At 42.8% G+C, this 144,179-nt stretch overlaps 1 protein-coding gene across 4 annotated transcripts; it reads left to right on the plus strand.

The window, feature by feature from the left end:
• The first annotated feature begins 7,526 nt into the window (after positions 1 to 7,526).
• On the plus strand, positions 7,527 to 70,703 carry esyt3 (extended synaptotagmin-like protein 3). Of its 4 annotated transcripts, XM_084161956.1 has the most exons (23): positions 7,527 to 8,234; positions 12,738 to 12,779; positions 13,107 to 13,241; positions 17,261 to 17,337; positions 17,585 to 17,654; positions 18,027 to 18,116; positions 18,428 to 18,483; positions 18,643 to 18,763; positions 19,137 to 19,313; positions 19,505 to 19,587; positions 19,898 to 19,946; positions 20,506 to 20,595; positions 20,788 to 20,850; positions 24,586 to 24,645; positions 39,258 to 39,329; positions 41,243 to 41,329; positions 55,303 to 55,452; positions 56,173 to 56,510; positions 60,189 to 60,287; positions 61,517 to 61,648; positions 61,903 to 62,008; positions 64,616 to 64,665; positions 70,164 to 70,703. In XM_084161956.1, exons 1-23 carry the CDS (start codon positions 7,836 to 7,838, stop codon positions 70,201 to 70,203), a joined length of 2,586 nt encoding a protein of 861 aa, XP_084018082.1. In that variant the 5' UTR covers positions 7,527 to 7,835; the 3' UTR covers positions 70,204 to 70,703. The 4 variants fall into 4 exon arrangements, with proteins under 4 accessions (XP_084018082.1, XP_084018083.1, XP_084018084.1 ...); XM_084161957.1 differs by lacking the exon at positions 18,027 to 18,116; XM_084161958.1 differs by lacking the exons at positions 39,258 to 39,329; positions 41,243 to 41,329.
• The last annotated feature ends 73,476 nt before the right edge of the window (positions 70,704 to 144,179 follow it).

Genomic DNA, 144,179 nt, shown 5'->3' on the forward strand with positions numbered 1-144,179 from the left:
GTGGGCTGGTCGATTTAAAAAATCTACCAGCCCACCAACCAAAAAATAAGTTGCCTGTTTTGCATGTTATTTTGGCATTAATTCGTGTCACATATAGTTTGCAAACAATGTTATAAAAAAAAAAAATTGAGTTAATAAAACCGCATACAAACATGGTCTCTTTTTGCTTTCTTGAGTAAGGCAGCTCCAAAATGCAGGTGTTTCAGCCTAGCTGAGTAATTTCTGTGGTGGTGGGGCAGCCAGCAGAAAATACGGAGCGTAGTTGTTGGTAATGTTCTCTAGTTGCTCCGTGATTGGCTCAGTGTTCTGTCACTCATGGGGACAATACGTCACCGCAAAATCAACGGGGAGAGCTGGAAAATTCAAGCCCCTTGGGTGCTGCTATAGAGTTACATCAGAAATGCCCATCCAAGAAGGCTCAAGGTTATTGGCCACAGATAAAATGATGTCAAATCACGTTATATCTACCGTAGCTTTGATTGGACTGATCATGTCAACATCATATTTTCAAAATCTTAGCTAACAAGCTAGACAAGCAGTCATCATCATGAATCACGTCGACAATTCTATTTTATTTGTATGTATTTAATTTAGTTTTATTTTTACCCCTTTTTCTCCCCAATTTTCGCTGCAACTCCGGTACGGTCTCAGGGGAGGCGAAGGTTGAGAGCCATGCATCCTCTGAAACACGACCCTGCCAAGCCACACTGCTTCTTGATACACTGCTCGCTTTACCCGGAAGCCAGCCACACTAATGTGTCAGAGGAAAACACCGTACAACTGGCGATCGTGTCAGCGTGCATGCATCCTGCCCGCCACAGGAGTTGCTAGAGCGCGGTGGGACAAGGACATCCCGGCCGGCCAAACCCTCCCCTAACCCGGACGACGCTGGGCCAATTGTGTGTCGCCTCATGGGTCTCCCGGTCGCAGCCGGCTGCGACACAGCCCGGGATCGAACCTGGATCTGTAGCGACGGCTCAAGCACTGCAGTGCCTTAGACTGCTGCGCCTCTTGGGAGGCCCTTCACGTCGACAATCTACTGGCAAATCCTTTTCATTCCTTGTCATATAAAGATAAATAATAGATAAAATGTATCGGTGCTCGTTGGCCATTGGACATAAATATTACACAAGAAGTTGGAAATCGCAAATTCAACAATGAGTGGTTTGGAAGGAATCAGTGGCTAACTGCAAGCGTTGCAAAGCAATCACTAGCGTGCTATTCAGTGGAGTAGGTGTATGGTCCAAGTCTGGGTTTAAGGGTCTCTTTTCCAAGCTTAAAAGGATAAACATTCGCATGCAACACGATGGGCCAGAAAAGGTTGACTACATTGGCCATGCTGTCAATCCAGCATGACTTCTGCCGTGTTCAAAACAACGGTAAACTCTGAACTGGGAAATCTCAGACTTCAGTGAGTTCAAGACAACTGGGAAAATACGTTTTGAACGGTCATCCAACTCGGAATTCCAAGTCGGGAACTCAAGCCTCTTTCTAGAGCTCTGACCTGAAGATCACTGACGTCAAGATTTGACCTTGATTTTTTCAGAGTTCCCAGTTGTCTTGAAAGCACCATAAATCCAGAGAATGCCAGACTTAGATGACAAAGTTTGATAACATAATTTGCCCACAAGAAGGACCACCACCCCACCTTCCTGTTCAAGTAAGCACAGCACAACAAGGTGAGTCCAAAAATGTATTGTATGGTGCTGCATAAATGATGTAATATGCCAGGGAGATATTTACACTGTAGCTAAGAAAGTAATACTAAGTGTATGATGTGTAGTAAGCTGTTAGTAGCCCATGTGCCTCACCCTAATAATTTTGTCCCTTTCCCCTTCATAACGTAGCCTACTGTCATGACTTGGTGGTGCACATGTAGCCTATAGCCTGTTTTAGAGAAATGTAATTGTCTGCTTATATGCCCCCTTTATTTATCCTTCAGTTCTGACTTGGTGTACAAGGAGAATACTGTAAGAACGGCCCATGTTCTGAATTCTGTCGCTGTACATTTCAAAAGTGCTGAACAAATAATTATATTGACTGCGTCCGTCCTAGCGGATTTGAAGCGCTCTGCGTTGTCCTGTACTAGATGGTATGCTCTCTCAGGCGCTCTTGGAAGTTCGTCCTTGAAAGAGCGGGAGAACACAGAACGCAAGTACGCATTTTGGAACACAGCCACTGACTATATCGTATTTGGAACGTAACTAAATAAGTTCTGCAATTAAATAAATGTACCCTAAAACCAGTTAGCGATGTCAACTTTAAGACAGTCACTCACTCAGCTATCTTACAAGTCATGCTGCTTTTACGCTCCAGTTCCTCACCTGTGTATCCTTACCTTTTTCATCTGTATTGCAAAACTGCAAAGATGACTACAAGATTCAAATCTAGTTGTGCTGGTCAGCAGCCACTGCTCCTGTGTCGCTGACACTGGTATTACACTTCTATTTCAGACAGCTCATTACTCAGAGCGCAGTATGCCTGTTGTCCCTATCGTGCTGTCCTGCACCGAGACTGAACAAAGATAGCAAAAACCCAGAACAATGTCTGTTTGTATTAAGCCTGCCTTGGTGATTAATATAATATTTGAATGAAACTGGTTCTTTACTAACAGCTTGTAGTATATAGGTGGTGAAGCCAGGACCTGTGGATGAAATGGTTGTGCTGAAACCCAAACTAGATGGGACCTCCAAAAGTGGCATAAGGTATGCAAAAGTTGTTCAACCTCCAATTTGAAGGGCAGACCAAGTTAAAATAACCTATTATGTGTCATGTGTGTGAAGCGTGATGCAATGTGTGTGCAGATATTCATGTGACCCATCTGTGTAATATTATTGTGGTGCCAGAAACCCACAGATACATGAGGTATTCATGGTGCAACAATCTAAAAGTTATACATTTACATAATTGCACAGCGAGGAATGCATCACATGTAGGGCATTCATGGATATGCTTTTTGTGTTCCTCTGCTCTCCCTAGACTCTGTCATTACACTAATGTAACAATATTCCTTATCGGTTTTGCGCACACAATTTGTATGTTCAGGTCTGTGCTATACAAAGGATTCACTGTTGAGCTTCCAGACCCCCCATCCCTTGCCATTGAAGCTGCCTATGCCAACTTCACCCCAGACTCAGCTCCATTAATCAGCACCATGGGCATTTCTGCAGGGAAACTGCTAGTAGACTCCGTCCTTGGCAAAGTGCAGGCAGGCAGCGTTCTCTCTTATCAGCACCCACCTACTGTGTCTGATACTGTCATCACCCATGAGAATGCTCCACCATTCACGGACATGCCACTACAGGGCTACCAGTTAAGGGCAACAGACCATGCATACTGTATGTGTTAACCAATCAAGAGCAGTTGCACCTGACACCTACGTCTGTGTCTATGTCACAGTCACATGCGATTGAAAGAGCCACAAGATGTCCAAGTGAAATGCACTCCTTGAGGAGTGACTGCATCTACTTTTAGGGAAGTCAGCCATGTGAGAGGGCAAAGCACAGCTGAAAACATAGCTGCGAGGATAATCAGAGGGACTAGTCAAACGACACAGATGAAGAGAATACTGGAAATGGAGACAGGTGTTGAGGGACTATTCAACTATGAACAAGCTGAACTATAGGAAGTGTGGACTTGTTATCCATCCAAATGCACCATGGCTAGGTACATCTCCCGATGGACTGTTATATGACCCACTTGAGAGACCTTCATTCGGGCTTGTAGAAGAAAAATGCCCAAATGCAACAAGCTACGTTGACTGTAGATACCTCAAAGTTGAGCATGGCAAACACAAGTTGAAGGAGAGCCATTCATATTATTGGGTTCAGGGGCAGTTGATGGTCACAGGTATGGAATGGTGTGATTTTGTTGTCTGTGCCCATGATGACATGTTTGTGGAGCGCATTTACAAAGATACAACTGTCTTCAATAAACTAAAGCAGATATGTGATGTTTTCGTCTTTTACACATACAGTTGAAGTCGGAAGTTTACAAACACCTTATATTTAAACTCAGTTTTTCACAATTCCTGACATTTAATCCTAGTAAAAATTATGTAAACAATTGTTGGAAAAAGTACTTGTGTCATGCACAACCTACAGGTTGGAGTCATTAAAACTTGTTTTTCCACCACTCCACAAATGTCTTGTTAACAAACTATAGTTTTGGTAAGTCGGTTAGGACATCTACTTTGTGCATGACACAAGGAATTTTTCCAACAATTGTTTACAGACAGATTTATTTCACTTATAATTCACTGTATCACAATTCCAGTGGGTCAGAAGTTTACATACGCTAAGTTGACTGTGCCTTTAAACAGCTTGGAAAATTCCAGAAAATGATGTCATGGCTTTAGAAGCTTCTGATAGGCTAAATGACATCATTTGAGTCAATTGGAGGTGTACCTGTGGATGTATTTCAAGGCCTACCTTCAAACTCAGTGCCTCTTTGCTTGACATCATGGGAAAATCAAAAGAAATCAGCCAAGACCTCAGAAAAACAATTGTAGACCGCCACAAGTCTGGTTCATCCTTGGTAGCAATTTCCAAACGCCTGAAGGTACCACGTTCATCTGTACAAACAATAGTATGCAATTATAAACACCATGGGACCACGCAGCTGTCATACCGCTCCGGCAGGAGACGTGTTCTGTCTCCTAGAGATGAACGTACTTTGGAGTGAAAAGTGCAAATCAATCCCAGAACAACAGCAAAGGACCTTGTGAAGATGCTGGAGGAAACAGATACAAAAGTATCTATATCCACAGTAAAACAAGTCCTATATCGACATAAGCTGAAAGGCCGCTCAGCAAGGAAGAAGCAACTGCTCCAAAACCACCATAGAAAAGCCAGACTACGGTTTGCAACTGCACATGGGGACAAAGATGGTACTTTTTGGAGAAATGTCCTCTGGTCTGATTAAACAAAAATATAACGGTTTGGCCATACATAATGACCATCTTTATGTTTGGAGGAAAAAGGGGGTTGCTTGCAAGTCGAAGAACACCATCCCAACCGTGAAGAACGGGGGTGGCAGCATCATGCACTGGGGGTGGCAGGTAGCTTAGTGGTTAAGAGCGTTGTGCCAGTAACCGAAAGATCGCTGGTTCTAATCCCCGAGCCAACTAGGTGAAAAATCTGTCGATGTGCCCTTGAGCAAGGCACTTAACCCTAATTGCTCCTGTAAGTCGCTCTGGATAAGAGCGTCTGCTAAATAATGTAAATGTAAAATGTAAATGGGTGCTTTGCTGCAGGAGGGACTGGTGCACTTCACAAAATAGATGGCATCATGAGGAAGGAAAATTATGTGGATATATTGAAGCAACATCTCAAGACATCAGTCAGGAAGTTAATGCTTGGTCGCAAATGGATCTTCCAAATGGACAATGACCCCAAGCATACTTCCAAAGTTGTGGCAAAATGGCTTAAGGACAACAATGTCAAGGTATTGGAGTGGCCATCACAAAGCCCTGACCTCAATCCTATTGAAAATGTGTGGGCAGAACTGAAAAAGCGTGTGCGAGCAAGGAGGCCTACAAACCTGACTCAGTTACACCAGCTTTGTCAGGAGGAATGGGCCAAAATTCACCCAACTTATTGTGGGAAGCTTGTGGAAGGCTACCCGAAACGTTTGATCCAAGTTAAACAATATAAAGGCAATGCTACCAAATACTAATTGAGTGTATATAAACTTCTGACCCACTGGGAATGTAATGAAATAAATAAAAGCTGAAATAAATCATTCTCTCTACTATTATTCTGACATTTCACATTCTTAAAATAAAGTGGTGATCCTAACTGACCTAAGACAGGGTATTTTTACTACGATTAAATGTCAGGAATTGTGGAAAACTGAGTTTAAATGTAATTAGCTAAGGTGTATGTAAACTTCCGACTTCAACTGTACCTTCCAAAGTACCTCTCCATGCACTAATAAATCTTAAGACATCAGTTCACAGCTCATTTGTTAATTTTATGAGAAATGAACACGCAAACAATTGTAATATTTAATGTTAAATTCATGTCTGTCAGCTCTGTCAGTAATGCTTTTACAATGAATCTGTGCTCTAACTATGAATTCATTGTTGTATTTACAATTTTATAAAAAAACGGTGTACTCTTTCACTACACAGCACGTGAGATTATTTTGAGATAGGAATACAAATGGTTAGAAGGTTGGCTGTGACATTAAAATAGCAGAAGCATGTTGTACGCTCAATGGTGCCTATGCTAAAATGTCATTTTGGCCACTAGAGGCCTCTATCATTCTCTATGGCTATTACAAACTAGTTATCTAGCTTGTACACACTAGCTAGCTAGTTAGTACACCCTATCTAGCTAGTACAACTCTAGCTAGCTAGTACACACCAACAAGGCGTTAAGCCTCGATCACACCAACAGCGTCATTGCGCAAAATGGAAGGTAGCATCATCTGGATATGTGTGCAACAAAAGTTCAACATTCACCTTCTGCTACCATTTCTGTCAAGCTGTCTACACATACAGTTTGATGCATACTTTGATAAATCCAACATATGCACCACACAGAACGCACTGCAACTGCCTCTGCAACACAATGCTGCAAGGCAAACGCAGCGTTCCATTGGAAATGAATGTACTTCTGGTGTACCAAAATGCAATAAGGCTGTATTTGAGATCGAGGTGTAATGCCTTGATCACACCGATAGCATCATTGCGCAAAATAGTATGCAGAATCATCTGGATATATGTGCAACAAAAGTTCAACATTCACCTTCTGCTACCATTTCTGTCTATGCTGTCTACGCATACAGTTTGATGCATTCTTTTGATAAATCCAACATATGCATCACACAGAACGCACTGCAACTGCCTCTGCAACGCAATGCTGCAAGGCAAACGCAGCGTTCCATTGGAAATTAATGTACTTCTGGTGTACCAAAATGCAATAAGGCTGTAGGTGAGATCGAGGGGTAATGCCTTGATCACACCGATAGCATCATTGCGCAAAATAGTATGCAGAATCATCTGGATATGTGTGCAACAAAAATTCAACATTCACCTTCTGCTACCATTTCTGTCAAGCCGTAAACGCATACAGTGTGATGCATACGTTTGATAAATCCAATATGGAGTTGGGTTTGAGCACATACCCCCCAAAAGGTCTGTGCACAGCCCTTGCATGACATGTTGCCAAGGTCTAGTTACCTAGATTACACATTGCAGAAAAGAGAGGTCTCTTGAAATGGAAAACCAGTTTTACAACATTCTTTGTCAAGTGAAAACTAAGAGCTATATTTTTTTGTCAGAGGTCAGTTTTAATGACTGGCTGGTCTCTGTGGCATCAGCTGGGTTGCATTCAGTACGTGTTTACGTTTTGGAACGTTCAATTTAACGGAAACGGTGCTGTACTGATCGACCAGTTTAAAAACGGGGAGGGGTTGGGGAACGCTGTCAGCATGGCCACTGCCCTTTAAATACGTCACTCATTGCTTCAAGCCACACCTCGCCACCCCCACCAAACCGGATCAAACATATTTCAAAGTCTGTTCAATAACGTTTTTGGGAAACGTGTCGTTCAGTACAAACCGTTCTGCAACATAGTAAACGTTCAAGCGAACTGAACGTACCATAGGATGCCTCAAGAGGTGTCAGGTTAGGAGAGATTTTTGGGCGTAGTCACCTGTGCAGGTACAAATACGGAAGTTCCCAACTCCTAGATTTGATTCAGAAATCAGTCAACAGCCAGTGCCACCAAATCAATAGATTTGATTTGACTTCAACAGTCAGGGCGAGGACATTGCAATGCAGCGTAACACATATTTGTAGGAGCGCCAAGGACTTCAGTAGGGCCCAAATGGCCGAACTTTTATCCGTACCGACTACTACTACACCCAGAGCTTCATCCACTGACAAAATGTATCCAGGCGATTCCAAAGGATCCGTCCATGGAGGAGGATTCGGCGAGCGCTCTGTCCCGGGCAACACCGGGACGTTAAGCCCGAGCGTGGTCAACCAACTCATGATGGAATTTCTGATGTACTTCGGGAGAGCGCTATTGGTATTTTATCCTGTTTATTTGACAGGGTACCTCGGACTCAGCGTCATCTGGATCCTCTTGTGCATTATGATGATCACTTGGTGGAAGAAAAACCGCAAGTGGAAAGATATCCGAATTGGTACGGCTATAAACTTTCTGGATAATGAAACACAACTGATCCACAACGAGTTGAAAACCTTGAATATGACAACATGGGTATGTATTGGTATGATGTTGATGTAGGCAGAGGTTGTTCCCCATCTGTGTAAATAAAGTTTTGTTAGGTGGTACTCTGGTTGACATAAGAGGAGATATACACACACGCTGTCACATACAAAATTCGAACAAAATTAAATTAGGCCTGCTCTATCAGTAGGCCTTTTTTTTCCCAACCCCACCCTTTTCTTAAAATTGTTTAATAAAAGTAGATTCTACACTAATCACATTTTACATAATGAATGAACTCATCTAGGTTATGTCTGTTCATGTCATTGGGGGAGTTCATGTCTGGAAGGTTTTGTGTGACTTAAAGCAAACACACCTAAATCAAAGCACTCTTAAGAATAGAGCCTACATAGGTCTATTTAAACTTGTGTATAATGAGCATACAAATTACCAACTAAGACCAGATGCTCAGCACAAGCCTACTTGGATGATCGTTATAGCTATATAGTGTTATGGTCAAACATGTGGAAGTGTCATTTGTCATCATCTTCCAGCCACGTTCTGCCTCAATAATAGTAAGACCTAACATTGCATTCCATTACTGGGAAATAACAAAGGTGTGGCTGTATTGTTTGGGAGTGCAATAGGCAGTGCAGAAGCTTTAAACCCCCTCTTGTATTCGTTCTTGCATTTGAATCAAGCTGTGGTTTATTGTCAAATTGCAGTGAATGTTGGACCCCTGTGTTTTGCCAAAGGCAGTCTTCAGTGCCATATTGACTACTGTGTCCCCAAATAACTGTAGGCTATAGAGCAGTGTTCTTAATTCATTCCAGTGGACTTATTAATATTTAGAGACATCATGGGAATATTTTTGGTGATTGAAGTGTTGACACCATAGTTGTGTGATTATGTTGCAGGAGGTTTCACTCATCCATTCCTTACCACACCCATACCCATGACTAATAGGAAACATTGACAAAGACAATAAAGTGCCACTGCTGAGGCTGTTGTACATTTAGAAGAGTATTTTGTGAACATGTTGAGGAAAGTTGAAGCAGTAGTTATCATTGTTAAAACAATATAGTGGATATTTTGTATTTCACAATGTTCCGGTTTTGTTGTTTTGCTGGTAAAACATTTTTTAGGGTGTGTGCCCTTCATCTCCTGCTCTCCCACAAAAGTTTGGAATTACAATCCCTTGATTAGTCACCAGGTCCTGCCTAACCAGTATTTTTCCTTTCGATATCAAAACCCCACACTGTGGTAGAGTAAGACGACACAGTTCTATATTCAACCACTCGGACACTAGCCTTGTCCCAGATCTGTTTGTGCAGTCTTGCCAACTCATATTCATGGTTTGGCATTACAATGGCCATAAGAGTTGGCAAGACGGCACAAACAGATTTGGGACCAGGCTACTCAGACACAAAAAAAGGCAATAGAAAGTAACACATATATTAAAACGGGAACGTCACAGTGCCTTCAGAAATTATTCACACCTGTTTACTTTTTCCACATTTTGTTATGTTATAGCCTGAAATAAAAATGGATTAAATTGACATTTTTTCTGTTGGCCTACAAACAATACCCTATAATGTCAAAGTGGAAGTATGTATTTGGAAATGTTTACAAATTAATAAAAAATGAAAAGCTGAAATGTCTTGAGTCAATAAGTATTCTACCCCTTTGTTACGGCAAGCCTAAATAAGTTCAGGAGTAAAAAATTGCTTAACAAATCACATAATAAGTTGCATGGACTCACTCTGTGTGCAATAATAGTGTTTAACATGATTTTCTAATTACTACCTCATCTACAGTGGGGAGAACAAGTATTTGATACACTGCCGATTTTGCAGGTTTTCCTACTTACAAAGCATGTAGAGGTCTGTAATTTTTATCATAGGTACATTTCAACTGTGAGAGACTGAATCTAAAATCACATTGTATGATTTTTAAGTAATTAATTTGCATTTTATTGCATGACATAAGTATTTGATCACCTACCAACCATTAAGAATTCCGGCTCTCACAGACCTGTTCGTTTTTCTTTAAGAAGCCCTTCTGTTCTCCACTCATTACCTGTATTAACTGCACCTGTTTGAACTCGTTACCTGTATAAAAGACACCTGTCCACACACTCAATCAAACAGACTCCAACCTCTCCACAATGGCCAAGACCAGAGAGCTGTGTAAGAACATCAGGGATAAAATTGTAGACCTGCACAAGGCTGGGATGGGCTACAGGACAATAGGCAAGCAGCTTTGTGAGAAGGCAACAACTGTTGGCGCAATTATTAGAAAATGGAAGAAGTTCAAGATGACGGTCAATCACCCTCGGTCTGGGGCTCCATGCAAGATCTCACCTCGTGCGGCATCAATAATCATGAGGAAGGTGAGGGATCAGCCCAGAACTACACGGCAGGACCTGGTCAATTACCTGAAGAGAGCTTGGACCACAGTCTCAAAGAAAACAATTAGTAACACACTACGCCGTCATGGATTAAAATCCTACAGCGCACGCAAGGTCCCCCTGCTCAAGCCAGCGCATGTCCAGGCTCGTCTGAAGTTTGACAACGACCATCTGGATGATCCAGAGGAGGAATGGGAGAAGGTCATGTGGTCTGATGAGACAAAAATAGAGCTTTTTGGTCTAAACTCCACTCGCCGTGTTTGGAGGAAGAAGAAGGATGAGTACAACCCCAAGAACACCATCCTAACCGTGAAGCATGGAGGTGGAAACATCATTCTTTGGGGATGCTTTTCTGCAAAGGGGACAGGACGACTGCACCGTATTGAGAGGAGGATGGATGGGGCCATGTATCGCGAGATCTTGGCCAACAACCTCCTTCCCTCAGTAAGAGCATTGAAGATGGGTCGTGGCTGGGTCTTCCAGCATGACAACGACCCGAAACACACAGCCAGCGCAACTAAGGAGTGGCTCCGTAAGAAGCATCTCAAGGTCCTGGAGTGGTCTAGCCAGTATCCAGACCTGAACCCAATAGAAAATCTTTGGAGGGAGCTGAAAGTCTGTATTGCCCAGTGACAGCCCCGAAACCTGAAGGATCTGGAGAAGGTCTGTTTGGAGGAGTGGGCCAAAATCCCTGCTGCAGTGTGTGCAAACCTGGTCAAGACCTACAGGAAACGTATGATCTCTGTAATTGCAAACAAAGGTTTCTGTACCAAATATTAAGTTCTGCTTTTCTGATGTATCAAATACTTATGTCATGCAATAAAATGCAAATGAATTACTTAAAAGTCATACAATGTGATTTTCTGGATTTTTGTTTTAGATTCTGTCTCTCACAGTTGAAGTGTACCTATGATAAAAAGTACAGACCTCTACATGCTTTGTAAGTAGGAAAACCTGCAAATTCGGCAGTGTATCAAATACTTGTTCTCCCCACTGTATGTACCCCAATGTCGGAGAGGAAGGAAACTATTTGTAATGTCCCCCAGTCGATCAGTGAATTTCAAACACAGATTCAACCACAAAGACCAAGGAGGTTTTCCAATGCCTCGCAAAGAAGGGCACCTATTGGTAGATGGAAAAAAAGAAGAGAAAAAAGAAACTTGAGATTGAATATCCCTTTGAGCATGGTGACGTTATTACACTTTGGATGATGTATCAATACACCCAGTCACTACAAAGATACAAGCGTGTTTCCTAACTCAGTTGCCAGAGAGGAAGGAAACCTCTCAGTGATTTCACCATGAGGCCAATGGTGACTTTAAATCAGTTACAGAGTTTAATGGCTGTGATAGGAGAAAACTGAAGATGGATCAACAACATTGTAGTTACTCCACAATAATAACCTAATTGAAAGAGTGAAAATAAGGAAGCCTGTACAGAATACAAATATTCCAAAACATGCATCCTGTTTGCAACAAGGCACTAAAGTAATACTGAAGAAAACGTGGCAAAGCAATTAACTTTTTGTCCTGAATACAAAGTGTTATGTTTGGGGCAAATCCAATACAACACATTACTGAGTACCACTCTCCATACTTTCAGCAGGACAATAACCTAAAACACAAGGTCAAATCTACACTGGAGTTGCTTAACAAGAAGACAGAGAATATTCCTGAGTGGCTGAGTTACAGTTTTGACTTAAATCTGCTTGAAAATGGTTGTCTAGCAATGATGAACAACCAATTTGACAGAGCTTGAATAATATGGAAATATTGTTCAATCCAGGTGTACAAAGCTCTTAGACTCACTTTGTCATTATGGGGTATTGTGTGTAGATCGGTGAGACAAAACATATAATTAATCATTTTTGAATTCCGGCTTTAACACAACAAAATGTGGAATAAGTCAAAGGGTATTAATACTTCCTGAAGGCACTGTATATGTCAAATGTGCCTCTGATTGGTTTCTTTGTCTAATATGCCCATCTCCCTGCATACAATGTAGACCTAATTAAAAGTTCAAAAGTAAGTCTTATTAAGTGAGGATGGGTCCTCTTCATTATCTGGACTCCTGCCAACTCACAGAACCACAAGGGTGTGTGTCAACCAAACTCTCTTGTAATGTTGTCTCTTCTTTTCCCAAAGGTACACTTTCCTGAAGTTGAGAAGGTTGACTGGCTCAACAAGGTAAGATAATGTAGTTTTTTTCATTCATGCTGTGTCTGTTAGGCTGATATTATGGTCACTCTTTGTCTGTTGTGCTGTTGTCACCTCAGCAATGGAGTTGGCCAGACAGCACAAACAGATCTGTTTAGTGTAGTCTTGGGGAGGGTCCGTCATGAACTGCTTTCACATTGACATGTTGCCGACAAAGCTTTCAAAACAACATTGTTTTCAATGACATATCACATACAGAACCGCTCAAAGTTCTGCTCTACATTTGTTTATCCACACAATGATCGCAACTAGTTCTCCTGTCGTACTTTGGTCATATGTCTATCTGTATGTCTTTAGATCTTGCTGCAGGCATGGCCGTTCTTTGGCATGTTCATGGAGAAGCTCCTCAAAGAGAAGATCCAGCCATCCATCAGATTGTCCAGCCCATACCTCAAAACATTCACTTTCACAAAAGTCCACTTTGGTCATACAGTGAGAGAGCTTTTGTTGTGTTAGCATATCAGGTTTCACCTTGTGGTTCTAGGTTTGTATCAATTTCAGTACCCTACGGCCTCATTTATCAACCGTGCTTAATTCCTCACAAAATGTTGGCGCATGTGGAGATTCTAGGTTTTGTATTCGCAACACATTATTGGGATTTATCATACTGTCACTCGTATGCAACTTGTATGCATGTTTTCATTGATACATCCTATAGCCATACTATATTTCTGCGCACGTGAACGACCGTTAAAACCCCGCTTGGAAAACACCCTATATTCACCTTTTTATAGTGACAAAAACACTCTAATTTGCTTTATGATTTGGAAATGTTGGAACTCGGCCATGATGACATTTTCTAAAAGAAAGAGTAATGGCAGATTTGATCACATTTCTGTAGAGGTGTGGGCAGAATGTGTTAATCTTTTACAGTGACTTTTTCAAACTAAACATGCATGCCTCCTATAGCGACTGCCAAACACCGGCTGTGCATTCTGCAATTTAAAAGTAACTTAAATGCAACAGCCCACACTTCTATGCGCAAGACAAACTGTTGTTCAATATTTTGTTTAATGATAGATGATTGTGTTTCTTTCTCCTGCCTTGGTACAGGCTCTGCATTTAAATAGGCTATGATGTTGTGCTCCTGTAACACAGAAATACTGTAGCCTACCTATTGTAAAACAAAATGTAATACTACTGGTTTATTTACTTTCAAGCATGCATGAATGAGGAATGAATGAATGGTAGGGATGTAAAGATTCAGTGAATCGGTCCTGATTTAAAATCAGTATGTGGACCCCAAACCGATCCAAATGTAGCATGCATCGGTCAGAAAATGGATTAAAACGTTAGAAATCGCATATTCACTTTTTTTCTCATATTACTTTCTTTCTACCTTCCGAAAATACCTCATATTTTGTGACAACTGATGCATCCTCTCCTTCAGTGTCGAACTAAAAGCATATAACTGTGTTGACGGTCGTTGATCTACAAGGCATTTTGCATGCCTAACAACTCTAGGGAATATCAGTAGCCGAGTCAAAATGCGCACGGTGCCCAGCTTCGCACAGTGACCAATGCTAGGTACGCATCTGCGTTCAAATGCAAAAATGGCTTTCGCGATATTAGGCTTTATTAGTTGAGTGACAACCTATGTAATTTGCTAGGTTATTGTTATCAGTGCGCTGTTGAAAATTGTGTTTTACCACAATAAAAGTAATCTACCGGAGACACAACTCTCATCTGGCTATATACCTGCTGAATGGGGTTTACAATATATTTTATTACGGTTGTTCAGGTTCACCATCAGCTATAGTTTTAAACAATCAGTGTATATGGTCATTTTTAGATATACAGCGTAAAGTTGATAATTTCATAGCGACTAATCACTTTTGCGAGGTGCACTGCATGGCTAAAGCACAAGGAGAAAAGAAGCTCACTATACTCACAGATTATCCATAATATTGACCAGATACTCAGTAACAATGAAAATAAATGTCTTAAAAAATGGAAGGCAGTCGGGAGGAGGCAAGATCAGGTGGGACCATTCTAGCCAATGAGAGGGCAGATACACTTGTGAACAACGGTCTCCACTAGTTACCACAGCCACAAAGTCAAAATTGGCTACGATAGAAATTCATGATTAATTTAAAGTTAGCAGTGTGGTTAAGGCTAGTTTTAAAATCACATTTTAAGAAGATAAATAGTAGAAATAGGCTGGGTTTATGACTTTGTGGCTGTGGTAACTAGTGACGACCAGGCACAACTCCGATATAACGTCAGATTTTGTGCCCAGTTATCCCTCTCGCTTTGCCTCTTCCTCTCTGCTAAACTTCAAAACCATTCGATTTTGGGATTGGGGTGAAATCCAAAGTTGTGCTATATATTCATTGGCTGTGTCATGGCTAATTTGTAAGCGATAAATATTAGGGCCCACCCTAATCTGATAGTGGTAGTGGGGTGGTAGATACCTAGTCTCCCTGATGGCTCAGATCAGGTGACTACATAGTATACACCATAGACATACTTACTTTACACAAACACACACACACACACACACAGTACATACACCATAGACATACAGTACATCATTCTCACACACACACACACACACACACACACACACAGACAGAGAGAGAGAGAAGTCAGCTCAGACAGGTCCAGCTCAGAAAGGCCCAGCTCATGACCTCCATCAGCAGCAGATTTAAATTTAGAATGGAAAATGAATGTGTTTATGCAACATGTTAGTGCATCGTATTGCACCAAATCGCATCGATTCGTTCGTGCAATATCCTTGTTAACGGCAAATGCATATTTTTCAAATAATTGTTTGCATATTTTTTTTTACCATTATAATGAATTATGTGCATGTCAACAAACACCTCCATTTCCCCCAAAAAACAATATCTGCATGCAATGCAATTCTTCAAATTCCCATACTATAAAACATGTTATTTTCGCTACAATTTAGAACGCAAGTATGAGTATTCGAACACAGCCAGCATATATATTTTGGTGCGTACGCACCTTTGATAAATGAGGCCCCTGGTGATAACATACAGTGCTATGAAAAAGTATTTGCCCCCTTTCTAATTTTCTCTACTTTTGCATATTTGTGATACTGAATGTTATCAGATCTTCAACCAAAACCTAATATTAGATAAAGGGAACATAAGTGAACAAATAACACAACAATTACATATTTATTTCATAAACAAAGTTATGCAACACCCAATTCCCCTGTGTGAAAAAGTAATTGCCCCCTTACCCTCAATAACTGGTTGTGCCACATTTAGCTGCAATGACTCCAACCAAATGCTTCCTGTAGTTGTTGATCAGTCTCTCACATCGCTGTGGAGGAATTTTGGCCCACTCTTCCATGCAGAACTGCTTTAACTCAGTGACTTGTGGGTTTAACATTTTAGTCATTTAGCAGACGCTCTTATCCAGAGCGACTTACAGGAGCAATTAGGGTTAAGTGCCTTGCTCAAGGGCACATCGACAGATTTTTCACCTAGTCGGCTCGGGGATTAGAATCAGCGACCTTTCGGTTACTGGCACAACGCTCTTAACCACTAAGCTACCTGCCGCCCTACCTGCTTGTTTCAAGTCCTGCCACAACATCTCAATTGGGATTAGGTCTGGACTTTGACTAGGCCATTCCAAAACTTCCAATTTGTTGCTGTTTAGCTATTTTCATGTAGACTTGATTGTGTTTTGGATCATTGTCTTGCTGCATGACCCAGCTACGCTTCAGCTTCAGCTCACAGACGGATGGTCTGACATTCTCCTGTAGAATTCTCTGATGCAGAGCAGAATTCATGGTTCCTTCTATTAAGGCAAGTCATCCAGGTCCTGAGGCAGCAAAGCATCCCCAAACCATCACACCACCACCACCATGCTTGACCTTTGGTATGATGTTCTTAATGTGGAATGCAGTGTTTGGTTTTCGCCAGGCATTACTGGAACCATATCGTCCAAGTTTTGGAATGGCCTAGTCAAAGTCCAGACCTAATCCCAATTGAGATGTTGTGGCAGGACTTGAAACAAGAAGTTCATGCTTGAAAACCCACACGTCAATGAGTTAAAGCAGTTCTGCATGGAAGAGTGGCCCAAAATTCCTCCACAGCGACGTGAGAGACTGATCAACAACTACAGGAAGCATTTGGTTGGAGTCATTGCAGCTAAAGGTGGCACATCCAGTTATTGAGTGTAAGGGGGCAATTACTTTTTCACACAGGGGAATTGGGTGTTGCATAACTTTGTTTATGAAATAAATATGTAATTGTTGTGTTATTTGTTCACTTATGGTCCCTTTATCTAATATTAGGTTTTGGTTGAAGATCTGATAACATTCAGTATCACAAATATGCAAAAGTAGAGAAAATTAGAAAGGGGGCAAATACTTTTTCATAGCACTGTATATATATATATATATATATATATATATATATATATATATATATATATATATATATATATATATACATATATTCTCCTAATTTCAGCCCCTCCGAATCACTGGACTTAAAGTGTACACCCATGAAGTGGACAAGAGGCAGGTGGTTATGGACCTGCACATAAGGTAGTAGTAGTAGGTAGTCAACATCAAATCAATAACACATACTACAGCACATAATAAAGACACAATAGGCCTACATTGGCTAGTAGTACTGTAGTTAGTAGTACAGCAGAAGTAGTAGTTTTATTGTCCCAGAAAATCCATAACAAGGTATTGGTCAGTTCTATGACTCCCTGTAAACTATTAGGGCCTTGGATTTAGCCTGGTCCCAGATATGTTTGTGCTCTCGACAGTGCTTTTTGCTTCACAGTTACGATGGGGATGTGGACATCGACACAGAGGTGAAGCCGCCCATCACTGCTGGGGTCAAAAGTATTCGGGTAGGCATCAGATGTTCTTGTGTGGCATCTAGCTTGGCTCCATGCCCTTCTGCCACATATAACCACCCTATGCTAGCCTAGGATGACTTTGGTTCAAAATGGAACATAGTTATCATGGCAAACAGGTCGTGTCACATTATTCCTCCTACATCAAGCCGTGACTTGAGGTTTGACATAGTCAGGCATCATGGGTAAAACTATGGGTCCCATGTGCACGTGTGTTCAATTTACATTGTGTGTAATTAGCTTTTTTGTTTTGCAGTGAAATTGCCCCTCTTGAGGAAATTGAGGAGCTGTATTAAAACTGGTTTTGATCTTTAAATTGATCTATATCAGCCCTTTGCTAATAAAACAGAATGTTTTATTTTTCAGCTTCAAGGCATCTTGCGTGTCATTCTGGAACCTCTGATTGGAAATGCCCCGTTGGTGGGAGGAGTCACTATGTTCTTCATTCGTCGGCCGGTGGGTTCTGAAAGATGGCTCTGTTTGCTATTTAAACCTATGACACCCAGAGACTTTTGTTTTGTTTTGCTTTAGCTACCTTCGTTCACCCTCTGTTTATTACCGTTATATAAGTAAATGTTATATGTTTTTTGTTTTCAGGAGGTCCAAGGCTAGTTGCATAGGCTATTACTTTTTAAACCCTACCAGGTCACTAATGAGTATGGGACCTGTTGTGCCCCGTCAGGACATCGGCATCCTTGTGGTAGGATGCTAAGAGTAATGAAACATTTAATTTAAAGTTACCAAATTCTAAATTGTTTAATTTTCAGACCCTACAAATCAACTGGACAGGGTTGACCAACCTCTTAGACACTCCAGGTCTAAGGTAATGATGTTGTTTTTTACATACAAGTACAAAATATATTTTGGGTGTATTCTAGAAAAAGAGCTCTAAAAATTCAGATTTTTTTGGTCAGAATGTATCTGTTCCAAAGTCACTATTTCAGACTGAAGTGACTTCTGCCCTAACCCTTCACCTCCACAGTCACCTGTCTGAGCCAGCCATCATGGACATCATCGCTTCCCTTATGGTCCTGCCCAACCGCATGTGTATCCCCTTCATAGACCAGGTCAAAGTGGACCAGATGAGGTTCCCCATGCCTCAAGTGAGTACAGTACACTGACACTCCACTGTGTCAGTGCCAATGGCCCAGTACAGTAGGTGTTCTGATCAGACAACACAGGAGGATTGATAGACACAAGTTGAGTGTATGGCACATCTCTGACACAGTTCCAATGATTGGAAGTGGTTCCATTAAATTGGGAGTTTCCATGAAATGTCATAAAACAAGATTTGACACCAAATATTGGTTTAATGGAATCTTCAAATATGGTTCCTGTGTTGCTGGCTAACTTGTGTTCATATTTTGGGGGTCTAAAAATATGCTAGTTCTGTTAAATGTGTATTTTAGTGGGTGTGTGCAGAAAGATCTTGTTGTGTTTAGTACTAAAACTGTACAGTATTTTTTGATGTTTTAGGGGGTTGTGAGGGTACACTTGCTGGAGGCCCGGGATCTGATTGCGAAGGACACTTATATGATGGGATTGGTGAAGGGCATGTCTGACCCCTATGCGGTGCTTAGGGTCGGCAACATCCACTTCCAAAGCAAGACCATCAAGGAGAACCTGCACCCACGCTGGAACGAGGTTTACGAGGTATGGACTCCTGAAAATCCTCCTACTGTACATGTAGAGTAACACTCACACACACTCACAAATCGCGCAGTCAACCCACTCTCTCTCCCCTTTGTCTATACAAACTCTGTTTTTATTTATTACCATGGAAAATATGTTTGAATATGTGATTTCTTACTGCTTTTATCACCTTTTTGATTTTTCAACTGCAGTTTGTGGTACACGAGGCCCCTGGGCAGGAGTTAGAGGTGGATGTGTTTGACAAGGACACTGACAAGGATGACATCCTGGGAAAGTGAGGAAACCACTTACTATGTGCACGAGAATAGACACATCCTCCCCATTCTGATTTGTTATGCCCGCTAGTCACTCAGACAGCTGACCCATTTCAAACATTCAGTAGTGTACAAGTGCGTTGTGGAATGTTCAGATAGAAATATGTCATGTAGAACATATGCCTCTGACATGTAGAGTAAGGAATCATGCCGGCTCTATTCATGACGTTATCTATCTGCAATGTTCCACAACATTTGTGTGACAAGGCCTATTGAAAATGGCCCTGGTTAGATACTTTGACCAATTGAGGGCTTATTTATCCGTCGTAGGTTTTGCCTGGACTTTGGAGAAGTGAAGAAGGAAAAAGAGATGGATAAGGTGAGAAGGTCACATTGAATGTTTTAGCTGTGGGATAGGCAACTCAGGTCCTGCAATGCCGAAATACCTCTGGTTTTCATTCTCTACCTCTAATCAACTGAGGTGAATTAACCTACAGCAGCCAATGTGATAATGGCTGGGGTCATTTTTGCTGTTCTCCAAATAGCATTTAAACGTTTTTAATTGTATAGAAATGCAGTAAATGCGCTTCAACTAAAAAAATGTCCAGGGGAGACCTCACTATAACTCAAACCCTGGTTATGGCCCTGCGCACAACGGAAAACATTTTAAAATGTGGATAAAAATGAAATGAGTGTTATTAGTTCCGGTAGTCTCTACCTATTTCAGTGTGTTTTCTACCTTTTGGTATCTAAAGAATGGAATGAGAGGACTCTCTGGCCAATCAATTATACATATCAATACATCAACTATCAGGTAGAAAAGAAAATTAGCAGAACTTTTGGCCATACCTGGAGTTGAATAGCCTTGTTTTGAGTGGTTCTGAGGGTGATAACATCTCGGTTCAGATGAATAAACTATTCACATTTTGTTGTCATAGTGGTTCCTCCTGGAGGACGTGACGAGTGGAGAGGTTCATCTCAAACTGCAATGGCTCTCTCTACAAACTGACCCGGGACTCCTAGTGGAGGTAAGCGCTCTTAAGCAGTTTATAAGCACTCTTAAGCAGTTGAGCCGACTCACCCAAACCGTGATGAGGAAGCTCTGATATGTCTTTTCATACTGCACAGCCCGGGTCGCTAAAGGAAAACAACAAATGTGCTTATTAACCGTATACAGCGTTTGACGAATATTGTGTATTTCTTGTATTTTTCTGTTGCAGACATCTGATGGCAGTGCTTGTGCTATGCTTGCTGTGTACCTAGACAATGCCTCAAATCTACCAGTAAGTACCTCTGTCAAGCCTGTACAGCTACGGAGACTCACATGTTAACAAGCACAAACAGTCCGCGATGTGAATATAAGATGCGATAACCAAGTTTATTCGGTTATGAAAACATTAGTACACATTCTCAGAGCACCAACAAGACACTCTCCACTCAATCTGATGCCCCAGGTTTTACCTGCTTATAACAAAGAGTTAGCAATTTTGCATACACATAATATGATAGGCCGAGGACAATGAAATATACATGTTACAATGTCATCCCCTTATTGAAGATAATCATCATCATCACCATTACCATCATTCGTAACTCATCACAATTGACCCTTCGCTAAGATCTGCCCCAGAATTTTGGGCAACCATTCTCAGCCCTCCAATGGATAACAACTGTCGTCGAGTCCGACACCTCGGACAATCGCGGACATGGCTATGGCAAATACTGAGAATTTTATTTTAAAAATACATGTTTAAATGGCTAAATAATTGAACCGTGCACCATGAGTATTTGCTAATGTGATTCCTGAAATGCAGAGCTTGTTGATGGAGTATTTTTCAAATCCGAAATTATACTTTTGTTATATTGTTTGCTAGCTCAGCTGGTTAACTAGCTCTCAGTTTCTCAAAATGGATGTAAGCTACCTAAGTTAGCAATGTTATGAATACAACTCCCATCTGCTGTCGAACATCAGGATACGATTTGAGAGCACTAGTTATCTCTAATAGTGGTTATAACTTTGACTGCATGCTGACAGTGAATTAAGAGCCATTCAGTGGCTAGCTACACTACAAACAGAACTTTACCAGGTTCCTGTGAAGCAATTGTAATGACAGTCCACCACAACATACCCAATAGTTTCCTGATTAGCAGGGGGTGTCTGTGTTTAATTTCATTGTTTGTTAGAAACACAATTTGAAATCATTGTGAAGGGATTTCCCAAGTGATTGAATGGGGAATTAGGCTTACCGGAAAAATGTGACCCATTTCAGGAAGCTAGGCGTATGTCCCTCTTTTTTTTTTTTTTTTTATCTTTTATGACGACACAGGATGTCCTAATTAGTTAAAGTGGTTCCAGTCTGCCGTGAAAAGTTCATCCATGTATACGGGTAAGAGTCTAGCTACATTTTCAGATATTATACATTTCTAATTTTGTCAGAATATCGTTTTCCTTGCAAGTTAAAGCATACTGTTCACTAGCTAGTGAACGTTAGTTTTCTGGCTGGCTCGCTAGATAACGTTACATGTATGATCTGTGTAGTAATGTTATTTGTATCTCAGAAATCCATTTGCATCGCTAGTTATAGCCTAATGTTAGCTAGCTAACATTGAACCTAGTTGGTTAGCTTTAGCTACCTGCAGATTCATACTACAGCATGTCATGCATGGTGGCTAGCTATGACAATCAGTTTGTACTGTATGGGTTGGGATTATGGTTAATTGTTTAGCTAGCACTACATGTCTGAACAAAAGACTCCACTTCGCCAGATGATTACATGACCCATCAAGTTAGCCTTGTGTGTCTGGGGGTGATTACGGCCATCTATTGTATTTCATGAACATGTGTACATGTCTAGACAATAGTGACCCATCCACTTAGCTAGATGTGGCTGGGGGGTTGTTATAGCATTTCTTTCACATGACCCATCAATTTAGACAAGTGTGTCTGGGTAAGAATCATCTAATAATTATAACATATTTTTTATCTGGACCCTTTCTATTTTTGATATTGCTATGCAAATTACCATTTCACTGTACCGTTTACACCTTCTGTATCCTGTGCATGTGACAAATACATTTTCATTTTATTTGATATAGTGTGTGTTTACCAGAGATGGTAATGTGAAGAACAACATGAACTGCACCAAAATCAGAATAGGATATAGGCCAAGGACTAGATAAAGTGTATTTGTACCTGGAGTTATGCCTTATTGTAGGTTACTTATTTCTCCACTTTTAGTCTTGAAATCTTTGGTCGTTCACTACTCTACCTTACTCACTCTGTTTAGCACATGGCCTCACGTGAATCCTTAAAGAGATGGGTGGGGCTAAGGCTTAAGAGGGTGTGAACGATGCTGAATAAGTGTAGACAAAGAAGAGTTCTCCAGTAGGTGTACCAAAACATTCAAGGGCCATTTTCTAAAAAGTGGGGTTTATCAACTTTCAAGCAGAATTACTTTCCCATTGTTCCTTAACTGCAGTGTATGATATACCATTTTGTAGCTCTGAGTCTCTACTTTTATCCAATGCAAAAAAAAATAAAAAATACAAATTATTTTTGCAACATAAGACCGAATCGAGGTGGTCGGGTCAAAAATGTTGCAGATGTTGTCCGAGGTTGCAACAGTACCAAAAGGGGCAGGGCTTAGCAAAGGGTCAATTGTGCTCAAGTTTTCTGTTATAAAACATGGCCTGCTGCATTGAACATTTTAGGTTCTCTATTTTATCCAACCTAACGCAATGGTAAATATTAGCGCAGGCTGGGGGTGTGTCAGAAATATTTTTGCTATTTTTACTGCAGTAATTATGAGTTTATTAAATAGCATAGGCTACAGTAACAAGTAATAGAAACATAACAAAAACATCCAGTATTTTCTCAATCTGTTTGGAGTGTTGACAGTCAACATTGTTGTAATTGGCTTCAACGAGTATAGGTCTTTATGCATCGCACAAAAAATACTACTCTCCCGTCATTTGTAATATGTAAATATATGTGTGAGGCATGTTCTCAATAAGCAAGATATAGGACTGAATAATTTGAATACAAGAGGCACTCTTTGGAAATGGGGATGGATACAAGCCGAATGGAGTAGCCTATGCACTGCAGGTAGGCCTATGTGAATTGTGAATAATGCAAAAGCCTCACGAGTAGGCCATTTAGAAACCTTTTATGGATATGCTACTTGGCTAATGCATTGCCAGGATAAGAATAGACACCAGATTAATTGCTGTTGAACCAGCTTTCATTATAGTAGGGTAAGGGTAGTCTATAAGGGCTTGTTTGCTTTATCAAACTAAATGGAAAACAAGCAATTGTTACAGGAAAATAACTTAAATGTTTCTAAATACGAGTGTCACCGGATCATGTCATCTCTCGTTACATGATGGGCATATAGTCTACATGGAGGGGTTTTGACGCACATCCAAAATAACAACAGGAGCTGGCTCAAATCATGTTCAAAGCCTACATAGATAAAAAGGGGATGCCCCCAAACTTGATCTTTTGGTAATCTTGACTACTTGGCGAATGTATAAAAAAAAAAACAGAGAGAAGGGCAGGATATACTTGGTTATAATGAAACGAAATGGAAAAAATGTAAGTTTCTAAATACAAGGTTTACAGGCACAAAAAGCACATCTCTCTTGTGTCATTTGCATATGGGCACTGTGCGTCACGACTGGATAGGCTGCACTCAAATATTACCACTTCTCCCACCTCAGCACAAGCGAGCTCATATAAGAGGTAAATTACCAATCCTGGCTCGAGGATTTGAAAACAGAAGAGTGCCGGCTTTAACAGGTCGCAATTGCAAACAAGCATGCGTTTGACAACTGCGCTGGCATAACGCCAGCCGAAAATAGAGCCTTTTAATGTGTTATTTTGATACATGAACTACATTACTTGTTTTGCTCTATACATGCTCTTTATTCTACTTTATTGCAGAAATATGCCATTATTTGTTTTGCTATCTGAAATATCTATTGTATATTATTAATATCCATTTATTTGTCTACCACAGAAAGACCACAGTGAGTTCAGCCACTTTAAAAAGGATGGGAAGCACACCAAAGAGGCCAGGGTAAGTCTAGATCGTATTTAGTAGGGCACATAAAGGACAACATTTTGAATCATTTTGCAATGGAAACGAAAATGTTAGTTTCTTATTGGACAAGTCGTCCCTCCCTGTTTCAGTCTGTTTTCCATTTGGTGCCTAATGAATATGGCAAAATCGAATGGCCTGCTACTGGCACTCCAGGGGTATATTCACTAGAAACCAAATGGAAGCCAACAGCAGCAAACGCAGCGAAACAGGGAGGGACCTACCTGAATTTGTCCAACAAACGACTTTCTGTTTGGAATAAACGGTTTCCATTGTGTACAGTACCTGGTACAACACTGGTATTTCCTGTTTTTCTGGTGATGGCAGGTCATTTGGGTGTGACCTGTTGGATTCATTCCCATACCTACTTTGTCTGCCCTGACTTGATCTTTTGATTCCGCTTCCCCTCCTCTGCTCCCCCTCCTGGTCACTCTGTAAGAATCACACTTCGGTTTTGCTGATGTCGCTCTTCGGGGAATGTATAAAATGTGTTAAACACTGTAGTGGAAAACGCCTTTTGCATAAGTAAGGTCCTTTTCTGGGCCGTAGGTAGTGAGTTCTATCTTTGACCTGTGGTAATGCAGAACTATCTCTCTTAAGGTTGGTTAGTCAGAGGACAATCTCCACTGTCTGTATGTTGTGATGATTAGTCTAGAGCTGCTCTCTAAAGCATGAAAACATTAACAAGCTGCCAGGTGTAGCACAGTTCCTATTATTTAATCTTTAGACTCCTTTTATACAGTATAGTGTAGATCCCCCTTGACATTTCCCTCTCTGAAGTCTGCTAACGATATAGGCTCCCCTCTCTGTCACATATATATATATACACACACACATTGGGGAGAACAAGTATTTGATACACTGCCGATTTTGCAGGTTTTCCTACTTACAAAGCATGTAGAGGTCTGTAATTTTTATCATAGGTACACTTCAACTGTGAGAGACGGAATCTAAAACAAAAATCCAGAAAATCACATTGTATGATTTTTAAGTAATTAATTTGATTTTATTGCATGACATAAGTATTTGATCACCTACCAACCAGTAAGAATTCCGGCTCTCACAGACCTGTTAGTTTTTCTTTAAGAAGCCCTCCTGTTATCCACTCATTACCTGTATTAACTGCACCTGTTTGAACTCGTTACCTGTATAAAAGACACCTGTCCACACACTCAATCAAACAGACTCCAACCTCTCCACAATGGCCAAGACCAGAGAGCTGTGTAAGGACATCAGCGATAAAATTGTAGACCTGCACAAGGCTGGGATGGGCTACAGGACAGTAGGCAAGCAGCTTGGTGAGAAGGCAACAACTGTTGGCGCAATTATTAGAAAATGGAAGAAGTTCAAGATGACGGTCAATCACCCTCGGTCTGGGGCTCCATGCAAGATCTCACCTCGTGGGGCATCAATGATCATGAGGAAGGTGAGGGATCAGCCCAGAACTACATGGCAGGACCTGGTCAATGACCTGAAGAGAGCTGGGACCACAGTCTCAAAGAAAACCATTAGTAACACACTACGCCGTCATGGATTAAAATCCTGCAGCGCACACAAGTTCCCCCTGCTCAAGCCAGCGCATGTCCAGGCCCGTCTGAAGTTTGCCAATGACCATCTGGATGATCCAGAGGAGGAATGGGAGAAGGTCATGTGGTCTGATGAGACAAAAATATAGCTTTTTGGTCTAACTCCACTCGCCGTGTTTCGAGGAAGAAGAAGGATGAGTACAACCCCAAGAACACCATCCCAACCGTGAAGCATGGAGGTGGAAACATCATTCTTTGGGGATGCTTTTCTGCAAAGGGGACAGGACGACTGCACCGTATTGAGGGGAGGATGGATGGGGCTATGTATCGCGAGATCTTGGCCAACAACCTCCTTCCCTCAGTAAGAGCATTGAAGATGGGTCGTGGCTGGGTCTTCCAGCATGACAACGACCCGAAACACACAGCCAGGGCAACTAAGGAGTGGCTCCGTAAGAAGCATCTCAAGGTCTTGGAGTGGCCTAGCCAGTCTCCAGACCTGAACCCAATAGAAAATCTTTGGAGGGAGCTGAAAGTCCGTATTGCCCAGCGACAGCCCCGAAACATGAAGGATCTGGAGAAGGTCTGTATGGAGGAGTGGGCCAAAATCCCTGCTGCAGTGTGTGCAAACCTGGTCAAGACTTACAGGAAACGTATGATCTCTGTAATTGCAAACAAAGGTTTATGTACCAAATATTAAGTTCTGCTTTTCTGATATATCAAATACTTATGTCATGCAATAAAATGCAAATTAATTACTTAAAAATCATACAATGTGATTTTCTGGATTTTTGTTTTAGATTCCGTCTCTCACAGTTGAAGTGTACCTATAATAAAAATTACAGACCTCTACATGCTTTGTAAGTAGGAAAACCTGCAAAATCGGCAGTGTATCAAATACTTGTTCTCCCCACTGTATGTGTGTGTGTGTGTATATATATATATATATATATATATATATATATATATATATATACATACATACATACATACATACAGCTCTGGAAAAAATTAAGAGATCATTGCAAATTTTTTCTTAAATCAGCATCTCTACATGTATGACAGCCATTCCATTCCAGTGTCTGTTGAATTCCAACACAGGCACACCTCATTCTACTGAATTAGGTACTGATTAGGTGATCACATGAACCAAATCTTATTTAATGAGGAACATTTTAAAATCCACTGCTGGGGTCATCACTATCCTCTTGCAATAGGACCAGCTGGATGGCAAAAACAGTGCTAATAGTACCTCAAAAGTAATATTAATAAAAAAATAACTATTGACCATGCCAAAAGAGTTGAAAAGGAAAGTTTTGAGTGATGAAAATAAGGGTTCAATTCTGGCTTTACTGGCAGAGGGATACAGTGAGCGTCAGGTTGCTTCCATCCTTAAAATTCCAAAGACGGCGGTTCATAAGAACAAGGTCAAGCAGCAGACATTGGGGACAACAAAGCTACAGACCGGCAGAGGGCGAAAACGAGTCTCTACTGACCGGCATGACCGCCAACTCATTCGAATGTCACTCAACAACCGTAGGATGACATCAAGTGACCTACAAAAAGAATGGCAAACGGCAGCTGGGGTGAAGTGCACGGCGAGGACGGTTCGAAACAGGCTCCTAGGGGCAGGGCTGAAGTCATGCAAAGCTAGAAAAAAAGCCCTTCATCAATGAGAAGCAAAGAAGAGCCAGGCTGAGGTTTGCAAAAGACCATTAGGATTGGGCCATAGAGGACTGGAGTAAGGTAATCTTCTCTGATGAGTCCAATTTTAAGCTTTGTCCAACACCTGGTCGTCTAATGGTTAGACGGAGAACTGGAGAGGCCTACAAGCCACAGTGTCTCGCACCCACTGTGAAATTTGGTGGAGGATCGGTGATGATATGGGGGTGCTTCAGCAATGCTGGAATCGGGCAGATTTGTCTTTGTGAAGGACGCATGAATCAAGCCACGTACAAGGTTGTCCTGGAAGAAAACGTGCTTCTTTTTGCTCTGACATTGTTCCCCAACTCTGAGGATTGGTTTTATAGCTAAATACATTTAAACTCAGTTTTTCATAATTCCTGACATTTAATCCTAGTAAAAATACCCTGTCTTAGGTCAGTTAGGATCACCACTTTATTTTAAGAATGTGAAATGTCAGAATAATAGTAGAGAGAATGCTTTCTTTCAGCTTGTATTTCTTTCATCACATTCCCAGTGGATCAATTAGTATTTGGTAGCATTGCCTTTAAATTGTTTAACTTGGGTCAAACGTTTCGGGTAGCCTTTCACAAGCTTCCCACAATAAGTTGGGTGAATTTTGGCCCATTCTTCCTGACAGAGCTGGTGTAACTGAGTCAGGTTTGTAGGCCTCCTTGCTCGCACACGCTTTTCAGTTCTGCCCACACATTTTCTATAGGATTGAGGTCAGGGCTTTGTGATGGCTGCTCCAATGCCTTGACTTTGTTGTCCTTAAGCCATTTTGCCACAACTTTGGAAGTATGGTTGGGGTCATTGTCCATTAGGAAGACCCATTTGCGACCAAGCTTTAACTTCCTGACTGATGTCTCTTGAGATGTTGTTTAATTATATCCACATAATTTTCCTTCCTCATGATGCCATCTATTTTGATAAGTGCATCAGTCCCTCCTGCAGCAAAGCACCCCCACAACATGATGCTGCCACCCCCGTGCTTCACGGTTGGGATGGTGTTCTTCGGCTTGCAAGCGCCCCCCTTTTTCCTCCAAACATAACCATGGTAATTATTGGCAAACAGTTATATTTTTGTTTCATCAGACCAGAGGACATTTTTCTAATAAGTACTATCTTTGTCCCCATGTGCAGTTGCAAACCGTAGTCTGGCTTTTTTATGGTGGTTTTTGAGCAGTGGCTTCTTCCTTGCTGAGCGGCCTTTCAGGTTATGTCGATATAGGACTCGTTTTACTGTAGATATAGATATTTTTGTACCTGTTTCCTCCTGCTAATTCACAAGGTCCTTTGCTGTTGTCCTGGGATTGATTTGCACTTTTCGCACCAAAGTAAGTTCTTCTCTAGGAGACAGAACGCGTCTCCTTCCTGAGCGGTATGACGGCTGCGTGGTCCCATGGTGTTAATACTTGCGTACTATTGTTTGTACAGATGAACATGGTACCTTCAGGCATTTGGAAATTGCTCCCAAGGATGAACCAGACTTGTGGATGTCTACCATTTTTTTTCTGAGGTCTTGGCTGATTTCTTTTAATTTTCCCATGATGTCAAGCAAAGAGGCACTGAGTTTGAAGGTAGGCCTTGAAATACATCCACAGGTACACCTCCAATTGACTCAAATTATGTCAATTAGCTTATCAGAATTTTCTAAAGCAATGACATCATTTTCTGGAAATTTCCAAGCTGTTTAAAGGCACAGTCAACTTAGTTTATGTAAACTTCTGACCCACTGGAATTGTGATACAGTGAATTATAAGTGAAATAATCTGTCTGTAAACAATTGTTGGGAAAATGACTTGTGTCATGCACAAAGTAGATGTCCTAACCAACTTGCCAAAACTATAGTTTGTTAACAAGACATTTGTTGAGTGGTTGAAAAACGAGTTTTAATGACTCCAACCTAAGTGTATGTAAACTTCCGACTTCAACTGTATGTACACTGCTCAAAAAAATAAAGGGTACACTTAAACAACACAATGTAACTCCAAGTCAATCACACTTCTGTGAAATCAAACTGTCCACTTAGGAAGCAACACTGATTGACGATAAATGTCACATGCTGTTGTGCAAATGGAATAGACAACAGGTGGAAATTATAGGCAATTAGCAAGACACCCCCAATAAAGGAGTGGTTCTGCAGGTGGTGACCACAGACCACTTCTCAGTTCCTATGCTTCCTGGCTGATGTTTTGGTCACTTTTGAATGCTGGCGGTGCTTTCACTCTAGTGGTAGCATGAGACGGAGTCTACAACCCACACAAGTGGCTCAGGTAGTGCAGCTCATCCAGAATGGCACATCAATGCAAGCTGTGGCAAGAAGGTTTGCTGTGTCTGTCAGCGTAGTGTCCAGAGCATGGAGGCACTACCAGGAGACAGGCCAGTACATCAGGAGACGTGGAGGAGGCCGTAGGTGGGCAACAACCCAGCAGCAGGACCGCTACCTCCACCTTTGTGCAAGGAGGAGCAGGAGGAGCACTGCCAGAGCCCTGCAAAATGACCTCCAGCAGGCCACAAATGTGCATGTGTCTGCTCAAACGTTCAGAAACAGACTCCATGAGGGCCCGACGTCCACAGGTGGGGGTTGTGCTTACAGCCCAACACCGTGCAAGACGTTTGGCATTTGCCAGAGAACACCAATATTGGCAAATTCGCCACTGGCGCCCTGTGCTCTTCACAGATGAAAGCAGGTTCACACTGAGCACATGTGACAGACGTGACAGAGTCTGGAGACGCCGTGGAGAACGTTCTGCTGCCTGCAACATCCTCCAGCATGACCGGTTTGGCGGTTGGTCAGTCATGGTGTGGGGTGGCATTTCTTTGGGGGGCCGCACAGCCCTCCATGTGCTCGCCAGAGGTAGCCTGACTGCCATTAGGTACCGAGATGAGATCCTCAGACCCCTTGTGAGACCATATGCTGGTGCAGTTGGCCCTGGGTTCCTCCTAATGCAAGACAATGCTAGACCTCATGTGGCTGGAGTGTGTCAGCAGTTCCTGCAAGAGGAAGGCATTGATGCTATGGACTGGCCCGCCCGTTCCCCAGACCTGAAGCCAATTGAGCACATCTGGGACATCTTGTCTCGCTCCATCCACCAACGCCATGTTGCACCACAGACTGTCCAGGAGTTGGCGGATGCTTTAGTCCAGGTCTGGGAGGAGATCCCTCAGGAGACCATCCGCCACCTCATCAGGAGCATGCCCAGGCGTTGTAGGGAGGTCATACAGGCACGTGGAGGCCACACACACTACTGAGCCTCATTTTGACTTGTTTTAAGGACATTACATCAAAGTTGGATCAGCCTGTAGTGTGGTTTTCCACTTTAATTTTGAGTGTGACTCCAAATCCAGACCTCCATGGGTTGATTAATTTGATTTCCATTGATAATTGTGTGATTTTGTTGTCAGCACATTCAACTATGTAAAGAAAAAAGTATTTAATAAGATTATTTCATTCATTCAGATCTAGGATGTGTTATTTTAGTGTTCCCTTTATTTTTTGAGCAGTGTATGTGTGTGTGTGTGTGTGTGTGTGTGTGTATATATATATATATATATATATATATATATATATATATATATATATATATATATATATATATATAGTACAAGTCAAAAGTTTGGACACACCTACTCATTAAAGGGTTTTCTTTATCTTTACTATTTTTTACATTGTAGAATGATAGTGAAGGCATCAAAACTATGAAATAACACATATGTAATCATGTAGTAACCAAAATGAAAATATTGTTTATATTTGAGGTTCTTCAAATGGCCACCCTTTGCCTTGATGACAGCTTTGCACACTCTTTGCATTCTCTCAGCCAGCTTCACCTGGAATGCTTTTCCAACAGTCTTGAAGGTGGGAACTACACATGCAGAGATAATCCGTTCACCCACACGGCGTCTCACAAAGACACGGTGGTTGGAACCAAAAATCTCCAATTTGGACTCCAGAACAAAGGACAAATTTCCACCGGTCTAATGTCCATTGCTCGTGTTTGTTGGCCCAAGCACGTCTCTTCTTCTTATTGGTGACCTTTGGTAGTGGTTTGTTTGTAGCAATTCGACCATGAAGGCCTGATTTACACATTCCCCTCTGAACAGTTGATGTTGAGATGTGTTTTTGACTTGAACTCTCTGAATGATTTATTTGGGCTGCAATTTCTGAGGCTGGTAACTAATGAACTTATCCTCTGCAGCAGGGTTAACTTCCTGTGGTGGTCCTCATGAGAGCCAGTTTCATCATAGCGCTTGATGGTTTTTGCGACTGCACTTTCAAAGTTCTTCAAATTTTCCGTGTTGATTGACCTTCTTGTCTCAAAGTAATGATGGACTGTCGTTTCTCTTTGCTTATTTGAGCTGTTCTTGCCATAATATGGACTTGGTCTTTTACCAAATAGGGCTATCTTCTGTATACCCCACCTACCTTGTCACAACACAACTGATTTGCTCAAACACATTTAAGAAGGAAATAAATTCCACAAATTAACTTTTAAGAAGGCACACATGTTAATTGAAATGCATTCCAGGTGACTACCTCATGAAGCTGGTTGAGAGAATGCCAAGAGTGTGCAAAGCTGTCATCAAGACAAATGGTGGCTATTTGAAGAATCTCATCTCAAATATATTTTGATTTGTTTAACACTTTTTTGGTTACTACATGATTCCATATGTGTTATTTCATAGTTTTGATGTCTTCACTACAATGTAAAAAATAGTAATAAAGATGAACCCTTGAATTAGTAGTTCTGTCCAAACCCTGTGTGTGTGTGTGTGTGTGTGTGTGTGTGTGTGTGTCTATACAGTTGAAGTCGGAAGTTTACATACAGTTAGGTTGGAGTCATTAAAACTGTTTTTCAACCACTCCACAAATGTCTTGTTAACAAACTATAGTTTTGGCAAGTCGGTTAGGACATCTACTTTGTGCATGACACAAGTAAGTTTTCCAACAATTGTTTACAGACAGATTATTTAACTTATAATTCACTGTATCACAATTCCAGTGGGTCAGAAGTTTACATACACTAAGTTGACTGTGCCTTTAAACAGCTTGAAAAATTCCAGAAAATGATGTCATGGCTTTAGAAGCTTCTGATAGGCTAATTGACATCATTTGAGTCAATTGGAGGTGTACCTGTGGATGTATTTCAAGGCCTACCTTCCAACTCAGTGCCTCTCTGCTTGGGAAAATCTAAAGAAATCAGCCAAGACCTCAGAATTAAAAATTGTAGACCTCCACAAGTCTGGTTCATCCTTGGGAGCAATTTCCAAATGCCTGAAGGTACCACGTTCATCTGTACAAACAATAGTACGCAAGTATAAACACCATGGGACCACACAGCCATCATCCTGCTCAGGAAGGAGATGTGTTCTGTCTCCTAGAGATGAACGTACTTTGGTGCAAATCAATCCCAGAACATCATGCTGTGGGGGTGCTTTTCTGCAGGAGGGACTGGTGCACTTCACAAAATAGTTGGCATCATGAGGAAGGAAAATTATGTGGATATATTGAAGCAACATCTCAAGACATCAGTCAGGAAGTTAAAGCTTGGTCGCAAATGGGTCTTCCAAATGGATAATGACCCCAAGCAGAACTGAAAAAACGTGTGCGAGCAAGATGGCCTACAAACCTGACTCAGTTACACCAGCTTTGTCAGGAGGAATGGGCCAAAATTCACCCAACTTATTGTGGGAAGCTTGTGGAAGGCTACCCGAAATGTTTGACCCAAGTTAAACAATTTAAAGGCTATGCTACCAAATACTAATTGAGAGTATGTACACTTCTGACCCACTGGGAATGTGATGAAAGAAATAAAAGCTGAAAGAAATCAGTCTCTCTATATTCTTAAAATAAAGTGGTGATCCTAACTGACCTAAGACAGGAAATTTTTACTAGGATTAAATGTCAGGAATTGTGAAAAACTGAGTTTAAATGTATTTGGCTAAGGTGTATGTAACCTTCCAACTTCAACTGTGTGTGTGTATATATATATATATACATACACTACCGTTCAAAAGAAATATCCTTGTTTTCGAAAGAAAAGCTATTTTTTTGTCCATTTAAAATAACATCAAATTGATCAGAAATACAGTGTAGACATTGTTAATGTTGTAAATTGCTATTGTAGCTGGAAATGGCTGATTTTTAATGGAATATCTACATAGGCGTACAGAGGCCCATTATCAGCAACCATCAGTCCTGTGTTCCAATGTCACGTTGTGTTTGCAAATCCAAGTTTATCATTTTAAAAGGCTAATTGATCATTAGAAAACCCTTTTACAATTATGTTGGCACAGCTGAAAACTGTTGTGCTGATTAAAGAAGCAATAAATCTGGCCTTCTTGAGACTAGTTGAGTATCTGGATTATCAGCATTTGTGGGTTCGATTACAGACTCAAAATGGCCAGAAACAAATAACTTTCTTCTGAAACTCGTCAGTCTATTCTTGTTCTGAGAAATGAAGGCTATTCTATGCGAGAAATTGCCAAGAAACTGAATATCTCGTACAATGCTTTGTACTGCTCCCTTCACAGAACAGCGCAAACGGGCTCTAACCAGAATAGAAAGAGGAGTGGGAGGCCCCGGTGCACAATTGAGCAAGAGGACAAATACATTAGTGTCTAGTTTGAGAAACAGGCGCCTCACAGGTCCTCAACTGGCAGCTTCATTAAATAGTACCCGCAAAACACCAGTCTCAACGTCAACAGTGAAGAGGCGACTCCGGGATGCTGACCTTCTAGGCAGAGTTGCAAAGAAAAAGCCATATCTCAGACTGCCCATCTTAATCTTTTATTTTTATTGGCCAGTCTGAGATATGGCTAGCAGCTAGTGTACAGTGGGGAAAAAAAGTATTTAGTCAGCCAACAATTGTGCAAGTTCTCCCACTTAAAAAGATTAGAGAGGCCTGTAATTTTCATCATAGGTACACGTCAACTATGACAGACAAAATGAGAAAAAAAATCCAGAAAATCACATTGTAGGATTTTTAATGAATTTATTTGCAAATTATGGTGGAAAATAAGTATTTGGTCAATAACAAAAGTTTCTCAATACTTTGTTATATACCCTTTGTTGGCAATGACACAGGTCAAATGTTTTCTGTAAGTCTTCACAAGGTTTTCACACACTGTTGCTGGTATTTTGGCCCATTCCTCCATGCAGATCTCCTCTAGAGCAGTGATGTTTTGGGGCTGTCGCTGGGCAACACGGACTTTCAACTCCCTCCAAAGATTTTCTATGGGGTTGAGATCTGGAGACTGGCTAGGCCACTCCAGGACCTTGAAATGCTTCTTACGAAGCCACTCCTTCGTTGCCCGGGCGGTGTGTTTGGGATCATTGTCATGCTGAAAGAAGTTCATCTTCAATGCCCTTGCTGATGGAAGGAGGTTTTCACTCAAAATCTCACGATACATGGCCCCATTCATTCTTTCCTTTACACGGATCAGTCGTCCTGGTCCCTTTGCAGAAAAACAGCCCCAAAGCATGATGTTTCCACCCCCATGCTTCACAGTAGTTATGATGTTCTTTGGATGCAACTCAGCATTCTTTGTCCTCCAAACACGACAAGTTGAGTTTTTACCCAAAATTTATATTTTGGTTTCATCTGACCATATGACATTCTCCCAATCCTCTTCTGGATCATCCAAATCCACTCTAGCAAACTTCAGACGGGCCTGGACATGTACTGGCTTAAGCAGGGGGACACGTCTCCCACTGCAGGATTTGAGTCCCTGGCGGCGTAGTGTGTTACTGATGGTAGGCTTTGTTACTTTGGTCCCAGCTCTCTGCAGGTCATTCACTAGGTCCCCCCGTGTGGTTCTGGGATTTTTGTCACTGTTCTTGTGATCATTTTGACCCCACGGGGTGAGATCTTGCGTGGAGCCCCAGATCGAGGGAGATTATCAGTGGTCTTGTATGTCTTCCATTTCCTAATAATTGCTCCCACAGTTGATTTCTTCAAACCAAGCTGCTTACCTATTGCAGATTCAGTCTTCCCAGCCTGGTGCAGGTCTACAATTTTGTTTCTGGTGTCCTTTGACAGCTCTTTGAACTTGGCCATAGTGGAGTTTGGAGTGTGACTGTTTGAGGTTGTGGACAGGTGTCTTTTATACTGATAACAAGTTCAAACAGGTGCCATTAATACAGGTAACGAGTGGAGGACAGGGGAGCCTCTTAAAGAAGAAGTTACAGGTCTGTGAGAGCCAGAAATCTTGCTTGTTTGTAGGTGACCAAAAAACTTATTTTCCACCATAATTTGCAAATAAATTCATAAAAAATCCTTCAATGTGATTTTCTGGATTTTTTTTCCTCAATTTGTCTGTCATAGTTGACGTGTACCTATGATGAAAATTACAGGCCTCTCATCTTTTTAAGTGGGAGAACTTGCACAATTGTTGGCTGACTAAATACTTTTTTTCCCCACTGTATGTGTATATGCACATAGAGCACCCCTTCTCTGAAGTGCAGATGGCATCTCTCTTTCTAGTATGAGCTGATGCATTCCTCTGTTTACTCAGGTGAGCCTTACTCATATTATTCTTATTTGAGTGGAATGCCGACTCAAGGCAGCCTATACGGGAGCTGCCTGAAGGCAAACTAGAACATTCCAGAGTTCTCCGCCACTCATAAACCAGACTTGTCAGACCTGGCTGAAGCTTGTTTACCTTGTTTACCTAACTTTTGTGAAATCTCTTGTTTTTCCGCTGAGTGTTCCTGACATTCAAATCTCTGATTTGGAGTTGGACAAGTACAGGTTCTAAGTAATGAAGTGAATATTATTCAGGTTAATTGAAATATACAGTGAGCTCTGAAATTATTGGGACAGTGTTTTGGCTCTGTACTCCAGCACTTTGGATTTGAAATGATACAATGATTGAGGTTAAAGTGCAGACTGTCAGCTTTAATTTGAGGCTATTTTCATTCAAATCCGGTGAACTGCACTTTTTGTACATAGTCCCACCATTATAGGGGACCAAAAGTATTGGGACAAATTCACTTATTTTACATTTTAGTCATTTAGCAGACACTTTTATCCAGAGCGACTTACAGTTAGTGAGTGCATACATTTTTCATACTGGCCCACCGTTGGAATCGAAACCACAACCCTGGTGTTGCAAATGCCATGCTCTACCAACTGACCTACACGGGACCTTATACTTATATTATACTTACAGTGGGGGAAAAAAGTATTTAGTCAGCCACCAATTGTGCAAGTTCTCCCACTTAAAAAGATGAGAGAGGCCTGTAATTTCCATCATAGGTACACGTCAACTATGACAGACAAAATGGGGAAAAAAATCCAGAAAATCACATTGTAGGATTTGTAATGAATTTATTTGCAAATTATGGTGGAAAATAAGTATTTGGTCACCTACAAACAAGCAAGATTTCTGGCTCTCACAGACCTGTAACTTCTTATTTAAGAGGCTCCTCTGTCCTCCACTCGTTACCTGTATTAATGGCACCTGTTTGAACTTGTTATCAGTATAAAATACACCTGTCCACAACCTCAAACAGTCACACTCCAAACTCCACTATGACCAAGACCAAAGAGCTGTCAAAGGACACCAGAAACAACATTGTAGACCTGCATCAGGCTGGGAAGACTGAATCTGCAATAGGTAAGCAGCTTGGTTTGAAGAAATCAACTGTGGGAGCAATTATTAGTAAATGGAAGACATACAAGACCACTGATAATCTCCCTCGATCTGGGGCTCCACGCAAGATCTCACCCCGTGGGGTCAAAATGATCACAAGAACGGTGAGCAAAAATCCCAGAACCACACGGGGGGACCTAGTGAATGACCTGCAGAGAGCTGGGACCAAAGTAACAAAGCCTACCATCAGTAACACACTACGACGCCATGGACTCAAATCCTGCAGTGCAAGACGTGTCCCCCTGCTTAAGCCAGTACATGTCCAGGCCCATCAGAAGTTTGCTAGAGTGCATTTGGATGATCCAGAAGAGGATTGGGAGAATGTCATATGGTCAGATGAAATCAAAATATAACTTTTTGGTAAAAACTCAACTCGTCGTGTTTGGAGGACAAAGAATGCTGAGTTGCATCCAAAGAACACCATACCTACTGTGAAGCATGGGGGTGGAAACATCATGCTTTGGGGCTGTTTTTCTGCAAAGGGACCAGGACGACTGATCCGTGTAAAGGAAAGAATGAATGGGGCCATGTATCGTGAGATTTTGAGTGAAAACCTCCTTCCATCAGCAAGGGCATTGAAGATGAAACGTGGCTGGGTCTTTCAGCAGGACAATGATCCCAAACACACCGCCCGGGCAATGAAGGAGTGGCTTCGTAAGAAGCATTTCAAGGTCCTGGAGTGGCCTAGCCAGTCTCCAGATCTCAACCCCATAGAAAATATTTGGAGGGAGTTGAAAGTCTGTGTTGCCCAGCGACAGCCCCAAAACATCACTGCTCTAGAGGAGATCTGCATGGAGGAATGGGCCAAAATACCAGCAACAGTGTGTGAAAACCTTGTGAAGACTTACAGAAAACGTTTGACCTGTGTCATTGCCAACAAAGAGTATATAACAAAGTATTGAGAAACTTTTGTTATTGACCAAATACTTATTTTCCACCATAATTTGCAAATAAATTCATAAAAAATCCTACAATGTGATTTTCTGGAAAAAAAATCTCATTTTGTCTGTCATAGTTGACGTGTGCCTATGATGAAAATTACAGGCCTCTCTCATATTTTTAAGTTGGAGAACTTGCACAATTGGTGGCTGACTAAATACTTTTTCCCCCCACTGTATACTGTACAGTATGCATATTAAAGTAGTCAAAAGTTATTATTTTGTGCCCAATAGAAATTAATGGTAAATAATATATTGTGTCATTTTGGAGTCACTTGTGTTGTAAATAAGAATCGAATATGTTTCTAAACACTTCTACATTCATGTGGATGCTACCATGATTACAGATAATCCTGAATTAATCGTGAATGATTATGAAAGTTAGAGATGCACAAATATCATTCCCCCCCAAAAAATGTAATCGCCCCTGTTATTGTAATAGTGAGAGGTTAGCATGTCTTCGTGGTATGAGATTTGTGCGTCAAAGTTTCTCACTCATAATTTATTCATGATTCACTCAGGATTATCTGTAATCATGGTAGCAGTGTTTAGAACACAGGAGGTTGGTGGCACCTTAATTTGGGAGGACGGGCTCGTGGTCATGGCTGGAGCGGAATCATTTGTATCATTTCGATTCCAAAGTGCTGGAGTACAGAGCCAAAACAATAAATAGTTTTGGAGCTCACTGTATACACACACACACACACACTCATGCACGGACTCACTCACTCTAACAGTCATCTCTGAACCTCTTTTGTATAAATGTTAATGTTCTTTTAATCTATAGTTCACAAGAAGACACAACAATCCAAACTCTTATGTGGAGTTCTCCATTGATGAACAGAATCAGAAAAGCAAGGTATGTTAATACTGTATGCTACTTCATTGTAGGGACAGTCATGCAAGGTGGATGTGACTTTTATTAATTAAATATAGTATATCCCCCACTGATCTAAGTTTATATCCATTGCATCATTCAACATACTGTATCTGCCGTTAACCATTCTATATACAGGTAACTGCCAAAATAATGGAAATACTTTAATAAATTAGGGATACAAAGTATATTGAAAGCAGGTGCTTCCACACAGGTGTGGTTCCTGAGTTAATTAAGCAATTAACATCCCATCATGCTTAGGGTCATATATAAAAATGCTGGACTACCATGCCTATGTCCCCATTGGATGACAATCCACATGGCACGAGTGGTCACTGAATGGTTTGATGAGCATGAAAACGATGTAAACCATATGTCATGGCCGTCTCAGTCCCCAGATCTCAACCCAATTGAACACTTATGGGAGATTCTGGAGCGGTGCCTGAGACAGCGTTTCCACCACCATTAACACAATTATGGAATTTCTCAAGGAAGAATGGTGTTTCATCCCTCCAATAGAGTTCCAGACACTTGTAGAATTGAATGCCAAGGTGCATTGAAGCAGTTCTGGCTCATGGTGGTCCAACGCCCTATTAAGACAATTTATGTTGGTGTTTTGTTTATTTTGGCAGTTACTTGTATCTTACAGGTAGGGCCCCTAAAATACCCGGTTAAGTTCCTAAACTTCCCAAGTATTCCAGAAATCCTGATTGAAGGACTCAGAATCTCTTGCTTCTCCTATCCTGATTCCAGGAATCTTCAGACCTGGGTTTTCTGGGAAAACTTGGAATTTTGGGAAACTTACTGGGATTTTGCAACTCCATTCACAGGTGTTTTCTTTGGCCTTTTCTCAATGGGTAACAATCCGTTCTCTCCTCGACTCCTCCTCTCCTCCGTGACCCGGAAACCGATAAGTGGTCACCATATGTAGGAGTGTCAAATCATTAGTAGGTGAACAGAGGAGTTTCCTCTTCTCCTTGATTGCCTCCTCCGGCAGAGGATGCTAAGGTGTGGCCTACCACGGAAGAGTTTTGAAATCAGCCACATCCCCTTTGAAACAGCTGTTTTCTCAGAGGAGAAAACCTTGCACATCTTAAAAAACAGTGCATTACTTATTATTTTATCTATAAAATGTATAGCGCAGCTAGCTACATTTATTTGTACCACTTTACACATGTACAATGAGTGTACAAAACATTAGGAACACCTTCCTAATATTGAGTTGCACCCCTTTTTGCCCTCAGAACAGCCTCAATTCATCAGGGCTGGCCCATGTTTACTCCAATGCTTCCCACAGTTGTATCAAGTTTCCTGGATGTCTTTTGCGTGGTGGAACATTCTTGATACACAGAGGAAACTGTTGAGCATGAAAAACCCAGCAGTGTTGCAGTTCTTGACACTCAAACCAGTGCGCCTGGCTCCTACTACCATACCCCGTTCAAAGGCACTTAAATATTTTGTCTTGCCATTCACCCTCTGAATGGCATACATACACAATCCATGTCTTAATTGTCTCAAGGCTTAAAAACCTTCTTTAACCTGTCTCCTCCCCTTCATCTACACTGATTTAAAGTGGATTTTAACAGGTGACATCAATAAGGGATCATAGACGGACCAGGTGAATCCAGGTGAAAGCTATGTCATGGAAAGAACAGGTTTTGTACACTCAGTGTATTTTGGGATTCCACTCCTGTAAACGTAATTTGCCTGATGACGCACTAGTGGAGAAGGAGAGTAATTTCTTACAAGCGCATTTGTTTCCACATTTCCTCTCCTCGCTTCCCTCTGACGTTTTCAAAAGGAGGCGAGGGGAGGACGGGGAGGAGAGGACATGATGAGTCGAGGACATTCTATTCTGCACCCTGTTTATTGTCATTCCCCTGTCCCTCCTATAGGTGGTGTTTGCATCCAAAGACCCTGTGTGGGAGGAGTGCTTTACCTTCTTTGTGCACAGCATAACAAATCAGCGACTGAATGTTCAGGTATACAACCCTCATGATAAAATAAGGAAGAAACCTGCACACTGGTAGTAGTCGGTGCGCACATAGACCTGATCATAAGTCATATAATGGGGAAAAGTGAAGATCTGTAGTATAAAAAAAAAAAAAAGGTATTAATTTTTTACTGATGATTTCAAGTCTACTCTATTGTTTTTCTACTACTACTACTTTTTAGTTGTTACTACTTTTCTCTGTTTTACTACTGTAAACAGCAGACCTGGGATAACTGTGTCAAATATGCTTTGTAAAAGTAACATATGTTTTTGAAAAAAGTTTACCATTTAGAGGTGACTACAAATATTTGAATAGAGATTGCACAAAGTGACTACTTTTCAAAAACATTTAGATTGGCCACCTTCAACTAATATTAGATTAACTAGTAGATTATCAAACCAACCAATGAGATTTACTCCTTGAACTACACATACGTACAAATGAAGTGTTGTCTCGTTTCAAACACAAACCATACCAACTTTAAAGGGATAGTTTAATCAGAATACAAAATAACATTATTTCCCACCTATACCCGTACCTTGGTTGTCGTCAATTTCAACAAGGCAGGTTTGGATATTCCCTTACTTTGATACTTAATATTCATATTTTGTTTACAATTTTCACCTATGCCTCTCTAATGACAATGTAATAACTTGATTAACATTTTATTAACATTGTTATATAATTTGTGTATTTTAATTCCATAGCAATGGAGTTGAGCATAATTTTTTTATTAAACGAGGAATAGTAACTGTTTTGTTCCACTAAACAATACTAATCATCAACTAAAACGATAAGCAACTAAACTTCCATAGTGTGTATTTAATGTAAAGTGTTACTGTTAACTTTAGAAATTGGTTTAATTCATTCTGAAAATGAATTTGTTAGATGTTTTGAAACTGCAAAAGTGGTTCCAGTCAATCTTTTATTTACTAAGATCTGAAAGCCCTCTAAACCATGGCTTAATTATCATATATTTTTTTGTCTAATTAAACTCACTGGTTTAGTTTTGGTTCTTCATCAAATGTTTAAGGTAGAATTTTGTAAAATATTTGTTTTATGTTTTCAAATAATTTTCCTATATTAAAATACAATTAGTTATTTAATATCAAGGAAATAATTGGCTGTAGTTGACCATCTTACATTTGACTGCTTTCAAATAAACTACAAAACAACTATTTTTGGCCAAGGTCTGGGTAGACAGACAGTGCCTTCAGAAAGTATTCACACCCCTTGACTTTTTCCACATTTTGTTGTTACAACGTGGGATTAAAATGGATTTGTAAATTTGTTTTGTCAATGATCTACACAAAATACTCTGAAAAAATTCTAACATTTGTAAAACATTAATGAAAAATAAAATGCTAATATATCTTTATTAGATAAGTATTCAACCCCCTGAGTCAATACATGTTGGAATCACTTTTTGGCAGCGATTATGGCTGTGAGTCTCTGGGTAAATCTCTAAGAGCTTTGCACACCTGGATTATGCAACATTTGCCAATTTTATTATTTTCTAAATTTGTCAAGCTCTTTCAAATTGGTTGTTGATCATTGCTAAACAACTATTTTCAGGTCTTGCCATAGATTTTCAAGCAGATTTAAGTCAAAACTGTAACTCGGCCACTCCGGAACATTCACTGTTTTGGTAAGACATTTACATTTTAGTCATTTAGCAGACGCTCTTATCCAGAGCGACTTACAGTTAGTGAGTGCATACATTTTCATACTGGCCCCCCGTGGGAAAAGAACCCACAACCCTGGCGTTGCAAACGCCATGCTCTACCAACTGAGCTACACGGGGCTAAGCAACTCCAATGTAGATTTGGCATGGTGTTTTAAGTTATTGTCCTGCTGAAAGGTGAATTCCTCTACCAGTGTCTGGTGGAAAGCAGACTGAACAAGGTTTTCCTCCTTTGCCTGTGCTTACATCCAGTCCGTTTATTTTTTATCCCCCCCCCAAAAAAAACTCCCCAGTCCTTAATGATTACAAGCATACCCATAACATGATGCAATTTGAATGCACAGAAATACCGCGATGAGATCCTGAGGCCAATTGTCGTGCCATTCATCCACCACTATCACCTCATGTTTCAGCATGATAATGCACAGTCCCATGTCGCGAGGATCTGTACTCAATTCCTTGAAGCTGAGAATGTCCCAGTTTTCCATGGCCTGCATACTCACCATGTCAAGAATGCTGTAGGTGGGTGTAGTGGTGGAATCAAGCGCAGGACACCGAAGTATAGTCCAAAAGACTTTAGTTCAAATTCCAACAAGGAAAATACGAACAAAACTTGCCCGAAGGCGAAACTATGCACGAAGGCGACACAAACAAAAGGCGCACTAAACATGTGCGTAAACGCTCCAACACAGTGGAGTGAAGCTCAACCGAGCGAAAATACAAGCACAACACACGACAGAAAATAATCACACACAAACACAGACACACCCAACGAGACTTAAATAGAACACTAATGAGGACTAACTAGACACAGGTGTACAACATCAAGACCAAACCAAACGAACATGAAACATAGATCGGTGGCAGCTAGTACTCCGGGGACGACGACCGCCGATGCCTGCCCGAACCAGGAGGAGGAGCAGCCTCGGCCGAAACCGTGACAGTACCCCCCCCCTTGACGCGCGGCTCCAGCCGTGCGCCGACCCCGGCCTCGGGGACGACCAGGAGGACGCGGAGCAGGGCGCGCGGGATGGTCCCGGTGGAACTCCGACAGGAGAGATGGGTCTAGGATGTCCCTCCGCGGCACCCAGCACCGCTCCTCCGGGCCGTACCCCTCCCACTCCACGAGATACTGGAGACCCCCCATCCAGCGTCTGGAGTCCAAGATGGACCGAACGGTGTACGCCGGAGCCCCCTCGATGTCCAATGGGGGCGGAGGAGTCTCTCCTATCTCATTGTCCTGGAGTGGACCAGCTACCACCGGCCTGAGAAGAGACACATGGAACGAGGGGTTAATATTCTTATATTCAACAGGTAGATGTAACCTATAACACACCTCGTTCAATCTTCTCAGGACTTTAAAGGGCCCCACAAACCGCCGACCCAGCTTCCGGCAGGGCTGGCGGAGGGGCAGGTTTCTGGTAGAGAGCCAGACTCGATCTCCGGGTGCGTACACCGGCCCCTCACTGCGGTGGAGATCGGCGCTCGCCTTGTGACGAAGGACGGCCCGCTGCAGGTGGACGTGGGCAGCGTTCCACGTCTCTTCCGAGCGCCTCATCCAATCATCCACCGCAGGGGCCTCGATCTGGCTCTGCTGCCATGGTGCCAGAACCGGCTGGTAACCCAATACACATTGGAAAGGGGTTAGGTTAGTAGAGGAGTGGCGGAGAGAGTTCTGGGCCATCTCGGCCCAGGGAATGTAACGCGCCCACTCCTCAGGCCGGTCCTGGCAATACGACCTCAGAAACCTACCCACATCCTGGTTAACACGTTCTACCTGCCCGTTACTCTCCGGGTGGTACCCCGAGGTAAGGCTAACCGAGACCCCCAGACGCTCCATAAACGCTCTCCACACACGGGAGGTAAACTGAGGGCCTCGATCAGACACTATATCCTCGGGGACCCCGTAATGCCGGAAGACGTGGGTAAATAGGGCCTCAGCGGTCTGTAGGGCAGTAGGAAGACCCGACATAGGGAGAAGACGACAGGCCTTAGAGAACCGGTCCACAACGACCAGGATGGTGGTATTCCCCTGAGAGAGGGGAAGGTCTGTTACAAAATCCACCGAGAGGTGGGACCATGGTCGTTGTGGAACGGGTAGGGGCTGTAACTTACCCCTGGGCAGATGTCGGGGCGCCTTACACTGGGCGCACACCGAGCAGGAGGAGACGTAAACCCTCACATCCCTAGCCAAAGTAGGCCACCAGTATTTAGTGCTAAGGCAATGCACTGTCCGGCCAATACCCGGATGTCCAGAGGAGGGTGACGTGTGAGCCCAGTAGATGAGTCGATCCCGAATCTCGAGCGGAACGTACCTCCGACCCTCAGGACATTGTGGAGGGCTGGGGTCTGTACGCAACGCTCGCTCGATCTCGGCATCGACCTCCCACACCACCGGCGCCACAAGGCAAGACTCCGGTAGTATGGGAGTAGGCTCAACGGACCTCTCCTCCGTGTCATACCGCTGGGACAGTGCATCTGCATTACCATTCTGGGACCCAGGGATGTACGTGATTTTAAATACGAACCTGGTGAGAAACATACTCCATCGAGCCTGGCGAGGGTTCAGTCTCCTCGCTGCCCGGATGTACTCCAGGTTCCGATGGTCAGTCAAAATGAGGAAAGGGTGTTGAGCCCCCTCAAGCCAATGCCTCCACACCTTAAGGGCTTGAACTACAGCTAACAGCTCCCTGTCCCCAACGTCATAGTTATGCTCCACCGGGCTGAGCTTTTTGGAGTAAAAAGCACAGGGGCGGAGTTTAGGTGGCGAGCCGGACCGTTGAGAGAGAACGGCCCCTATACCAGCCTCAGACGCGTCCACCTCAACCTGAAATGGAATTGTGGGATCCGGATGCGCCAGCACCGGAGCCGACGTAAACAGGTCCTTCAGTCTCCCAAAGGCCCTGTCCGCATCAGCTGACCACTGCAGGCGCACCGGACCCCCCTTCAGAAGGGACGTGATGGGAGCTGCCACCTGTCCAAAACCCCGGATAAACCTCCGGTAGTAATTCGCAAAGCCCAAGAACTGCTGCACCTCTTTTACAGTGGTTGGAGTTTGCCAATTACGCACAGCGGACACACGATCCACCTCCATTCTCACCCCTGACGCGGACAACCGATAACCCAAAAAGGAGACCGACTCCTGGAAAAACAGACATTTCTCTGCCTTGACATATAGGTCGTGCTCCAACAGCCTCCTCAATACACGTCGCACCAGGGTTATATGCTCGGCTCGGGTAGACGAGTACACCAGAATATCATCAATGTACACGACCACCCCTTGTCCCTGCATATCCCGGAAAATGTAATCTACGAAAGATTGGAAGACTGATGGAGAATTCATCAACCCATATGGCATGATAAGATACTCGAAATGACCTGACGTGGTACTAAACGCCGTTTTCCATTCATCGCCCTCCCTAATGCGCACCAAGTTATACGCGCTCCTGAGATCCAATTTTGTGAAAAACCGCGCCCCATGCAATGACTCCGTCATGGTCGCAATCAGAGGGAGTGGATAACTGTATTTCACAGTAATCTGATTGAGACCACGGTAATCAATGCACGGGCGCAACCCTCCATCTTTCTTTTTCACAAAAAAGAAACTCGAAGAGGCGGGGGAAATGGAAGGCCGAATGTATCCCTGTCTCAAAGATTCGGCTATGTAAGTCTCCATAGCTTTCCTCTCCTCTTGAGACAAAGGATACACATGGCTCCGTGGGAGCGCTGCTCCTGCCTGGAGATCAATCGCACAATCCCCCTGTCTATGGGGAGGCAACTGCGTCGCCCTAGTTTTGCTAAACACAAGAGCTAAATCCCCATATTCAGGCGGAATGTGCAGTGCGGGCACTTGGTTTGGACTTTCCACCGAAGTCGCCCCCACGGAAACACCCAGACATCGCCCCTCACACTGAGCAGACCACCCACCGAGAGCCCTCTGTTGCCACGAAATAGCAGGGTTATGGGTGCTTAACCAGGGAATCCCCAGCACCACTGGGTACGCAGGAGAGTCGATCAGATACAGCTGTATAGTCTCTTCATGACCCCCCTGCGCACACATCCTAAGCGGCGCTGTGACCTCCCTGATCAACCCCGACCCCAACGGGCGGCTATCTAAGGCATGTACGGGAAAAGGTTTGTCAACAGGCAGGAGAGGGATCCCTAACTCTAAACAAAACTTTCGATCAACAAAATTCCCAGCTGCGCCTGAATCTACTAGCGCCTTATGCTGGGAATGAGGTGCAACCTGTGGAAAACCAACAGGTATACAAAAGTGCGCAACAGAAAGCTCTGGGTAAGCGGGGCGTCTACTCACCTGGGAGGCCCCCCCAGTGCGTGGCCTGTTGTCCTCTCCCTCGGAGAACCCTCCCCAGCACCTGGCCGCAGTGTGCCCTCCACGACCGCACTTGGTGCAGGAGACAGGCCCCCTCGGGCTCTTCCTCCTCCGCTCTCTAGCGCCAGCGCCCCCGAGCTCCATGGGGCACGGCTCAGAGGCGCTGGAGGGTGAAATGGACGGACCCCCCTCGGAACGTCCGCGGGTAGCTAGCAGGTTATCCAGCCTGATGGACATGTCGACCAACTGGTCGAACGAGAGGCTGGTGTCCCTACAAGCCAGCTCCCGACGGACGTCCTCGCGAAGACCACATCTGTAGTGATCGACGAGAGCCCGCTCATTCCACCCTGCATCTGCCGCTAGAGTACGGAATTCTAGGGCGAACTCCTGGGCACTCCTCCTCCCCTGCCGGAGGAAGACCAGACGCTCCCCCGCCGCTTTCCCCTCCGGGGGATGGTCAAACACCGCCCTGAAGCGGCGGGAGAACTCGTCGTAGGTGATGGTATCCGCGTCGATCCTCCTCCACTCCGCGTTGGCCCATTCCAACGCCTTCCCGGAAAGGCAGGAGATCAGGGCGGACACGCTCTCATGTCCCGAGGGCGCCGGGTGCACGGTGGCCAGGTACAGCTCCACCTGGAGAAGGAATCCCTGACACCCGGCCGCGGTCCCATCGTAGGACCTCGGGAGCGAGAGTCGAACTCCTCGGGGTTCCGGAACGGGAATGGGCTGACTGGCCGATGGTGCTGGCAGGGAGGATGGCGGTGGAGGAGTCCCCCAGCCTCGGATGGTGGTGATCACCTCCTGCAGTGCGGACCCCATCTGCAGGATCTGGTCACTTTGTTCCCGGACCTTGTCCTCCAGCGTCGCCTGGGCTGCTGCGGCTCCTGCTGATTCCATTCTTTATGGTGTGTGATTCTGTCAAGAATGCTGTTGGTGGGTGTAGTGGTGGAATCAAGCGCAGGACACCGAAGTATAGTCCAAAAGACTTTAGTTCAAATTCCAACAAGGAAAATACGAACAAAACTTGCCCGAAGGCGAAACTATGCACGAAGGCGACACAAACAAAAGGCGCACTAAACATGTGCGTAAACGCTCCAACACAGTGGAGTGAAGCTCAACCGAGCGAAAATACAAGCACAACACACGACAGAAAATAATCACACACAAACACAGACACACCCAACGAGACTTAAATAGAACACTAATGAGGACTAACTAGACACAGGTGTACAACATCAAGACCAAACCAAACGAACATGAAACATAGATCGGTGGCAGCTAGTACTCCGGGGACGACGACCGCCGATGCCTACCCGAACCAGGAGGAGGAGCAGCCTCGGCCGAAACCGTGACACACCAGACATTTCACCCATTGAGCATGTTTGGGATGCTCTGGATTGACATGTACGATGGTGTGTTCCAGTTCCCGCCAAAATCCAGCAACTTCGCACAGCCATTGAAGAGGTGTTGGACAACATTCCACAGGCCACAATCAACAGCCTGATCAACTCTATGTGAAGGAGATGTTGCGCTGCATGAGGCAAATGGTGGTCACACCAGATACTGACTGGTTTTCTGATCCACGCCCCTACCTTTTTTTGTTAAGGTGTCTGTAACCAACAGATGCATATCTGTATTCCCAGTCATGTGAAATCCATAGATTAGGGCCTAACAAATGTATTTCAATTGACTGATTTCTTTATACTGTGGGGGAAAAAAGTATTTAGTCAGCCACCAATTGTGCAAGTTCTCCCACTTAACAAGATGAGAGAGGCCTGTAATTTTCATCATAGGTACACGTCAACTATGACAGACAAAATTAGATTTTTTTTCTCCAGAAAATCACATTGTAGGATTTTTTATGAATTTATTTGCAAATTATGGTGGAAAATAAGTATTTGGTCAATAACAAAAGTTTCTCAATACTTTGTTATATACCCTTTGTTGGCAATGACACGGGTCAAACGTTTTCTGTAAGTCTTCACAAGGTTTTCACACACTGTTGCTGGTATTTTGGCCCATTCCTCCATGCAGATCTCCTCTAGAGCAGTGATGTTTTGGGGCTGTCGCTGGGCAACACGGACTTTCAACTCCCCCCAAATATTTTCTATGGGGTTGAGATCTGGAGACTGGCTAGGCCACTCCAGGACATTGAAATGCTTCTTACGAAGCCACTCCTTCGTTGCCCGGCGGTGTGTTTTGGATCATTGTCATGCTGAAAGACCCAGCCACGTTTCATCTTCAATGCCCTTGCTGAGGGAAGGAGGTTTTCACTCAAAATGTCATGATACATGGCCCCATTCATTCTTTCCTTTACACGGATCAGTCGTCCTGGTCCCTTTGCAGAAAAACAGCCCCAAAGCATGATGTTTCCACCCCCATGCTTCACAGTAGGTATGGTGTTCTTTGGATGCAACTCAGCATTCTTTGTCCTCCAAACACGACGAGTTGAGTTTTTACCAAAAAGTTATATTTTGGTTTCATCTGACCATATGACATTCTCCCAATCCTCTTCTGGATCATCCAAATGCACTCTAGCAAACTTCAGACGGGCCTGGACATGTACTGGCTTAAGCAGGGGGACACGTCTAGCACTGCAGGATTTGAGTCCCTGGCGGCGTAGTGTGTTACTGATGGTAGGCTTTGTTACTTTGGTCCCAGCTCTCTGCAGGTCATTCACTAGGTCCCCCCGTGTGGTTCTGGGATTTTTGCTCACCGTTCTTGTGATCATTTTGACCCTACGGGGTGAGATCTTGCGTGGAGCCCCAGATCGAGGGAGATTATCAGTGGTCTTGTATGTCTTCCATTTCCTAATAATTGCTCCCACAGTTGATTTCTTCAAACCAAGCTGCTTACCTATTGCAGACTCAGTCTTCCCAGCCTGGTGCAGGTCTACAATTTTGTTTCTGGTGTCCTTTGACAGCTCTTTGGACTTGGTCATAGTGGAGTTTGGAGTGTGACTGTTTGAGGTTGTGGACAGGTGTCTTTTATACTGATAACAAGTTCAAACAGGTGCCATTAATACAGGTAACAAGTGGAGGACAGAGGAGCCTCTTAAAGAATAAGTTACAGGTCTGTGAGAGCCAGAAATCTTGCTTGTTTGTAGGTGACCAAATACTTATTTTCCACCATAATTTGCAAATAAATTCATTAAAAATCCTACAATGTGAATATCTGGAAAAAAAAATCCTCAATTTGTCTGTCATAGTTGACGTGTACCTATGATGAAAATTACAGGCCTCTCTCATAATTGGTGGCTGACTAAATACTTTTTTTCTCCACTGTATGAACTGTAACTCAGTAAAATCTTTGAAATTGTTGCTTGTTGCATTTATATTTTTGTTCAGTGTACAATGTTGCTGATCCATCCTCAGTTTTCTTTTATCACAGCCATTATTTTTAATTTATTTATTTATTTCACCTTTATTTAACCAGGTAAGCCAGTTGAGAACAAGTTCTCATTTACAACTGCGACCTGGCCAAGATAAAGCAAAGCAGTGCGATAAAAACAACAACACAGAGTTACATATGGGGTAAAAAAACAAAGTCAAAAAAATACAACAGAAAATATATATACAGTGTGTGCAAATGTAGCAAGTTATGGAGGTAAGGCAATAAATAGGCTATAATGCAAAATAATTACAATTAGTATTAACACTGGAATGCTAGATGTTCAAGAGATTATGTGCAAATAGAGATACTGGGGTGCAAAAGAGCAAAATAAGGGGATGAGGTAGTTGGGTGGGCTAATTTCAGATGAGCTGTGTAAAGGTGCAGTGATCGGTAAGGTGCTCTGACAACTGATGCTTAAAGTTAGTGAGGGAGATAAGAGTCTCCAGCTTCAGAGATTTTTGCAAATCGTTCCAGTCAATGGCAGCAGAGAACTGGAAGGAATGGCGGCCAAAGGAGGTGTTGGTTTTGGGGATGACCAGTGAGATATACCTGCTGGAGCGCAGACTACGGGTGGGTGCTGCTATGGTGACCAATGAGCTAAGATAAGGCGGGGATTTGCCTAGCAGTGATTTATAGATAGCCTGGAGCCAGTGGGTTTGACGACGAACATGTAGTGAGGACCAGCCAACAAGAGCGTACAGGTCACAGTGGTGGGTAGTGTATGGGGCTTTGGAGACAAAACGGATGGCACTGTGATAGACTACATCCAATTTGCTGAGTAGAGTGTTGGAGGATATTTTGTAAATGACATTGCCAAAGTCAAGGATCGGTAGGATAGTCAGTTTTACGAGGGCATGTTTGGCAGCATGAGTGAAGGAGGCTTTGTTGCGAAATAGGAAGCCGATTCTAGATTTAACTTTGGATTGGAGATTCTTAATGTGAGTCTGGAAGGAGAGTTTACAGTCTAACCAGACACCTAGGTATTTGTAGTTATCCACATACTCTAGGTCAGACCCGTCGAGAGTAGTGATTCTAGTCGGGTGGGCGGGTGCCAGCAGCGTTCGATTGAAGAGCATGCATTTAGTTTTACTAGTGTTTAAGAACAGTTGGAGGCTACTGAAGGAGTGTTGTATGGCATTGAAGCTCATTTGGAGGTTTGTTAACACAGTGTCCAATGAAGGGCCAGATGTATACAAAATGGTGTCGTCTGCGTAGAGGTGGATCTGAGAGTCACCAGCAGCAAGAGCGACATCATTGATATACACAGAGAAAAGAGTCGGCCCAAGAATTGAACCCTGTGGCACCCCCATAGAGACTGCCATAGGTCCAGGCAACAGGCCCTCCGATTTGACACATTGAACTCTATCTGAGAAGTAGTTGGTGAACCAGGCGAGGCAGTCATTTGAGAAACCAAGGCTATTTAGTCTGCCAATAAGAATGCGGTGGTTGACAGAGTCGAAAGCCTTGGCCAGGTCGATGAAGACGGCTGCACAGTACTGTCTATTATCGATCGCGGATATAATATTGTTTAGGACCTTGAGCGTGGCTGAAGTGCACCCATGACCAGCTCGGAAACCGGATTGCATAGCGGAGAAGGTACGGTGGGATTCGAAATGGTCGGTGATCTGTTTGTTAACTTGGCTTTCAAATACTTTCGAAAGGCAGGGCAGGATGGATATAGGTCTGTAACAGTTTGGATCTAGAGTGTGACCCCCAATTTCTGGGGATCTCAGACGTTACGAAAGAGAGGTTGAACAGGCTAGTAACAGGGGTTGCGACAATTTCGGGCGGCTAGTTTTAGAAATAAAGGGTCCAGATTGTCTAGCCCAGCTGATTTGTAGGGGTCCAGATTTTGCAGCTCTTTCAGAACATCAGCTGTCTGAATTTGTGTGAAGGAGAAGCAGGGGAGCATGGGCAAGTTGGAGCGTAGGGTGCAGAGTTGGTGGCCGGGGTAGTGGTAGCCAGGTGGAAAGCATGGCCAGCCATAGCAAAATGCTTGTTGAAATTCTCGATTATTGTAGATTTATCGGTGGTGATAGTGTTTCCTAGCCTCAGTGCAGTGGGCAGCTAGGAGGAAGTGCTCTTATTCTCCATGGACTTTACAGTGTCCCAAAACTTTTTGGAGTTAGTGCTACAGGATGCAAATTTCTGTTTGAAAAAGTTAGCCTTTGCTTTCCTGACTGCTTGTGTGTATTGGTTCCTAACTTCCCTGAAAAGTTGCATATCGCGGGGGCTATTTGATGCTAATGCAGTACGCCACAGGATGTTTTTGTGCTGGTCAAGGGCAGTCAAGTCTGAGGAGAACCAGGGGCTGTATCTGTTCTTAATTCTGTATTTTTTGAATGGTGCATGTTTATTTAAGATTGAGAGGAAATTACTTTTAAAGAACAACCAGGCATCCTCTACTGACGGAATGAGATTTATATCCATCCAGGATACCTGGGCCAGGTCAATTAGGAAGGCCTGCTCGCTAAAGTGTTTTAAGCGTTTGACAGTGATGAGGGGTGGTCGTTTGACCGCAGACCCGTTACGGACGCAGGCAATAAGGCAGTGATCGCTGAGATCCTGGTTGAAGACAGCGGAGGTGTATTTAGAGGGTAAGTTAGTCAGGATGATATCTATGAGGGTACCCATGTTTACGGATTTAGGGTTGTACCTGGTAGGTTCGTTGATAATTTGTGTGAGATTGAGGGCATCTAGTTTGGATTGTAGGATGGCCGGGGTGTTAAGCATATCCCAATTTAGGTCACCAGGCAGTACGAACTCTGAGGATAAATGGGGGGCAATCAATTCACATATGGTGTCCAGGGCACAGCTGGGGGCTGAGGGGGGTCTGTAACAAGCGGCAACTGTGAGAGACTTATTTCTGGAAAGGTGGATTTTTAGAAGTAGAAGCTCAAACTGTTTGGGCACAGACCTGGATAGTATGATATAGCTCTGCAGGCTCTCTCTACAGTAGATTGCAACTCCACCCCCTTTGGCAGTTCTATCTAGACGGAAAATGTTATAGTTGGGGATGGAAATTTCACAATTTTTGGTGGCCTTCCTAAGCCAGGATTCAGACACTGCTAGAACATCAAGGTTGGTGAAGTGTGCTAACGCAGTGAATAACTCAAACTTAGGAAGGAGGCTTCGGATATTAACATGCGAGAAACCAAAGCTTTTGCAATTACAGAAGTCAACAAATGATAGCGCCTGGGGAGTAGGAGTGATACTGGGGGCTGTAGGGCCTGGGTTAACCTCTACTTCACCAGAGGAACAGAGGAGGACTAGAATAAGGATACGGCTAAAGGCTTTAAGAACTGGTCTTTTAGTGCGTGGGGTACATAGAATAAAGGGGGTAGATTTCCGGGCGTTGTAGAAAAGATTCAGGGCATTATGTACAGACAAGGATATGGAAGGATATGAGTAAAGTGGAGGTAAACCTAAGCGTTGGGTAACAATGAAAGAGATAGCATCACTGGAGGCACCAATTGAGTCGGTCTCCGCGTGTATGGGGGGTGGGACAAAGGAGCTATCTAAGGCAGGTTTAGCTGGGCTGGGGGATCTACAGTGAAATAGTACAATTACAAATAACCGAAACAACAATAAGCTAAACATATTGACATGGGAGAGAGGCATAAAGCAATCACAGGTGTAATTTCAGAGAGCTAAGACAACAGCTGGTAATGACGACACATTAAACTCTGTAACTGTTTTAAAGTCACTATTGGCCTCATGTTGAAATCTTTGAGTGGTTTCTTTCCTCTACGGCAACTCAGTTAGGAAGGACGCCTGTATCTTTGTAGTGACTGGATGTATTGATACACCATCCAAAGCGTAATAACTTCACCATGCTCAAAAGGATATTCAATGTCTTTTTTTTTTTCCCATCTACCAATAGGTGCCTTTTTTTGCGAGGCATTGGAAAACATCCCTGGTCTTTGTGGTTGAATCTGTGTTTGAAATTCACTGCTGGACTGAGGGACCTTACAGATAATTGTATGTGTCGGGTAAAGAGATGAGGTAGTAATTTAAAAAAATCATGTTAAGCACGATTATTGCACACAGAGTGAGTCCATACAACTTATTATGTGATTGTTAAGCAAATCTTTACTCCTGAACTTATTTAGGCTTGCTGTAACAAAGGGGTTGAATACCTATTGACTCAAGACATTTCAGCTTTTAATTTTTTATTACTTTGTAAACATTTCGAAAAACAATTCCACTTTGACATTATGGGGTATTGTGTATAGGCCAGTGACGACAAATCTCAATTTAACACACCAAAAATGTGGGAAAAGTCAAGGGGTGTGAATACTTTCTGAAGGCACTGTAGAAACAGAAATAAAGAACACAATTACCATTGTAATCAATGATGGATTGTTTTTAAAAACTAAAATAATTCTGGATGAGTCAAATGTTTAGATCCATACTAAATGTTTGATATTTTTCCATGCCACACTATCACATGTAGGCTACTAAGGTAATAATAATAATATGCTCGATTTGATCCTCTGTTTCTGTGTGTGAGAGTGCCAATGACAAAAGTATAATTATATATCTATGCAGGTCAAGGAGTGCGATAAGAAGACGTTACTAGGCACGCTCAATGTGCCCCTCAGCCGGCTCCTCAACACGTCAGATATGACCCTGGACCAGCGCTTCCTGCTAGAGCGCTCCGGGGCCAACAGCCAGATCAAGATGAAGGTCACTCTCAGGGTGAGGGAGAACTGCTCACAGATCAGTGTTTTGCTTCAGGGGTTGGGTAAATGGGGCGAAAGGGGATGTGAGGTGACACTGGATCAGTGTTGCAGGCTTAGACTGGATTGGTGCCGTATAGTCTCACATGGAATGGTTGGATGTGCTGTATGGAAAGCTGTTCCTAGACCAGTGTCTTTGATTTGTGTCAAGTTGGGTTGGGTATCAGGTGGGAGGATGATCAATTTATTCTAGATGTTGTGGTCTACAATTACTGTTTGGACTTGTTTGAGCTAGAACAGTTACTTTTTCTCTTGCAGGTTGACTTTTTTTTTCTTTGGTTCGAGTTATAAGTATTGGGCTAGATTTGACATGGCAAACAGGGTTTGAGTCATTTTTGTGTGCTCTTAAAGATGGAATCTGTACTTGGTGAAACTGCCACTTTTTTACTTTTTTTTTTGTACTTGGTGAAACTGCCAATTTTTTACTACTATGCTGGATGCTCCTCTCTTCTGTTTCATCAATAAAACATTTTTTACAAATAATGTGCTGCGGTGAACAGTGGTGCTGTTTCACCTTATGCGGATTTCAGCTTTAAGTGGTTGATGTGAGAACTGCTAATGTGACATAGGGCTATTGTCAGCTGTACACCAGCTAGCTGTAAGTGGTGAATGGCCATATTTTTACTGTGTCTGCATTTTTGTGTCCTTGACATTGTCCCTACCCTCTATTCAAACACAGATCCTGACCCTTACAAAACCAGAACCAAAGATCAGTCTCAATCCTCCACCTCATCCCCAGCCCCAGCCCTTACAAAACCCACCCACCCCCGCTCCTACTCCCTCCCCGTCCCCCTCCTCTTACGCCACCCCTACTGCTGCAGCTCTGGACAGTTCCACCAATGGGTTCCATGGAGATTACGTGCGTGACCGCCACGGGTCTTTCCTGGCCGCTGATGGCCGGAGGACAGCCCCTTCCACCCCAGCACACATGCGGCGCTTTGACTCCCACAGCCTCCTGTCGGAGAACTCCATTGCCTCATCCCGTTTTGACCTGACGGAAGGAGCCCCCTATCCTGAGTGAGTCACTAACTTACTATCAACAGTTCCATAGGAACCAAACAGAACCAAATGGGCCGAAACGGAAAGGGACTAACCTGAACATTTCCAATTAAAAAGTATTGGTTATCGTTGCAAAATGTTTTGCTATGGTGTGCACTAATGAATGCACCACAGTTGAGGTCATTGGTTGGTAGTTACGTATAATATTGCAATAAATGGCTCGAAATTCAAACATGAAGTCCTATTTGTGTACAGTCGTGGTCAAAAGATTTGAGAATGACACAAGTATTGGTCTTCACAAAGTTCGCTGCTTCAGTGTTATGAGATATTTCTGTCAGATGTTACTATGGTATACTGAAGTATAATTACACGCATTCCATAAGTGTCAAAGGCTTTTATTGACAATTACATTAAGTTTATGCAAAGAGTCAATATTTGTAGTGTTGACCCTTCTTTTTCAAGACCTCTGCAATCCGCCCTGGCCTGCTGTCAATTCACTTCTGGGCCACATCCTGAATGATGGCAGCCCATTCTTGCATAATCAATGCTTGGAGTTTGTCAGAATTTGTGGGTTTTTGTTTGTCCACCCGCATATTAAGGATCGACCAAAAGTTTTCAATGGGATTAAGGTCTGGTGAGTTTCCTGGCCATGGACCCAAAATGTTGATGTTTTGTTCCCCGAGCCACTTAGTTATCACTTTTGCCTGTTCTTGGATGGTTGGGAGAAGTTGCTCTCGGAGGATGTGTTGGTACCATTCTTTATTCATGGCTGTGTTCTTTGGCAAAAATGTGAGTGAGCCCACTCCCTTGGCTGAGAAGCAGCCCCACACATGAATGGTCTCAGGATGCTTTACTGTTGACATGACACAGGACTGATGGTAGCGCTCACCTTGTCTTCTCCAGACGAGGTGTTTTCCGGATGTCCCGAACAATCGGAAAGGGGTTTCATCAGAGAAAATGACTTTACCCCAGTCCTCAGCAGTCCAATCCCTGTACCTTTTGCAGAATATCAGTCTGTCCCTGATGTTTTTTCCTGGAGAGAAGTGGCTTCTTTGCTGCCCTTCTTGATACCAGGCCATCCTCCAAAAGTCTTTGCCTCACTGTGCGTGCAGATGCACTCACACCTGCCTGCTGCCATTCCTGAGCAAGCTCTGCACTGGTGGTGCCCCGATACCGCAGCTGAATCAACTTTAGGAGACAGTCCTTGCGCTTGCTGGACTTTCTTGGGCGCCCTGACACCTTCTTCACAACAATTGAACCTCTCTCCTTGAAGTTATTGATGACCCGATAAATGGTTGATTTAGGTGCAATCTTACTAGCAGAAATATCCTTACCTGTGAAGCCCTTTTTGTGCAAAGCAATGATGACGGCACATGTTTCCTTGCAGGTAACCATGGTTAACAGAGGAAGAACAATGATTTCAAGCACCACCCTCCTTTTTAAAGCTTCCAGTCTGTTATTCTAACTCAATCAGCATGACAGAGTGATCTCCAGCCTTGTCCTCGTCAACACTCTCACCTGTGTTAACGAGAGAATCACTGACATGATGGCAGCTGGTTCTTTTGTGGCAGGGCTGAAATGCAGTGGAAATGTTTTTTGGGGATTAAGTTCATTTTCATGGTAAAGAGGGACTTTGCAATTAATTGCAATTCATCTGATCACTCTTCATGACATTCTGGAGTATATGCAAATTGCCATCATCAAAACTGAGGCAGCAGACTTTGTGAAAATTAGTATTTGTGTCATTCTCAAAACTTTTGACCACGACTGTATATTGTCTTTATAGTCAGTGCTGTGACTTCTTATTTCTTACGAAATTTACCAGCTAGGTGATGACTCCTGACTTTGTACACAAAAAATAAAGCTTTGGCATTTTAGAGTCACACCTCATCTGTGCTTGTTCGATTCTGGTGTAGATTACAGTGGCTTGCGAAAGTATTCACCCACCTTGGCATTTTTCCTATTTTGTTGCCTTACAACCTGGAATTAAAATGGATTTTTTGGGGGTTTGTACCATTTGATTTACATAACATGCCCACCACTTTGAAGATGCAAAATATGTTTTATTGTGAAGCAAACAAGAAACAAGAAAAAAAAAATGAACCCCCCCCCCCCCCCCCCCCCCAAAGTCAATACTTTGTAGAGCCACCTTTTGCAGCAACTACAGCTGCAAGTCTCTTGGGGTATGTCTCAATAAGCTTGGCACATCTAGCCACTGGGATCTTTGCCCATTCTTCAAGGCAAAACTGCTCCAGCTCCTTCAAGTTGGATGGGTTCCGCTGGTGTATAGCAATCTTTAAGTCATACCACAAATTCTCAGTTGGATTGAAGTCTGGGCTTTGACTAGGCCATTCCAAGACATTTAAATGTCTAGTGTTGCTTTAGTAGTATGCTTAGGGTCATTGTCCTGCTGGATGATGAACCTCCATCCCAGTCTCAAGTCTCTGGAAGACTGAAACAGGTTTCCCTCAAGAATCTCCCTGTATTTAGCGCCATCCATCATTCCTTCAATTCTGACCAGTTTCCCAATTCCTGCCGATGAAAAACATAGTGTTCTCGGGGTGATGATTTTAGTCTCATCTGACCAGAGTACCTTCTTCCATATGTTTGGGGAGTCTCCCACATGCCTTTTGGCGAACACCAAACGTGTTTGCTTATTTTTTTCTTTATGCAATGGCTTTTCTGGCCACTCTTCAGTAAAGCCCAGTTCTGTGGAGTGTACGGCTTAAAGTGTATCTATGGACAGATACTCCAATCTCCGCTGTGGTGCTTTGCAGCTCCTTCAGGGTTATCTTTGGTCTCTTTGTTGCCTCTCTGATTAATGCTGTCCTTGCCTGGTCCATGAGTTTTGGTGAGCGGCCCAATCTTGGCAGGTTTGTTGTGGTGTCATATTCTTTCAATGTTTTAATAATGGATTTAATCGTGCTCCGTGGGATGTTCAAAGTTTCTGATATTTTTTTATAACCAAACCCTGATCTGTACTTCTCCACAACTTTGTCCCTGACCTGTTTGGAGAGCTCCTTGTTCTTCATGGTGCGGCTTGCTTGGTGGTGCCCCTTGTTTAGTGGTGCTGCAGACTCTGGGGCCTTTCAGAACAGGTGTATATATACTGAGATCATGTGACAGATCATGTGACACTTAGATTGCACACAGGTGGACTTTATTTAACTAATTATGTGACTTCTGAAGGTAATTGGTTGCACCAGATCTTATTTGGGGGCTTCATAGCAAAGGGAGTGAATACATATGCACGCACCACTTTTCCGTTATTAATTTTTTAGAGTTTTTTTAAACAAGTTATTATTTTCATTTCACTTCACCAATTTGGACTATTTTGTGTATGTCATTTAAATGAAATCCAAGTTAATATCAATTTAAATTACAGGTTGTAATGCAACAAAATTGGAAAAACGCCAAGGGGGATGAATACTTTTGCAAGGCACTGTAACTCAAAAACGTAGTATTGAGTCTTATTGGGTCCTAACTTTTTTACAGAAGAAGTCCAAATTAATGGAAAAGATGAGCACTGGAAATTACATGGTGCTTATATTTTCCATTCATTTTAGAATGTGGCATATTGCTGTAGCTACAAAACAGATGGCCTGGGATCTTGACATAAGACTACTATTGAGGTCTGAAAACACCTGACAAAATTTTATTTTGATGTGTAATATCCCTTTAACACTCTGACTCCAGCTACATCATGAACCACCAGGGGACCTTTGGGGAGATCCAGCTGACAGTGCGTTATGTCACCCTGAGGAGCCGCCTCATCATCCTGGTCAACTCCTGCAGGTACTGGGCCAGGGAAACCTGCTATCACACCACACATCCTCACTCTCTCTATGTGCTGTCTTTATCACATTACACACACAGGCACGTGCACAGATTAGGCTCTAGGGGAGTCTGAGCATCTGACCTTTTGCCCTCCTATGAGGAAAGTGCCCTTTTAGATTGGTAGCATTTTTTTATTAATACATTTTTATTTTAGTCTCTTCTCTCCTGTTCTGTCATGAATTGCCCATCAAACTAGCTAATTTCAAATGTTTGAATCTTGGAAAATTCCCCCTCCCCCTTACATTTACATTTTAGTCATTTAGCAGACGCTCTTATCCAGAGCGACTTACAGTTAGTGAATACATATTTTTTTATACTGGCCCCCCGTGGGAATCGAACCCACAACCCTGGCGTTGCAAACGCCATGCTCTATCAACTGAGCTACATCCCTGCCGGCCATTCCCTCCCCTACCCTGGACAACGCTGGGCCAATTGTGCGCCGCCCATGAGTCTCCCGGTCGCGGCCGGCTGCGACAGAGCCTGGATTCGAACCAGGATCTCTAGTGGCACAGTTAGCACTGCTATGCAGTGCCTTAGACCACTGCGCCACTGCACTCGTCCTCCTGCTGCTGCACAAGCAGAAGCTGCCGGCACCTAGCGGTAGTATAAGTAGTGGCACACTGGGTACTTTTTTAATCGTATGTCGTCTTTCACGGTCAGGGACAGGAAGGATTCAATTTGAGTGTTTTTAAGTAGGCCTACAATGCAGATGTTGGCAGCAGAACAAACTTTTTTTCACTTTGAGCACCTGCCATTCCAAAGGTCTGTACATGGCCCTACACACATACACATACATACACACACACACACACACACACACACACACACACACACACACACACACACACACACACACACACACACAATCGAAGAGTTTACTTATTCATTCATCTCACATCTTGATGGATACAAACATACTGACATGCTGTACAGTCATATGGACACGTATTGCCAAATCACTGTTAGCACCCAGTCCATTGTGTAAACGTGTTATGTTCTTTACTCTGTAATACAATTGATAACTCTTAACATTGTTTGGAATGGCACTCCTGAGGATGATCAGACATTCAGAATAGAACATGTTCTCTGCCCTACGTCCTTCTCTTCACTTGGTTTCTTCATAATAAGCCAGACTCTGCTAGGTCCTCCTCACCCAAGCCTTACCCTCTTTGCTCTTTACTCCACAGGAACCTGTTCGCCTGCAGCAAGGACGGCTCCGATGCTTACGTCCGCCTTTACCTCCTCCCTGACCAGTCCTGGAAGCATCGCATGAGAACACAGGTGAAGAGGAAGACAGTGACTCCTGTCTTCAATGAGAAGTAAGGGCCTTACCTCCTTTGACCATCAGAGGGCATTCGTTTTCGTTTTTATTTAGTGTCCATAGGTAGCCTGGAATCCAAGCTCATACTCAGAGCATAGTGAAACAGCATTAGTGAAACACAGCATATGAGTTTGGATTCCAGGCTAGTCCATAAGTCCAATTCCATCTAAACTCTGTCAATTTAAGAAATGCATTCAGGGCATCCTTCTGATTAAGAGTCTCTGACAAACATGTTGTTTCTACATCTCCCAGGTTTGAGTTTGACATGTCCCTAGAGGAAGCGGGGACCAGGAAGCTGGACGTGGCGGTCAAAAACAACCGGATGTTCCACACGCGGGAGAGGAAGGAAATTGGAATGGTAGGTAGCAATAGTAGGGACGTCAAAGGTTCAGGCTGATGCACAGTCACGATGGACGCTCTAGTCTAGAGTTTAGTCTAGTCTGTGTTTAGAAGCATTTTTTTACTTTCTCCATAATTAAAGTAGTAATAAATATATGTAATTGTGAGTGTGCTTCATTCACTATCATCCTAAATGGAAATATTGAATTATTTTGACATGTCATTATATAATATTACGCTAATTCCCCTATGCTGGACAGAATGTTTTACTACATTTACATTTTACATTTACGTCATTTAGCAGACGCTCTTATCCAGAGCAACTTACAGTTAGTGAGTGCATACATTTTCATACTGGCCCCCCGTGGGAAACGAACCCACAACCCTGGCGTTGCAAGCGCCATGCACTACCAACTGAGCTACAGGGGACTAATACATTACACAGACTAACATTTTCACCACACACTATTTACAGGAAATACACATCCTTTTTACCTCAGATTGATGATGATAGTATAAAAGTTTATAGTCATCACAATTACACAAAATCGATTGCTTAAAACAGATCATTATCTTTGGTTTAATACCAGTGTTATATGCACTTGTCGGTGGCAGAACTTCAAACTCTGCTGTCATTTTCCAGACCACGGTAGCAAGACAAAATATAAACGTCTCTGGCCTCAATACCACACATGGATTTGAGGATCAAACTATCACTCATATTAGAGCCAACCCCTGTCACTATAGAGTGGTGAGGAGGAGGAGTCTACTGTGTCCAGAAGCGAATTCACCATACATTTTCAGGATTCAGGTTCACTCAAACATTGTTTTATGCTTCGTTTTACTATTGACAGTTACAGCTGATTTCGGGATTGTATATCGATTTGCTCTCCTTAAATATTTGTAATCTGATGTATTCGTTTCAGTCTCTGAATTGTCTAATCAAACTTTTCGCTGCCAGCTCCTGATATCAGGGCATAAAAACGACAATCTGTGTCCTGAATTACCCTAGTGCGCATGTGCGTCCAGCAATATCCTGTCCTGAGCTTGTTTTCCCTGGCTAATCTAGCTGGCTAGCTGAACTATGCTAGTTTTCATTCTCATTGCCCAACTTCATAAATACTGCCCCCTCAACATCAAAATTATGTATTGTTTTGTTGCATAATCATGACTGGTTTGAGCTATCTGTGGTGTAGTAAGGCAAGGATGGCGAAGGATACTATTGCTACTTAACGCTGATCCAAGTTCAGTTTTGAGCTCTACCGGCATCATTGGCATAGGGTCAGCTGGACGTTTCTGACTGGTCTTCGAACAGTGACAACGGGCAGCCTCTCTCCGCTTGGCTTGATGGGATATATAGTGATTTTGCCAACACAGCCAGATGTGTACACAGTCTAGTACCCTTAACCTTTTTAAACTGACTATCATATTTGTTGATTCAATTTGACTTAATTAGTATAATGAGTAATCCAATGTCACAAGTTAATTGACACGAGAAAACTCAAGAAAATAGCAACTCTACAGAGTGCCAATGGTTACAGTGAATGGCTAAATTAGTTCTGGATACAAAGGGTCCATGGAGCTCCTCCTCCTCACCACTCTATTTAGAAGTCGATGTGAGAATATAATTCGGCAAAGTTAATTAAGTAGAAAAAGTCTTACAGAAGGAAAAGTGTTGTATTTCCTATTATAAGACTTTCTACTACTTTGGCGAATCATATTCTCACATGGATTTCAAAATAGCGACAGGGGTTGGCTTTCATTTGAGTGATAATTTGACCCTCAAATCCATGTGTTTTTGTAGGAAGAGTACAATTTTTTATTATTGTCACCTGGTTCCAGTTCCATTGAATTCAATACAAATATCGATGTGCGTGATTAATTTGCGCGCACTATCGTTTACAGTAGAACAAGCTAATCATTTCCAGTCTAGAGTGACCGCCTGGTAAATATTGGCGTGCGAGCAGTTTTAAAAGGTACTGGTTTAGCAAAATACAATTTATCTGAACACAAGTGCCATGTGTGTGTGTAGGGAGCAATTTGTATGTCTTGGTCTTCAGCATATTGATTATGCATTTTGACATTTAAAACCAGTGTTTGACACTCGGCTATAAATTTTTTTTAAAAAAAATGACAACAGGAAGCAGCAACAGTATCATATTCAACTTATGTTTTAGGAATATAAATGGTACTGTTAACATTATTTTCCAACAGGATTCTTCTTAATCAGGTAAAAACTACTGAATGAGCCAAAAACGTGCTATAATGTATTGATTTGGATGACGTATAAGTGAAATCGTGAAAATATGTTTGTCCTGCCTAGCAAAAGCAGAGGTGACAGCCAACACCATCATCATCATTACCTACCTTAGGAACGTTTTTCCATTTTATATACATGTATGATGATAATTGAGAAAAGTGGGATTACGTGCTTTCCTGAATGTCAAGAAGTCGGCTCATGTATGTAATTTGAGTACAATGATAATTCGGTTTCCCAGTTAAAGTGCCTTCAAGGAAAGCCCCTTATGCATATAGCGTGTTTTAAAATTGTGATATCTTGTGTTTTATAAATCTAGACAAATATTGTTGAGCTTATTAACAGATCTGCTGTTAATTTTGTCCACAGGTACTAATAGATCTTTCTCAGATGGACCTGGTAAAAGGCTTCACAGAATGGTAAGCAGGGCACTTCATCCTCTTCTTTTCTATAATTGGAGTGGTCTCCATTTCCTCCTTCTCTATTAATCTAATGGTGTAGTCAGCATTTGCTGTGCTATAAAGGGACTGGTGCCTTAGCTCTGCAATTGAGTGCTTCTTCTCTTCTAAAGGAGTCAAAGGGTAGCACCTGGAGACTTGAGGTACAGTTGAAGTCGGAAGTTTACATATACACCTTAGCCAAATACATTTAAACTCAGTTTTTCACAATTCCTGACTTTTAATCCTAGTAAAAACTCCCTGTCTTAGGTCAGTTAGGATCACCACTTTATTTTAAGAATGTGAAATGTCAGAATAATAGTAGAGTGATTTATTTAAGCTTTGATTTATTTCATCACATTCCCAGTGGGTCAGAAGTTTACATACACTCAATTAGTATTTGGTAGCATTGCCTTTAAATTGTTTAACTTGGGTCAAAAGTCTCGGGTAGCCTTCCACAAGTTTCCCACAATAAGTTGGGTGAATTTTGGCCCATTCCTCCTGACAGAGCTGGTGTAACTGAGTCAGGTTTGCAGGCCTCCTTGCTCGCACACGCTTTTTCAGTTCTGCCCACACATTTTCTATAGGATTGAGGTCAGGGCTTTGTGATGGCCACTCCAATACCTTGACTTTGTTGTCCTTAAGCCATTTTGCCACAACTTTGGAAGTATGCTTGGGGTCATTGTCCATTTGGAAGACCCATTTGCGACCAAGCTTTAACTTCCTGACTGATGTCTTGAGATTCAATATATCCACATAATTTTCCTTCCTCATGATTCAATCTATTTTGTGAAGTGCACCAGTCCCTCCTGCAGCAAAGCACCCACACAGCATGATGCTGCCACCCCGTGCTTCACGGTTGGGATGGTGTTCTTCGGCATTATGTTCAAACAGTTCTATTTTTGTTTCATCAGACCAGAGGACAAGTAAGATCTTTGTACCCATGTGCAGTTGCAAACCATAGTCTGGCTTTTTTATGGCGGTTTTGGAGCAGTGGCTTCTACCTTGCTGAGCGGCCTTTCAGGTTATGTCGATATAGAACTCGTTTTACTGTGGATATCGATACTTTTGTACCTGTTTTCTCCAGCATCTTCACAAGGTCCTTTGCTGTTGTTCTGGGATTGATTTGCACTTTTCACACCAAAGTACATTCATCTCTAGGAGACAGAACGCGTCTCCTTCTGGAGCGGTATGACGGCTGCGTGGTCCCATGGTGTTTATACTTGCGTACTATTGTTTGTACAGATGAACGTGGTACCTTCAGGCGTTTTGAAATTGCTCCCAAGGATGAACCAGACTTGTGGAGGTCTACATTTTTTATTTTATTTTTTCTGAGATCTTGGCTGATTTCTTTTGATTTTCCCATGATGTCAAGCAAAGAGGCACTGAGTTTGAATTTAGGCCTTGAAATATATCCACAGGCACATCTCCAATTGACTCAAGTGTTGTCAATTAGCCTATCAGAAGCTTCTAAAGCCATTACATCATTTTCTGGAATTTTTCAAGCTGTTTAAAGGCATAGTCAACTTAGTGTATGTAAACTTCTGACCCACTGTAATTGTGATACAGTGAATTATAAGAGAAGTAATCTGTCTGTAAACAATTGTTGGAAAAATTCCTTGTGTCATGCACAAAGTTGATGTCCTAACAGACTTGCCAAAACTATAGTTTGTTAACAAGACATTTGTTGAGTGGTTGAAAAACAAGTTTTAATGACTCCAACCTAAGTGTATGTAAACTTCCGACTTCAACTGTATGTCCAGTAACCTTATAGGTCAGCATTAAAGTGGAGAAAATAAATATTGGAGAGGAACAGGTGGTCCAACATTCATGGCAATGTAATACTTTTTCTAAAACTGTGAATAAATGAATGTGTGTGCGGCGTAGAAAATGCCTTCTGGGAACGCTATGAAGTCCAAAAGTTATGTTTGGAGTTAGAAATTTGGCTGTCAGAAGGATTACAATGTAAATGTACTTTTGATCTGTCTGTCTGTATATTTCAAGACATGGCATATCAGGGTACATTAAGATACCCGATGGGTTGGATGATACTTTTCTCATCAATCATTTTGTAAAAAAGTATACTTAAACTGGAAATCAACCAATCCTCTATCGTTAACACAATGGAAAGGTCAAATGCGACGGAGAGAAACAAAATTGTGCAGTTTGAGGCCATGTGGCGGAGAGTGATGATAGGTGGGTCTGGGCAGGGTTGATGTTCAAATCAAATCAAATCAAATCAAATTTTATTGGTCACATGCGCCGAATACAACAGGTGCAGACATTACAGTGAAATGCTTACTTACAGCCCTTAACCAACAGTGCATTTATTTTAAACAAAAAAGTAAGAGTAAAACAACAACAAAAAAGTGTTGAGAAAAAAAGAGCAGAAGTAAAAAATAAAGTGACAGTAGGGAGGCTATATATACAATAGAATAAAGTGACAGTAGGGAGGCTATATATACAGGGGGGTACCGTTGCATAGTCAATGTGCGGGGGCACCGGCCAGTTGAGGCAGTTGAGGCAATATGTACATGTGGGTAGAGTTAAAGTGACTATGCATAAATACTTAACAGAGTAGCAGCAGCGTAAAAAGGATGGGGTGGGGGGGCAGTGCAAATAGTCCGGGTAGCCATGATTAGCTGTTCAGGAGTCTTATGGCTTGGGGGTAGAAGCTGTTGAGAAGTCTTTTGGACCTAGACTTGGCACTCCGGTACCGCTTGCCGTGCGGTAGCAGAGAGAACAGTCTATGACTAGGGTGACTGGAGTCTTTGACAATTTTGAGGGCCTTCCTCTGACACCGCCTGGTATAGAGGTCCTGGATGGCAGGGAGCTTTGCCCCAGTGATGTACTGGGCCGTACGCACTACCCTCTGTAGTGCCTTGCGGTCAGAGGCCAAGCAGTTGCCATACCAGGCGGTGATGCAACCAGTCAGGATGCTCTCGATGGTGCAGCTGTAGAATTTTTTGAGGATCTGAGGACCCATGCCAAATCTTTTTAGTCTCCTGAGGGGGAATAGGCTTTGTCGTGCCCTCTTCACGACTGTCTTGGTGTGTTTGGACCATGATAGTTCGTTGGTGATGTGGACACCAAGGAACTTGAAGCTCTCAACCTGTTCCACTACAGCCCCGTCGATGAGAATGGGGGCGTGCTCAGTCCTCTTTTTTTTCCTGTAGTCCACAATCATCTCCTTTGTCTTGGTCACGTTGAGGGAGAGGTTGTTGTCCTGGCACCACACGGCCAGATCTCTGACCTCCTCCCTATAGGCTGTCTCATCGTTGTCGGTGATCAGGCCTACCACTGTTGTGTCGTCGGCAAACTTAATGATGGTGTTGGAGTCGTGCCTGGCCATGCAGTCATGGGTGAACAGAGAGTACAGGAGGGGACTGAGCACGCACCCCTGAGGGGCCCCCGTGTTGAGGATCAGTGTGGCAGATGTGTTGTTACCTACCCTTACCACCTGGGGGCGGCCCGTCAGGAAGTCCAGGATCCAGTTGCAGAGGGAGGTGTTTAGTCCCAGGATCCTTAGCTTAGTGATGAGCTTTGAGGGCACTATGGTGTTGAATGCTGAGCTGTAGTCAATGAATAGCATTCTCACGTAGGTGTTCCTCTTGTCCAGGTGGGAAAGGGCAGTGTGGAGTGCGATAGAGATTGCATCATCTGTGGATCTGTTGGGGCGGTATGCAAATTGGAGTGGGTCTAGGGTTTCTGGGATTATGCTGTTGATGTGAGCCATGACCAGTCTTTCAAAGCACTTCATGGCTACAGACGTCAGTGCCACGGGTCGGTAGTCATTTAGGCAGGTTATCTTAGGTGGCTATATGAGGTGGCTATAACACCAACTGATGTTGTGGATGTTTATGTGCGTCTGGATGTTGTTTGTATGTGGATGTTTTGTATCGTTAAGAAATAAAATAAAATGAACGTACAAAAAAAGGTAATGAAATATGCTGGCTAAAGAATGCAGAACATAGTCGGTAAATGTGAACATTAACATGCACATTACCACCCAGTCTCTTGCTTGTGGTTCTGGGAATAACAGCCCCATAACAGTTCAGTTCATAAAAGATTACTCATGCCCACAGGACCTATACACATTCTTTGCTGATGTTTGTCAACATTTCTGTTGACTTTCTTATCTTGATGGTTACTAACCGAAACATTGACAATCAATGTGCAGAGATACATTTTGCATATGGGAGTCATATTTTACAATGATGTAATACTATACATACTCATTCTAGTTCTACTAAGCTACCTGCCTCATTCTCTCTGGGATCTCTCTTTCTCTCTTTCTCATTAGTGTGTCCTCGGTCCCTGCACTTGAACCTTCAGTAACTAGCTCTGGTGTCAATCACTATCAACAGATATGAAAACAAATATGTTAATCATTTACAGAGAATAAATATCATCGCTGTCTGATGAAAACCTCTGATCTCCAAAACAGAAACTTTCCAGGAAATGATTTTTTTCTCTCCATATTTTCCCTTCAGAAGCTATTTTTAATAAATGTTATTGGTCCTAGAGTACATTGAGGGGAGTTAGTGCATTCAATAAATGTATTTTAAAAAACAATATGCGACAATATGCTAGACATACGCTGAGTATACCAAACATTTGAACAGCCTCAATTCGTCGCAGCATGGACTCTACAATGTGTTGAAAGCGTTCCCCAGGGATTCTGGCCCATGTTGACTGCAATGCTTCCCACAGTTGTGTCAAGTTGGCTGGAGGTCCTTTGGGTGGTGGGCCATTATTGATACACACAGTAAACTGTTGAGCATGAAAAACCCAGCAGCGGTGCAGTTCTTGACACAAACCGGTACACCTAGCATCTACTAAGATGGCACTTAAATATTTTGTCTTGCCCATTCACCCTCTGAATGGCACACATACACAATCCATGTCTCAAGGCTTAAAAATACTTATTTAACCTGTCTCCTACCCTTCATCTACACTGATTGAAGTGGATTTAACAAGTGACATCAATAACATTTACATTTACGTCATTTAGCAGACGCTCTTATCCAGAGCGACTTACAGTTAGTGCATACATTATTCTTTTTTATTTTATTTTTTATTACTTTATTTTTTAATACTGGCCCCCCGTGGGAATTGAACCCACAACCCTGGCGTTGCAAACGCCATGCTCTACCAACTGAGCTACCTCCCTGCCGGCCATTCCCTCCCCTACCCTGGGCCAATTGTGCGCCGCCCCATTGTTCTCCCGGTTGCGGCCGGCTACAGCAGAGCCTGGATTCGAACCAGGATCTCTAGTGGCACAGCCTTAGACCTTAGACCACTGCGCCACTCGGGAGGCCAATAAGGGATCATAGCTTTCACCTTGATTCACCTGGTCAGTCTATGTCATGGAAAGACCAGGCAATCTTAATGTTTTGTATACTCAGTGTATGTCAATCACACTAACTCTAAATATGGACCTTCCTGATCTGAAATTTCCCCATTATATTCTCCAACAGGTATGAACTCACTCTACCCAGACTGAAGAAAACCGTCTAGAAGGAAGACCTTTACTCCTCAGTCACAGCAATGTGTGCACCATTGGTGTGTGTGTGTGTGTGTGTGGTTCTCAATAAAAAATAACTGCAGTGGTTATAGCCACCTCATATAGACTGTAAGGAATCAAAACCAGTGTCTTTCTACAGTATCAATTTCTGTACTCATTCCTCTCAGGGTCTGAATTGTACTGTAATTCACACCAAAGGTCAAAGGCACAATTAATTTGCTCTTAAAATAGTTACTTTTACTTATTGGAAGTCGAAATGCCCAACTTGCACATACTATGTTTGAATTTCAATACGATATGGGTGCTCTTTATATAAATGTAGACGTCAATGTTATTTTTTAAAGACAGGCTTGGGGTTTTAATCTTGTTTGTTACCATAAAAAACCAAAGCAATATAATCAACTTTTTTATTGTGCTTTGTGAAATTATTCACTACCCTTGCCCAGTTTTCACATTTCCAAATAAAAAACTGAAGATGTCTTGATTGCATTAGTATTGAGTTTGAGTAAATTTTTTACAGGGACAGTGCACATTAATCAACGTTTCAGTAAAAGTGCCGGTTTTAGCCAGCCGGCAAATTTTCAACCGCAGTCCCTGGGCAGGTTATTAAAAACAATTACAATAACAATACAGACAAACAATGAGCAGTGAGCACATGCAGAGCAACATATGACAAGCAACACGTAGCACACATACAGAGCAATAGCACAAAAAGCAACAAAACAAAATAAACCAATCCGTTGGACCCTTAAAGGGAAATTCCCAAATTGTTCTACTTCATATTCATAATCTCCAGCACCAACATTAACATATGTGACTGGTTTCAGGAAACTAGGCTTATGTCGCGGGTCAGTACTTCACAGGAGAGCCATTTGAACGTAAGCGTTCTTTTAAAAATCAAAATGCGTTTTTTGGCAGAAATGCCTTCTGGAACATGTGAGCGTTCATGTGCCTTAATAACAAACTTGTATGCCATCTGTAAAAAAAGAATAGAATTGTTAAATTACGAGCCTAGTTGGTTAAGCCACAGAAAAAGACAGCAACCTTCCCACTAGCCATGATTGGCTGAGATAATGTGTGGGCTGGACATGCCGAGAGAGGAGTTCGGATTGGTCTTCCATATAGCACGCTTCTGTCTATTTGAGCTGGTCAGTATGTGTTGGTAATCCTGTCTAACGCAGCTTTTTAAAACATGTATTGTGTATTGGAGTTGCATAAGTGTTGCTCTCCACTTTCTGGAGGGTTGAGTTTTGAAATCAGTGGAATTAGAGTATGATAGCTAAAGAGATGGAGAAAACACCTGTCTCCGGATTACATCTTCAAACTAAGGGCAACCATGGCATCCATGACAGGGAGATGCGTCCATCCATAATGTATACGGGTACGATAGTCTAGCTAGCTACATTTTCAGATATTACACGTTTCTAATTTTGACAGAAAGTGGTTTCATTTCAAGTTAGTGTACTGTTAGCTAGCTAGCTAACGTTAGCTGGCTGGCTCGCTAGCTAGCTAACGTTACGTGTATGATCTTATTCGTATCTCAGAGCCATTTGCTTGCTAACATTGACCCTGGTTGGTTAGCTACCTGCAGATTCATGCAGGGTAGTAAAGTCATGAGTTGGAATTATGGTTCATTGTTTAACTAGCTAACTAACGTTACGTGTATAATCGTATTATTCGTATCTCAGAGCCATTTGCTTGGCTAGTTATAGCCTAATGTTAGCTAGCTAACATTTAACCTGGTTGGTTAGCTACCTGCAGATTCATGCAGGGTACATCAAGAGTTGGGATTATGTTTCATTGTTTAGCTAGCTAGCTAATTTTAGCTGGCTGGCTCGCTAGCTAACGTTACGTGTATGATCTTATTATTTGTATCTCAGAGCCATTTGCTTGGCTAATTATAGCCTAATGTTAGCTAGCTAACATTGAACCTGGTTGGTTAGCTACCTGCAGATTAATGCAGGGTACATCAAGAGTTGGGATTATGTTTCATTGTTTAGCTAGCCAGCTAATTTTAGCTGGCTGGCTCGCTAGCTAACATTACGTGTATGATCTTATTATTTGTATCTCAGAGCCATTTGCTTGGCTAGTTATAGCCTAATGTTAGCTAGCTAACATTGAACCTTATGGTTAGCTACCTGCAGATTCATGCAGGGTAGTAACGTCATGAGTTGGGATTATGGTTCATTGTTTACCTAGCTAGCTAGCTACATGTCTTAACAAATGACTCTACTATGCTAGTAACCATTTCTGTCTGAGTATGCCAGAGCACAGAATAACTGATGAATTTACGAACGCACAACACCCGTTGAATATGGCCGGTGTCAGTAAATGTCAGCAAAAAAGCATACAGTTACAGCCCCAACGCTCTGGATAACATAAAAACAGCCTAACCAGCTCTGCTAGGGCGAGCTGGTTAGGCTGTTTTCATGTTATCCAGAGGTAAACAATGAACCATAATCTCAATGTTGTGTCTGGAAGTAGCTAGCAAGCTAGCCAATGTTAGCCAGTTAGCTTGGGTGCTTGACTGCCGTTGTGAGGTCAGAATGCTTGGATCAACCCTACTCATCGGCCAGAGCATCAAGTGTGCGTTCTGAACGCTCCGAGAGCGAAACGAGATGGGTGGGGCTAAAGCTTAAGAGGGTGTGAACAATGCTGAATGGGTGTAGACAAAGAAGAGCTCTTCAGTAGGTACCAAAACACCAAAGGCCATTTTCTCAAAAGTGAGAATACAATTTTATAAACTTTCAAAGCAGAATTACTTTCCCATTGTTTCCTTAAATGCAGTCTATGATATACCATTTTCTAGCTCTGTGTCTCTGCTTTTATCCAATGTAAAAAACACAATTTCAAATGTTGCTACATAAGACCGAATCAAGGCGGTCGGTCACATATGGGGGGGTGTTCATAAATTGAATTTATGTTGTAACATCTGGACAATAAAGTTCCAATATTGTGGTGGCAGGACATGTTATGAGGGTCGAGGGAACATGGGGTCGATGGGACATTGGGCTGAGAGAATATAGGGCGAACCACCTTCTAACAAAGTAGGAGAGTCTTTTACAATGATCTCCACCATGCCAGCATTTCCAAGAACTGTATTTCCATATTCCTGAATGTTCTCCAACAAGGCTGAGGTGGATCCTTGTTCTTCTTTGTCCGTTGGTGCACTCACACAAACTGTCTCCCCCTGAATCTCAGGAGGAGCTGTTTCCTCCCCCAATGTTGTTTTTCAGAGGGAAAAATTCCCTTTTGAAAGGCTCATGGTCCATAGTTCAGTACAGCAGCACTTAATATAATTAATCCTGGCCTAAGATAAGACACATAGAAGCAACTTGAAATGTGTAACTTGCATACTTTAAAAAAACTTTAAATAAATAATTAGAATGCACAATCAACACAGGCAAGGAAGGCTCCAAGATCCAAGATGCTGCTGCTTCCTCCGTGCGCTGACGTCCTTTTTCCTCCCTGGGCGCACGTCTTCCTTCCTCCCTGTGACCTGAGTGAAGCCAATGCAGCCGCTAAGGGTGCAAGTAGCTCACCACACATCAACACAGGAAAGGAAGAATCCAAAAGGCTGCTCCTTCCTCCCTGAGCGCGTACCTTCTTTCTCCCTGTGTGACCTGAGTGAAGCTAATGCAGCCACTCGGGTTGCAAGTAGCTCACCACACATCAACACAGGGAAAGTCTCCAAGATGTTGCTCGTTCCTGCTGGCACGTCCTCCTTGTTCACTGGGCGAGCATCCTCCTTCCTCCCTGTTTTGGTATTTCTGTATTTTATTAGGATCCCAATTATCTGTTGCGAAAGCAGCAGCTACTCTTCCTGGGGTCCACACAAAACATGAAACATGACATAATACAGAACATTAATAGACAAGAACAGCTCAAGGACAGAACTACATCAATAAAAAAACGGCACACATAGCCTACATATCATAGGGGATAGGCGTTGTGCCGTGAAGTGTTGCTTTATCTGTTTCTTGAAACCAGGTTTGCTGTTCATTTGAGCAATATGATATGGAAGGGAGTTCCATGCAATAATGTCTCTATATAATACTGTACACTTTCTTGAATTTGTTCTGGATTTGGGGACTGTGAAAGAGCTATGTGTAAGTTGACTATGCAAACAATTTGGAATTGAACACATTACAGTTTCTTATAAGAAGTGATGCAGTAAGTCTCAACAACTCTTAGCAAAAAGAGACTGGCATGCATATTATTTATGTTAGTCCTCTGATTACAATGAAGAGCAAGACGTGCCACTCTGTTTTGGGCCAGCTGCAGCTTAACTAGGTCTTTCTTTGCAGCACTTGACCACATGACTGGACAATAATCAAGATAAGACAAAACTAGAGCCTGCAGGACTTGCTTTTTGGAGTGTGGTGTCAAAAAAGCAGAGAATCTCTTTATTATGGATAGACCTCTCCCCATCTTTACAACCATTGAATCTCTATGTTTTGACCATGACAGTTTACTATTAAGGTAACACCAAGTAATTTAGTCTCCTCAACTTATTCGTCAGCCACACCATTAATTACATATTCAGCTGAGGTCTAGAGCTTAGGGAATGATTTATTACTGGCCACCCATTCCAAAACTGACTGCAGATCCTTTGTAAGGATTTCAGTGACTTCATTAGCTGTGGTTGTTGACATGCATATGGTTGAATCATCAGCATACATGGACACACAGGCTTTGTTTAATGCCAGTGGCAGGTCATTGGTAAAATCATTTTAAAAAAAAGAAATAGTAGAGGGCCTAGAGAGCTGCCCTGTGGTACACTACACCTTACAATTTTGACATTAGAGAGGCTTCCATTAAAGAAAACCCTCTGTTCTATTAGATAGCTCTGAATCCACGATATGGCAGAAGTTGAAAAGCCATAAAACATTTGTTTTTTCAGCAACAGGTTATGGTCAATAATATCAAAGGCTGCACTGAGATCTAACAGTACAGTTCCCACAAATGTCTTTCAACCAATCATCAGTCATTTGTGTCAGTGCAGTACATGTTGAGTGCCCATCTCTATAACCATGCTGAAAGTCTGTTAATTTGTTTACAGAGAAATAGCATTGTACTGTATTTTGTCAAAAACAATTTTTTCCAACAGTTTGCTAAGAGCTGGCAACAAACTGATAGGTACGCTGTTAGAACCAGTAAAGGCCACTCTTGGGTAGCGGAATGACTTTGGCTTCTCTCCAGGCCTGAGGACAAACGCCTTCCTCTAGATTCAGATTAACACCCTTGAGTCAATTGACAGACCGGTGCGTCAATCTAAGGAACATAAAGAAATCCCCATCAAAATCTGTCAGTTTAAGCTAGAGATATATTAGTGCATTGGATGCATATCAATCCACCGCATCCACCTATGTCGCACTTCTGCATCTGCGATGAAAGGTAGCACACCTAGAGTGGTGTTTGTCAGACCATGAGATATCCCGAAAATTGGTCTTCTCACGAAAACCTCTATAGTGTCTGAACGGTTTGACCTACAAACTAATGTCGCCCCACTGTGGAAAGGGGAGATTCTCACGAACACGATGGTTTTGCTCGATGACCCTCAGAAGTGTCACGGGACTTGACTTTTTCCACTTTGTTATGTTAAAGCATTATTCAAAAATTGATTAAAACACTCCATAATAACAAAGCGAAAAAATGTTTTTAGAAATTTTTGCAAATGTATTACAAATAAAAAACATATCTTATTTACATAAGTATTCAGACCCTTTGCTATGAGACTCGAAATTGAGCTCAGGTGCATCCTGTTTCCATTGATCATCCTTGAGATGTTTCTACAACTTGATTGAAGTCCACCTGGGGTAAATTCAATTGAGTGGACATGATTTGGAAAGGCACACACCTGTCTATATAAGGTCCCACAGTTGACAATGCATGTCAGAGCAAAAACCAAGCCATGTGGTCGAAGGAATAGTCCGTAGAGCTCCGACACAGGATTGTGTCGAGGCACAGATCTGGTACAGCTATTTTCAAGTCTCTGTTCAGTCGGGTTCAAGTCCGGGCTCTGGCTGGGCCACTCAAGGACATTCAGAGACTTGTTCACTGTAGGGATGGTGTCAGGTTTCCTCCAGACGTGACGCTTGGCATTCAGGCTAAAGAGTTCAATCTTGGTTTCATCAGACCAGAGAATCTTGTTTCTCATAGCCACTGCCGCTCCTCATATTTTTATTGTTGTTTTGTCTTGTTTTGTCTTGTTTATTACACACACCTGGTTCATATCCCCTCATCAGTACCTGTATAAGTGTTCCCTCTGCCCCCTTGTCTTTGTGTGTGATTGTTTATTGTAGAGGAGATTATAGCTCGGTGCAGCTCAATTCTATTGTGTATCGCTGGGTTATTCACCCGTGTGCCTTTATTTCCCCAGTGCGCCGTTTGTCCCACTGGTGTGTATTATACATTGCTGTGTACCTCTATGTATTGATTAAACCATTTATTCCGTGATTTCCTCTCCTGCGTTTGACTCCATCCAACATCACCCGCTACAGAATCACACACACGAATACATGGAGTCAGCAGGAACCGGAAATATGTCTGGAGTCGTGGACCGGGTCCGGGAGCATTCGAATATGCTAGCCAGCTTGGGCGAAGCGATGGATCGGGTTCTCCAGGGTGTCCAACGCCTGGAGGGGAGAGGATCTGATCCTTTGGGACCAGCTGCGCTACCGGATCCAGCCAACCACACCCCAGCACCCAGAGGGATACACCTGTCCCGACCGAGGGAGTACAATGGGACAGCGGCCCGCTGCCAGGGTTTCCTCCTGCAGCTGGACCTCTATTTCACCACCATCAGCCCGGTTCCCTCGGAGCGGGAGAAGGTGTCCGCCCTCGTCTCCTGCCTCTCAGGCAAAGCCCTGGAGTGGGCAATGCGGTCTGGAGTGAAGGAGGAGCCGTGTTAGACAACTACGGGGAGTTCGCTCGCCTCTTCTGGGCCGTCTTCGATCACCCTCCCGAAGGGAGAGAGGCGGGCGAGCTGCTGGTCTATTTGAGGCAGGGGACGAGGACCACGCAGGACTATGCCCTGGTGTTCAGGACTCTAGCGGCTGGGTCCGGGTGGAACAACCTGCTGGCTTCTAGAGGACGTCCTGGAAGGGGCTTGCCCATTCCATCCCCCCCCCCCCCCCATCTCGGATCACGAGATGATGGAGCTGGGTGGTGGGGCGATCCAGGAGAGCGGAGGACGACAGCACCAGTGTCACTCTTGTGGCACGAGAGGACATTATACTGCATGCTGTCGTCTGCGTTCTTTTGGGTCTGGAGGCAGCAGGCAGGGCACTCTCGCGTCACCACCGGTAGCGCAAACCCACACTCGTTTAGAGCCCTCTGCTGCACAATGTACCCTACACATCCACTTCCATAATTACACGGTATATCCCCAGTGTAAGGCGCTGGTCGATTCAGGTGCAGCTGGGACCTTTATGGACAGGTCGTTAGCACATAGTCTAGGTATTACATTGGTTCCCCTATCCATTCCACTGGCCATCCAAGCACTTGACAGTCGACCATTAGGGTCAGGGTTCGTTAGGGAGGTTACAGCACCAGTCAAGATGGTTTCACGAGACCCATAGAGAGCAAGTCACTTTTTTTATTATTATTATTGAGTCTCCTGATTTCCCTGTTGTTTTGGGTCTTCCCTGGTTAGCACTACACAACCCCACCTTTTCATGGCCGCAGAGGGTTCTCACAGGGTGGTCGTGAGAGTGTCAGAGTAGGTGTCTGGCAGTTTCTGTTGGTGCAACCACGGTGGAAAGTCCAGACACTACCCCCACTGTGCGCATTCCCCCCGAAATTTTCCAAAACGCAGGTGACCAAATTACCACCTCGCCGGCCGGGGGATTGCGCGATAAACCTCCAGGTAGACGCTGTGTTTCCCAGGAGTCATGTATATCCCCTGTCGCAGGCTGAAACGGAGGCGATGGAGACATATGTCTCCGAGTCCCTGGGCCAGGGGTTTATATGTCCCTCCACTTCACCCGCCTCCTCAAGTTTATTTTTTGTGAAGAAGAAGGACGGAGGTCTGCGACCTTGCATTGATTACTGAGCACTGAACAAGGGGACTATTTGTTATAGTTATCCTCTACCCATCATCCAATCTGTGATCTAGTCAATGCATGGGGCACTCTTCTTCACAAAATTAGATCTCCGGAGTGCGTACAACCTGGTGCGTGTCCGAGAGGGGGACGAGTGGAAGACAGCATTCAGCAGTGGAGGTGGATACGTCCAAGGTAGAGATAGGCGCTGTCCTACCTCAACGCTCGGGCACACCACCCAAGCTCCGCCCCTGTGCCTTCTTCTCCAAGAAGCTCAGCCCACGGAGCAGAACTACGACTTTGGTGATCGGGAGCTGTTGGCTGTTGTCAGAGCCCTGACTGTGTGGAGGCACTGGCTCGAGGGGGCGAAACACCCTTTCCTCGTCTGGACTGACCACCGTAAGCTGGAGTACATCCGGGCAGCGAGGAGGCTGAACCCTCGCCAGGCCAGGTGGGCCCTGTTCTTCACCCGGTTTGAATTTACACTATCCTACATACCGGGTACTAAGACCGTGAAGGTAGACGCACTGTCACGGATGTTCGACACAGAGGAGAGGCCCATAGACCACACCCCCATACTCCCGGCCTCCTTCATTGTGGCGCCGGTAGTGTGGGCGATGGATGCGGACATAGAGCGGGCGTTACTCACAGAGCCATCTCCACCTCAGTGTCCAGCGGGGTTGCGGTACAGTGGCTTGCAAAATTATTCACACCCCTTGGCATTTTTCCTATTTTGTTGCCTTACAACCTGAAATTAAAATATATTTTTTGGGGGGGTTTGTATCATTTGATTTACACAACATGCCTACCACTTTGAAGATGCAAAATATTTTGTTTTTGTGAAACTTTTGCAAGGCACTGTGCCGTCTCTTGTCCGTGACCGTCTGATCTATTTGGCACAGGTCCCCCTCCTCTGGTCACCCAGGTATCGGCCTTAGAGTGCGCTGCCTGACCGGAAAGTACTGGTGGCCTACCTTGGCTAAGGACGTGAGGGTGTATGTCTCCTCCTGCTCGTTGTGCGCCCAGAGTAAGGCACCTTGTCACCTCCCAGTGGGTAAGTTAAAGCCCTTACCAGTTCCACAACGGCCATGGTCCCACCTGTGTATTGTCTTTCTCACTGATCTTTCCCTCTCTCAGGGTAACACCATCTTGATCGTTGTGGACCGCTTTTCGAAAGCCTGCCGCCTCCTTCCTCTTTCCGGTCTCCCCAGGGCCCTGCAGAATGCGGAGGGAACAGCATTGAAACAAATGTGTCAAGATTCTTGGTTAGCTACAGGATCACTCCTCAAGCTACAACTGGGTTGTCACCTGCAGAAATGCTGATGTCTAGTAGGGTAAGGTCAACCTTGGTTCTCATCAGGCAAGACCTGAAAGTGAAAATATAACAAAATAAATGGAATCAAAAACGGAATCATGACAACAGAGCTAGACTCGGAACGTTCTCACCTGGAGATGATGTCTACACAAGAAACTATGGGTTTGGTCCCAAATAGATTCCAGCTACAATTGAGGATTGCTCAGGACCAGTATCATATACTGTGATCATCAGAAGTGGACAAAGACTAAGGAGGCACATGGATCAGATCCGAGCTCGAATTCCAGTTCCATCCGTGGACTTGGCTCAATGCTTAATGAGCAGAACAGGACATTGGAACGTTCCTTAGAGTTGCAGTTGGACAAGCAACCTGAGTCCAACAAGACTCAACCTCCTGAGACCACCAGTCTGGGATGACCACCTCCTGTGAAGTCTCCACAAAAGCAATTTGTTTCACCATCAAGTAGTGTAGTGCTGGTGGCACCAGCTACACCACCTCTGAGACACTCTATTTGAGAGAGACGTCCGCCAGACTATTTCAGATCCTAAGGGAGATCACGTTCCTAGAGGTCCCGAAAAAAAATGAAACAGATAATAAATAACAAAAAATGACGTGACTGTTATGAGAAAATCATAAATGTTTAGTTGGCAGCCTAACTCAGAAAGGAATTAAGTTGGGTTATTAGCCTTAAAGGGGGGAATGTAGTAACCTGGTATATTTACAGTGCATTCGGAAAGTATTCAGACCCCTTGACTTTTTCCACATTTTGTTACGTTACAGCCGTATTCTAAAATGGATTAAATTGTTGTTGTTTTTCCTTATCAAACTATACACAATACCCCATAATGACAAGGCAAAAACAGGTTTAGAAATATTACATTTACATAAGTATTCAGACCCTTTACTCAGTACTTTGTTTGGCAGCGATTACAGCCTTGAGTCTTCTTGGGTATGACACTACAAGCTTGGCACACCTGTATTTGGGGAGTTTCTCCCATTCTTCTCTGCAGATCCTCTCAAGCTCTGTCAGGTTGGATGGGGAGTGTCGCTGCACAGCTATTTTCAGGTCTCTCCAGAGATGTTCGATTGGGTACAAGTCCGGGCTCTGGCTGGGCCACTCAAGGACATTCAGAGACTTGTCCCGAAGTCACTCCTGCGTTGTCTTGGTTGTGTGTTTAGGGTCGTTGTCCTGTTGGAAGGTGAACCTTCGCCCAAGTCTGAGGTCCTAAGTGCTCTGGAGCAGGTTTGCATGAAGGATCTCTCTGTACTTTGCTCACAGAGTAACTCTGGAGCTCTGTCAAAGTGACCATTGGTCACCTCCCTGACTAAGGCCCTTCTCCCCCAATTGCTCAGTTTGGCCGGGCAGACAGCTCCAAGAAGACTCTTGGTGGTTCCAAACTTCTTCCATTGTCCATTGAAGAATGACGGAGGCCACTGTGTTCTTGCAGACTTTCAATGCTGCAGAAATGTTTTGGTAGCCTTTCCCAGATCTGTGCCTCGACACAATCCTGTCTCTGAGCTCTACGGACAATTCCTTCGACCTCATGGCTTGGTTTTTGCTCTGACATGTACTGTCAACTGTGGGACCTTATATAGACAGGTGTGTGCCTTTCCAAATCATGTCCAATCAATTGAATTTACCACAGGTGGACTACAATAGAGTTGTAGAAATATCTCAAGGATGATCAATGGAAACAGGATGCACCTGAGCTGAATTTCGAGTCTCATAGCAAAGGGTCTGAATACTTCTGTAAATAAGGTATTTCTGTTTTTAATTTTTTATAAATTTGCAAAAAAATCTGTTTTCACTTTGACATTATGGGGTATTGTGTGCAGATTGATGAGGAAAGAATAAGGCTGTAACGTAACACAATGTTGAAATAGTCAAGGGGTCTGAATCCTTTAAGTATTATGTTTACCAATAGATGGCAGTATTGACTCAATACGGGGAATTGCTTTCCGCTATCCGTAGCTGTTTAAATGTCCGCCATATAACCGTGCTCGGAAAAGCCTCAGGTAGCTTACGCCATGTGCGTTCCGGTAATGTTATTCTAAGTTACAATGAAATACTAAAACGTACTTACGTGTCCGGTGTCATCAATCTAAGAAGCATTCTAAGATACTACAGGATCAATAGTATTCGAGAAAATATTTTTTTTAAACGGACCCCTCTGTCGCTGTAAATTACATCGTTACGTGTCACGACGCAATGTACGGCACACACTATGTAACTCCTTGTGTGCCGTACATCGTCTTTCCACCAGGGGTAGCGCTTCTCATGATTAACCATATACAGTTGTAAGAAATATTATTCATGATTGTAAGTTGTCATTATTCATGATTCTAATTTAAATGAGCATTAGTATTAATATTATTATGGCTAATATTAAACTAATTTTTCATGAGTAGGGTGCTAATAGCTAAGTGGTCATCAATAACACAAACACTGAATCAATCAATCAATAATCAATTGCATACGACTTTGATGTGCAGAATCTTTTTATAAAATACCACTTTGCCAACCTCTGATCTGCATTTACACAAGCAAACCACAGCTTTTGTTTTTTTGCTCTCACGTTTGCTGTGTTTACGTTTTGAAATACCTTTGCTGTGCCAACCTATTCACAAGTGCTTTGTGTTCAATAATTGAAGAGTCAAATCTCATGTATGCAATAACGCATGTCAATAATGCATGTCCTAAATTCTCACGTGTGCCACCTATTAAACTCGTTTGCAAATGACATGCTCTAACCCAAATTGAGACGTGACATTCCTGTGTGCCTCTCTTTCTGCTCTTGATTGTGAACAGGTGAATAAAATGAACGGGACTCCCTAAAAAGACCAAAGTGCACAGCCAGTTTGTTGACCTTTTACTGCATGTCACCAAACTGCAGTAGTTATGAACTATGTGGAATGTTTTTGGACCATTGGCTTCCTTGTAAACAGGTACTGACAGGAGGCATGAGCCACCTCCCTCAGGCTCCTCCCTCCCTTCACCTCCTCGACAGCAGCCTGTAGCTGGTTGGGGGTGTAGCGGCACCTTTTCTTGGGCTCTTGTTGGGCTTTTCCTTTCCAGACATTTCCTGTCAAAATGAAATACGTTTTTTTTTTGTGTTCTTGCAACATCATTTATTAAGATAGTTCCAAGGAAATGGACTCACTAATTTGGATATAATTTCCATGTATTCCAACATAACGTTATTGCATATGTCATGGAAAGAGCAGGTGTTCGTAACTTTTTGTACTCTCAGTGTATATGATGGAGTGAGGACAGAGGTGAGTTGGTGTTACAACTGTTGTTAGTTGTTATATTTCTTTTTATATTAATATTGTTGCTTTATACAGTAATTTACTAACGTTAAGTAGTTTATGCAATTATGTATCTTGTGCTATTGGAAGTTATAATATTAACCCTAATCATTCTTATGCTTTGTTCATTAACATTATATAAAGTAACACTATGTTCCTTCATCTCTCACTATAAACAGTCACATCCATCCCCTCTGAAAATAAATGTCCCCTTTTTGTGTAACTCATATATGTAACGGTATTTACAGTTGAAGTCGGAAGTTTACATACACTCAATTAGTATTTGGTAGCATTCCCATTAAATTGTTTAACTTGGGTCAAACGTTTCGGGTAGCCTTCCACAAGCTTCCCACAATAAGTTGGGTGAATTTTGGCCCATTCCTCCTGACAGAGCTGGTGTAACTGAGTCAGGATTGTAGGCCTCCTTGCTCGCACACGCTTTTTCAGTTCTGCCCACAAATCTTCTATAGGATTGAGGTCAGGGCTTTGTGATGGCCACTCCAATACCTTGAAAAAGAAAAGGAGAGCCGCACACTCTAGGAGCTCAGATGCAATAATTGAATAACCTAATAATCAACGTTTCGACAGACAAGCTGTCTTCATCAGGGTATAATGACAAACACTGCGGGTCACTAGTTTATATAGTGTCAAAGGACACACGCATGTGTCTGTAATCATGGCCAGGTGTGGCCTGATAACATTGGTTAATTCACAGATAAACAGAACATACAAAAGACATGGATAGCATACGATCATAGATACAACTTGGCTACATAGGCCCACAAACATTTACAATGAATAGCAAAATCACAAGAATCACAAGAATGGCTTCAAATCAAAGTCTACATTGAGACCGAAGGGAGCAAGGGTCTTTAAATTAAAGATCCAGTCAGCCTCTCGTTTTAAAAATAAGTTGTCGAGGTCACCCTCTCTCCTAGGGAGGGTGACATGTTCGATGCCGATATAAAGAGCTGTTAATGATGATGGCATATTCAATGAACTGATGAAAACTAACCAAGCGCTCCAGGACAAGATGTCTACAGAAATAAAGGAGCTTAAAATCAAGATATTCAACCAAGACAAAAAAGATAAGGCAGAGGACAAAGTCTACCTCTGGAGAAACCCTGACAAAAGAAGTCCTGCTCCTCCTCTCCATGACAGACGCAGGAGGGAGGCCGCTAACTTCTATCCACTCCCGTCTGACCAACACTCTACAACCAGCGCCTCATCCGCTTCCAGTGCCAGTTTTTTATCCAACGAGAGACTGGGCCGACGGAAGCGCGGAGGTGGCCGCGGTCACGCGTACGGACGAGATGCCGTACACGACGGGGTAAGAAGAAACGACTACCAGATGCAGAGGGGACCGTTCACACGGTCCCAGAACCCACGGGACTGAGTGTCTTTAATTTATCAAGCAAGATATTGAGTCCTGCCCATGTGTCCTTGCTTAATAAAGGGATATATTTTGTGCCTACAACTCAGTGCAACGATTTCGATGTTAAGGTAGACATGTTTAAGGTTTTTAGAAACATCCATTTAAGGGAATACTTTAGCTCCCCTAATCGTGATATTTCAACTGAACATGTAGGTGGCTCACCTGCACATACTCCGACTCCTTTCAGAAGTAAGAGTTATTTTGTACCTCCAGCCAATCGCAATCACTCTATTGAGACATATTGCAGACTCGTTGAAAAATATGTTGGTAATCTCCTTAAGAACAAACAGGAGTACATATCTTTCCAAAATGTACCCAAGGATGAAAAGCAAGCTTTGCTTGATTTACAATCCGATACGTCAGTCCTTACCCGCCCTGCTGAGAAGGGTGGGTCGGTTGTACTAATGGATAGGACAGTTTATGTAATTGAGTGTCACAGACAACTGCTTGACAACACCTTTACCAAGATGGGTATTTAAGTCCCTAGATGGGTATTTAAGTTCTGGTCAAATCACCAAAAAATAACACAATGTTTTGGCTACTCAACACCCTAAAATTGCCACTTTCTATACTTTGCCGAAATTACACAATAATGTTACAAAACCTCCAGGGCGCCCTATTGTAGCGAGCATTGATGCAGTAACAGCCCCTTTATCGACCTTTGTTGACTTTTTTATTAGACCTCTCGCAGAACAGCTCCCCTCCTTTGTAAAGGACACCAGCAGTATGATCTCTATTATTGAATATCTTGATCCTCTCCTTGATAATACCTTGTTAGTTACTTTTGATGTTTAGTCATTATACACAAATATTCCACACGAGGACGGTATTGAAGCCATGGAACATTTTATTCTGCAACGTGACCCAAAATAACTACCTTCCAGTGCATGCATTATAACATTGGCTGAAATAGTACTCACACACAACTACTTCATGTTTCTAAATTATTTCTTTATTCAGACGAAGGGTACTGCTATGGGATCCCCTATGGCTCCTGACTATGCTAAGTTGTACATTGAGAAACCGTTCATTTTTCAATCCTCTCAAAAATGTTTTCTTGCCTAACATTATTATTTGGAAACGGTACATTGATTATATTTTTTTTCTATGGAGGGGTGATTTAAAACAGCTCCAGGCATTCCATGCTTTTCTTAACTCTTGTTCTGAGCACCTGAGATTTACTATGCAATCTGACACACAGTTTCAAATCAGTTTCCTTGATCTTCTGATTTTGTGTGAGGATAATGTTCTATACACTGATCTTTACAGGAAACCTACTGATCGTAACAGTTTGTTGAGGGCTGATAGTTGTCACCCGCTTCCCTTGAAAAACAGTTTGCCCTACAGCCAATTCTGTCGAATCAAAATATATTTTTTAAAACGATCAGATTTCGACCTAAATATGGCTGAGACGCAAAGAAAATTCAAGGAGAGGGGGTACAAAAATGGTCAGATTAATACTGCCATTGAGAAAATTCAAAACAAATCGAGACCTGATCTCTTTCAGGGACAGTCTCGCAAAAAGAAGCATTCTTGTGTTCTAACTACACGCTATTCAAAGTGCTCTGAACAAATTAAGGGAATTGTTCACAAACATTGGCACATTCTAAGATCCAATGACAGTATTGGTAATGTGTTTTCGGACCCTCCCTTGGTTGTATTCTCGCGGGGCAGAAATCTCAGATCAATTGGTAAACTCTGATTTACCACCCCTAAATATCCCTGCACAACGTCTATTTGCACCTCTACCGGATGGAAACTACAAGTGTAATGGCTGCGCTCAATGCAATGGCACTTACAAATGTAGATCCTTCAAGCACCCCCAAACAGGGAAACGTCCTCCACTAAGGCAGTTATTTGTCTTATAAATTGTCCTTGTGGTAAAAATGATGTGGGTAAAACAAAGCGCAAATTAAAAGTATGAATCTCGGAGCATCATAGCACCATTAGATGCAAAAACTCGACATACCCAGACGCTGCCCACTTTTTGGAAGCGAACCACTCGATTTCGTCCCTAAGTTATATCGGCATCGAACATGTCACCCTCCCTAGGAGAGGGGGTGACCTCGACAACTTATTGTTAAAACGAGAGGCTGCCTGGAATCTTAATTTAAAGACCCTTGCTCCCTTCGGTCTCAACGTAGACTTTGATTTGAAGCCATTATTGTGATTTTGCTATTCATTGTAAATGTTTGTGGGCCTATGTAGCCAAGTTGTATCTATGATCGAATACAGTCCATGTTTTTTGTATGTTCTGTATATCTGTGAATTAACCAATGTTATCAGGCCACACCCGGCCATGATTACAGACACCTGCGTGTGTCCTTTGACACTATATAAACTAGTGACCCACAGTGTTTGTCATTATACCCTGATGAAGACAGCTTGTCTGTCGAAACATTGATTATTAGGTTATTAAATTATTGCATCTGAGTTCCTAGAGTGTGCGGCTCTCCTTTTCTTTTTCAAGTGTTCTACTCCGTTAGCCAGCACCTCGCCTAAATAGGTGTGCATTTATTTTGCCTCTATATCACTCCAATACCTTGACTTTGTTGTCCTTAAGCCATTTTGCCACAACTTTGGAAGTATGCTTGGGGTCATTGTCCATTTGGAAGACCCATTTGCGACCAAGCTTTAACTTCTTGACTGATGTCTTGAGATGTTTATTTTTTTTTATTTTTTTTTTATTTTTTTTATTTTTTTCTGGGGGGATGGATCAGCTTAATATTGCAGATAGATTGTATCTTCTATCAATGTAATTGTCTGCATCACTTCCAATCCCCTTTGTTTTTTTTATTTTTTATATATATATATTCCCCTTTATTACTTTTCAACCCCACCATCCTTTCCCTACTTGGAGTAAATTAGTGAACAACAACGCCCAGGCCTCTACTTCCGGTCTATAATTACTATCTACACCTTATGGAAAGAGTTAATTTTACAATAATTCTATATCTATATATATATATATATATATATATATATATATATATATATATATATATATATATATATATATATATATATATATATTTATTTATTTATTTTTTTGCTCCTGAACTACTTCTACTCTCAACCTCTCCGATCATTTTCATGATGTCCATCCGGTTTGCTTCTAAATGCCATATCTTTCTAACTGTGCTCTTTCCCAAAAGCTCCCAACATACAACCTATATACTTATTATGGACACAGTATGCTTACATTATTAGCTATCTTTGTTATTATTTGTTGTTATTTGTTATTAGTCCCATCCTTCAACTCTATTCAATACCTCCCATCTATCTCTTAACACCATCCATATAGGATTTCTATTTGCCATATATATTTCAACCATACTGTGATGTTTTACAAAAGTTCTGAACCTTTCTATTCTCATTGCTTCTACAGATTGTGAATTAAAAATAAACATTTTTGCTAAAAGTATTATTATATTATTGATTGATTGACTATGACTTTTCAGATCACCCAGTAATGCTATCTGCAAGGTTATTTCCAGGTAAATATTGCAATCCTTTAGCCATTCCTGGACCTGTGTCCAAAAACAAGCTACAAATGGACAGAACCAAAACAAATGATCTAATGATTCTATCTCTTCACAGCAAAATCTGCAGAGCTGGGAAGATTGTATCCCCCATATAAATAACATTCTATTGGTAGCAAGAATTTTATATAATAATTTAAATTGAAAGATTCTAATTTTTGAATCCGGTGTCGTTTTGCGTGTCAGTTCATAAACACTATGCCATGGGATTGGTACGTCAAAGATCTCTTCCCAACTATTTTGCAATCTATATGGGACGGCTGTCAATCCTTTGGTCCTTAAGTGAAACTGATATACTTTTTTATTTATCACAGTTTTCCTTAACCAATTATGTTCTTTAATGCAAGGCCGACAGACAAGTTCCTTACTTTCTCCCCCTTCAACTTTCCTCTTCCACTTTTGCGGTAAGGCTGCAATTATTTGGTTGTAATTTTGGGTAGAGCAGACATTTCCATATGTTTTTGTTAGCTGCATGTGCGACATAACTCCACCAGTCCTACCGATGATATCATTTACGAAGATTATACCTTTTTTAAACATTCTGTCAAAAAATAAAGGTTTTTTGTCAATTAGTATATTTGAATTTAACCACAATATTTGTTGCATTATTTGTTCTGTCGTTTCTGGAGGATTAAATTGAAATTGCAACCAACTTTCTATGGCTTGTTTTAGAAATAGTGACATTTGGGAGATTATTTCCTTTTCAAATAACTGAAAGTGAGAGATTGTAATCTGAATAAAGGGAAAAAGGCCTTTCTTGAACAGTGGGTGAGACAATCTTACTAATTTGCTTGAGAACCAGTTCGGATTTAAGTATAACTTTTGGATGACTGAAGATTTTAGTGATAGGTCTAATGCTTTAATATTTAATAATTTCTGTCCTCCGAATTCATATTCATTATATAAATATGCTCTTTTAATTTTGTCTGGCTTGCCGTTCCAAATAAAATTGAATATTTTTTTCTCATATATTTTAAAAAACTCTTTGCTAGGCGTAGGCAAGACCATAAGCAAATAGGTAAACTGGGATAATACTAAAGAGTTAATCAGGGTGATTTTTCCACAAATTGACAGGTATTTTCCTTTCCATGGTAGTAAGATCTTATCTAGTTTTGCTAACTTTCTATTAAAATTTATTGAAGTGAGATCATTTATTTCCTTTGGGATATGTATTCCGAGTATATCCACATCACCATCAGACCATTTTATTGGTAAACTACATGGTAATGTAAAAATTGTATTTCTTAGTGATCCAATACGTAATATAGTGCATTTGTCATAATTTGGTTTTAATCCAGAGAGGTTAGAAAATGTATCTAGATCCTCTATGAGGCTGTGGAGGGATTCTAGTTGTGGATCTAAAAGAAAACATGAATCATCTGCGTACAATGACACCTTTGTTTTTAAGCCCTGTATTTCTAATCCCCTGATATTATTATTGGATCTGATTTTAATAGCTAACATCTCGATGGCCACAATAAATAGATATGCCGATAGTGGACAACCTTGTTTCACTCCTCTTGATAGTTTAAAACTTTCTGAGAAATAGCCATTATTTACTATTTTACACCTAGGGTTACTATACATGATTTTGACCCATTTTATAAGAGATTCTCCAAAATTGAAATGCTCCAGGCATTTATATATAAATTCCAGTCGAACTTTATCAAATGCCTTTTCGAAGTCTGCTATGAATAGCAGGCCTGGTTTCCCATATTTTCCATAGTGTTCTATTGTTTCCAATACTTGCCTTATATTATCTCCAATGTATCTTCCATGTAAAAAACCTGTCTGATTAGAATGAATAATATCCGACAATACCTTTTTAATTCTATGCGCTATACATTTTGCTAGGATTTTTGCATCACAACACTGAAGTGTAAGGGGCCTCCAATTTTGTAAATGGACTGGATCTTTATATTTTCCACTTGTATCCTGTTTCAGTAATAATGAGATCAGACCTTCTTCTTGAGTGTCAGATAATCTACCATTTACATAGGAGTGGTTAAAACATGCTAATAACGGTCCTCTTAGTATATCAAAAAAGGTTTGGTATACCTCGATTGGTATGCCATCCAACCCTGGAGTTTTCCCCGACTTAAAGTCTTTAATTGCATCCAGAAGTTCCTCCTCTGTAATTTCACCTTCACATGAGTCTTTCTGTGTGGCTGTTAATTTGACATTATCAATAGAAAAAAAATCTCTACAATTAGCTTCAGTTAGAGGAGATGGAGGCGACTGAAAAGAAAACATATGCTTAAAATACTTTGTTTCTTCCTTCAAAATATCATTAGGTGAATTATGGGTGACTCCGTCAATTGTAACTAGTTTCATTAAGTTCTTTTTGGTAGCATTCCTATGTTGAAGATTAAAAAAAGAATTTTGTGCATTTTTCCCCATATTCCATCCAGTTTGCTTTATTTTTATAATATATTACACTTGATCTTTCTTGAATAAGTTTTTCCATTTCTTTTTGTTTTTCCTCTAATTTATTCTGAGCCTCTATGTTACAGTTTTTATTGCCATCTATCTGTTCTGTTAGACTTTCTATTTCCTTTCTTAGTATAAACTCTTTTGACCTAAATTGCTTTTGTTTTCGAGATGAGTACTGAATTGCATGGCCTCTAAAGGCACATTTAAAGGTGTCCCATACAATAAGGGGATTCGCTGTACCTATGTTATGTTGGAAAAAGTCAGTTATAAATTCCTTTGTTCTAATTATAAATAAATTATCATCTAATAGGCTTTGATTCAATTTCCAATATCCTCGCCCACGTGGAAATTCAGTCAGAGTAATGTATATGCCTATTATATGATGGTCCGACCGCATTCTGTCCCCTATCAACACTTTTTTTACTTTTGGTGCCAACGAGAATGAGATAAGAAAGAAGTCAAGATGTCTTGAGATGTTGCTTCAATATATCCACATAATTTTCCTTCCTCATGATGCCATCTATTTTGTGAAGTTGACATAATTTGAGTCAATTGGAGGTGTACCTGTGGATGTATTTCAAGGCCTACCTTCAAACTCAGTGCCTCTTTGCTTGACATCATGGGAAAATCAAAAGAAATCAGCCAAGACCTCAGAAAAGAAATTGTAGACCACCACAAGTCTGGTTCATCCTTGGGAGGAATTTCCAAACGCCTGAAGGTACCACGTTCATCTGTACAAACAATAGTATGCAAGTATAAACACCATGGGACCACGCAGCCGTCCTACCGCTCAGGAAGGAGACGCGTTCTGTCTCCTAGAGATGAACGTACTTTGGTGCGAAAAGTGCAAATCAATCCAAGAACAACAGCAAAGGATCTTGTGAAGATGCTGGAGGAAACAGGTACAAAAGTATCTATATCCACAGTAAAACATTTACATTTACATTTAAGTCATTTAGCATATGCTCTTATCCAGAGCGACTTACAAATTGGTACATTCAACTTAGGATAGCCAGTGGGACAACCACCCTTTTTTGTGTCACGCCCTGGCTCTGGGGACACTGTTATGTTGAGCCAGGGTGTGTTAATCTATGTGTTGTGTTTCTATGTCGGGAGTTCTAGTTGTGTTGTTTCTATGTTGGCCAGAGTGACTCCCAATCAGAGGCAACGAGTGTCAGCTGTGGCTGGTTGTCTCTGATTGGGAGCCATATTTAAACTGTCTATTTGCCCTTTGTGTTTTGTGGGATCTTGTTCTAGTTTGGTTTGTGTTTGACCGTTGGCTGTCACGTTATCGTTTTGTTGTTTTGGTCGTGTTCTCTAATAAAGAGTATGTTCGTCTGCAACGCTGCGCCTTGGTCCTCATCTGTTCCCGACGATCGTGACATTTTGTACGTCCAAAAATATATAGGTTTTATTTTATTTTCCATAGTGAAGGATTTCGATTGTACTCTAGAGTTAATGTAGATAAGAAATTCATTTAGTTAAGTTTCAGAACCCGTCCAGATCAGGAAGCAATCGTTTATATAGCAATATTTGACATAATTTGTATAAGGATTATTTCATGAATTAAATCCTATTCGAATTTCCCCATAAAGAGTTTTGCCAAATTCGGGGCTAATGGGGTTCCCATCACTGTTCCAAAGGTCTGTAGCACAGGAGGTTGGTGGCACCTTAATTGGAGAGAACAGGCTCGTGGTAATGACTGGAATGGAATCAGTGGAATGGTATCAAATACATGGTTTCCAGGTTTTTGATGCCATTCCAATTGCGCCGTTCCGGCCATTATTATGAGCCGTTCTCCCCTCAGCGGCCTCCACTGGTCTGTAGGTAGTAATGTTTGTCATGTAGAAAATAGTTTTTTGTGAGCACTATTTGCTCAAGCTCAAAATGTGTAGGCACATGGCTTTCACGGTTGGAGAGGAAGAATTTAAGGGCCTCCATACCACCATCATGCAACATTATTGGTGTATCGATGAGACATCTATATTTCATTTTACCTTTATTAACTAGGCAAGTTAGTTAAGAACAAATTCTTATTTACAATGACGGCCTACACCGGCCAAACCCGGATGATGCTGGGCCAATTGTGCGCCGCCCTATGGGACTCCCAATCACGGCCGGTTGTGATACAGCCTGGAATTGAACCAGGGGGTCTGTAGTGACACCTCAAGCACTGAGATGTAGTGCCTTAGACCGCTGCACCAATCTCCTTCACTGATAAACAGACCATAAAGGATCAAAACTAGGTTTTTGGACAGAGGTACTTCAATTTCTGTTTTGTCAACCACCCACTGGGCACACACTGGTTGAATCAACGTTGTTTTCACGTCATGTCAATGAAACTACATTGAACCAATATGGAATAGACATTGAATTGACATCTGTGCCCAGTGGGAAGTTATTCTTGCTTCCCAGATAGCAAAAAATGTTTGCTTTCCCTACGCCCAAGGTTATAAATTCCTACCGCCAGCAGGCGAGTGGTGTTTGCCCTTCAAGATGTGATTTGCATCTATGGCGGGTAGCCCCCAGTCATAGGACCGCTATAATATAAGCCCTTGGCAGGCCACTTTTGCATCTCTGGCGTTAAGCCAATTGGTAGAGCATGGCGCTTGTAACGCCAGGGTAGTGGGTTCGATCCCCGGGACCACCCATACAGACGGGAAAAAAAGTATTTAGTCAGCCACCAATTGTGCAAGTTCCCCCACTTAAAAAGATGAGAGAGGCCTGTAATTTTCATCATAGGTACACGTCAACTATGACAGACAAAATGAGGAAAAAAAATCCAGAAAATCACATTGTAGGATTTCTTATGAATTTCTTTGCAAATTATGGTGGAAAATAAGTATTGCTACGGGCGGCAACAATGTCATATTCATTTGGACCAGACATAATCAGATAGATGGCCTACATGTAGAGAGACAAAGGGGCGCTGTTTCGCTTGCTCGGATGCTTTCTCCTGTGAGATACATTCAGCCTCTTGTGAATTGAAAGAAAAGTATGAAATGTAGAGAGACAAAAGATCAATAAGGTTTTAGGTTTTTTTGTGCCATTATTTTGGGAAGCCTGGCTTCCCTTGGCATCAATGAATATATGCCACTGGGACAGAGTATACTGAAGGAGTGGAGGAGATTGAGGTGGCAAAAGTTAGAGCGGTCAATCGAATCTCCTATGCAGAGGTGATTAAAAGAATTGAGAAAACAAGTGATGCTAGTGAAGATATCGTAGTGGATGCACCACAGCCTGTAGTAAATGTTTTCTGCCAGTCAAAAGATGCCCTGTGTGTTAAAAAGTTGGATTTTGTGGGATTCATTGCCACAGTTATAAACTGTATGGCACAAGTCTCAAAGAAGTCTAAGAAACTGGACATTATTGTGGCTGCGGCAGAAACATTTTTGGGACTTAAGGATTTTACATCTGAAGACATTCAATGGGTATTGGCACCGGAAGACCCGTCCTCCCATGTTCCCCTTTAGCCTGTGTAGGGATCAGATCTGTTTTATTTTTTTAACAGAGAAGTTGTTTGATTTATTTTATTTTATTTATTTATTGGTAGTTTGGTAGTTTTTGGGGAGTTTGTTCCCTTTTTGGGAATCCTGTTTCCACTCCTGCATAGTAGGTGTCACGATCGTCGTAGGGAATAGACCAAGGCGCAGCGTGTTGAGCGAACATATTTATTATCTTCAGTGATAACAATAACAAAACAACAAACGAACACGACATGTGAAGTCCTAGGTTTAGCACAACCAAAACGGAACAAACCAACAGGAACAAAAACCCACAAACACCAAGGGAAAAACAGACAGTTTAAATATGGCTCCCAATCAGAGACAACCAGCCACAGCTGACACTCGTTGCCTCTGATTGGGAGTCACTCAGGCCAACAAAGAAACAAAAGAACTAGAACCCCCAACATAGAAATATAACACATAGAATGAACACACCCTGGCTCAACATATAGAGTCCCAGAGCCAGGGTGTGACAGTACCCCCCCCTAAAGGCGCGGACTGCTACCGCGCCTCAACCAGAGCAAAACAGGGGAGGGCTGGGTGGGCATTCCTCCTCGGCGGCGGTTCTGGCTCCGGGCTTGCCCACCACCCTCCAATAAACCCCCCATAGCGCCCCTGGTCCGGTCTGGCCCCGCTGGCTGGAGCTGAACTGGACGTAGCAGGAGCGGTTAGCTTCAGCTCCGTAGTGGAGCTACCAGGCACCGGTGACCCAGGCACGGGTTGTGCTGGACTGACGACGCGCACCCCTGGCTTGGTGCGTGGAGCCGGAACGGGCCGGACCGGGCTGACGACTCGCACCCCTGGCTTGGTGCGTGGAGTAGGAACGGGCCGAACCGGGCTGACAATGCGCACCCCTGGCTTGGTGCGTGGAGTAGGAACGGGCCTTACCGGGCTGACGACTCGCACCCCTGGCTTGGTGCGTGGAGCAGCAACGGGCTTTACCAGGCTGACGACTCGCACCCCTGGCTTGGTGCGAGTAGCAGGAACGGGCTGGACCAGGCTGACGACTCGCACCCCTGGCTTGGTGCGAGTGGCAGGAACAGGCTGGACCAGGCTGACGACTCGCACCGTAGGCTTGGTGCGAGTGGCAGGAACAGGCCGGGCCGGGCTGGCGACGCACATCGTAGGTTTGGTGCGAGGAGCAGGAACAGGCCGGGCCGGGCTGGCGACGCGCACCGTAGGCTTGGTGCGAGTGGCAGGAACAGGCCGGGCCGGGCTGGCGACGCGCACCGTAGATTTGGTGCGAGTGGCAGGAACAGGCCGGGCCGGGCTGGCGACGCACACCGTAGGCTTGGTGCGAGGGGCAGGAACAGGCCGGACCGGGCTGGCGACGCACACCGTAGGCTTGATGCGAGAGGCAGGAACAGGCCGGACCGGGCTGGCGACGCGCACCGTCCATTTGGTGCGAGGGGCCGTAACAGGCCGGACCGTACTGGGGACACACACCACTGGCTCTACCCCGGGATCTGGAACGGGCCGGACCGGACTGGTAACACACCCCAGTACCTCTCGCCGTGCCTCTAAACCTTCCTTCCCTACTTTGACCAGTGGCCCCCGTAACCTGGTGGCCTTCTGAATACGCCCCTTTTCTGCGTCCGTCAGCCCCGTCGTCCATGCCCTGTGCCCCCCCCTAAATTTTTTTGGGGGTTGCCTCTCGACCGTCCGACGACGACCCTGATCACGCCGTTGCTCCTCTCTCCGTCGCCTCTCTACTGTCTCACTCCATGGCCGGCGATCCATCCCGGCCAGGATTTCCTCCCAGGTCCAGGACCCCTGCCCGTCCAAAATCTGCTCCCACGTCCAGGCTGCCTGCTCCTGGACACGCTGCTTGGTCCTGGTATGGTGGGTTTTTCTGTCACGATCGTCGTAGGGAATAGACCAAGGCGCAGCGTGTTGAGCGAACATATTTATTATCTTCAGTGATAACAATAACAAAACAACAAACGAACACGACACGTGAAGTCCTAGGTTTAGCACAACCAAAACGGAACAAACCAACAGGAACAAAAACCCACAAACACCAAGGGAAAAACAGACAGTTTAAATATGGCTCCCAATCAGAGACAACCAGCCACAGCTGACACTCGTTGCCTCTGATTGGGAGTCACTCAGGCCAACAAAGAAACAGAAGAACTAGAACCCCCAACATAGAAATATAACACATAGAATGAACACACCCTGGCTCAACATATAGAGTCCCAGAGCCAGGGTGTGACAGTAGGTGGTGGGATGCACATAAAATTGTGCGATCGCCAACATACCGTGGAAGAAAATTCCACAGCCTTTTGGAACTAAAGAACAGTTTAATTGTTTGTATTTATCACCACAGAACATTTTGAAATACCGAACAATAATACACTAGCGGCACCCATTCAGTCGATTTAGTTAGAGCACCAATTCACTAGCCTGGATTTTGAATCATGCATGGAGAGACAAGACTGTGCCAGTGGATCATTTGCAGGATACAATATACATTGTTAGCTGGTTAGCTTAGCTAGATATCTAGTTATTTTAAAAAAATCTAACCAACAACTCTTTTGTTTTCTCATCTGTTCACGCACCAGATTGGAATGCAAAGTTTGTTTGCTCAAGTAGGTAACATTACTGCTTTCCTTAATTAATAGTAGTTTTACTTGTGTAATGTTAACATCAACGAGGACAATAAAGAAAGTTAGCTAATTAACTTGCTAGCTAGTTAACGTTACTTGGCTAGCTATCTTGCTAACATTAGATGGCTTGCTAACGTTAGCTAGCTAGAAACATGAATTTAGCCATTGCTAGCTAACTAAATGATGGTAATGCTCTTAAGTTGACTAGTTTGCTATCTGATTGTGTCCTTGGCAGACGGGTTACTTAGCGAGCTTGCTAATGTTAGATGGTTTGCTAGCTAACAACATTGACTAACATCATATGTAGCTATATTCAGAGGAGAAAAATGCCCCTTTTATTCATGTAGCTAATCTGGTGTGTCTTTCAATTAGGGCAATGGCCAGCCCTAGCATTGTATTCACCACATCACCATGTAGATATGCTAGCCATGGAGGTATACAACATTACATGCACTTAGCCCAGATGAGACTTTGCCTATCTGTTCTTTCTTGCACAGTATTTACTTCATTTCAATGTAACGTTATTGTTTCAAACAGGGCCAGGAGTGAGACACTACAACGGGCCAATGGTGCCAAAGTTGGGCCACAGACATGAAGGTAAGAACATAACTGTTACCAACTTAAATGTAAATACTTATTGGAAATATCTGCCATCTAGCTTTACAGACTGTCATAATAAATGTATATAAAATACAAGGGGTGGGGGAGGGAAATATGTTACATAGTGTGTAATTTCAAATACTTCTCATGCATTTTGTAGCTTAGGTTTCTGGCTGTAATGGGATTCTGGTGTGCTGGTGTGTCAGATGGACTGTCTTCTGCGGGTGCTTGGGTTTCTTGGACAGAGAACAATGAAGAGTTCACAAGTTCACACAATGAAAGCAGTAGTCAGCGCTACTGAGACGACATAGTAAGACTTGGAATGTGTAGTAAGGCCTATATTACACATCATAGCAAATCAACATTTTCAAGATAATATAATGTCCTACCAGACAAATCCCACTTTTCTCCCACTTTTTGGCTAGATGGACTGAGAGAAGATATATTGACTGAGTGGTAGTCTAATTCAGACGAGACTCTTCAAGGTTACCTCTTCATTGTCTCAGAGTGACCGTCATAGCTTACTACATCATCCTCCAGCAGGGAAAGAGAGCTTCACATCCGACCCTGAAAGAGACACAATTGTGTGCTGTTGGTTTTGGGAGTGGATTTGAACCAACACTTTACAGCTTGAAGACTCACTGTTTAAATATTGTACTGCAGTGTCAGTAGAAGGGCTCCTTCATTATAAGAGTTGGACTTGCACAAAGAGTTGCACATAAAGGTCTAGGCCTATTTGATGGAGTCCCTAGGAGTTGGCATGACAATGACCATAAGAGTAGCCATGGGAGTTGGCATGCCAATGACTGACCATAGGAGTTAGCATAAGAGTTGACAGGACAACAATCATAGGCGTTGCCATATGAGTTGGCATGACAACGAACATTGGAGTTGGCAAGACAACACAAACAGATCTGGGACCAGGCTACAATGAATGATGATGGACAACATGGGGAACCACAGTAACCATAGATACTGTAGGTACAGTTCCTGTTTCTGTCTATCTCTATAGGCTGGTTTACAGTCCGTCTGTCGACATGTCTGTAGACAATTGTCGTAGCGACATCATGAACATTCTATTATTGTCTGACAAAGTATAAACGACAGTCTCTGCATGACATCAGCAGGCCGGTACTCCAAATAGCATACTTTCTCTATTTTAACACCAATAAACCCATCTGTTTAAAACTTAATTCAGTAAATGTCAACCTAGTAAGCCAGGCAACTAAAAGCAATTTTGGTTCGTTGGCTAGCCAGTTCAGATAATGACCATTATATATCTGACAACGTCTTAACTTTAGCTACTTTTTAAAAAAATATTACAGGAAAATAACCCACAACAACATTATTATTTACAAGGTAATCAAATAAATCAAATGTATTTATAAAGCCCTTTTTATATCAGTGGATATCACAAAGTGCTTATACAGAACCCAGCCTAAAACCCCAAAGCGCAAACAATGCAGATGTAGAAGCACGGTGGCTAGAAAAACTCCCTAGAAAGGCAGGAACCTCGGAAGAAACCTAGAGAGGAACCAGGCTCTGAGGGGTGGCCAGTCCTCTTCTGCCTGTGCCGGGGGGAGCGTATAAGAGTACATGGCTGTAATAACCCATGGAACTCTTTATGCCTTGGAAGGAGTGAGGGAGTATTTGTATTTTTTAATTTATTAAGGATCCCCATTAGCTGCTGCCAAGGCAACAGCTACTCTTCCTGGGGTCCTGCAACATTAAGGCAGTTATATACAATTTAAAATATTACATGACATTATATTTCATCACACTTTACCCATTACATTTAGTGTGTTCCCTCAGGCCACTACCCCACTATCACATATTTACAATACAACATCCATGTGTGCGTGTGTGTAGAGTGAGTGTTTATATGTATGTGTGTATGTACCTGTGAGTGTGTGTCTCTTCACAGTCCCTGCTGTTCCACAAGGTGTATTTTTACCTGTTTTTTTAAATCTGATTCTACTGCTTGCATCAGTTACCTGATGTGGAATAGAGTTCCATCTAGTTATGGCTCTATGTAGTACTGTGCGCCTCCCATAGTCCGTTCATGACTTGGGGACTGTGAAGAGACCTCTGGTGGCATGTCTTCTGGGGTATGCATGGGTGTCCGAGCTGTGTGCTAGTATTCCAAACAGAGAGCTCGGTACATTCACCTTGTCGACACCTCTCACAAAAACAAGCAGTGATGAAGTCAATATCACCTCCACTCTGAGCCAGGAGAGACTGACATGCATGTCATCAATGTTAGCTCTCTGTGTACTTTTAAGGGCCAGCCGTGCTGCCCTGTTCTGAGTCAACTGCAATTTTCCCAAGTCCCTCTTTGTGGCACCTGACCACACTACTGACCAGTAGTCTAGTAGTGACAAAACTAGGGCCTGTAGGTCCTGCCTTGTTGATGGTGTTGTTAAGAAGGCAGAGCAGCGCTTACTTAAGGACATACTTCTCCCCATCTTAGTTACTGTTGCATCAATATGCTTTGACCATGACAGTCTACAATCCAGGGTTACTCCATGCAGTTTAGTTACCTCAACTTGCTCAATTTCCACATTATTCATTACGAGATGTAGTTGAGGTTTAGGGTTTAGTGAATGATTTGTCCCAAATACAATGCATTTAGTTTTGGAAATATTCTGGACTAACTTATTCCTTGCCACCCATTCTGAAATGAATTGCAACTCTTTGTTAAGTGTTGCAGTTATTTCAGTTGCTGTAGTAGCTGACGTGTATAGTGTTGAGTCATCTGCATACATAGACACACTGGCTTTACTCAAAACCAGTGGCATGTTGTTAGTAAAGATGGACAAAAGCAAGGGGCCTAGACAGCTGCCCTGGGGAATTACTGATTCTACCTGGATTATGTTTGAGAGGCTTCCATTAAAGAACACCCTCTGTGTTCTGTTAGACAAGTAACTCTTTATCCACATTATAGCAGGGGGTGTAAAGCCATAACACATACGTTTTTACAGCAGCAGACTATGATCGATAATGTCAAAAGCCGCACTGAAGTCTTACAAAACAGCCCCGCAATCTTTTTATCATTAATTTCTCTCAGCCAATCATCAGTCATTTGTGTAAGTGCTGGGCTTGTTGAATGTCCTTATCTATAAGCATGCTGAAAGTTTGTGTCAATTTTTTCCAATAGTTTACTAAGGGTTGGTAACAGGCTAATTGGTCGGCAGTTTGAGCCAGTAAAGGGGGCTTTACTATTCTTAGGTAGCGGAATGACTTTTGCTTCCCTCCAAGCCTGGGGGCACACACATTCTAGTAGGCTTAAATTGAAAATATGTCAAATAGGAGTGGCAATATCGTCCGCTATTATCCTCAGCAATTTTCCATCCAAGTTGTCAGATCCCGGTGGCTTGTCATTGTTAATAGTCAACAATAATTTGTTCACCTCTTCCACACTCTCTTTACGGAATTCAAAATTACAATGCTTGTCTTTCAAATTTGGTCAGATATACTTGGATATGTAGTGTCAGCAATTGTTGCTGGCATGTCATGCCTAAGTTTACTAATCTTGCCAATGAAAAAAGTATTAAAGTAGTTGGCAATATCAGTTGGTTTTGTGATGAATGAGCCATCTGATTCAATGAATGATGGAGCTGAGGTGCTCCAAAGCTTTTTACTATCATTCTTTATGTCATTTATCCTTGTTTCATACTGTTGTTTCTTCTTCTTTTTATTCAGTTTAGTCACATGATTTCTCAATTTGCAATAAGTTTGCCAATCGGTTGTGCAGTCATACTTATTTCCCATTCCTTTTGCCTCATCCCTCTCAACCATACAATTTTTCAATTCCTCATCAATCCATGGGGATTTAACAGTTTTTACAGTCATTTTCTTAATGGGTGCATGCTTGTTAGTAACTGGAATAAGAAATTTCATAAATGTGTCAAGTGCAGTGTCTGTTTGCTCCTCATTACACACGGACCAACATATATTCTTAACATCAACAACATAGGAATCACTACAAAACTTATTGTATGACCTCTTATACACAATATTAGGCCCAGCCTTTGGAACTTTGGTTTTCCTAGATATGCCTACTATATTGTGATCACTACATCCAATGGATTTGGATACTGCTTTCAAACAAATCTCTGCAGCATTAGTAAAGTGATATGATCAATACATGTTGATGATTTAATTCCTGTACTGTTTGTAACCACCCTGGTAGGTTGACTGATAACCTGAATCAGGTTGCAGGCACTAGTTACAGTTTGAAGCTTTCTCTTGAGTGGGCAGCCTGATGACAGCCGGTCAATATTTAAATCACCCAGAAAGTATACCCTCTATTGATATCACAGACATTATCAAGCATTTCACACATGTTATGCAGATACTGACTGTTAGCACTTCGTGGTCTATAGCAGCTTCCCACCAGAATTGGCTTTAGGTGAGGCAGATGAACCTGTAGCCATATTACTTCAACAGTATTTAACATGAGATCCTCTCTAATCTTCACAGGAATGTGGTTTTGTATATAAACAGCAACACCTCCACCATTGGCATTTCTATATTTTCTATAAATGGTATAACCTTGTATTGCTACCACTGTATCATCAAAGGTATTATATAAGTGAGTTTCTGAGATAGTTAGAATATGAATGTCATCTGTTACTTGCAAATTATTGATTTCATGAACCTTGTTTCTTAAGCTACATATGTTAACGTGGGCTATTTTGAGCACTTTTCTTCTGGAATGCTTACTTGTTTTTATTGCTTTACTGGGAAGCTTAGCAGCAGTAGATGTGCTCATGTTATTTATGTTAGTGCATGGTGAGCTGCACACAGTGGACTGCCTCCTCGGGTACACCGGCTCAGTGCTAACAGTATAAATCTGGTTCTTAGGCACATGATTACTGCATACAATAGCTATAGGATCAGCGGTGGCATTCAGGGCAGTTAGAGGGACAGAAATTAGGTTACTTATATTGTGACTACCGACGCCCTTGATGTAATGTACATTTGCTGAAGAATTTTGACAACTCTGCGTCACAATGGTAGGGATTAGCTGAGCTGGGCTTGGGTCATTGCTAAGGGTCATCTCAACGTAGCCTTATAATGCTGTGAAAGGATCCAGGAACCCAAATGATTTGGGTGGATCCCATCCTCCTTAAAAATCGTGTTTTGTTTCCAAAAGGTATCGAAATTGTCAACAAAAGTTACACCCATTGAGCTGCAATAATCACGTAGCCAGTTGTGAAGAGCAAGAATCCTGCTAAAGCTTTCAATGCCACAATTCAGAAAGAGCACAGGGCCAGATATTATGTTTGTTTTTGTTAGTGTCTAGCAGAGAGTCAATCAGCTCTTTAAAATCCAGTTTCAACTGTTCAGAGCTGCCCTTCATAATGTCATTAAAACCCACATGGACTACGATAGAATCGATTTCCATGTCCTGACATAGTACATTCGGGAGCAGCTTAGTAATGTCATTTACTCTAGCTCCGGGATAGGACATTGTTTTTGCACCAGGAACAGTCACATTTCTTACCATGGAGCTGCCCAAAATCACGGCTGTGAGAAGGACGAGGAAATACGCCCACTCCCACGCTTCACAGGATGCAGGCCTCCGACAGATAGAGAAGTGACTTCGAAATCGTAGTAGTAGGCACTGCGGCCGCAGATACAGGCACCCCCAGCGATGAATGTGCAGGAAGATCAGGTTCCAGTACGGTGAAACTATTGCTTGTTTGTATCCGCTCCAGGCCTCTCTTTGGGAGTGTAGACTGCTTTGCGGGAGGTCACTGTCTTCGGCTTCCACAGCTCGTGACATGCGACCATTGTTGATTGCCTTTCTCCTCATGCTGTGCTCCTTCGACGGCGCTATCAGATGGTGGAGCTCCGGGCAACACCAGCCAGTCGGATAATGACAAACGACAAGGAGGAGATGTATTCAACAAGCGCAAACGCCATCCAGCCACCGGCGTAGGAAATGTAAACATTCCACTCTGCGTTTTCCCCAGTTTCTTACGTAGGCTGGCGACCTGCGTGATCAAGGAAGCCACCTCAACCTATAATCCTCGGCAAGTAAACAATTGCCGCATTGGAACTCCGAGTGATCCTGTTTGTCCCAAAACAAAGCGTAATAGATACAGCTCCTACAGTGCTGGAACCGTTCATTTAGTTCTCCAGACAAAGAGGGCTCCATTGCAAAACTCATCAGGTATCAACTTCAGTTAAGCGAGATTCCGGGACAAGAGATGCGGAATCCATGCAAAAACATGTTCGGTATTTATGTTTAACATTGGTTATGTTTTAGTTAAAATAACAAACCGAGTGTTTCCAGCATACAGTGTTCAGCAGCACACTCTGATGACGTCAGGTGATCTCTCCAAAACTGATTACTTTATTACTAACCCGGAGCATGGCGTAACAGGCAGGCAGTCGCAGCTGCACTCAACATGTGTATTGGGGTGCATTCCGATACTCTAACAATGATACCAATAGGTATTCAAGTGCTACACCACCTGGTGGTGTGTATGTGTAATGACGTTAATACCACATTATAAACTGGGTGGTTCGAGCCCTGAATGGTGATTGGCTGAAAGGCGTGGTATATCAGACCGAGTACCATGGGTATGACAAAACATTTATTTTTACTGCTCTAGTTACGTTGTTAACCAGTATATAGCAATAAGGCACCTCAGGTGTTTGTGGTATATTGCCAATATACCACGGCTAAGGGCTGTATCCAGGCACTCCGCGTTGCATCGTTTAGGATATACAACATAAGACATTCCCTATGCTCTACTATTGTGTTAATGAACTAATTCTGAAATCATTTTTTAAAACTTGTTATGTACTCTACTGATCTAAACAAATCAATGTAAACAAAAAACATGACATTTCACATGTTCACAATAATTTTATTTTCACATGCTTGGGTAACTGTAAGTACTTAACTCTTGAGTCTCTTTTACTGTGAGTCTTTTAGTCTTTTAAAAACAATGTATGTCACAGTTCATTTTTTTTCTTGTTCAGAGTTCAAAGTCTTTTAAGTGGCTTGGAAGCTTTGCATGCCTCTGTGAACGACGAACACTAGAGGTAGTGTTCATTCTCAACGGTGGAAGAGCCAACAGCTGTTTCTGAGGTGGGTTTAGAGTATCTGACTCTGAAACTGGGTTCTCCTCTTGGTGAACTGTTTCCTCTGTTACAGTCTCTGTCTGTGGAACGTGCACCACAGAAGCACTTGGATAGCTAGAGAACAGCCTGTCCTCTGCCATCACAACTGGTAACTCACTTTTTGTTCCGTCCCGTCTGGGAAGAATCTGATCAACATGTCTGCAAACCACTTTACCATCTCCCAACATTACCTTGTAGGAGACAGGACCAGTCACTATGTCTATGAATCCATTTTGGCCCATGACTGACATTTCTGGTAAGGACAGGGTCCCCCTCTCCAAAACCTCGGCCCTTGGTACGTTTGTCATGGTTCTCTTTCTGTCTGTTTTGTTTGCGTTCAACTTTCCTTTTCAGGTCTGGATAGACTGCCCAGTGTGGAGCGTAGTCTATGACCTAATAACATCTCAGCGGAAGAAAGGACTCAGTTGTTATTCTGTAGCTGAACAGAACACGTGACACTTTTGCTGCTATGCTCCCTTCTGCACTTTTCTTCATAATTTATTTTAATGTATGTACTTTGCGTTCCGCCAGTCCATTTGAAGATGGATGATATGGAGCAGATGTCACATGCACAATACTATTGTTTCTGAATAATTCTTGTGTTTCTGTACTCACGAAAAAGGTCGCATTGTCGCTGACCACCATCTCAGGTTTCCCTTGGATACTAAACCTCCGTCGTAGGCCATCTATAGTAGTGGTGGATGAAGCAGAACTAACCAGATACACATCCATCCATTTTGAATGTGCATCAGTGATTATCAGGAACATTTTCCCCATGAATGGCACTGCGTAATCTATGTGCAAACTTCTCCAAGGTTTCTCTGGAAACTCTCAATGGTGGAGTGGAGCTGCTGCTGGTGCCTTTCTGTGTTACTGACACGTGTTACATGTTTTGACTAGATTCTCTATCTCCTGATCTAGTTTTGGCCACCATAAGTAACTCCAAGCCAACACTTTCATACGCAAGACCCCAGGTGATCTGATGTAGCTGCTCTAGGATAGCCTGGCATGCTGGCTGTGGAATAATCACTCGTGCTCCCCACAAAACGCAACCATCCTGTATGCTCAACTTTGTTTTCCTGACACTGTATGGTGTGAATTCAGTCCCTTCTGTTTGTTGTGGCTATCCCCTTACCACATATTCTCTAACTCTAGGCAGTACTGTATCTTTACCTGTCCAGGATCTCATTTGCTCTGCAGTCACGAGTGCTGTGTCCACAAACATCAGCACTCTGTCCTCTTGAGTTGTTATGATGGGCGTGTACGGCAGCGGAAGACGGCTCAAGGCATCTACATTCCCATCGTACTTTCCTGCCTTGCAAAATGATGACATATTAATTTGCCCTTAACTTCACTGCCCACCTCTGGATTCTTGGAGAGCACATCCGTGGAACTGCCTTCATTTCATTGAAAAGACACAGTAAAGGTTTATGATCCGTACATATGGTAAACTTCCTGCCATATATGTATTTGTGGAATCTCTGAACCCCAAACATTACTGCTAACCCCTATTTGTCTAATTTGGAATAGTAATTTTCTGCTGGGTTAAGAGTTCTCGACATAAACCCTATTGGTCTCTCAGTTCCGTCCTGCATACGATGTGACAGAACTGCCCCTATCCCATAGGTTGAAGCATCACACGAGAGAATGAGATCCTTCTCTCCATCGTAGTGAACCAACACATCCGATGACTGCATCAGTTTCTTTGATTCTACAAACGAAGCCCCCTGCTCTTTCCCCCACTGCCACTTTGTCTCTTTACGCAGTAGTGTGTGAGGAGGCGCTAACACTGTTGACAAGTTTTGCAAAAACCTGTTATAATAGTTTAGCAGTCCCATGTAAGCTTTAAACTCAGTCACATTTGTAGGAGCAGGTGCGTTCTGGATTGTACCTTGTACCTTGTTATTGAGCAGATAGATATGCATGGCGTCCACTCTGTGTCCTACGAACACTGCCTCGTTCCCCATGAAGGTACACTTACTCTGCTTGAGACGTAAGCCTGCACTCTCCAATCTCTGTAGTACCTCAGTCAGCGTGCTCAGATGCTCCTGGGCACTCCTCCCCGTCACCAAGATGTCATCCAAGTAAATGGCAACATATGGAATCCCTTAAAGTATGCCCTCGATGGTCCTCTGAAAAATAGCAAGATTGCTGGAGACATCAAAAGGTAAACGTTTATACATAAACAACCCCTTGTGTGTGTTTACTGTACAATACTTCTTAGATTCCTCATCCAGAGTGATCTGTTGATATCCATGGCTCATATCTTACTTTGTGAAATTCTGTGCCAGATTTGCAAATAGATCCTCTGTTTTTGGAATAGGATACTGCTCTAACTTGGATACTCTGTTAACAGTCAGTTTGCAATCCCCATAGATTCTCACAGGATTGTCACTTTTCAGAACAGGCACTGTGGGAACTGCCCATTCTGAGAATTTGACTGGTTCCTTAATGTCCTCTTTCAAGATATGGTCAATCTCTGCCTCAACCTTTGACTTCATGGCATAAGGTACAGTTCTTGGTTTGTAAAACCTTGGTGTCTCCTCCTTGTTCCTCTTTGAACACATTCTCATGCTTTGTCAACACCTCTTCCAATGTCCACTGTTGACCCTCATCAATCTGATTTACTGTTCCCCAGTCTAATTTCAGTTATTTTATCCAGCCCCGACCTAGCAGGTTTGGTCCAGTGCCTGATATGACTACCACATGTAGCTGAGTCACTGTGTCTCTGTGCTGCACAGTTACATTAGCTGCACCTAATGTGTCTACTCTCTCACCTGTGTACGTTTTGAGATGCAGAGAACAAGTCTTTAAGTCTGGAACTTGTGCACTGTCCCACAACTTTGAGTACTCGGATCTGTTCATTATGGTTACACTGCACCCTGTATCCACTCCAAACTTCACATCTAATTAACTGACTTTCAATGTGATAGGAGCCACTTTTGGAATGTTCTCTGATGTGCTGTACATTGTAAACATATCTTCTTCTTCCTCTTTGTTTTGTTCAGCTTCCCCACTGATGTAATGTGTCCCATACTTTTTTATAACTTTTTCTTGCTTTTGCTTTCCTCCCCCTTTTGGATTGGAACTCTCTGCAGGGGATTTAGCCCTACATGCTCGTTTTATGTGTATTTGTTTGCCACACTTTTGGCACTTTTCATCCTGAAAATGGCACTCACTTGCCATGTGATCACCTTTACATCTGTAACATGCTTTCACGTGCTCACCTCGTGCTGGTTTCTTTCTCTGACGCATGCTTAGCTTGTGCACACTTCCCTGGCCTGTCCCTTGTTTCCAAGTCACATTAGCACTGTCCACACATTTTCCCTGGATTTCATTTACATCCTTGTTGGCAGTCTCAATTGCTTGAGCAAGGACCAATGCTCTATAAAAAAGTAAGTCCAGTCTCTGAAAATAATTGAAGTTGGATACGGTCATTATTTATGCCGCAAACTAGCCTACCTCTCAGCATTCTCTTCAGATTGTCCCCATAATTGCAATCTTGTGCCAGTTTACGCAACACAGCTACAACGTCCAGAACACTCTCCTCCGCATTTCTCTTCCTTGAATTAAACGTAAACCGTTGCACAATCTCACTCCGCTTCGGGTTGAAATGTGCTTTTAGTAACTCCACTACTCCTCAAAGTGTTTATCTCCAGGCTTACCAGGACTAAGCAGAATCCTCATAAGACTGTAGGTTTGGCTTCCCCCTGAACTCAACAGAATGGCTCTTTTCTTATCATCTTCTATTTTGTTTGCCTCTAAAAAATGACCAAGTACTTCACAGTATTCGTCTGATGATCAAAGGGAAATACCGATCCTACCCGTGGCAGCCATCCTTTTACCTCGGCGCCACTTGTAATAACCCATGGAACTCTTTATGCCTTGGAAGGAGTGAGGGATTAGCTCTTTATAAACTGATTACTGTATTACTAACCCGGAGCATGATGTTACAGGCAGGCAGTCACTGCTGCACTCAATGTGTGTATTGGGGTGCATTCCAATACTCTAATAATGATACCAATAGGTACTCAATGGCAGGGACTGGGAGACTAGTCAGTATCGAGGGAAAGATGAACGGAGCAAAGTACAGAGAGATCATTAATGAAAACCTGCTCCAGAGCGCTCAGGACCTCTGACTAGGGTGAAGGTTCACCTTCCAACAGGACAACGACCCTAAGCACACAGCCAAGACAACGCAGGAGTGGCTTCGGGACAAGTCTCTGAATGTCCTTGAGTGGCCCAGCCAGAGCCTGGACTTGAACCCGATCTAACATCTCTGGAGAGACCTGAAAATAGCTGTGCAGTGACGCTCCCCATCCAACCTGACAGAGCTTGAGAGGATCTGCAGAGAAGAATGGGAGAAGCTCCCCAAATACAGATGTGCCAAGCTTGTAGTGTCATACCTAAGAAGACTCGAGGCTGTAATCGCTGCCAAAGGTGCTTCAACAAAGTACTGAGTAAAGGGTCTGAATACTTATGTAAATGTGATATTTCAGTTATTAAATTTTTTATAAATTTGCCAACATTTTTAAAAACCTGTTTTTGCTTTGTCATTATGGGGTAGTGTGTGTAGATTGATGAGGGGGAAAAAACAATTGAATCAATTTTAGAATAAGGCTATAACGCAACAAAATGTGGAAAAAGTTAAGGGGTCTAAATACTTTCCGAATGCACTGTAGAGTATAGTCGGTCTGTAAAGGATATTAGTCTTTATTTTTTCCAGTATTTTTGTTTTGCTTGTTTCTAACGGGGTCTTGTTGCTATCTTGTAGCTACATTGCTATCTAATGACCAGTCCCTTTCACAGCACAGACCCTCATGATTTATGCAATTATTTATTATTTTGTCACTTTTGCCTTCTTTTGGAGTGGCCGACTCATGTCACCCAACACTAATCCTTTACAGCTAGTGCGCAACAGTTTAACAATAGCATAATGCATTTCCCAGTACTATAATGAGGATACAGCATATGACTCAACAGCAGCCTGATAATAAACCTATCCCTCTACATAGGTATTGTGTAACCCAAGTCTCAGTGACCCCACAGTTAGCCAAGACACTGCATATGGAAGCATCCCAAATGGCATCATATTCCCTATATAGCGCACTACTATCTTTGGGCCCTGCCGATTTGGGATGCAGGCACAGTTCATGACACAACAGCAACACAGTATATGACACAATAAGCCAATCCCCTCCACCTAAGGTGCTGTGTAACCCGAGGCTGCGTGACCTCCACTGGGACTCGGCGGGTGCGACATGGAGTTTGCTCTGCATTGCACACACGCAGTTATATTGCTGTGTGTGTGTACTCATGTTTTCTCATCTGTGTGTTGGTTTGGAATCCATAGGAGTACAGCTGACTGCAACTCTATCCCTACAACTACAGTATCTTATTTTGCCCAATTACAGTTAAAAAGTACTGTCCAATTGAATTGTACACATAGGCTTACACAGTACTTTATGTATTGCCATTTTAACCATATTCATTAGGCACCCAATGGAAGAAAATGGACTGAAACATGGAGGGACTACCTCCAATAAGAACTGCTTGTTTTTGTTTTCTGTTGAAAAAACAAATGGATATGACCCTGATGTGTTCATCCATTCATCTGACCATCCCCAGGGACAGGGAAGGCAAGCTTCTGCTGTTGCAGGAGATCCTGGACGATTGGCTGAATGTGCACTCCACCTTGCTCTACCTGCAGCCCGTCTTCAGCTTCCCAGACATCCTGGCCCAAATGCCAGAGGAAGGACGATGCTTCACTGCCGTAGACAAGACCTGGAGGCAAACCATGAAGCAAACACACACTGATACATCAGTTAGTAAAGCTAGAATCCTTAGTTGAAACAATAACAAAGCTGAGGGATGGGCCTGGAAGAAGGCCCAAACAATTGTCAAAGACTCCAGTCACCCAAGTCATAGACTGTTCTCTCTGCTACCGCACGGCAAGCAGTACCGGAGTACCAGGTCTAGGTACAAAAGGCTCCTTAACAGCTTCTTCCCCCAAGCCATAAGACTGCTGAACAATGAATCAAATGGCTACCCTGACTATTTGCATTGACCCCCCCTCCCCTTTTATTTACACTGCTGCTACTTGCTGTTTATTATTTACATTTACGTCATTTAGCAGATGCTCTTATCCAGAGCGACTTACAGTTAGTGAGTTCATACATTTTCATACTGGTCCCCCGTGGGAATCGAACCCACAACCCTGGCGTTGCAAGCGCCATGCTCTACCAACTGAGCTACACGGGGTACATAGTCACTTTAACCCTATCTACATCTACATATTACCTCAATTATCTCGACTAACCTGTACCCCCGCACATTGACTCGGTACCGGTACCCCCTGTATATAGCCTCATTATTGTTATTTTATTGTGTTACTTTTTTTACTTATTTGGTAAATATTTTCTTAACTCTATTTTTCTTAAAACTGCATTGTTGGTTAAGGGCTTGTAAGTAAGCATTTCACGGTAAGGTCTACACCTGTTGTATTCGGCGCATGTGACAAATACAATTTGATTTGATTTGATTTGAGAAATGTAACCAGTCAAACTTCTAGACAGAGCTATGGATGCAAGGACTGACCATCCATGATATAAAAATGATAGTTTTAGCCATGTTTTAAGGCTATACAGTGTCAGAACAATGTGAGATGGTGGGGTGTCAAAATCCTCTTTCTTTTGCTTTTTGAGGTGGACGACCCTAGAGCTATGTGATGGATGAGAGGCTAGTCTGGTTATTATGTTATAATAAGCACCGGCCCCTGTTATTGCCCTGAGACACACGCACACACACACACACACACACACACACACACACACACACACACACACACACACACACACACACACACACACACACACACACACAGTCACAACAGTAGCCCTACCCTAGAGATTCTCCAAAGGGTAATTGGTGTCCTCAGTAGACCTGAAATGAGACGCATCAATATCAGCCCAACGTCCTCCAGAAACCCGGCTGACTGCACCATCAAATAGAAATGATGGATTCTGTCTGGAAGGAGCAGGCCGGGTGGAGTCACAAAGAAAATGAGGTTGCAAAGGGAGAGCCTACTGTCTCAATGTCTTTGTGACATGTGTGGGACTGTGTGGTGTGATGTTACTGCATGTGTACAGAGGGAAGGGGGATTTTCAGAGAAACGACCGTTGATGAAACAAGGCCTATTTGCTTACACTCAGGAGAGTAGAGAGGAGCAATTTGTCAAAATAGCAATCATACCAGCATCTATATAAGTTTTACCTCATAAGAGCGCAATCAAACAACTTATGAGGGAGGTGCGTTTATAAAATAAATGGCTGACAGCATCACGCGTCAACAACATTAATATGACATGTTCTGGTTTGTGCCAGTTTACTCAGCAAACATGTTTTTGCTTCACACTCCTTTGGTGTCTCCCTTGATATATGGACCCTGGTTAAAAAAAGTATAGAAAAAATGTATTGTGATTATGTGCATAGGTCTCAATCAAGATTTGACTAATACCTAATAAACAGAGTTAACCCACTGTGCATGAAAGTGCTGTTTGTCATTCTACCATTCCTATATCATACCAGAAGATTGTGTCACTGTACAAGGTAGTACACTAGAGTATAAACTTCTGTAGACAGAGGTCAAATCAATGTTTCAAAGACGTGAAACCAAAGTCAACCACAGGAGTGCGCTCAAGATCCACAAACCTTACAACAGCCTGCTCAGCACATCTCAGGTGTCCCAGTTATTATTTACACTCCACTTTAATGTGTCAATTATCCTCTCCTGTCAACAAAATCACAGATAGACACCTCTGCAAATTAATTGAAAAGACATGCTTCTGTGGACCTGCTTCCTTTTAATTACACTTGCACTCCTCACCCTCAGAAACGCCCAGCTTGCCCTCAGATGCAGATGGGAGTGGAAATCTTTCATTTTTTCTTTCATGTGTGTTTTCACAGTCAGTGTTTCTCCCAGTTAGGGGTGGGACGGGGTGCAGTACTAAAATAAATAATGATTGAGCTATCAGGTATGCTGAGCAGAGAGAGAAAGTGTGTCTGTCTGTGAAGCCTCCTCCCCTCCTTCCACCCCCCTGTCTCTCCTTCCTTCCTTCTCAAGGTAAAATGCTTTGACTCTACACGTTTTTAATTAGAGCAGCACAATGGAGATGTGCATGGAGGAATGGAGGTGTAGATGGGGGATGTTGAGAAGGAGGTGAGGGGTGGGACTGTGTGCGTGCATAAGAGAGTGAGAGTGTAGACACGTGCGGGTGAGGGTTTGTGTGTGTGTGTGGTGTGTTGGGGGGGACAAGGTTATTCAATACAATGTTTTTAGTGTTTCAGGTCAGCAGTACCACATACTCTTACTGTACTACAACTCTTGGTAGTGAACAGACCTTGTCAATTCAACTCCCATGTTGAAGGATTTCATCTGTTTGGCCATTAAAGACCACAATGACATGTTGAACATACATTATGGCAATGTCAACCATTCAGCGACCTCACAAAGCCTTTCTGTTCACAGACTGAATGGAAACGTCCCCTTTATAGTCTTGTATTATACCAAAAGATATGCGAGAAAACTGAGTCTGATTGTGAGAGCTGCCATTTTTCTGAATGACACAATGGCTAAGTCATCTGGCCTGAAAAAGGAATGAAAAAGTTAGCACAATCACCCCATTCAAACTGATCAAATCAGCTTATCTGTTAATTTATTTTTGCTCGTCAAATGAGGTTGATGATTTGATTTAGCCTTTATTGTGAGTTGGTTACAGTAACCGGAATGTCGCTAATAATGTCATCTTGTGAAAGGAGACTATCACCCATAAAATCCAATAAAAAAAGGGATTTAATCTTAGAAAATGGAGCCCCCCTTTCTTCCATTAGGATAATCAAATGACACATTTTCATGGTTACAAAAGGTGATTTATAGAAGGCTTAGTGAGATGGGGTGCTTATTACCACTTCTTTATTACGTGTTTTTAGAGTCCGTTTTCAGAAAAATGTTATTTTGGTATGAAAGACATTGTTAAAGTTCAATTTCCAGCCACTGCCTCAACTTCAGTCACCACAGATAATAGGAAATCAATAGCAATCAGGGGAAGAGGAAAAAGGCAATTATTATCTCTTTCTAGATGCTGTGTGGGTTCTATACCTTGTGGGAGGACAGAAAGAGAGGCTAACTCCCCTCCCTACTTCAAGAACTTAGACTTCTCCAGTACAACCCTTAGAACAATATGTGATACTAGATCAAATACAACACACTCTTCTGTGCCCTTTTTTCACCACAGTTTTACATACTGTCTAGAACACTGTATAGAGCTCAATTAATATGATCTCTGTTGGAATTGGTCTGTACTGTACAACTAATGTATAGATTACAAAAAGGCTAGACTAGAGTCATCTCTATAGCCTTCAGTCTACAATGTGAATGATGTCAATTTCACACTCCAATATGATTCCTTGTACTGTACTATTTTTGCTCTCTCATTGTGTGATGTAGGGCAGACTGAGCGTAGTTTGGTCTGCTTTATTTGTAATTGAATATACCCAGAGATATAGAGATGGAGATCTATTTTGGTATTACACGATCGCTTAGATCTTTTCTCAACATGTTTTGCTGAAAGGTAGAGCACACACAGTTGGTTGCAACAAATTGGTTTAGTTTCTTGTCAGTAAAATTGATATATTCTGCAAGGAAATGGTTAATTCCATGAGTTATGTTTCTCCATGTATTATCTCTCATTATATCACAGTGCTCCTCGTATTATATCAGCATGATAGTATCCCTCAGAGCCGTGCTCATGCATTCCCCATCTGACCTTGGAAGATTAGGCCTTCCAGGGAAGTCTAGAGCCAACATGCTAAAGACCTGAATTGTACAGTATAGTAGGCCTCAGGACAAGCCTTTTTTTATCCTAGTTTTAGATTTGGTTGGAGGCTTGAATGAGGATATTGGAGTTTTGGTACATGGAGTTTTGGTACATGGATGCTGTAAATATGGATGGAGAGGATTTGCAGAATACCAACTTGAGACACACTGGGACTTTTGTGTATGTCATGCAATGTCAATGCTAAATTTGCACTAAAGTTTGATTTTCGCAAGCATATCACAAGTAACAATTCATCCCTAAGTGAATATGATACAGCAGAGGTGTGGCTAGTAGAATAGGAATGACTGCGATATCGCAGTCAGTGTCACGCCCTAGCTCTGGGGACTATTATATGTTGAGCCAGGGTGTTAGTTTCTATGTTTAGTGTTCTATGTTCATGTTCTAGTTCATGTGTTTCTATGTTGGCCGGGGTGGTTCCCAATCAGAGGCAGCTGTGGCTTGTTGTCTCTGATTGGGAACCATACTTAGGCAGCCTGTTTTGCACTTGTCATTTGTGGGATCTTGATCTGTATAGGTTTGCGTTGGTGAACCTTTTGACGTCACGTATCGTTTTGTTGTTTTTGTTGTAGTATATTAAAGTACTAATTAAAAGATGTACGCCTATCACGCTGCGCCTTGGTCCGGTTCTTACGACGATCGTGACAGAAGATTCCACCAATTAAGGACCAAGCGGCGTGTCCAGGAGCAAACGCCGGAGGTAACGCTAGTGGATGTCCTCCTCGGTTGGGGGAAGATCACAGAGGAGGAGGCCGTCCACTACCGGAGGGCGATGAGGGAGGATGTCCAGGCAGGAGAGGAGAAGTGGCGCCAACCGGGTCGTCGTCGGACAGACGAGAGGCAACCCCAATAAAAAATGTTGGGGGGGCACACGGCATGGACGACGGGGATGCTGGAGGCAGCTACAGGACATATCGGTAGAATAGGAGAGGAGGCCACCAGGTTACGGGGCTATTGGTCATGAGGGAGCAGGAGTTAGTTGGTCAGAGGGAGGAGAAGGAGAGTGTAGAGGCACGGCGAGAGGAACTGGTTAGGCAGCAGAGGGAGCGGAGGTTTATGAGGAAACCCAGTCCCGCTCCTCGCACTAAGCAAGTGGTGTGTGTCACCAGTCCGGTCCGGACCGTTCCTGCTCCCCGCACTAAGTTAGTGGTGCGTGTTCCCAGTACGGCCCAACCCGTTCATGCTCCCCGCACTAAGTTAGTGGTGCGTGTTCCCAGTCCGGCCCGACCCGTTCCTGCTCCCCGCACTAAGTTAGTGGTGCGTGTTCCCAGTACGGCCCGACCCGTTCCTGCTCCCCGCACTAAGTTAGTGGTGCGTGTTCCCAGTACGGCCCAACCCGTTCCTGCTCCCCGCACTAAGTTAGTGGTGCGTGTTCCCAGTCCGGCCTGACCCGTTCCTGCCCCTCGCACCAAGCCAGTGGTGCGCGTCGCCATCCCGGCCCGGCCTGTTCCTGCCCCTCGCACCAAGCCAGTGGTGCGCGTCGCCAGCCCGGCCCGGCCTGTTCCTGCCCCTCGCACCAAGCCTGTGGTGCGCGTCGCCAGCCCGGCCTGTTCCTTCCCCTCGCACCAAGCCAGTGGTGCACATCGCCAGCCCGGTCCGGCATGTTCCTGCCCCTCGCACCAAGCCTGTGGTGCGCGTCGCCAGCCCGGCCCGGCCTGTTCCTGCCCCTCGCACCAAGCCTGTGGTGCGCGTCGCCAGCCCGGCCCGGCCTGTTCCTTCTCCCCGCACCAAGCCAGTGGTGCGCGTCGCCAGCCCGGTCCGGCCTGTTCCTGCTCCCCGTACCAAGCCAGTGGTGCACGTCGCCAGCCCGGTCCGGCCTGTTCCTGCTCCCCGCACCAAGCCAGTGGTGCGCGTCGCCAGCCCGGTCCGGCCTGTTCCTGCTCCCCGCACCAAGCCAGTGGTGCGCGTCGCCAGCCCGGTCCGGCCTGTCCTGCTCCCCGCACCAAGCCAGTGGTGCACGTCGTCAGTCCGGCACAGCCCGTGCCTGTTCCACCGGTGCCTGGTCAGCTGCTCCACATTGGAGCCTAAGCAATCCGCTCCACCGATGTCCGGTCCAGCTCCGGCCAGCGGGGCCGGACCAGACCAGGGGCGCTACGGGGGGGTAGCTAGAGAGTGGTGGTCACGCCTGGAGCCGGATCCGCCTCCGAGGCGGAATGCCCACCCGGCCCCTCCCCTGTTGGGTTTAGTTGGCGCGGTCGCAGTCCGCGCCTTAGGGGGGGGGGGGGGGGGTACTGTCATGCCCTGGCTCTGGGGACTATTATATGTTGAGCCAGGGTGTTAGTTTCTATGTTTAGTGTTCTATGTTCATGTTCTAGTTCATGTGTTTCTTTGTTGGCCGGGGTGGTTCCCAATCAGAGGCAGCTGTGGCTTGTTGTCTCTGATTGGGAACCATACTTAGGCAGCCTGTTTTGCACTTGTCATTTGTGGGATCTTGATCTGTATAGGTTTGTGTTGGTGAACCTTTTGACTTCACGTATCGTTTTGTTGTTTTTGTTGTAGTATATTAAAGTACTCATTAAAAGATGTACGCCTATTACGCTGCGCCTTGGTCCGGTTCTTACGACGATCGTGACAGTCAGGGCCATATCCAACATGAGATCCCAATGTAGCTGGCTACCTCAAACTTTCACACACATTAGGGTCTGTATTCAAAAGCGTCTCAGTAGGATTGCTGGTCTAGAATCAGGTCCCAATGTCCTTATCATCCTTATTATGTTCTCAAAAGGCAAAACTGATCCTATATCAGCATTCCTATTCTGAGACTCTTTATATGGGTCAGGCCCAGATTATTGAAAACATTCATTTCCCCCCTCTTCCTGACAGAACAAGCATGTTCTGGCCGTGGTGGCCATTGACAAGAGGCTGGAGAAGCTGAATAAGTCCTGGAGCTGATCCTGAAGGACCTCAACGACTACCTGGAGAGGAAGCGCCTCTACTTCCTACGATACTTCTTCCCTTCCAACATCAAGCTGCTGGAGGTCCTCCCTGAAACCAAAGACACCACCAGGTTAGACCACTTGCACGCTATCCTTACACCTGTTCAGATCTGGGATCAAATTCTATTTGACATCATTCAAAATATTTCAGTTGGGTTGAATGAACTTGCCTAGCGCAATGAAACCAATGGAATAGTCTGAAAATGGCAAGCCCCCTCCATCTGGCACTCCAGGCAGGCTAAAGCAAACGCTAAAAGTATTTCAACTATTTCAAATAGTATTTGAACACAGGTCTACAACAAAGTCCTATCCCTGTGGGAATACCCCAATTTACTAGTGTGTCACTGTGTAAATGATGCGTTGTATTGTGGGATTGATAGGTGGGTAAATGGTATGATTTGTATTCCCTCCCAATTTTAAGAAGCGCACAAGCTTTGCAACAGTGTAAACCAGGGGTGTCAAACGTACGGCCCGCGGGCCGGATCAGGCCCGCAAACGGGTTTAATCCGGCCCGCGAGATGATTTTGAAAAAAAGAAACAAACAAAAAAAGTTTTTTTTGTGTGTAAAGTATAATAATGCGCTGCAATTATTCAATAAAATAAACTGCTGTTCCAATTGCGTCCACTGGATGGCGCAATAGCAATTGTGTTAAGCAAGCAAACTGTTTATACCGGGGCAGAGCAAGTAGGTCAAGCACGTGCAGCCAATGAGCTACTTTGTTTTGCCCGCGATATTCATTACGGCTTCTACTTCTAACATTATGTGCTTTGGCACCCTCATTGCCCCAATATGTCTCTGTCAAAAAAGAGAAAAGTGGACGCAGAGTGCAGAGTTCCAAGAAAAATTGTCATCCTATTTATTCACGGAATTGAATGGGAAAGCTTTATGTTTGGTGTGGTCAGAGCATGTTGCAGTGCTGAAAGAATATAACCTTCGTCGCCACGAGTCTTCATGCCGACAAATATGACAACTTTCAAGGACAGCGGAGATGAGAGAAGGTGAATGAACTGTTGGCGGGTCTGAAGAAACAGCAGTCTGTGTTTACTCACAGCCGAGACATCAGTGACGCTGCAGTGAAAGCTAGCTACCTCATTGCTAATGAAATCGCAGTGGCTTCAAAACCATTTAGTGAGGGTGAATTTGTAAAAACATGCATGATGAAGGCAGCGGAGATTGTGTGCCCTGAAAAGCGGCAGGCTTTTGCAAATATCAGCCTGACAAGAAACACAGTTGCAGACAGGATTTCCGATCTTTCAGTGGATTTGGACAGCCAGTTGAAGCAAAAAGTAAAGTCATTTATTGCGTTTTCGGTTGCAATTGATGAAAGCACGGACATTACAGATGTTGCACAACTGGCCATTTTCATCCGCGGAGTTGATGACACATTGACTGTCACCGAGGAGTTCGTGGAGTTGGTGCCGATGACAGATACAATGACAGCAGCTGATATTTTTACCGCACTCGTCGGCGCGCTGGACAGGGTCGGAGTGGACTGGTCCCGCGCTGTCAGCCTGGCTACAGATGGTGCGCCCTCAATGATCGGGAAAAAAGCAGGCGTTGTGACAAAGTTCAGAGAGAAAGTGCAATCTGCAAATGGAGGACGTGATTTTTTGACTTTTCACTGTATTTTGCACCAGGAGGCTTTGTGTTGCAAGTCATTAAAGATGGATAACGTCATGAAGGTGGTCATCCAAACTGTTAATTTCATCCGATCCAGAAGCCTGAATCACCGTCAGTTTGACAGCCTTCTCAGAGAGAAAGACCACATCTATGGCCTGCCATACCACACTGAGGTAAGATGGTTAAGCCGAGGTGCTGTGCTGAGGCGTTTCTTTGATTTACGAGAAGAAATTGAACAGTTCATGGAAGAAAAGGGCAAACCAGTGTTAGAATTTCATTCCGCAGAATGGATGCAGGACCTTGCATTTATGGTGGATGTTACAGAGCACCTGAATAACTTGAACAAACAGCTGCAAGGGCGCAACAAAGTTATTACGCAGTATTATGACAGCATACGTTCTTTCAAGTTGAAGCTGTCATTGTGGGAGACGCAACTTGCCGGTGGTGATGCAGCTCACTTCCCCTGTCTGAAAAATGTGTGCGCGACCCAACATGTGGCAGACATGAAGCGGTTCAAAGATAAAATAACGGGACTGTTACGGGAGTTTGAGCAACGCTTTCAGATTTATGTTTATGTTTTTATGTTGATGTGCTATTGTTTTTAATTGATTTTATTTGTATATTTAACCTATTCTTGACTCTGTGGTTCTTGCACTTGTTTGGGGAACAGGATTTCATTATTTTTATCTACATTTCTGCCTGAGAAATGACACCCTGATATAGTTCTGTGATCTGTGATATAATTCTGTGAATCACTGAGGCATTGTGTGTTTGTGTGTTCTTTGTCCTCAGAACATTCAAATAACTTGAGGTGTTTTATGATTAATAGTGATGTTGTGCTTTTGGACACTGTCCTCAGGCTCCAGCTTTATGTTTATATGTTTTTATGTTGATGTGCTATTGTTTTTAATTGATTTTATTTTATTTGTATATTTAACCTATTCTTGACTCTGTGGTTCTTGCACTTGTTTGGGGAACAGGATTTCATTTTTTTTATCTACATTTCTGCCTGAGAAATGACACCCTGATATAGTTCTGTGATCTGTGAAACAGTTCTGTTAATCACTGAGGCATTGTGTGTTTGTGTGTTCTTTTTCTTTAGAATTTTCAAATAAACTTGACGTGTTTTATGATTAATAGTGATGTTGTGCTTGTACTATTTTGGACACACTGTCCTCAGGCTCCAGCTTTATGTTGTATGTTGATCGTATTAAAACAAAGAAAACAATCTGAAGTTGTTGTTTTTAAGTTATATATACCATGATTTTTCCGGTCCGGCCCACTTGGGAATAGATTTTCCTCCATGTGGCCCCTGAGCTAAAATGAGTTTGACACCCCTGGTGTAAACGCTTTGTAAATCTGTCCCTTTAAGCTTTAAAAGTGGGTCATCTTTGTGGGTAAAGTGTTCCTCGCCCAAGGTCCAGGAGTGCAACTAAACTGAGGCATGCAATCACTAGCTTGATTGTGATGCCCCTGAAATTGATTGCTCTTGAAAACTCACAGCTCAGGCCTTTGGTGTAAAGACTAGCACACATCGCACCGAATGTGGATCTAGCTTTCATCTGTCGATCATTCAGCTCACTGTTTTAGGGACCACCTGCTGTAGATGTCTGACTGCCACCATTTTTCACACGATTTAGAATTGCTGCGCACTTGGTTCGCAAATTACGTTCAGAGGTGCTAAGTACTCTCGGCCAGCAAACGCTATTAGTGTGTCTGAGCCCTCACCATTTGTTAGGAAGGACTAAACTGTATTAGGCTATTGTATTTGTGTGGGTATGATCTTAGCTATATTAGGCATGGAATAGCTAAAACTGTCAATTGTTAGGTTAAGTGTTGGATATCCCTTTGGTTGCATTGTAAATGTGATATGTATCAGATGTTAGGGTTAAACAATAGATACAGTGAAGTGTAGTGGTTGGTCATACAGTAAGTGGAGGCTTTAAAGTAGTGGTGGCATTTGAGTTCCTTCCATAGTGAGGTATGTTGGAATATTTACATAATGTAGTAGGTGTTTGTCACAACTCCTGCTCAGAGAATAACCTCCCAAAGTCAGATTTGAACAGAACACACAACTTGGCCTCTACACGCTGCAGACAATTCATTCAACAAATCTTTTTTTCTTCACCACATTATAAAGAGGGCTCAAAAGAGATACAAAAAAGCAATTTAACTCAGTCGGGGCCTTGAAAAACTAATTTCAAGCCTTGAAAATCCTGTACTTACTGTGGGAATTTAATTATAGAATGTCTTCTTCTCCCCACGACACTCTGCCCTACTTACTCCACTGTGGCTCCCCGAGCAGGCGAAAGGCTGATAAGCAAGCCTTGTTTTACTTCACCCAAGGTATTTGGTTAATAATGAATGTGATTTCAGACAAAGGAGGCTCAGCCCTTTACTCTTCTTCTCTCTTTCTTTTTTTCACCTTCTCTGTTTACTCCCCTACTGCCATGAATTTCATCAGCGACATGCCGATTTTGGCGAGGCGATGAATCCATTGCCAACCTGAATAGGACCTAGTGTGCCATCTTAATGCCCTGTTGAGCAAGGATGCACTAGTTGCCCATCTGTACGCCTTCACTTTAGTCCTTTCTGTATCAAAGTTTTGCTAGGCTGTCCGTGTCAACCCTCGCATCCTTTTTATGCACCCCTAAAATGTTCTCCATTGACACTGCTTGAATGCTTTATGATTTGTTTCAAAAAATGTGGAACAGCAGGACTGTCCTCCTTTTTCAGATTTAAAAAAAAGATTTCCCCAAGTGTTCTACTTCAATCCAACACTTCATAACGTATTACAAAGTAATTAGTCACAGGAAGCCTAACAAAAGGCCAATGCGTGGTGTTCTGCGTGTGTCATGTGTGAGATTTGCTTAGTCTCTTTTGTGTTCCCCGACTGGTGGTTAGACAACAATCAATAACTGATTATCATCGGGATTAGGACAGATAGAAGAGTTTGCATGCTGTGTGAATAACATATATATATATATTTTTTCAAGGCAAACCCTTACTTGCAATATAATAATCACAAGCAGCAGGCCTATAAGATATGTTCCTACTGTGGCAGTGTCAAACAGATAGGAAGGAAAGTAATGCATGGAAAGCAAGGAACTTGCCACCCAGGGGGGAGAGATAAATAGGCCACCTGCTTACAATTCGATTATGCCTGGTATTAAAGGGATGATTCATCCTAAAATCTAAAGTTTGTTAGTTTTGTCGCCTAGGATGATCTAGTGGTCTAAGCCGCTGCGTCCAGAACACATACAGTTGAAGTCGGAAGTTTACATACACCTTAGCCAAATACATTTAAAGTTTTTCACAATTCCTGACATTTAATCAGTTAGGATCACCACTTTATTTTAAGAATGTGAAATGTCAGAATAATAGTAGAGAGAATTATTTATTTCAGCTTTTATTTCTTTCATCACATTCCCAGTGGGTCAGAAGTTTACATACACTCAATTAGTATTTGGTAGCATTGCCTTTAAATAGTTTAACTTGGGTCAAAAGTTCCGGATAGCCTTCTACGAGCTTTCCACATTAAGTTGGGTGAATTTCTGCCCATTCCTCCTGACAGAGCTGGTGTAACTGAGTCAGGTTTGTTGTCCTCTTTGCTCGCACACGCTTTTTCAGTTCTGCCCACACATTTTCTATAGGATTGAGGTCAGGGCTTTGTGATGGCCACTCCAATACCTTGACTTTGTTGTCCTTAAGCCATTTTGCCACAACTTTGGAAGTATGCTTGGGGTCATTGTCAGTCGCTCTGGATAAGAGCGTCTGCTAAATGATGTAAATGTGAAATTGTCCATTTGGAAGACCCATTTGCCACCAAGCTTTAACTTCCTGACTGATGTCTTGAGATGTTGCTTCAATATATCCACATAATTTTCCTTCCTCATGATGCCATCTATTTTGTGAAGTGCACCAGTCCCTCCTGCAGCAAAGCACCCACACAGCATGATGCTGCCACCCTCGTGCTTCACGGTTGGGATGGTGTTCTTCGGCTTGCAAGTCTGCCCCTTTTTCCTCCAAACATAACGATGGTCATTATGGCCAAACAGTTCTATTTTTGTTTCATCAGACCAGAGGACATTTCTCCAAAAAGTACGATCTTTGTCCCCATGTGCATTTGCAAACCGTAGTCTGGCTTTTTTATGGCGGTTTTGGAGCAGTGGCTTCTTCCTTGCTGAGCGACCTTTCAGGTTATGTCGATATAGGACTCATTTTACTGTGGATATAGATACTTTTGTACCTGTTTTCTCCAGCATCTTCACAAGGTCCTTTGCTGTTGTTCTGGGATTGATTTGCACTTTTCGCACCGAAGTACGTTCATCTCTAGGAGACAGAACGCGTCTCCTTCCTGAGCGGTATGACGGCTGCGTGGTCCCATGGTGTTTATACTTGCATACTATTGTTTGTACAGATGAATGTGGTACCTTCAGGCGTTTTGAAATTGCTCCCAAGGATGAACCAGACTTGTGGAGGTCTACCATTTTGTTCTGTGGTCTATGCTGATATCTTTTGATTTTCCCATGATGTCAAGCAAAGAGGCACTGAGTTTGAAGGTAAGCCTTGAAATACATCCACAGGCCCACCTCCAATTGACTCAAGTGATGTCAATTAGCCTATCAGAAGCTTCTAAAGCCATGAAATCATTTTCTGGAACTTTCCAAGCTGTTTAAAGGCACATTCAACTTAGTGTATGTAAACTTCTGACCAACTAGAATTGTGATACAGTGAATTATAAGTGAAATAATCTGTCTGTAAACAATTGTTGGAAAAAGTGGTTGAAAAACGGGTTTTAATGACTCCAACCTATGTGAATGTAAACTTCCGACTTCAACTGTATATCGCTGCATATATCGCTGCATGGGTTAGAATCCGGCCCACTGCTATTTCAGCACACTCGCTCCTCTTTCCTCTTTCTCTATTCTATACAATAAACAAAAAAATACAAGAGTGGGACTGTCCCACTCCTTAATTTTTTGGGGTCAGTTTTGATACTTTAAAAGTGGTCTGAATTCAAACTCTATCCATGTAATCTGTTTTGTGCGTCCGGCTATAGGCGTACAGTGTCTTTAGAAAGTATTCACACCCCTTGACTTTTTCCACATTTTGTTGTGTTACAAGGTGGGATTAAAATTGATTTAATTGTATTTTTGTCAACAATCTACACAAAATACTTTAATGTCAAAGTGGAAGAAAAATTAGATAATTTGTACAACATCTATGAAAAATAAAACACTAATATATCTTGATTACATAAGTATTCAACCCTCTAAGTCAATGCATGTTAGAATCACCTTTGGCAGTGATTACAGCTGTGAGTCTTCAAGCTCTGACAAGTTGGTTGTTGATCATTGCTACACAGACATTTTCAAGTCTTGCCATAGATTTTCAAGCTGATTTAAGTCAAAACTGAACCTAGGCCACACTGGAACATTCAATGTTGTCTTGGTTAGCAATGCCAGTGTATATTTGTCCTTGTGTTTTAGGTTACTGTCCTGTTGAAAGGTGAATTTGTCTCCCAGATTCTGCTGGAAAGCAGACTGAACCAGGTTTTCCTCTAGGATTCTGCCTCTGCTTAGCTCTATTCCATTTATTTTTATCCTACAAAAACTCCCTAGTCCTTGCCGATGACAACCATACCCATAACATGATGCAGCCACCACTATGCTTGAAAATATGAAGAGTGATAGTCAGTGATGTGTTGTGTTGGATTTGCCCCAATCATAACTTTTTTATACAGGACATAAAGTTCATTTCTTTGCCCAAGTTTTGCAGTTTTACTTTGGTGCTTTATTGCAAACAGAATGCACGTTTTGGAATATTTGTATTCTGTACAAGCTTCCTTCTTTTCACTCTGTCATTTAGGTTAGTATTGTAGAGTAATTACAATGTTGTTAATCCTTCTTCAGTTTTCTCCTATCACAGCCATTAAACTCTGTAACTGTTTTAAAGTCACCATTGCCTTATGGTGAAATCCCTGAGCGGTTACCTTCGTCTCCGGCAACTGAATTAGGAAGGTCGCCTATATCTTTGTAGTGACTGGGTGTATTGATAGACCATCCAAAGTGTAATTAATAACTTCACCAGTGGCGGCCAGTGCCGTTTAAGATGAGGGAGGACGGTATTTATTTTTGTAAGCATGGCCTTATTTATATTACTGCATGTTGGATGACTGTCAAACATATTCCATTCCCCCAGCTCAATGTAACATCGATAGGTTTAGGCTACTACACATTATACTAGCATTGTACCTACAGTAGGGAGAACAAGTATTTGATACACTGCCGATATTGCAGGTTTTCCTACTTACAAAGCATGTAGAGGTCTGTCATTTTTATCATAGGTACACTTCAACTGTGAGAGACGGAATCTAAAACAAAAATCCAGAAAATCACATTGTATGATTTTTAAGTAATTAATTTGCATTTTATTGCATGACATAAATATCTGATCACCTACCAACCAGTAAGAATTCCGGCTCTCACAGACCTGTTAGTTTTTCTTTAAGATGCCCTCCTGTTCTCCACTCATTACCTGTATTAACTGCACCTGTTTGAACTCGTTACCTGTATAAAAGACACCTGTCCACACACTCAATCAAACAGACTCCAACCTCTCCACAATGGCCAAGACCAGAGAGCTGTGTAAGGACATCAGGGATAAAACTGCACCGTATTGAGGGGAGGATGGATGGGGCCATGTATCGCGAGATCTTGGCCAACAACCTCCTTCCCTCAGTAAGAGCATTGAAGATGGGTCGTGGCTGGGTCTTCCAGCATGACAATGACCCGAAACACACAGCCAGGGCAACTAAGGAGTGGCTCCGTAAGAAGCATCTCAAGGTCCTGGAGTGGCCTAGCCAGTCTCCAGACCTGAACCCAATAGAACATATTTGGAGGGAGCTGAAAGTCCGTATTGCCCAGCGACAGCCCAGAAACCTGAAAGATCTGGAGAAGGTCTGTATGGAGGAGTGGGCCAAAATCCCTGCTGCAGTGCGTGCAAACCTGGTCAAGACCTACAGGAAACGTATTATCTCTGTAATTGCAAACAAAGGTTTCTGTACCAAATATTAAGTTCTGCTTTTCTGATGTATCAAATACTTATGTCATGCAATAAAATGCAAATTAATTACTTAAAAATCATACAATGTGATTTTCTGGATTTTTGTTTTAGATTCCGTCTCTCACAGTTGAAGTGTACCTATGATAATAATTACAGACCTCTACATGCTTTGTAAGTAGTAAAACCTGCAAAATCGGCAGTGTATCAAATACTTGTTCTCCCCACTGTATATCCAATCATGAGGTTGCCTTTGATTGAAAGTTTACAATGTAGGTGCACAGGTCGAGAGCAAATTGGAGTAATCAAGGTGACAGACAGGGACACATTTAATACCATCTTGCACACTCTTGCCTGCACCTAGCTGATCTAGTGTGTAATCATTAGTCCATCAGTTGCAAACGAGAGTTTCTAATGGACAAATTCAGGTATGTTTATCCCTGTTCCGTTTGCTTCCATTTTTCAACAGAATGGGCGGAATGAATACACCTCTGATCACACGCAAACACGGTTCACTTTCATAGCAACCACATACAGAACGATCTCTTTGCACGTTGTATTCCTTCTTGCATATACGCACTCTCCTCCTTTCACCTTTTCCCTTCGCTTGTGGACTTCAGTGCACAACACATTAGCTGTCTGTGACCAGGCAAAAAAAACTTTCCAAGCCCAAACTTCATATCATAACCGCTAACCGCTACACACAGCCTACATCGTTGTCATCATATTATCTAACGTCATAGTCAACATAGCTACTAGAACTGATGCGTTAGTAATCCCGCTACAATCATGCAGTACGGTGTACAGTCAGCAAGCAGTTTAGCAGCTACACTGGTGGGCCTGGTGGCATTACATTTATAAAACCAAAAGCTTACCTTGACTTGGAAGAGTTCCAGTGTTGGATAACCATAGCCAGCTAGCTAACATACTGTAGCATCCTCTCTGTTTGAGACGGGTGTTTGAGTAGGCTAAACTAGCTAGCTGCATTTGCTAGCTATGTAATTGTTTCTCCTTCATTTTTGAAGACATGTATTTTTTGAAAACTGTTCAACAATTGTCTTTCTTTCTCTTTGAGTCCACTACTCACCACATTTTATGCACTGCAGTGCTAGCCAGCTGTAGCTTATACTTTCATTACTAGATTCATTCTCTGATCCTTTGATTGGGTGGACAACATGTCAGTTCATGTTGCAAGAGCTCGGACAGGTTGGAGGATGTCCTCCAGAAGTCATAATTACTGTGTAAGTCTATGGAAGAGGGTGAGAACCATGAGCCTCCTAGGATTTGTATTGAAGTCAATGTACCCAGAGGAGGACGGAAACAAGCTTTCTTCCGGCTACACCATGGTGCTACCCTACAGAGTGCTGTTGAGGAAACTGTAGACCTTCATAGAAAAACAGTTTGTTTTAATCAATTATTTGGTAACATGAATATATTTAGTATAGTTTTATCTAAAAAGGATAACTTTTTAAATGTTTCACTATTTTTATTTTTATGAAATTCACTGAGGATGGTCCTCCCCTTCCTCCTCTGAGGAGCCTCCACCGAACTTCACCATCAATCAATCAATGAATTACATTTTATTTATAAAGCCCTTTTTACATCAGCAGATGTCACAAAGTGCTACACAGAAACCCAGCCTAAAACCCCAAACAGATGCACAATGCAGATGTAGAAGCACGGTGGCTAGGAAAAACTTCCTAGAAAGGCAGAAACCTAGGAAGAAACCTAGAGAGGAACCAGGCTCTGAGGGGTGGCCAGTCCGCTTCTGGCTGTGCCGGGTGGAGATTATAACAGTACATGGCCATTAAGGACAGATTTTTCTCCAAGATGTTCAAACGTTCATAGATGACCAGCAGGGTCAAATAATAATCACAGTGGTTGTAGAGGTTGCAATAGGTCAGTACATCAGGAGAAAATGTCACTTGGCTTTTCATAGCCGGGCATTTAGAGGTTGAAATAGCAGGTGCGGTAGAGAGACAGAGTTGAAAACAGCAGGTCTGGGACAAGATAGCACGTCCGGTGAACAGGGCAGGGTTCCATAGCCGCAGGCAGAAGAGTGGAAACTGGAGTAGCAGCATGACCAGGTGGACTGGGGACAGCAAGGAGTCATCAGGCCAGGTAGTCCTGAGGCATGGTCCTAGGGCTCAGGTTCTCCGGGATGGGAGGGAGAGAGAGAGAGAATTAGAGGGAGCAGATTTCAATTCACACAGGAGACCGGATAAGACAGGAGAATAACACCAGATATAACAGACTGACCCTAGCCCCCCGGCACATAGACTATTGCAGCATAGATACTGGAGGCTGAGACGGGGGGATCGGCAGACACTGTGGCCCTGTCCGACAATACCACCAGACAGGGCCAACTAGGCAGAATATAACCCCACCCACTTTGCCAAAGCACAGCCCCCACACCACCAGAGGGATATCTACAGACCACCAACCTACTACCCTAAGACAAGGCTGAGTATAGCCCACGAAGATCTCCTCCACTGCGACAAACCGCACAGGAAGATCACATCAGTGACTCAACTGATGCACCCCTCCTAGGGACGGCATGGAAAGCACCAGTAAGCCAGTGACTCAGCCCACTTAATTGGGTCAGAGGCAGAGAATCCCAATGGAGAGACAGGAACCGGCTAGGCAGAGACAGCAAGGGCGGTTTGTCGCTCCAGTGCCTTTCCGTTCACCTTCGCACCCCTGGGCCAGACTACACTCAATCATTGGACCTACTGAAGAGATTAGTCTTCAATAAAGATTAAAGGTCGAGACCGAGTCTGCGTCTCTCACATGGATAGGCAGACCATTCCATAAAAATGGAGCTCCAGCTGTTTGCTTAGAAATTCTAGGGCCAATAAGGAGGCCTGCGTCTTGTGACCGTAGCGTACGTGTAGGTATGTATGGCAGGACCAAATTGGAGAGATAGGTAGGAGCAAGCCCATGTAATGCTTTGTAGGTTAGCAGTAAAACCTTGAAATCAGTCCTAGCCTTAACAGGAATCTAGTGTAGAGAGGCTAGCACTGGAGTAATATGATCAAATTTTTTGGTTCTAGTCAAGATTCTAGCAGCCGTGTTTAGCACTAACTGAAGTTTATTTAGTCCTTTATCCGGGTAGCCGGAGAATAGAGCATTGCAGTAGTCTAATGTAGAAGTGACAAAAGCATGGATTAGCTTTTCTGCATAATTTCTGGACAAAAGGTTTCTGGTTTTTGCAATGTTACAAAGATGGAAAAAAGCTGTCCTTGAAATATTCTTGATATGTTCGTCAAAAGAGAGATCGGGGTCCAGAGTAACGCCGAAGTCCTTCACAGTTTTTTTTTTTAGACGTCTTTACAACCATCAAGATTAATTGTCAGATCCAACAGAAGATCTCTTTGTGTCTTGGGACCTAGAACTAGCATGTCTGTTTTGTCAGAGTTTAAAAGTAAAGCATTTGCCACCATCCACTACCCTGATACACATGCTTCCAGGGTAGGCAATTTTGTGGCTTCACCATGTTTCATCAAAATGTAGAGATGTGTGTTGTCCGGATAGCAATGAAAGTTAACATTGTGTTTCCGAATGACATCACCAAGAGGTAAAATATATAGTGAAAACAATAGTGGTTCTAAAATGGAACCTTGAGGAACACCAAAATGTACAATTGATTTGTAAGAGGACAAACCATCCACAGAGACGAACTGATATCTTTCTGACAGATAAGATCTAAACCAGGCAAGAACTTGTCCGTGTAGACCAATTAAAGTTTCCAATCTCTCCAAAAGAATGTGGTGATCGATGGTGTCAAAAGCAGCACTAAGGTCTAGGAACACGAGGACAGATGCAGAGCCTTGGTCTGATGCCATTAAAAGGTCATTTAACACCTTCACGAGTGCGGTCTTAGTGCTATGATGGGGTCTAAAACCAGACTGAAGTGTTTTGTATACGTTTTAGGTCTTCAGGAAGGCAGTGAGCTGCTGCATAACAGCTTTTTCTAAAAATGTTGAGAGGAATGGGAGATTCGATATAGGCCAATAGTTTTTTTACATTTTCTTGGTCAAGGTTTTGGCTTTATTACTGCCACTTTTAGTGAGTTTGGTACACATCCAGTGGATAGGGAGCCATTTATTATGTTCAACATAGGAGGGCCAGGCACAGGAAGTAGCTCTTTCAGTAGTTTAGTTGGAACAGGGTCGAGTATGCAGCTTGAAGGTTTAGAGGCCATGACTATTTTCATGAATGTGTCAAGAGATATAGGATAAAAAACTTGAGTGTCTCCATTGATCCTAGGTCCTGGCAGTTTTGTGCAGACTCAGGACAGCTGATCTTTGGAGAAATACGCAGATTCAAAGAGGAGTCCATAATTTGGTTTCTAATGATCATGATCTTTTGGTCGAAGAAGTTCATGAATTCATCACTGCTGAAGTGAAAGGCATCCTCTCTTGGGGAATGCTGCTTTTTAGTTAGCTTTGCGACAGTATCAAATATAAATATTTGATTGTTCTTATTCTCCTCAATTAGGTTGGAAAAATAGGATGATCGAGCAGCAGTGAGGGCTCTTCAATATTGCTCTGTACTTTCTTTCCAAGCTAGTAGGAAGACTTCCAGTTTGGTGGAGCGTCATTTCCGTTCCAATTTTCTGGAGGCTTGCTTCAGGGCTCGGGTATTTTCTGTATACCAGGGAGCTAGTTTCTTGTGACAAATGTTTTTGGTTTTTAGTGGTGCGACTGCATCTAAGGTATTACGCAAGGTTAAATTTAGATCCTCAGTTAGGTCGTTAACTGATTTTTGCACTCCGACGTCCTTGAGTAAGTGGAGGGAGTCTGGAAGGGCCTCTAGGAATCTTTGGGTTGTCCGGTAATTTATAGCACAGCTTTTGATGGTCCTTGGTTGGGGTCTGAGCAGATTATTGTTGTGATTACAAACGTAATAAGATGGTGGTCCCATAGTCCAGGGTTATGAGGAAAAACATTTAGATCCACACTATTTATTCCACGGGACAAAACTAGATCCAGGGAATGACTGTGGCAATGAGTAGGTCCGGAGACATGTTAGACGAAACCCACTGAGTCGATGATGGCTCCGAAAGCTAAGCCTTTTGGAGTGGGTCTGTGGACTTTTCCATGTGAATATTAAAGTCACCAAAAATTAGAATATTATCTGCCATGTCTACAAGGTCCGATAGGAATTTAGGGAACTCGGTGAGGAACTCTGTATACAGCCTAGGAGGCCTGTAAACAGTAGCTATAAAAAGTGATTGAGTAGGCTGCATAGACTTCATGACTAGAAGCTCAAAAGACGAAAACGCAGTCATTTTTGGGGGGGTAAATTGACATTTGCTATCGTAAATGTTAGCAACACCTCCGCCTTTGCGGGATGCGCAGGGGATATGGTCACTAGTGCAACCAGGAGGAGAGGCCTCATTTAACACAATCAATTAATCAGGCTTAAGCCATGTTTCAGTCAGGCCAATCACATCAAGATTATGATTAGTGATTAGTTCATTGACCATAACTGCCTTGGAAGTGAGGGATCTAACATTAAGTAGTCCTATTTTGAGATGTGAGATATCACAATCTCTTTCAATAATGAAAGGAATGGAGGAGGTCTTTATTCCAGTGAGATTGCTAAGGCGAACACCGCCATGTTTAGTTTTGCTCAACCTAGATCGAGGCACAGACACGGTCTCAATGGGGATAGCTGAGCTGACTACACTGACTGTGCTAGTGGCAGACTCCACTAAGCTGGCAGCCTGGCTAAAAGCCTGCTGCCTGGCCTTCACCCTGTCTCATTGTGGAGCTAGAGGAGATAGAGCCCTGTCTATGTTGATAGATGAGATGAGAGCACCCCTCCAGCTAGGATGGAGTCTGTCACTCCTCAGCAGGCCAGGCTTGGTCCTGTTTGTGGTTGAGTCCCAGAAAAAGGGCCAATTATCTACAAATTCTATATTTTGGGAGGGGCAGAAAACAGTTTTCAACCAGCGATTGAGTTGTGAGACTCTGCTGTAGAGCTCATCACTCGCCCTAACTGGGAGGGGGCCAGAGACAATTACTCGATGCCGACACATCTTTCTAGCTAATTTACACGCTGAAGCTATGGTGCTCTTGGTGACCTCTGACTGTTTCATCCTAACATTGTTGGTGCCGACGTGGATAACAACATCCCTATACTCTCTACACTCACCAGTTTTTGCCTTAGCCAGCACCATCTTCAGATTTGCCTTTACGTCGGTAGCCCTGCCCCCTGGTAAACAGCGTATGATCTCTGGATGATTATTTTTAAGTCTAATATTGCGGGTAATGGAGTCGCCATTGACTAGGGTTTTCAATTTGTCAGAGCTAATGGTGGGAGGCTTCGGAGGCTCAGACCCCGTAACGGGTGGAGGAGAGACCTAAGAAGGCTCGGCCTCTGACTCCGACTCGTTGCTTAGTGGGGAGAACCGGTTGAAAGTTTCTGTCGGCTGAATTAGCGACATCGGTTGAGCATGCCGTTCAAATATTTTTTATTGAACACACACAAGAATGGTGTATAGGTATGAAAGACACATGTACAGTTCTTATCTAAACATAAGAGAACAGACATGAACAACAAGACCCAGAGTTCTGGGCACAAAACAAATATTACAAAACAAGACATACAGAACAGGGACAGGTAGAAAGAAAAAGGGTAGATGTAACCCCCCCACTTATACCCCCCTTTATCCCCCCCCCCCCCTTTATTCCACCCTATTCCCCTCCCGACTGCTCGGGTGGCGGGGCCAGCACACGCTGCCCAAAGGTAGATTACAATATGACAATTGAGAGTGCGTAGTTCTCAGCGCCGACTGGTCCAAGTAAGAGAGGAAAGGCTGCCAGATTTGATCAAATGTTGATAATTTATTGTTCAGAATATATCTAATTCTTTCTAAGTGTACAGTGTTTGCCAATTCGCTGAGCCATAATTTGGTAGAGGGCGCTTCCCTCCTTTTCCAAAACAACAAGATACATTTTTTTGCCGAAATGAGACTGTAAGAGATTAGTTGTTTTTGGGAGTTGGTTAATCCGTTTAGGGAATCGGACACTCCCAGGATTATCAGAAGCGGGTCTGGGTCTATTGAAGTCTCCAGAACTTCAGAGAGGACCCCAAAAATTCCACACCAATAACCATACAGGCTAGAGCATAGGGCAAAGCAGTGGAGTAGTGTACCCTGCTCAACCTGACATTTATCACACATAGGGGATGTATCAGGAAATATCCTATGCAGTTTAGTTTTGGAATAGTGTAATACCTTAAATTGTATGAGACGATGTCTGGAGTTAATGGAGCAGGTGTGGATATACTCCAAGCTATCCTCCCAGTCTGCCACCGAAATGTCAGTCCCTAGTTCTTCCTCCCATTTTGCCTTAATGGCATCAGTAGAGGGTGCGCTAGCAGATTGAAAAGCGTCATATAGACGAGATATCAGTTTGTCTGAGGTGGGGCATATTTTTATGCATCCATCAAACATGGAAGGTTTAGCATTCCCAAATGTTGGGAGGTGTTTCTAACATAGTCTCTAATTTGTAGGTATCTGAAAAAGTTACTTCTGGGAAGGTTTTAAGTTTCCTTCAGCGATTCAAAGGAAGCTTCAGGTCCCTCCTATATATAAATCCCCTATGGTACTTATCTCCAACTCTCCCCATCGCTCAAAGGTGTTATCAAGGTTAGAGGGGGCAAAGGAGGGATTCCTGGCAACAGGGAGCATGAATGATATTGGTCTAAGCTCAAAGTGGACTTTATTTTGCTTCCAGATTCGGACTGTGATATGTATAATAGGATTGTTACGGTAAAGTGACATCTCCAGATTGACAGGTGACAAAATCACAGCACCAATAGAGAAGGGGTGACACTCCTCACGCTCCATACTAAGCCAGCTGGATGGCGGGGGTGCGTCATCCAGCAAAAACGTAACAGCGCGGAGGTTAGCGGCCCAATAGTAAAATATAAAATTTGGGAGAGACAATCCTCCTTCCATCTTGGATTTACATAGGTGTTTTTTCCCTATCCTGTGTGTTTTATAATCCCAGATGAAAGGATTGACAATAGAGTCCAGTTGTTTATGAAAGGATTTAGGTATGAATACTGGGATGTTCTGGTATAGGTAGAGCAGTTGTGGGAGGAAGACCATTTTAATGGCATTAATTCTTCCGGCAGAGAAATTGGGAGAGTTCTCCAAAATTGTATGTTTGCCTTGAGATTTTGCATCAGAGGGGAAATTATCTTTAAATAGTAAGGAATATTGTTTGGTAACTACAATTCCAAGGTAGATACATTTTTCTGAAGATAACTTAACTGGAAGATGTTCTAGCCAGGAAGTGTTTTGCAACCGCATGGGCATTAATTCACTCTTGTTCCAATTTATTCTGTATCCCGAGAAGGTACCAAACTAATTAATCACCTCAAGAATAGCTGGAATACTAGCTTGGGGTTCTGTTACATAGAGGAGAATATAATCTGCGTATAGGGAAATGTTATTTAGAGTATCTTTAGTATTATAGCCGTGTATTGCTGAATGAGATCTGATCGCTTGAGCGAGAGGTTCAATAATTAGGGAGAAGAGCATAGGCGACAGCGCACAACCCTGCCTTGTCCCTCTGTAAAGGTTAAATCGGGGCGACAGTGATTGGTTAGTGAGTATTCTCGCACAGGGGTTCCTATATTAAAGCTGGATCCAATTTATGAACCCATCTCCAATATTACATTTCTGTAGGACCTTGAATAGATAGGGCCACTCAACTTGGTCAAAGGCCATTTCGGCGTCAAGAGATATAACGGCAAGGTCCACGTTAGGTAACCTCTGAGAATACATAATGTTGAAGAGGCGCCTGAGATTGAAGAATGAGTTTCTGTTAGGGATAAAGCCGGTCTGGTCTGAATGGACCAATTTGCCAATTAAAGTGCTAAGCCTGTTAGCCAGAGTTTTTGCTAAAATCTTTTGGTCTGTATTAAGGAGGGATATTGGTCTGTATGACCCTACCTCTTCCGGATCTTTACCCTGTTATTTATAACTGTAATAAACGCCTCATCCAAAGTAGATGGGAGAGCTCCATCCTCATTGGCCCGAACCAACATTTTGTGCAGGTAGGGAGAGAGCATGTTGCTGAATGTTTTATAGAATTCATCAGGGTATCCATCTGGGCCCGGGGTCTTGCCACTCTTTAGAGATTTAATTGTTTCTCTAATTTCTTCAAGAGATATCTCCTTATTCAGGAAGTTAGAGTCTTCCTGGTTCAGGGCCGGAAGATTACAGTCCTCCAAAAGGTTTTGCATAATTAAGGGGTTAGGATCCACTTTAGATGTATATAGAGTCTCATAAAACTGACAGAATCTGTCATTGATGTCTTTGGGGGAGGAGAGTAATTCCCCAGATGCAGATTTAACTTTGTGAATCATTCGGTCACTCACATTTTTTCGAAGTTGTCTGGCGAGTAATTTGTGTGGTTTGTCACCAAACTCAAAATATCTTTGCTTGGCATAGAGAAAAGATTTAGCAATTTTAGCCGAGAGGATCTGGTTGTATTTAAATTTTAAATACATAATTATTTTATGTTTCTCCATAGATGGATGTCTAGCATTCTCCCTATCCAGTGAGTGAATTTGTCCCTCCAGTTCTACCAATTTTCTTCTGTTTTGCCTACTCCTGGCAGTCTGAAAGGAGATGATACAGCCTCTCAAATATGCCTTCAGCATTTCCCACAATAATGCTGGAGAAGTCTCTGTGTCGTCGTTGGTATCAAAGAAAAATGTAATTTGGTCTTTAAGATGTTCACAGAATGTTGGTTCTGTGAGGAGCTGAGGATTCAACCTCCAGACCCTCTCGTTTGGTATGATGTCACCCAATCTCAGGGAGAAGGTGAGTGGACTGTGGTCAGAGATTATAATATCATGATATCTCACATTACAGGTATAGGGGAGTAGTTTAGCATCAACCAAAAAGTAGTCAATTCGAGTATATACATTGTGAACATGAGAGTAAAAGGAGTATTCCCTACCCGTAGGGTTAGAGATCCTCCATATATCAAATAAGTTCTAATTTTTTATGTAGCTATTCAAGAATTCGCTTGAATAGGAGGTAGGGGTTCGCCGGGTAGAGGATCTATCCAAATATTGGTCTAGTACACAGTTAAGGTCCCCTCCAATGACCAGATTAGTATGGGAGATATCTGGAATCAGGGCAAGGACTCTTTTGAAAAAAGAGGGGTTATCAATGTTTGGCCCATAGATATTTAGTAGAGTTACAGAAGTAGAGTGGATCTCTCCTATTACGATCACATAACGACCCTCTTTATCCACAATAGTGGTTTTATGTAGAAAGGGAATTCCTTTCCGTACCAGAATCGCTGTGCCTCTCGTTTTGGCAGAGAAGTTAGAGTGATACACTTGCCCCACCCACTTACATTTAAGTCTGTTATGAGAATTGTTTTTCAGATGGGTTTCTTGCAAAAATATAATATCAGACGAAAGTGCTTTCAAGTGGGCTAGGACCTTGCCTCTCTTAATTGGTTTGTTTAAACCCTTGACATTCCAGGAAGTGAATGTAAGCCCCGCCCTCCTCTCATTTGTAGTTCCTATGGTGGCCTGCATAACATGTAACTCACTAAAAAGGTAAGAAAGCGCACCAAACCATCATGATCAGCATATGTAGCACCTACATCCGAGCAGTATCCAACCCACCCCTCTCCCCCACAAGCACCTTCACTCTCCACCCTGTTCCCCTACTTTCCCCAACCTTTACCCCCCCCCCATCAACCCACATTTAACAGGCATACACAAATAGGACAGAAAAAAATATGAAAATAAAAATAACAAACACATTGTCTGGCCGATGCCAAAAAAGCACGGCGCGACCTCGAACAAGAGGTAAAACAAAAATAAAATCCCAACTATACGTTCACCTCTCACTATCCTAGAACTTCTACTAACATATGAACTGAGGAGGCTCCCGCGCTTAAAGTGTTCAATTAGCATCTACTAAACCTAAACAGAATAAGTTGCAACTTAAACATATTGCGCACTTAAGGTTCATCTTGGGTCAATCCCTGAGATAAGCAAGATGTAACATCACAAGATTCTATTGCTAAGCAATGCCGGTCTAAACATAAACCATCAGTAACCGACATAGACAGCAGTACAGTTACATATTGTGGGTTAGGAGATGGGAACAAGGATTTTGATAAATTGAACGTACCCCCCAATCAAAAAATAAAAAGTAAAAAATAAATAAAAAGTAAAATAAATAAATAAAAATAATAATAAATAATTAAATAGATTTATATAAAAAATTAATAATAGTGATTTATATATACATATGTGCACACATACACATATACACATCCACACACACATATACATACATACATACATACATACATACATACATACATACATACATACATACATACATGTGCATACCTACATACATACACACACACACATACACGTGCGTATATATACGCACACACATACATATACACACACGTGCACCCACACACATACATACATACATACATACATACATACATACATACATACATACATACATACATACATACATACATACATACATACATACATACATACATACATACATACATACATACACACACACACACATACACATACACATACACATACACACACACACACACCTACATACAAACATATGTATACATACCAAAAAATATACATATAAAATAAACATTCTTAAATATATACAGATACATACACACGCATACACATACATACATCCATACACACACATCTACATACACAAACATTCATACCCCAGAATAATAAGCTATACTAATTTAAAATATACACATACATAATACTAAAATGCTAAGAGAAAATAATAATAAAGTACAGATAATAATTATTATATGTACGCACACCTACACAGACACAGGCACCACGGAGGGCTGGTGGGAATCAAATCGTGAGAGCGGGCCAGGCTATGACAAAGTCAGAACAGCACAAAGCATCAACTTGCTATCCAGGTGTCTGCGTCTGCCCCTTCCCAACCATCACCCCCAGACCCCTGCAAGCAATAAATACATGGTATGGTAATAGGAATAATGTAAGAATTGAAAAATAAATAACAAAACAAAAATGGGGGAATATAAGTATATCCATCCGAAAGTGTCAATGATCCGACCTTGAAGGCCTCCCATACAGGCATCGCTCTAAACCCAGTCAGAATGAAAGTGAAATTAACGTTAAATGAGAGCTCTGACCGCCCTCCATTGGTCAGCTCAGCGTATTACATGATCGGTAGCCCTTGCTGTGACCGTTTAATACGGTTTCACCCGTTATGGTATAGTATGGATTCGAGTCCATGAGCAGACCCTAACACACAATGACAAGGCACTCTAACCTGTACGGGGGATTGGTGTATATTCCCGGATAAACTTCTCTGCGTCCAAAACCTAGGAGAGCCAAATCTTCTCCCCGGAAGGCGGGGTAATTCTTAGTCTTGCAGGGAAGAGCAAGGCTGGGCGAAGATGGAGTTTGTAGAGTTTGGTCATGTGACATCTCTGTAGCCAGCGCAGTGTTTTGCCACATCGGGCGCATAATCCTCATAGACACGAAAGGGGTGCCCTTTATGTCACATGTTGCCCCTCATTCGAGCCTCGCGCAGGATAAGATCATTGGTCTTGAAACTGTGACAACAGATGATTACTGGGCGAGGACGCTGGCCCGGTCCAGGCACTGGGACAAGGGCGCGATGTGCACGGTCCAGTAGGGGATCCGAAGCAAAAACATTTGGTCCCATTGCATCCTTCAGTAGCTTGGCGAAGAAGTCGGTGGGGCGAGAGCCCGCCTCCACCCCTTCTGCCAGACCCACAACGCGAAGGTTATGACGCCTGGATCTGCCCTCCAGGTCGACCACTTTCACAGAAACTCTCTGCACAGTATCCTGCAATGACGTGCATAGCTTCTCTAACTCGTCGATCCTACCAGAGTTGAATTCAGAAGCTTTCTCAAGGTCCACAATACTCTGGCCCTGCGAAGCGACCGTTCGAATGGTGCTCTCGATTTTAGTGTCCAGTTCAGCAATAGTAGCCTTAAGATCCTCCGCTATAGCAACACGTAGTTCTCCCAAAGCCCGGGTAAGTTCTGTAAGTGTCACGTTGTTGCCTGTGCCTTCCGCAATGTCTGTCTCGTTGTTTGGTGGGGAGTAGGCCTCCGATGTGGATTTATTGTCCTTTGGTCGCTTATTACTCGGCATTTTCACATAGAAAGTTACAATATTGTATTAGAAAGAAACGTTTTTTGTAAGAAGTGCCATAAAGTAAGTTAGGTTAGATTATTTCGCAAAAAAGTTGCAGGAGCCTCTCACACACAGCCGTTCACTCCAACATGCTAGCTCCGCCCCCGGTTGAGCATGCCGACAGCATTTGTTCCAGAAGCCTTGAGAAAATTGTCCGGCTGCGGGGACTGTGCGAGGGGATTTATACTACTACAGTTGAAGTCGGAAGTTTACATACATTTAGGTTGGAGTCATTAAAACTTGTTTTTCAACCACTCCACACATTTTTTGTTAACAAACTATAGTTTTGGCAAGTCGGTTAGGACTTCTACTTTGTGCATGACACAAGTCATTTTTCCAACAATTGTTTATAGACAGATTATTTCACTTATAATTCACTGTATCACAATTCCAGTGGGTCAGAATTTTACATACACTAAGTTGACTGTGCCTTTAAACAGCTTGGAAAATTCCAGAAAATGATTTCATGTCTTTAGAAGCTTCTGATAGGCTAATTGACATCATTTGAGTCAATTGGAGGTGTACCTGTGGATGTATTTCAAGGCCTACCTTCAAACCCAGTGCCTCTTTGCTTGACATCATGGGAAAATGAAAAGAAATCAGCCAAGACCTCAGAAAATATTTTTTGACCTCCACAAGTCTGGTTCATCCTTGGGAGCAATTTCCAAACGCCTGAAGGTACCGCGTTCATCTGTACAAACAATAGTACGCAAGTATAAACACCATGGGACCACGCAGCCGTCATACCGCTCAGGAAGGAGACGCCATTCTGTCTCCTAGAGATGAACGTACTTTGATGCGAAAAGTGCAAATCAATCCCAGAACAACAGCAAACGACCTTGTGAAGATGCTGGAGGAACAGGTACAAAAGTATCATTATCCACAGTAAATCGAAGCCATTGCTCCAAAACCGCCATAAATAAACCTGACTTCTGTTTGCAACTGCACATGGGGACAAATATCGTACTTTTGGAGAAATGTCCATTGGTCTGATGAAACGAAAATAGGAATGTTTGGCCATAATGACCATCGTTATGTTTGGAGGAAAAAGGGGGTCGCTTGCAAGCCTAAGAACAACATCCCAACCATGAAGCACAGGGGTAGCAGCATCATGCTGTGGGGGTGCTTTGCTGCAGGAGGGACTGGTGCACTTCACAAAATAGATGGCATCATGAGGAAGAAAAATTATGTGGATATGTTGAAGCAACATCTCAAGACATCAGTCAGGAAGTTAAAGCTTGGTCGCAAATGAGTCTTCAAAATGGACAATGACCCTAAGCATACTTCCAAAGTTGTGATAAAATGGCTTAAGGACAACAAAGTCAAGGTATTGGAGTGGCCATCACAAAGCCCTGACCTCAATCTTATAGAAAATGTGTGGGCAGAACTGAAGTAGCGTGTGCGAGCAAGAAGGCCTACAAACCTAACTCAGTTACACCAGCTCTGTCTGGAGGAATGGGCCAAAATTCACCCAGCTTATTGTGGGAAGCTTGTGGAAGGCTACCCGAAATGTTTGACCCAATCAAACAATTTAAAGCAATGCTACCAAATACTAATTGAGTGTATGCAAACTTCTGACCCACTGGGAATGTGATGAAATAAATAAAAGCTGAAATAAATCATTCTCTCGACTATTATTCTGACATTTCACATTCTTAAAATAAAGTGGTGATCCTAACTTACCTAAGACAGGGAATTTTTACTAGGATTAAATGTCAGGAATTGTGAAAAACAGAGGTTAAATGTATTTGGCTAAGGTGTTTGTAAACTTCCGACTTCAACTGTATCTGTACTGGTGGCACAGACGCTGTTTCATCCTTTCCTACACTTACTTTGCCCTTGCCTAACGATTGTGCCTGAAGCTGTGCTTGCAGCATGGCTATCCTCACCATAAGGCGATAGTTCTCCTGTATATTATGAGGACAGCGACTGCAATTAGATGGTATAGTGTTAATGTTTCTACTTAGCTTCGGCAGGTGGAGGTCCTGTAGAACCATGTCCAGATAAAGCGTCCGGGGTGAAAAAATTGAATGAAAAAAGTTGAGTGAGTAAAAAATATAACAATAACTAAGACATTGGTAAAATGTGTTAAATGAAGATAGATTAAACCTTTTTTTTAAAAGTCAAAATGTAACGTTTGGCAGGTAGCCAAGCAGCAACAAACAGTGTAGCACGGAAACAAGTGACGCGCTAAAAGGGATATTCAATGTATTGCTTTTTTTTTTTTACCCATCTACCAATAGGTGCCCTTCTTTGCGAGGCATTGTAAAACCTCCCTGGTTTTTGTGGTTGAATCTGTGTTTGAAACTCACTACTCGACTGAGGGACCTTACAGATAATTGTATGTGTGGGGTACAGAGATGAAGATGTCATTTAAAAAATCATGTTAAACACTATTATTGTACACAGAGTGTGTCCATACAACTTATTATATCACTTGTTAAGCACATTTTTACTCCTGAACTTATTTAGGCTTGCCATAACAAAGGGGTTGAATACACGGGAGATTGGTGGCACCTTAATTGGGGAGGACAGGCTCGTGGTAATGGCTGGAGTGGAATACGTGGAATGGTAACAATTACATCAAACACATGGTTTGATGCCATTCCATTTGCTCCGTTCCAGCCATTATTATGATCCGTCCTCACCTCAGCAGACTCCAATGGTTGAATACTTATTGACTCAAGACATTTCAGCTTTTCATTTTTTATTAAGTTGTAAACATTTCTAAAAACATAATTCCACTTTGACATGATGGGGTATTGTGCGTAGGCCAGTGACACCAAATCTTAATTTAATCCATTTTAAATTCAGCCTGTAACAACAAAATGTGGAAAAAGTCAAGGGGTGTGAATACTTTCTGAAGGCACTGTATATGCTCCAGACTAACTTTGGTTGGGGTGAACTAGGCCCATATTTTTTGACTACTTTGTGTCCCTTTGTGGGTGCTACATATTTGTTATAGTAACGTGAGAAGAGTTACCCACACAAATATATAAATCCGTTATTGTCCCCACTCTTTCTATAGAGTGCTGCCTCATCTGAAGAAGTGTTTTGAGGACATCAATGACATGGTGTTCACAGACATGCTGGACATCACACAAATTAAGAGCAGAAATGGAGAGGTGGTGGAGCTCCTAGATATAATCTCCACCTCCAAGGCCTGCAGCCAGGTGTAGAAATGGCTCCTAGAGCTAGAGAGGGGCATTATCAGCTCCCTGCATAAGGTACAGTTACAGTACTAAGGGCAACTCCATTGACCTTCTAACAACATATCTAAAATCAGTGTCTAAGGACAGTGTTGTCAGTTTAAAAATAAGATTAGCTTGATTGGAAATCTGACCCTGGACTAGTACACTTAAAAAATATTAGCCCAGCTAATTGCCTAACTAGCCCATGGTACAGTGTATTGTGGGTGTTGTTGATGACACTGTACATTATCTCGCAATATACCCTCTTCTAAAAAAGGGTTCCAAAAGGGTTCTTCGGCTGTCCCCATAGGAGAACCCTTTGAAGAACCCTCTTTGGTTCCAGGTGCAAAAGGGTTCTACCTGGAACCAAAAAGGGTTATTCTATGTGGACAGCCAAATAACCCTTTTGGAACCCTTTTTTCTAAGATGGTATTTTGCGAGAAAATGTACAGTGTCATCAACATCACCCACAATACACTGTACCATGGGCTAGTTAGGCAATTAGCTAGGCTAGATGGAATCTGCGGAGACAGAATTTTCTAGAAAGCACCTTATTTACATCGCCCTTGGCAAGTTCTTCAAGGGTGGTATACCAGACGCTCACCATTGTTAAGTGAAGTGAAGCTATTGTGTGTGCAGCATTCAGTCTGGTTTAACCAGGCAAACATACCTCACTCACACTCTTAGTATAGGGTTCAGCTTCTAATTGGTGTGGATCTATTGATGAGTGGCCTATGCTCATCAATACAGTTTTAAAATGATGATTAACAAAAGACTTAAGTCTGGTAAGACATAATGGCCGATATAAGGAGAGACGAGACAAAACTAGCCAGTTTTAGAATTTTGTGTTGTTGAACAACTTACTAAAGACTGAGCATTCAGATCAAATAGAAGAGACACAAGGTTGAGATCGTTTCCATGTTAACAGTGATTATTTTTACAATGACATGAAACCTTCAAACAAAGTTGCCAAAGTTGCCAGGTGTTGTAGCAAACGAGTATCATGAAATACAGTGAGGTCCAAAAGTATTGGGACAGTGACACATTTTTTGTTGTTTTGGCTCTGTACTCCAGCACTATGTATTTGAAATGATACAATGACTATGAGGTTAAAGTGCAGACTGTCAGCTTCAGAATTTTTTGTACATATTCCCCCCATTTTAGGGGACCAAAAGTATTGGGACAAATTCACTTATGTGTATTAAAGTAGTCAAATGTTTAGTATTTGGTCATATACACTGAAAAAAACATAAACACAACACGTAATTGTTCGTCCCATGTTTCATGAACTAAAATAAAAGATCCCAGAAATGTTCCATATGCACAAAAAGCTTATTTCTCTCAAATGTTGTGCACAAATTTGTTTACATCCCTGTTAGTGAGCATTTCTCCTTTGCTAAGATAATCCATCCATCTGACAGGTGTGGCATATCAAGAAACTGGTTAAACAGCATGATCATTACACAGGTGCACCTTGTGCTGGAGACAATAAAAGGCCACTCTAAAATGTGCAGTTTTGTCACACAACACAATGCCACAGATGTCTCAAGTTTTGAGGGAGCATGCAATTGGCATGCTGACTGCAGGATTGTCCAGCAGAGCTGTTGCCAGAGAATTTAATGTTAATTTCTCTAACATAAGCCGCCTCCAACATCGCTGTAGTGAATTTGGCAGTACGTTGAACCGGCCTCACAACCGCAGACCATGTGTGTGGCGGTGGGGTTATGGTATTGGCATGCATAGGCTACGGACAACGAACACAATTGCATTTTATCGATGGCAATTTGAATGCACAGAGATACCGTGCATGATAATGCACAGCCCCATGTCGCAATGATCTGTACACAGTTCCTGGAAGCTGAAAATGTCCCAGTTCTTCCATGGCCTGTATACGCACCAGACATGTCACCCTTGAGCATGTTTGGGATGCTCTGGATCGACGTGTACGACAGCGTGTTCCAGTTCCCGCCTATATCCAGCAACTTCACACAGCCATTGAAGAGGAGTGGAACAACATTCCACAGGCCACAATCAACAGCCTGATCAACTCTATGCGAAGGAA

This window comes from Coregonus lavaretus, assembly GCF_964263955.1.
Source record: "Coregonus lavaretus genome assembly, chromosome: 5".
In the NCBI taxonomy this organism is placed as follows: Eukaryota; Metazoa; Chordata; class Actinopteri; order Salmoniformes; family Salmonidae; genus Coregonus; species Coregonus lavaretus.

What these genes read in the sequence shown, in the direction of transcription:
- esyt3 (XM_084161956.1), top strand. Translation starts at nt 7,836, where the DNA reads ATGGCCGAACTTTTATCCGTACCGACTACTACTACACCCAGAGCTTCA. An exon ending in GCTGGAACGAGGTTTACGAG is followed by an intron (nt 19,314 to 19,504) that starts GTATGGACTCCT and finishes TTTCAACTGCAG; the next exon opens with TTTGTGGTACACGAGGCCCC. An exon ending in AGCACACCAAAGAGGCCAGG is followed by an intron (nt 24,646 to 39,257) that starts GTAAGTCTAGAT and finishes TTTAATCTATAG; the next exon opens with TTCACAAGAAGACACAACAA.